Below are 142,758 nucleotides of genomic sequence, written 5' to 3'. Positions count from 1 at the left end.
CTTCCGTGTCGTACAGCAGAACTCGTTCGTCGAGATAACTCCTTAGCAGCCTACACAGGTACGGGGGAACCTTCATGCGATCCAGCGCCATCGCAATTGCTGCCCAGCTTGCACTGTTGAAGGCATTCTTAACATCAATTGTGATGACGGCACAGTAGCGAGCTCCACCTCTCTTCCGTTTGAACGCGGCCTCGCCTCTTTTCAGCACAGCTAACATGGCGTCGACCGTTGACCTCCCCTTCCGAAATCCGTACTGCCTCTCTGAAAGGCCGTGTCGTCCTTCAGTGTAGACAGCCAAGCGATCCAGGATTGGTATCTCTTGTGCCTTAGCCAGGGAGTCGACGAGTCCCAATGGCCTTAGGGCTGACGGATCGCCTGCTGGTTTACCCGGCTTTGGAATCAACACCAGTTTCTGCTTCTTCCAAAATGCTGGAAATTGTCCTGTCGATAGAGGACACTGAAGCACCTTTCGAAAAACCTCAGGGTAGGCCTGCATTGCTGCCTTCACTGCCTCGTTGGGGATGCCATCAGGACCGGGTGTTTTCCCAGGCTTGAGGCGGCCCGCTAGCTTCAGGATCTCAGCCGTTGTTATATGCTCTGCTTCTGTCTCCGGTGTATTAAACGTTGAGCTTAATACCGGAGGATCGTGGGTGGGGAACAGCTGCTCTACAATCTCCTTAAGTTTTGAAGGGCTGCGCTCGACCGGCTCGCGACTGTTTTTCACCTTGTGCATAATTGTTTTGTATGCAAAACCCCAGGGTTTATGGGCGATCTCTGCACAGAGCTCAAGGAAGCAGAGTCGTTTACTCGCCTTTATTTCGCGTTTCAGATTTGATCTGGCCGTAACGTAGTCGACTCGCAACCGCCCTCTGATCGCAGGGCATGTCTCACGTTGTAGCTTTCTCCGGGATGCGATGCACTCGGCACGCTGAATTTTGATGCTGGAGTTAAACTCCCAGCAGCGGAAACACCTCCTTGTTTGGGGGAGGATGAGGACACGGCAGATAGACCAGTCTATCTCCACTTCACTGGCTGCAGCCACTAGCGATGCTTCCTTAGCAGGCATCTTTATGTAGGCTGTTCGTGTCCCGTTAAAAGATGGCTTTATTCTTGTTTCCAGCCGAACATTGCCAAGCTCGAAACTCTCCCGCAAAACACCCTCTACCATTTCCGTTGTTGTCACCTCGTCTATGTCGCGACATTCAATAGTCGCGTCATTTCCGCGAACGGTGACCTGGCCGGCTTCTCCTATCGAATCCTGCAGAAGATCCTTGTAGTCAGCTCCACATGCAGTATCCTCTGTCTTCAGTTCAAAGATCATGTTGCCCTCCCTGGAGCGCCTGATCTTTGATACTTGCTTTGCTAGCGTTTTGAGCTTGGGATCTGCTTTCACCTTCTGGAGAACTGATGCGTAGGACTCCTTATCGTATAGCCCAAGCATGATCGCCTCCGTCTTCGGCCGTATATTCTTTCTCGGCTTGGGCTCAATGCCAATATGCCCAGTTGGTGTTTTTGCTGTATTTTCGCCGGTATGAATCGCCCTCTGCTGCTTTCGTTTCACTACTGTAGTCCATCGTTCTTGGAACACAGTTTTGTTTTCAGGCTTTGTTGCCTCAATTTTTTTCTGCTTCTTTTGTGCTTCCTCTTCCTCCTCCGCTTATGGCGTTCTGTCTTTCATGCCCCTTTTCGACCCTCCCACTAACGGAAAGAAGGGTGTAGAAGGTAGGCTTCGAGCGTCTCGAGCCTCGCTGAGTGCCTTTTCTACCTTTTCCGCCCGTAGCCTCCAAGTGAGCAGGTCACTTTCTACACGGCTAAGGGATGCCAATATCTTAACCACCATTTTCTTAATGGGAGCATGGACGTTGTTGCGATCCTTTGTAAAAAGGTGCAATTCCTTGGCAGTCTCCAGGGCTTCCTGCAGATCCATGTTGTTTTGAAATGCCTGGCTCAGCGGCACACGCGATAATGGCTCAGTCCTATGGACTTGGCTTCCTTCGTCACGGCTTAAAATTTGCACGGAATCCTCTGCAGGCATCTTGGTGTACGATTCCAGCACAACCAGTTCTCCTTCTACAGCACAAGTTGGCTTACCTGCCACACCACCTTCATATCCAGTTTCTACTGCATCCTGCTGATCACCTCCTACCGGTGGTGATCGTACGGTTTTATTGCTCCTCCCAAAGAAGGAGGTAATACCCAAAGGATTTGGGTGATTCGCGCCGTGGTTGCTCATCACATTTGGGATACTTGATCACGCTTCGTGGATATGAGCCTTAAGTACTGACACTTAACAACGTTTACGGCACCCACACTGAACGCTCTCAGGACACTCGCTCTCACAAGACACTCACACTCTCAGGACAATCACAAGGCACTAAGTTGCTAGCGCACACGCATACGTTCACTTTGGGTCTTGACCCACCTCACTTAGCCACAGCACAAGCTACCGCTAGTGTGCGTGATGGGTCTTGCTTTCGAAGCTGTTTTCACTTACACAAGCAGTATGCTCAGTGTGTGCTTGCTTGGATATGGACGCAACTGACGCTAGTCAAAAACTAACGAAAACATAGCGCACACTCCAGTCACTAACGTCGCACAGCCACACAGAAAGTCGCACTCGGGCACTTAACAAACACCAAACTCCCCGCACAGCTGATGGTAGATCAGCTGTTTGGTGCACAACAGCTGTCTCTGTATCGTCAACAACTCTCCTAAGGCTCGGGCTCCGTCATAGGCAACGAAAGAAGAAACGGCTCCGTTTTGCCAATAGAACACTCGAGGTACTCGCACAAAGTGATTCCAACACTTTGTTCGATACTCCTGCCACACCGCAACAGTTCCTTTCGGAAAAAAGCGATTTGCAGGCAATTTGAATTAGGTAAACTGGGAGCACAAAAACATCCCGTCAGCCGTGCACCGTCTGTCCAACCAAACCCTGTGTGTGTGTGTGTGTGTGTGTGTGTGTGTGTGTGTGTGTGTGTGTGTGTGTGTGTGTGTGTGTGTGTGTGTGTGTGTGTGTGTGTGTGTGTGTGTGTGTGTGTGTGTGTGTGTGTGTGTGTGTGTGTGTGTGTGTGTGTGTGTGTGTGTGTGTGTGTGTGTGTGTGTGTGTGTGTGTGTGTGTGTGTGTGTGTGTGTGTGTGTGTGTGTGTGTGTGTGTGTGTGTGTGTGTGTGTGTGTGTGTGTGTGTGTGTGTGTGTGTGTGTGTGTGTGTGTGTGTGTGTGTGTGTGTGTGTGTGTGTGTGTGTGTGTGTGTGTGTGTGTGTGTGTGTGTGTGTGTGTGTGTGTGTGTGTGTGTGTGTGTGTGTGTGTGTGTGTGTGTGTGTGTGTGTGTGTGTGTGTGTGTGTGTGTGTGTGTGTGTGTGTGTGTGTGTGTGTGTGTGTGTGTGTGTGTGTGTGTGTGTGTGTGTGTGTGTGTGTGTGTGTGTGTGTGTGTGTGTGTGTGTGTGTGTGTGTGTGTGTGTGTCATATAGTACGCGCTAGCAACTATTACACTCTCGTTCACTACACAAACGTTCATAGACATTTACGGACATTAACTATACAAACAGCACACCATTTACACTGAACGCTTAACGCTTAGGCACGACCATGTAGCTGGTCGTCTTTCTACCTCTGCTGCAGTTTGGACGTTATCAGCAGCATCGTTGTTGACGCTGCTTCCCACAACTCACTGCTCTGCAACATCAGCTGCACCAGGTTCGATTGGCTCACCTCTGTACCGCATATGCCGTTCAGCTGCTGACGTTCTGCGCTGAATGTTGGGCAGCGGAACATGACATGTTCTGCCGTCTCGTCTGCATCCGGACACGCTGGACATTGAGGTGAAGACGTGTGCCGAAACCTGTACAGGTAGTGCCTAAAACAGCCATGGCCAGAAAGTATCTGGGTGACAAAGAAGTCCACGTCACCGTGCTTCCTGTCCAACCATGCTGCTATATCAGGGATCAGCGTGTGTGTCCACCTACCGTTCACAGCGTTGGACCAGCTGTTCTGCCACATCCTGATGGAGTTCGCCCTCGCAGCCTTTCTAGCAGTTCCCGCGTTGGGTTCCCCCGTACGTGCAATTTGGAAGCACACTGAGTCCTCCTCGAGCGTTATGCACACAGGCGTCAACCCAGCAATCACGCAAACTGCTTCGTACGAGATCGTACGATAGGCACTAGCGACTCGCATAGCCAGTCGCCTATGTATTTTGTTCACTGTGTCTTGGTGCTGCTTCTGCTGCAAAATGTGCGCCCAAACTGGCGCACCATATCTCAACACTGAAGTGGCTACGTTGCAATGAAGTCGCCTTATTCTGCTGCTTGCTCCTCCAATATTGGCCATGAAGGACGCCAACGCGTTGGATATTTTCATCGCCTTCGTGCAGGACTCCTCAAGGTGTTTCTTGAAGTTTAAACGATCATCGATGGACACCAAGGTACCTGAGGTGTCGTACAGATTCGATGTTGCTCGAGCCAACTCGTATCGTCGCCTTCTGCACTTCTTTATGGATGCTAATGATGATAAACTCAGTATTCGAGTGAGCTATCTGGAGATGAACCTCCCGCATCCATGCATCGATCATACCGACCGAGTCAGTAGCCAACACTTCAACCTCTCTTATCGACTCCCCGGTGACTGTCAGTGCGATGTCGTCCGCAAATCCGGTGAGCTCTGCTCCGGGCGGGAGTGAGAGAGTAAGCACTGCGTCATACATGGCGTTCCATAGAGTGGGACCGAGAACTGAGCCCTGCGGAACGCCAGCGGTTATTTTGGCTATTTTTGGCCCTTCTTCCGTGTCGTACAGCAGAACTCGTTCGTCGAGATAACTCCTTAGCAGCCTACACAGGTACGGGGGAACCTTCATGCGATCCAGCGCCATCGCAATTGCTGCCCAGCTTGCACTGTTGAAGGCATTCTTAACATCAATTGTGATGACGGCACAGTAGCGAGCTCCACCTCTCTTCCGTTTGAACGCGGCCTCGCCTCTTTTCAGCACAGCTAACATGGCGTCGACCGTTGACCTCCCCTTCCGAAATCCGTACTGCCTCTCTGAAAGGCCGTGTCGTCCTTCAGTGTAGACAGCCAAGCGATCCAGGATTGGTATCTCTTGTGCCTTAGCCAGGGAGTCGACGAGTCCCAATGGCCTTAGGGCTGACGGATCGCCTGCTGGTTTACCCGGCTTTGGAATCAACACCAGTTTCTGCTTCTTCCAAAATGCTGGAAATTGTCCTGTCGATAGAGGACACTGAAGCACCTTTCGAAAAACCTCAGGGTAGGCCTGCATTGCTGCCTTCACTGCCTCGTTGGGGATGCCATCAGGACCGGGTGTTTTCCCAGGCTTGAGGCGGCCCGCTAGCTTCAGGATCTCAGCCGTTGTTATATGCTCTGCTTCTGTCTCCGGTGTATTAAACGTTGAGCTTAATACCGGAGGATCGTGGGTGGGGAACAGCTGCTCTACAATCTCCTTAAGTTTTGAAGGGCTGCGCTCGACCGGCTCGCGACTGTTTTTCACCTTGTGCATAATTGTTTTGTATGCAAAACCCCAGGGTTTATGGGCGATCTCTGCACAGAGCTCAAGGAAGCAGAGTCGTTTACTCGCCTTTATTTCGCGTTTCAGATTTGATCTGGCCGTAACGTAGTCGACTCGCAACCGCCCTCTGATCGCAGGGCATGTCTCACGTTGTAGCTTTCTCCGGGATGCGATGCACTCGGCACGCTGAATTTTGATGCTGGAGTTAAACTCCCAGCAGCGGAAACACCTCCTTGTTTGGGGGAGGATGAGGACACGGCAGATAGACCAGTCTATCTCCACTTCACTGGCTGCAGCCACTAGCGATGCTTCCTTAGCAGGCATCTTTATGTAGGCTGTTCGTGTCCCGTTAAAAGATGGCTTTATTCTTGTTTCCAGCCGAACATTGCCAAGCTCGAAACTCTCCCGCAAAACACCCTCTACCATTTCCGTTGTTGTCACCTCGTCTATGTCGCGACATTCAATAGTCGCGTCATTTCCGCGAACGGTGACCTGGCCGGCTTCTCCTATCGAATCCTGCAGAAGATCCTTGTAGTCAGCTCCACATGCAGTATCCTCTGTCTTCAGTTCAAAGATCATGTTGCCCTCCCTGGAGCGCCTGATCTTTGATACTTGCTTTGCTAGCGTTTTGAGCTTGGGATCTGCTTTCACCTTCTGGAGAACTGATGCGTAGGACTCCTTATCGTATAGCCCAAGCATGATCGCCTCCGTCTTCGGCCGTATATTCTTTCTCGGCTTGGGCTCAATGCCAATATGCCCAGTTGGTGTTTTTGCTGTATTTTCGCCGGTATGAATCGCCCTCTGCTGCTTTCGTTTCACTACTGTAGTCCATCGTTCTTGGAACACAGTTTTGTTTTCAGGCTTTGTTGCCTCAATTTTTTTCTGCTTCTTTTGTGCTTCCTCTTCCTCCTCCGCTTATGGCGTTCTGTCTTTCATGCCCCTTTTCGACCCTCCCACTAACGGAAAGAAGGGTGTAGAAGGTAGGCTTCGAGCGTCTCGAGCCTCGCTGAGTGCCTTTTCTACCTTTTCCGCCCGTAGCCTCCAAGTGAGCAGGTCACTTTCTACACGGCTAAGGGATGCCAATATCTTAACCACCATTTTCTTAATGGGAGCATGGACGTTGTTGCGATCCTTTGTAAAAAGGTGCAATTCCTTGGCAGTCTCCAGGGCTTCCTGCAGATCCATGTTGTTTTGAAATGCCTGGCTCAGCGGCACACGCGATAATGGCTCAGTCCTATGGACTTGGCTTCCTTCGTCACGGCTTAAAATTTGCACGGAATCCTCTGCAGGCATCTTGGTGTACGATTCCAGCACAACCAGTTCTCCTTCTACAGCACAAGTTGGCTTACCTGCCACACCACCTTCATATCCAGTTTCTACTGCATCCTGCTGATCACCTCCTACCGGTGGTGATCGTACGGTTTTATTGCTCCTCCCAAAGAAGGAGGTAATACCCAAAGGATTTGGGTGATTCGCGCCGTGGTTGCTCATCACATTTGGGATACTTGATCACGCTTCGTGGATATGAGCCTTAAGTACTGACACTTAACAACGTTTACGGCACCCACACTGAACGCTCTCAGGACACTCGCTCTCACAAGACACTCACACTCTCAGGACAATCACAAGGCACTAAGTTGCTAGCGCACACGCATACGTTCACTTTGGGTCTTGACCCACCTCACTTAGCCACAGCACAAGCTACCGCTAGTGTGCGTGATGGGTCTTGCTTTCGAAGCTGTTTTCACTTACACAAGCAGTATGCTCAGTGTGTGCTTGCTTGGATATGGACGCAACTGACGCTAGTCAAAAACTAACGAAAACATAGCGCACACTCCAGTCACTAACGTCGCACAGCCACACAGAAAGTCGCACTCGGGCACTTAACAAACACCAAACTCCCCGCACAGCTGATGGTAGATCAGCTGTTTGGTGCACAACAGCTGTCTCTGTATCGTCAACAACTCTCCTAAGGCTCGGGCTCCGTCATAGGCAACGAAAGAAGAAACGGCTCCGTTTTGCCAATAGAACACTCGAGGTACTCGCACAAAGTGATTCCAACACTTTGTTCGATACTCCTGCCACACCGCAACAGTTCCTTTCGGAAAAAAGCGATTTGCAGGCAATTTGAATTAGGTAAACTGGGAGCACAAAAACATCCCGTCAGCCGTGCACCGTCTGTCCAACCAAAGCCTGTGTGTGTGTGTGTGTGTGTGTGTGTGTGTGTGTGTGTGTGTGTGTGTGTGTGTGTGTGTGTGTGTGTGTGTGTGTGTGTGTGTGTGTGTGTGTGTGTGTGTGTGTGTGTGTGTGTGTGTGTGTGTGTGTGTGTGTGTGTGTGTGTGTGTGTGTGTGTGTGTGTGTGTGTGTGTGTGTGTGTGTGTGTGTGTGTGTGTGTGTGTGTGTGTGTGTGTGTGTGTGTGTGTGTGTGTGTGTGTGTGTGTGTGTGTGTGTGTGTGTGTGTGTGTGTGTGTGTGTGTGTGTGTGTGTGTGTGTGTGTGTGTGTGTGTGTGTGTGTGTGTGTGTGTGTGTGTGTGTGTGTGTGTGTGTGTGTGTGTGTGTGTGTGTGTGTGTGTGTGTGTGTGTGTGTGTGTGTGTGTGTGTGTGTGTGTGTGTGTGTGTGTGTGTGTGTGTGTGTGTGTGTGTGTGTGTGTGTGTGTGTGTGTGTGTGTGTGTGTGTGTGTGTGTGTGTGTGTGTGTGTGTGTGTGTGTGTGTGTGTGTGTGTGTGTGTGTGTGTGTGTGTGTGTGTGTGTGTCATATAGTACGCGCTAGCAACTATTACACTCTCGTTCACTACACAAACGTTCATAGACATTTACGGACATTAACTATACAAACAGCACACCATTTACACTGAACGCTTAACGCTTAGGCACGACCATGCAGCTGGTCGTCTTTCTACCTCTGCTGCAGTTTGGACGTTATCAGCAGCATCGTTGTTGACGCTGCTTCCCACAACTCACTGCTCTGCAACATCAGCTGCACCAGGTTCGATTGGCTCACCTCTGTACCGCATATGCCGTTCAGCTGCTGACGTTCTGCGCTGAATGTTGGGCAGCGGAACATGACATGTTCTGCCGTCTCGTCTGCATCCGGACACGCTGGACATTGAGGTGAAGACGTGTGCCGAAACCTGTACAGGTAGTGCCTAAAACAGCCATGGCCAGAAAGTATCTGGGTGACAAAGAAGTCCACGTCACCGTGCTTCCTGTCCAACCATGCTGCTATATCAGGGATCAGCGTGTGTGTCCACCTACCGTTCACAGCGTTGGACCAGCTGTTCTGCCACATCCTGATGGAGTTCGCCCTCGCAGCCTTTCTAGCAGTTCCCGCGTTGGGTTCCCCCGTACGTGCAATTTGGAAGCACTCTGAGTCCTCCTCGAGCGTTATGCACACAGGCGTCAACCCAGCAATCACGCAAACTGCTTCGTACGAGATCGTACGATAGGCACTAGCGACTCGCATAGCCAGTCGCCTATGTATTTTGTTCACTGTGTCTTGGTGCTGCTTCTGCTGCAAAATGTGCGCCCAAACTGGCGCACCATATCTCAACACTGAAGTGGCTACGTTGCAATGAAGTCGCCTTATTCTGCTGCTTGCTCCTCCAATATTGGCCATGAAGGACGCCAACGCGTTGGATATTTTCATCGCCTTCGTGCAGGACTCCTCAAGGTGTTTCTTGAAGTTTAAACGATCATCGATGGACACCAAGGTACCTGAGGTGTCGTACAGATTCGATGTTGCTCGAGCCAACTCGTATCGTCGTCTTCTGCACTTCTTTATGGATGCTAATGATGATAAACTCAGTATTCGAGTGAGCTATCTGGAGATGAACCTCCCGCATCCATGCATCGATCATACCGACCGAGTCAGTAGCCAACACTTCAACCTCTCTTATCGACTCCCCGGTGACTGTCAGTGCGATGTCGTCCGCAAATCCGGTGAGCTCTGCTCCGGGCGGGAGTGAGAGAGTAAGCACTGCGTCATACATGGCGTTCCATAGAGTGGGACCGAGAACTGAGCCCTGCGGAACGCCAGCGGTTATTTTGGCTATTTTTGGCCCTTCTTCCGTGTCGTACAGCAGAACTCGTTCGTCGAGATAACTCCTTAGCAGCCTACACAGGTACGGGGGAACCTTCATGCGATCCAGCGCCATCGCAATTGCTGCCCAGCTTGCACTGTTGAAGGCATTCTTAACATCAATTGTGATGACGGCACAGTAGCGAGCTCCACCTCTCTTCCGTTTGAACGCGGCCTCGCCTCTTTTCAGCACAGCTAACATGGCGTCGACCGTTGACCTCCCCTTCCGAAATCCGTACTGCCTCTCTGAAAGGCCGTGTCGTCCTTCAGTGTAGACAGCCAAGCGATCCAGGATTGGTATCTCTTGTGCCTTAGCCAGGGAGTCGACGAGTCCCAATGGCCTTAGGGCTGACGGATCGCCTGCTGGTTTACCCGGCTTTGGAATCAACACCAGTTACTGCTTCTTCCAAAATGCTGGAAATTGTCCTGTCGATAGAGGACACTGAAGCACCTTTCGAAAAACCTCAGGGTAGGCCTGCATTGCTGCCTTCACTGCCTCGTTGGGGATGCCATCAGGACCGGGTGTTTTCCCAGGCTTGAGGCGGCCCGCTAGCTTCAGGATCTCAGCCGTTGTTATATGCTCTGCTTCTGTCTCCGGTGTATTAAACGTTGAGCTTAATACCGGAGGATCGTGGGTGGGGAACAGCTGCTCTACAATCTCCTTACGACTGTTTTTCACCTTGTGCATAATTGTTTTGTATGCAAAACCCCAGGGTTTATGGGCGATCTCTGCACAGAGCTCAAGGAAGCAGAGTCGTTTACTCGCCTTTATTTCGCGTTTCAGATTTGATCTGGCCGTAACGTAGTCGACTCGCAACCGCCCTCTGATCGCAGGGCATGTCTCACGTTGTAGCTTTCTCCGGGATGCGATGCACTCGGCACGCTGAATTTTGATGCTGGAGTTAAACTCCCAGCAGCGGAAACACCTCCTTGTTTGGGGGAGGATGAGGACACGGCAGATAGACCAGTCTATCTCCACTTCACTGGCTGCAGCTGGCTGCAGCCACTAGCGATGCTTCCTTAGCAGGCATCTTTATGTAGGCTGTTCGTGTCCCGTTAAAAGATGGCTTTATTCTTGTTTCCAGCCGAACATTGCCAAGCTCGAAACTCTCCCGCAAAACACCCTCTACCATTTCCGTTGTTGTCACCTCGTCTATGTCGCGACATTCAATAGTCGCGTCATTTCCGCGAACGGTGACCTGGCCGGCTTCTCCTATCGAATCCTGCAGAAGATCCTTGTAGTCAGCTCCACATGCAGTATCCTCTGTCTTCAGTTCAAAGATCATGTTGCCCTCCCTGGAGCGCCTGATCTTTGATACTAGCTTTGCTAGCGTTTTGAGCTTGGGATCTGCTTTCACCTTCTGGAGAACTGATGCGTAGGACTCCTTATCGTATAGCCCAAGCATGATCGCCTCCGTCTTCGGCCGTATATTCTTTCTCGGCTTGGGCTCAATGCCAATATGCCCAGTTGGTGTTTTTGCTGTATTTTCGCCGGTATGAATCGCCCTCTGCTGCTTTCGTTTCACTACTGTAGTCCATCGTTCTTGGAACACAGTTTTGTTTTCAGGCTTTGTTGCCTCAATTTTTTTCTGCTTCTTTTGTGCTTCCTCTTCCTCCTCCGCTTCCGGCGTTCTGTCTTTCATGCCCCTTTTCGACCCTCCCACTAACGGAAAGAAGGGTGTAGAAGGTAGGCTTCGAGCGTCTCGAGCCTCGCTGAGTGCCTTTTCTACCTTTTCCGCCCGTAGCCTCCAAGTGAGCAGGTCACTTTCTACACGGCTAAGGGATGCCAATATCTTAACCACCATTTTCTTAATGGGAGCATGGACGTTGTTGCGATCCTTTGTAAAAAGGTGCAATTCCTTGGCAGTCTCCAGGGCTTCCTGCAGATCCATGTTGTTTTGAAATGCCTGGCTCAGCGGCACACGCGATAATGGCTCAGTCCTATGGACTTGGCTTCCTTCGTCACGGCTTAAAATTTGCACGGAATCCTCTGCAGGCATCTTGGTGTACGATTCCAGCACAACCAGTTCTCCTTCTACAGCACAAGTTGGCTTACCTGCCACACCACCTTCATATCCAGTTTCTACTGCATCCTGCTGATCACCTCCTACCGGTGGTGATCGTACGGTTTTATTGCTCCTCCCAAAGAAGGAGGTAATACCCAAAGGATTTGGGTGATTCGCGCCGTGGTTGCTCATCACATTTGGGATACTTGATCACGCTTCGTGGATATGAGCCTTAAGTACTGACACTTAACAACGTTTACGGCACCCACACTGAACGCTCTCAGGACACTCGCTCTCACAAGACACTCACACTCTCAGGACAATCACAAGGCACTAAGTTGCTAGCGCACACGCATACGTTCACTTTGGTTCTTGACCCACCTCACTTAGCCACAGCACAAGCTACCGCTAGTGTGCGTGATGGGTCTTGCTTTCGAAGCTGTTTTCACTTACACAAGCAGTATGCTCAGTGTGTGCTTGCTTGGATATGGACGCAACTGACGCTAGTCAAAAACTAACGAAAACATAGCGCACACTCCAGTCACTAACGTCGCACAGCCACACAGAAAGTCGCACTCGGGCACTTAACAAACACCAAACTCCCCGCACAGCTGATGGTAGATCAGCTGTTTGGTGCACAACAGCTGTCTCTGTATCGTCAACAACTCTCCTAAGGCTCGGGCTCCGTCATAGGCAATGAAAGAAAAAACGGTTCCGTTTTGTCAACAGAACACTCGAGGTACTCGCACTCGTTGTGATTCCAACACTTTGTTCAATACTCCTGCCACACCGCAGCAGTTCCTTTCGGAAAAAGGCGATTTGCAGGCAATTTGAATTAGGTAGACTGGGAGCACAAAAACACTGTGTCCATTGTGCATCCAAATTGTGTGTGTTTGTGTGTGTGTGTGTGTGTGTGTGTGTACCGGATGTGCGCGCAAGAAAAAAAATTCTTCTTCTTCTTCTTGGTTGCAGGTTGTAGCCTCCTATGATGTCAAAAACTCATAATCAGAGGCATACTGCATGGTAGAAAGAGAGGACATGTGTCCATTTCTCTTGCTTTTCTGTTTCTGTTTTTGTTTCTTTTTATGTTTGTTTATGTCTCTGTCTTCATTTCTATGTCTTTTGTGTGTCTTGTCGTGTAAAAAAACAACACACATACATACAAATAAATAAATATACACAAATTTATAAATACACAAACCGACAGGTAAAAACTGTCCTTACCATGAACTTAGGGTAAGGAGAGTTTTTGCCTGTCGGTTTGTGTATTTATAAATATGTGTATATTTATTTATTTGTATGTTTGTGTGTTGTTTTTATTTATCTATTTTTTTACTACGTATATACTTTTTTGTTTTTTTTTTGTGTACGTATTTTTACTTTTTTATTATTTTTTTTTGTTTTGTGTTTTTTTTTCCTTTTTTCTTTATTAAATTCCTATTGTTTTTTGTGTTTGTATATATTATTTCCTGTGTATGGTTAGAAACTCTTGTATTTTCTCTTTGTACGTTATTTGTTCGCAAATGTGTACTAGAGGTTCGTTTCTAAGAGTTTGTGTCTGTTTGTAAAATGATTTTGTTCCAATAGGTCTCCTGATATAGCCTAAAAAACCTCTTTGGTATTAGTTTGCAACCGAAAACCTTGCATTTTTTTCTTGGGTATTCCCTTTATATCTGGAAGGGATAGGATATCTGTGTGCCTTTTGGTTTGTGTGGTTTCCTTATTTTCTTTTTCTAATATGATCCTATTTTTACCTATCTTATTTCGTAATTCTTATTTCAAATAAATAAAATAAATTAAGTACAATAATTAAAACTTAATTTTTATGGCTATTGTGTAAAAAATACTATGTATGGATGTGTGTTTCAGTTTTTTAAATATTTAGTTCATAATGTCCTGTTCTGACTGGTTATTGTTTGGTTTTGGCTTGTATGTATTTTTATTATTATTTTATTTTTTATTAATTTTTTTTTTTGGTGATCGGTGTCTATTGTTTTCTCTATTCGATGGTCTCTTGGTTCTATGCTTTTCATATTTCTATTTTGTTTTTCTCTAAATGGTCTATTATTAGTTTGATCATCTTTCCGGATGTGAGTTGCCAGTTTTTTATGAGGTTTTCTTTGGTAATGTCTTTGTGTCTGTTAAACTTTGGACATACAAAAATTTTATGCCAACCGGTATTTGGTGTGTTGCACGTATCACAGTTACCTTCCTGAATTATTTTCATTTTGTGTAGCCAGTATTCCGATAGATCATGCCCCGTTAATATTTTGTTTGCTAGTTTTACTTCCTTGGCTGTTAGTATTGTGTGTTTGTACCATAACTCAAATTGGAAATCTTTTTGTACCATAACTCAAATTGGAAATCTTTTTGAAATTCAGTGAATTTTTTCTCTTTGCTGGTTGTTGTGTTTTTATACCATTCTTGTGTCTGTTTCTCCATCTGTTTCTTTTTGATATATTTTTATTTTTTTAATGATGTTCTCTGTTATTGTGCCTTTTTTGGCAAGCTCATCTGCTGTTTCATTACCTCTTATCCCTGTGTGAGATGGAATCCAGATTATCTCTGCATTTAGTTTTACTCCTATTTTTATTATATTGTGTATTATTTCTTCTATTAGTATTTCATCTTGTGCATTTTGTATTATCATACATGCTGTAAGGCTGTCTGTATATATTATAGGTTGAGATAAATTCGTTTCGTTAGCCTTCTTAAGCGCTTCGTGTATAGCAATTATTTCTGTCGAGGTTATGGACGCGTAGTTTTTTATTTTGTAGTCATAATATGCGTGAATGTTTTTTGTTTTTATGTATATTCCTATTCCTGCTGTTTCGTTGCATGTGCTTCCGTCCGTATAGATATTAGGTCTATTTTGATTGTTTTGATTTAGTTTTTTCAATGTTATTTGTTTCATTGTTTCCTTGTCTTTGTTAGTCTTTTTTCCTATTTCGTTTGTGGGTGACGTGTCTATTGTGATTTTTTCCTGGATATTGTTGTTTGTGGCTAAGTATAAGTTCGTGTATGTTGGATGTTTTTTTTTCAAATAAATTTTCTTCGTATGTTTTCTTCGAAGTTTTCTTTTTTTTTTCAATTCGTTCTTTGGTGTTTTAGGAGTTGTACCCTTTAGGTTTAGAGAATGTTTTTGTCAGTTCTTTTTTGGTTGTAAATTCATTTCTTATTTGGAATGGGATTTCTGCGGCAATGGCGTGTAGAGTATTTATTGGTGTAGTTTTAGCAATCCTGTATCTTTCCTAATTGCTTGGTGTATTGTAGTTATTATGCTGTTTTGGTTATTTTTATTGCTATTCTTTGTGAAAGAGCATCCTGATTCCAGTATGTTTCTGATAGTTGCTTTATATATTGTTAGGGCTTTGTATGGGTAAAGGTTGTTTTTTTTTTGGCGCATAGTATTTTCAGTACGTTTAGTCTACCATTTGCTTTGTTTTTTATGTGTTCTATGTGTTTTTTGAATGTTAGTTATTTGTCTATTATTGTTCCTAGGTATTTGTATGTATTGACTTCCTCGATTGGATTATTTTGAATGATTAGAATTATCCTGTTGGTTGTTTCGTTGAAGGTCATGAATTTGGTTTTTGTTGTGTTTATAGCGAAGTTTATTTTTGTTATTTCCTCGATGAATTTGTTTAGTGCTGTTTGGAGGTTGTTTTCTAATTCTGTGTGTGATTTTCCGTGAGCTATAATGGGAAAGTCGTCCGCATATTGTATCAATTTGGTTTGTGGGTTGTTTATTTGGTTGTGTAGGTCTTTGGTATAGAGGTTGAATAAAGTTGGGGACATGACGTCGCCTTATGGAAGGCCATCTGTTATGAGTTTTTTTTAGAGTTTGGTTGTTGCTTTCAATTGTTATGGTTCTATTTGTTAGGAATGCTTTAACCCATCTGGTAATCTGGCAAGGTATCTGGGATTCAATCATTTTTTCGATGAGTGTAGAAAACACAGTTAAAAAAAGTCTAGAATTAGTTGGGAACGCTATTTTAGCGGAGCGAACCAAAAAATTAGTTTGCTTTATTTCCTGGTTTTCTAGCGGTACTAATGCCGCTCACGCGATTGTTCAGCCCTTTTATAAACCTATTTCTCGTCCTGGTCCTTCACTCACCGCGGAACTCAGTTATCCCGACCGCGAAGCTTTCTTCCGACAACTTCGTAAATACGAATTTCGACATTAAATTCCCACAATGACAGCAGCGGTCGGTGTAAACACCGCTTGTTTACAACATTGCCTCCCGCAGTGAGACAACTAGATTTTCGTCCTGCATCTGTCTCACTCTACTTCCTGCTGCTGTCGCTGCTGTTTGCTGTCACTTTACCATGCGCCGCACTTTGTTTACTACTCCTAGCTCACGCAGGTAAGTTTCCTTGCTGTACATCTAATAACGCAATCTTTGTCGCAGGTCGTTTATAAATCCCACTGGCGGTTTGGACACTTGCCTGCCTTACTTGACCGTCCTGGGCCCTAACTACATCGATTACGCGTCCCTTCGGCCAACTGTTCCGCGGCAAACAATTGTCAACGATAACTACTATGTCTCCACCTGAATCGGCCGCACCGACTCAAACCACTTCGATCGGCGGGTCAGCGTGGGGAGATATTCCGATACCCATCTCCTCCAGAATACGTCTGCGTTGCGTTGGGCGGCTCTCCATGCTGATTTAACGGCGGTACTACTGTCGTCAAATACGGCGGGCGGCTTGCACCCGTTGGAGCTTCCGAGTAGTAGATGGTTTGGTGTGATCGGTGTGTCCATCTCGTCGTCCAATGGCACGTAGGTAAGTGGTCTCGAGTTGATGATGAACTCGATTTCCGTCAGCGTCGACATCAGCACCTCGTCCGTCGGCTTTCGTGGCAGCTCAAATTGACTCAGCACTTTCTTTACAGACCGGACCAGTCTCTCCCAGCATCCGCCGAAATGTGGTGCAGCTGGCTAATTAAAGCTCCATTTCATCTCGAGCCCAACGAATTCGTCCATCATCGCGTCAACGTCGACGGCCTGCAAGGCTTCCTCCAGCTCCCGAGCCGACCCGACGAAATTGGTTCCCCTATCGGTGATCATCTCTAACGGTTTTCCGCGCCTAGCGATGAAGCGCCGAATCGCCATAATGCAGGACGCCGTTGTGAGAGAGTGAGCCATTTCCAAATGGATAGCTCTGGACGTCAGGCAGGTGAATATGACTCCCCATCTTTTTTCTACTCGTCTTCCTACGGCAACCAGCAGGGGTCCAAAATAGTCCACGCCTGTGAATGAGAAAGCTCGTTGCCCGACCGCAACTCGTTGGAATGGAACGTTTCCCATCGAGGGAGGCTCCGGAGTGGCTCCATCTGTTTTGCATCGCTGGCAGGACTTACGTACACGGTTGTACTCACCCAGGACCCGTGGTATATAAAACCGAGCTCGCAGCTCACTAACAACCGTGCGGTGGTTACAGTGCTTGTATCGTTCGTGGTAGCTGAGTATTAGCAACTCTGTTCCACGATGCTTCCGAGGGAGGATGATAGGTTGCTGCAGTGTTTCGCTGACCGACAACGTCACAGCCAGGCGCCCTCCCATCCTCACTATTCCGTGTTCGTCTAGTACCGGCGACAATTTGTAGAGAGGACTGCTCTTCTCCACCCTGCTCTTCCACGGCTGCAACTGAGAGGGATCCTTCTTAAAGAGCGTATTTCACACGCATACACGTCCGCCTGTATTTGCGTGATGATGATCTTCTCGGCCCGTGCCAGCTCTTCTTGTGTCAGCGGTTCACCTAAAATGACATCTTTCCTGATGGCTCGACGGACATTAGTGACAAATCTCACCACATACGCAACTGCCCGCAGAAGCCTTCTCCATTTCGAGAAACGATGAAAATTAATGAGAGGCTCCTGCACCGTATGATGCAACACGTTGGGACGTAGTTCTTCAGGGGTGTCTGAAAATGGTGCTTCGGCGGCGGGCCAGAGTGATTCAGGGCCCCATAAGAACCTCGGACCGTTGAACCAGCGACTAGTAGGCGATAGATCCGGTGTTTTCGTCCATTTCGTCCCGTCATCGGCTACGTTCCATTTCGTTGGGATCCAACGCCATTGCTCAACCTCCGTTGTTTCGAGCAGCTCTCCGACCCGAAATGCTACAAATTGATTGTAGCGCCGATGATCAGAACGCAAACAACTGAACACGTTCCGCGAGTCTGTCCAAAACACCGTGCGCGAGATGTTTAATCGATGTGAGTTGACGATCGTAGCCGCTAATCGGGCACCAATCACCGCCGCTAGCAGCTCTAGTCGCGGGATCGAGATGAAACGCATCGGAGCCACACGAGTTTTCTCGTGTGGCTCCATCTTCTTCGAACCTCATATAAGCGACTGCGGCCATCCCATTCTCACTTGCGTCGCAAAACACATGCAGCTCTACTCCGGCGCGAATCGACGTGACCGCTCGATAACATTTTCTGACTCGCACCTTATCGACATCAGGGAGCACTCGTTGCCAAATTAACCACTTTTCCGCCAGTGGGTCATGCAGCTCCTGATCCCATCCTATTCCGGAACGCCATACCTCTTGCAGGAGAACTTTCAAATACATCAGAAACAGCCCGAGCAAACCCATGGAATCGTAGATGCTCATCAGGATCCGGAGTAGGTTACGCTTCGTTGTGCACGACTTGCCCGCCTGTAGTTTTTCATTGAACTGCGTTGAGGGCCGGAAAGTAAACGTATCGGAAGCCGTGTCCCACCACATACCGAGCACCTTTTCCGTTGCTAAACCGTAGCCGCTATCGATGCTTTTCTGATGTTCCGCTTGTATCTGCAGTTGCCTCGCCACCTCTAATGAATTAGATACCCAATTCCGGATTTCGAATCCTCCTTTGCCGTGCACCTCCCGAACCTCTTTCGCTAGGCGTACAGTTTCTTCCTCCGTTTCCACACTCACGAGCATATCGTCCACGTAGTGCTCGTCTTTGATGCATTTTGCCGCACGCGGGAACTCTTTCTCGAATCGCTCTGCGTTGAGATTCTTCACGAACTGTGCGCTGCTCGGCGAACAAGCAGCGCCAAACGTCATCACGGTTACCACGTACACGGCCGGATCGCCGTGTTGATCGTTTCCATCCCAAAAGATCATCTGGCTCCGCTGGTCTTCCCTTCGCATCAACACCTGATGGAACATTTCACGAATGTCCCCCACGACAGCGACACGAAACTCTCGGAACTTAAAGAGAACGGAAAGGAGCCCGGCAAGCAAATCGGGTCCCGCTAAAAGGAAGGAATTAAGGCTGACTCCACTCACCTTTGCCGCCGCATCAAAAACCATGCGAATTTTTCCCGGTTTATTTGGGTTGGTAACCGGGAAAATAGGTAGAAACCAGTCGTTCGGTCGTTTGTCCTCCGCTTCACTCGCTGACAAACGTCGAATGTAGCCCTTCTGGATGTAGTTGTATAATTTTGCACTGGGGTGGGAATTTATAAACTTGTGATATTGGCGGTTGTAAAATGATGTTTCACGCTTGGCTTCTCTTTTGCTACTGTTTATTCCTTTGTCCGTTTTAGTTCATTTTTACAAGTTCATTCGTGTTCATGCAACTTATCTTACCACAGTTCATATGCCTAAGATTTTGCGTTCAGTTAACATGTATAGCTCCTACGGTTGTCAAGTACGAAACGTAAACAAAACAATTACTTGACATATTTCTAACTGTGAATTAATCCCTAGAAATCCAACATTCCGGCCACCAAAAGATAATTCTTTTTAACTAGTACTAAAGTTATAATTCGCATTCAATTCCTGAAACCGTTTTCTATTTAGCACTGTCCTGCTCCTCAGTGTTTAGATAACATTTGTCGGTAGTGACAATGTTTACCTGTCAATCAGTTTACACGTGGTGGGCCTTGTGTTGAATTATCCGTAATAGGATTCGGTAGTAAGGCGAGTCTGTTGACTGCTCTAACTATTTCCTTCCCTGACCCAGTGCGTAAAGTTACTACTCTGACCACTCCGTCTTTACCTGGGTGTAGTGCTTTGATTCGTCCTTTCGGCCACACGGTAGGCGGTACGTTGTCTTCCTTCACAATCACTAACTGGTTTACTTCTAGTGTTACCGGGGAGACTTAGAATACTTTGCTCTAGCTTGAAGTTGTTGCAAGTATTCTGGGTACCATCGTGTCCAAATTGATTGCACCTGTTTCTGAACGAGCTGATATTGTGTCAAGCAATTATTTGGAATATTAGTAACGTCGACCTCTGGTACCGCTTGCATATTAGATCCTACTAGAAAATGACCGGGAGTCAACGTTTCTAAATCAGTCGGTTCATCAGACAATGGTATCAATGGACGCGAATTTAAACATTGTTCGACCTGTGCCAAAAGGGTAAGCATATTTTCTTGTGTAATGCTGCTAACTCCTATCGTTTTAGTGATATGCCTTTTTGCTGACTTTACTGCTGCCTCCCAAAGTCCTCCGAAATGAGGCGCCCTTGGAGGAATGAATTTCCAACTTATTTCATTGTTCGCACACCAATCAAATATCAATCTCCTATCACTATCGTCGGTTTTCAACATTTTGTAAATGCGATTCAGTTCGTGAACTGCTCCTTTGAACGTAGTCGCATTGTCCGAGTGTAACTCGATTATCTTGCCTCTGCGAGCAACAAATCGACGTAATGCTGCTAAAAACGCCGTCGTGGTGAGATCGCTCACGAACTCGATATGTACGGCCCGTGTCGCGAAACAGACAAAAATCGCGATATACGCCTTTACTGGACTTCGATTGCGGATCGTTGATTTCAGAAGAAATGGTCCGCAGCAGTCCACACCGCTAACGACAAACGGCCTCGTTGGTGTTACTCGGGATTCTGGCAAGTCTGCTACCGCTTGTTCACCAATACCGGTTTGTGCTTGAAGCAAGTGTGGCATCGGTGATAGACACTCCTCGTAAGATTTCGACCACCAATCAACCAAAAACGTTGTCGAATCGTTGCTAACATCAGCTGCGGTCCGGCATGAAGTAACTGCAGATGGTAGGCTGTTACTAACAGTGTGGCTAAGTAATGCGATGCGGCAATGATGATGGGATGCTTTGAATCATTGGAAATGTGTGCATTTCCAAGCCGGCCACCGATGCGTAGAATGCCCATTTCATCAAGGTACGCTGACAACCACTTTAACTTCGATTTTTCACTAACGTGTTTCCCTCCTTTCAGTTCGTTAAGCTCTTCCGTGAATGAATCCTGTTGTGCTAGCTGGCACAACCTTAGTTTTGCACTTCGCAGTTCCGTCGCCGTAAGTGGTGGAACAGCATTCTCCAGCTGCTTGATTGGCCACAGCTTCTTACTCGATGATAACTCGCTGATGCTTGCTCGGCAGCTCTTGATGAAGCGTAGGCAATATCCCATAACTCGTCTCAACTTACTGTACGATGAAAATCGTTCGAAAAGTTTGACACGGAACTCACACTTCGTTGAGACAATCAGTGACACCTTTGCTCGCTCTTCGATGTCTCCTTTGTCCTTGATGGGAAGTGGGACAGGTTGTGGCCACTCATCCTTACCGAGAGCCAGCCAATGAGGTCCATGCCAACAACGATCACTTTTCAACAAATCGTCTGGTTTCAGACCCCGTGAGATGTCATCTGCAGGGTTATCACAGTCTGGAACATGACGCCAGGCTGTGACTCTCGTCTCCTCCTGTATTTGGGCCACCCTATTGGCCACAAATGGTTTCCATCGACGTGGAGGAGAATTCAGCCAGTACATCACTGTCATTGAGTCGGTCCAACAGATGGTCATCGTAGATGACGTTATCGCTCGACTGGCTTTCTGGAATAGTTGGACCGCTAGTCGCGCGGCGCACAACTCCAACCTGGCAATTGCATGTGTGTTTACCAAGGCTACGACTTTGGATTTGGCAGTCAACAGTTGTACCATTGTTGACCCCATCGACTCTGCACGTACATAGCAGCAAGCACCGTATGCATTTTGCGAAGCATCCGCAAACATGTGTAATTGCAGGCTGACCGCTTCCGACTGGGATACGAAACGCGGTACTCGTAATTTGCGTAGCAAATATAGAGTTGAATGGAAGCTTCTCCACTCTTCCTGAAGTTCACCTGGCAATGCACGATCCCAATCCCAAGCCTTTCCATCGTGCTTTAAGCTCCATAAACGTTGCAGGAAAATCTTGGCCAGAATGATTGTCGGACCCAATAACCCGAGAGGGTCGAATACACTTGCTGTGTACGACAATACCAGACTTCTCGTCAATACTTTTGCGTGGACCAACATGTGGTGGAAGATCGACTTTGAAGCGAAACGAATCATTGGTTGGTTCCCAAACCAACCCCAACGTTGATACTGCCTGGCCATCCTTCCATTCGTGTAACGATTGGATAGCAAGATCTTCACGCGGAACATCTCGTAGAGAACATTTGCAAGAACAACGCAGGAACATTTGATGCCCACTTCTTCAGTGCAAAGCCCGCCGAATCTAGCATTTGTGAAATTTGATTCCGCACTTCGATGGCCTCTTCCAAATCTGCTGCACCGGTTAATAGGTCATCCACATAGAAATCGTGCAGAACAGGATCTACCGCTTTAGGATAACGGCTCTTCTGGTCATGCGCTATCTGTTATAACATACGAGTGGCCAAGAATGGCGCTGATGCAGTACCGTAGGTCACTGTCTGTAGTTCGTACGTTGCTATCGGATCGGTGAACCGTTCTCGGTAAAGTATTCGCAGAAGTTTGTGATCACTTTCACAATGGCGCACTTGCCGATACATCTTTTCGACGTCTGCTACTAAGGCTATGGCGTGCTTTCTGAACCTTAGAATGATCGTGAACAGATCATCCTGTACCGTAGGGCCTATGAGCAGAGTATCGTTCAACGAGTACCCAGATGTTGTCTTGCAGGAAGCATCGAAGACAACACGTACCTTGGTGGTCGTACTCGTTTCCTTAACCACTGCATGGTGAGGGATATAATAGTGCCGTATGCTATGATCAACAGGTTCGGTAAGCTTTCGCATATGTCCCAAACTTTCATACTCCGACATAAACTTTTTGTATTCTAGATCCATTTCAGGATTGCCCATCAACCGACGCTCGACAGCTACAAGCCGTCTATCTGCTATCATTCTTGAGACACCGAGGATAATCTCAGAATTTATTTTACGGGGCAAGCTTACGATGTATCGTCCTTGTTCATCGCGTTTTGTAGTTGCAGTGTAGTGTCTTTCACATTGCTCTTCTTCTAGCGATAATGCGGGACCTTCTAGGATCGATTCTGTTTCCCAAAAGCGTTGCACGATTGTTTCTAGTGACTCTTGAGCAACGGTTGTGAGGCAAGACCGTTGGCTGGAAGCCGATGTCTGGGAAGTATTCCCAGAGATTGTCCACCCGAAGGAAGTCTTTACAAACCATGGTCTGCCTTTGCCCAATCCACGCTTTCTTCCAGTATGCATTTCCCAATATGCATCACTACCGATGACAATATCGACCTTGCTTGGGATATGGAATGACGGGTCTGCTAATGTGACGTTCGGAATCTTCCATGAAGTGATGTCGATCGGTATTGTGGGAATATCAGCAGACGGTGTATTTAAAATCAGAAACTCCATAGGGGCAGACACCTGTTCTGATTTGCTCTGCACTATAGCATCGATAGAGCCCTTAGCCTGCTGTATCGCTTGACCGATACCTACTATCGAAACATCGACCTTCGACCGAGTTGTTCACAACTTTCGTGCTAAGGATTCCGACATGAAATTGCACATGGATCGTGAATCCAAAAGTGCTCGAGCTTCGTGTCGAATACCATGGTCGTCGACCACCTTAAGTAGCACGGTTTCGAGAAACACCATTTCTTGGTCCGAATTTGCCGCCATTGACACTTTCGGACGCGTGTTGTCATGTAGCAGGCTATGATGTCTGGCATTGCACGTAATACAACGATTCACGGACTTACATGACTTCACCTGATGGTTGTGGTTCAAGCAGTTGTAGCGCAGTCGATTTTTCGTCACCAGCTCTCGTCGATGTTCGATATCCTCCTTCAAGAACTCTGGGCAGCTCCGAAGATTATGCGTCTCTACGCATCCCAATGGACACGAAGGCTGCATGGCGTTTGACTGGCCATGCGTCGTGTGCCGTGTTGTAGCTGCGTGTGCGGTGTGTCTCGGTCTGACCTTCTGCTCGCTGCCGGCCACCGTTCTCCCATACGTCTCGATGTCTTGCGTGAACTTCCGAGTTGACCTGAGAATAACGATGCGATCTTGTAAGAAATCGATAAGATCCTTATACTTATCTCTCGGTGCTTGTGACGAATGCTTTTCCCAAGCCAGCATTGTCGAAGGATGTAGCTTGAAGAACATCAAAGTGGTGAGCGGAGAGTCCCAATTGTCGACAGGTTCTTTTAGCTTTTGTAGGCCGTGCACATTCCGCTTAAACTCGTCGACGAGTTGTGCCAACTCATCGACAGATTCCGATTTCAGCGCAGGGAGATGGTGAATGTTGCGCAGATAGTCCCGAATCAGCATGCGCGGGTTGTCGAACCGTTTCAGCAACGCAGCCCATGTGACTGCATAATTATCTGCTACCATCGTAGTGTGCTCAAAGAGCAGCGCGGCATCCCCCTTCAGTGATGACAGCAGATACTGTAGCTTCATGATCGGTGGAATCTCAGCTGACGAATCGATCATCGACACAAACCGATCACGGAACGTAAGCCACTTAGTTGAATCGCCATCGAAAGTTGGCAACTCAATTTTCGGGAGTCGTAGACTTGGTCCCGAATTACCCGATGCACTAACACTTGTGTTCGCATACAGCACCGAAGCATTAAGCGGATTAGCGTCACAAGGTTTCTTTTGTAGCAAGAAACCTTTCACTTTGCGATAAACGCTGTCCAATTCACACCTTTCTTGCAAACACGTTTCCTGTGCCTCTACTGATTCATCGTATTCCTCTATTTTAGCGATTGCGCTCATGAAATCGTCCTTGTATTGCTCCAACTGTTCTAAACACACTGGAACTTCATGAGCATCACTATCCGAATAGTTCAGTTTGAATTGCTCAATGTTCCTTATGAGCATCTGCGCTTGGCGTTTTTTTTTAATTGCGCGGCTTTCATTTTTTTCTCCATCTTAATCTCACTCCTCTAATACTTTGGCACACCTGTAAGGTCGTTACCAGATTGCGATGTTGCACGCAAGTTGTTCAAACTGATGGCGCGATCGAATGTTCGTTAAGATGGTCACGTTTCGCGATGGCGTATCCTTACGACGACGCTTCACTGTTCAGAACGCTTAGCGGATGACGCCGTATAATTGGTGCGGAGCAACAACTCACAATTCTCACTAAACGTGCAATAACGAAGCACAATCACGGAACAGGAACAAAATTGTCTCTAAGCAACGGATACGTAGTACACGTTTCAACTTATTTCGCGCCTGTGGTGCAAGGCAACGATCGTTGTGCTTCACTGTACTAACACAACTATAGCAAGCCAAAATCAATTTACGCCACAATTCACGTAGTGAAATTGTTCAATATCACAATCAACTGATGAATTCCACCCAATCCGGTTCGAAGGACCAAAAAATTTATAATTTTGCACTGGCGGTGGAAATTTATAAACTTGTGATATTGGCGGTTGTAAAATGATGTTTCACGCTTGGCTTCTCTTGTGCTACTGTTTATTCCTTTGTCCGTTTTAGTTCATTTTTACAAGTTCATTCGTGTTCATGCAACTTATCTTACCACAGTTCATATGCCTAAGATTTTGCGTTCAGTTAACATGTATAGCTCCTACGGTTGTCAAGTACGAAACGTAAACAAAACAATTACTTGACATATTTCTAACTGTGAATTAATCCCTAGAAATCCAACAGTAGTCTCTCATCTGATTAACCGCCGCAGCTAACTCCGGAACTTTACTCATTTTTCTTTTTAGAAGCTCGTACCTTTTCAACGCTGCAGCTTTGTTACATGGCAAACGGATGTCATCATATTTCCAGAGTAAGCCCGTTTCAAATCGGTCGCCTTGCAATTTGGTCTCTCGGTTAAGTATCGTCAATGCGCGTTCGTCGTCCTTGGATTTTAGTAGGTGTGATGGCTTAGTGATGCCCAGTGAATCCAACGAGAAGAACGCCTTGACCTCGCTTGTGAGTACACCATCGACGTTACCTTTGCAGCTGCAGATGTGAAAACTTCCGTGTCCTCCTGTTACACTAGCGGTTGCAATAGGACACGGTCCGTATATCATCCAGCCCAGTCTAGTTTTCGATGCGATTGGTTCATTAACGCGTCCTTCTGTACATTTTAGCGGCTTTCCCAAACGACAATTGTCTACACCAATTAGAACACGAGGTACAGCATCGACGTAGGAGGTTAACGGCAAACCCTTAAGATGTGGATACGCAGTTTCCAGTTGTTTGCAATCGATCGTCTGCGCGGGCAAAGCTAGATTGCTGACCGTGTGTACCTTCGTCAGCTCATGCACTGGAGCCCTTCTTGGCACCTGAAATTCGCACCGCCAGCTGGACAGAAGCCTTTTCTTCTCTGGTAGTATCTCTGGTCCACTTAAGACACAGCGGCCGTGACGTTCCGATCAACCCTAATTCATCCATCAAGATCGATGAAGGTTGATGACGAACCTTCGTCGAGAAAGGTGTACGTTCGAACCGTCCTGCCATCCTTCCCATACATCGTTACCGGTACGTAACGGAACAAAGTGCGATCGTTCGAGCCGGAATGCATAAGACAATGGTTCTCTGTTGTGGTGGTCGTACTCAAAGCACCATGTAGCAACCTGTGGTGCAATGCCTCGCACCCATTGGATCCGCAAACTGTTTTAAGGTGACACCACCCCTTGTGATACTTAAGGCATTTTCGGCACAGCTTCTTATCCCTTACGTGTTCCTTCCTTTCAGTGACGGTCATCGATTGGAATCGTTGGCACGTATCCAGTGCGGCACAATCCCCCTGGCAGGCTGAACATTTAGAAACTTTTGTTGGTGAGTACTTACCGCTCGTGGTGGCGGCGTGCATGTGCAAACGTGCGGTGGTGGGCTGGCGCTGATCTAGTCGTACCGGCTTCGCACTGCTCCGACGATCCAAGTCGCCAGATCCACTGCGGTCGAAACGTTCGCTCTTCACCGGAACTACCCTGCTGAGTGCTGCAGCCAATTCGCCGATCCACCTTCCGAAGTCCGACAACGTAACGGAGGGCAGCTGCTGTTGGTGCCTCGTCCATTCGATGCACGTGGCCGACGGCAGCTTCACGATCAACTCCTTCAGCAGGATAACGTTGCAGGTATATTCCGGTAGCCCAGATGCTCGGATGGTCGCACACAGGTTCCTCACTGCGAATCCAAACTCCACCAGAGTTTCCAGCCGATCCGCTCGTGGTGCTGGCATACGTCTCACTTTCTCCATCAAATTTTCGACAATCCCCTCCGACCTTCCAAACCGTTGCTTGAGCACTTCTATTGCTTCCTTTAGCCCGGAAGGCAACAACAACAACGAGCTGACCGCTTCCAGCGCAGCTCCCTTCAACGCCTTCTGTAGCCTCAGCAGGTTCTCGTAGTCAGAGTACCCGCATATGGCTGTTGAGTGCTCGTAGCTGGAGATGAAAAGCGGCCACTGTTCCGCGGAACCCGAAAACGTCGGCAACTCTCGTCCACTGGCTTTCCGCGCTGCGATTTGTGATTGACTTAGGAAAGTCGATCCCAAGCTTCCGAATGTTCCCGCATGCCTATCGGCGAAGGCATTGTGCGGGTACGTTGCTGGCGCGCTCGTGCGCGATAGGGCAAAAGTGCTGTTCGCCTCTCCAAGTCTGCGGGGCGGTATAAACGTGTAATAACCGTGATCGAGTCCGTGGGGCTGGGCATGTCCGTATCGGTTTTCGTGTGTGTATGTTGACGTGCTGTGTCCAAAATCGTGTCCGGGTCGGTGCGTTATTACATCTGTGCGACGAGGATCTCGCGACATGAGATCCTCCATCGCGCTTTGCCACTCTCGAAATTCCGCGTCACGTTTCGCGGTGTCGTTCGTTGGCCACGTCGGGAGGTGAGTAGGTGCATATTTGCTGCTGGCCACGGTAGGGTTGTCCTCATATCGGAAGTGTTCCGTGTTGATCCCAACACGCCTTCCAGCAGCATCAAGGGAACCACCATTTTCTCGATGCAGTAGCCAAGCACTCGCCTTTTCCATCTCGCATTGCGATTCGCGCGCAATATCACACTCCTTTTTTTGAAAACTCCAACTCGCGCTCGCGGAGTTCAAGTTTTCGTTGTTGCAGCTCGATCCTTAAACGCTCGAGTTCGAGCTGCTTCTTCCGATGTTCCCGGTTAGGGTTAATGAACCCTTCAGGGGTTGTTGACCGGTGCGCGGTCGCCATCGCCGAGTTTGATGCGCCATCGGTGACGCGTCCCAAACCCTCCGGTTGCGTGTGGCCATTTTGTGCGTGCGTGTGATAAAGGGACGGCCGGGCTGCTTCTGGTGTCGCGTCCAGCGCGATGGCATTCCTGTGCCTCACCAGAAAGTATCCCCACGGAGTCTGCATCGTCTGCTCGCCCCGGTGGCTCAAAATCCCTTCGCTCTGGGACGATCCTCGTACGGCCACGGGCGATTGAGCCGAACAGGATGGCGTCGCATTCGTCGCGACTACGCTTTCGCGTTCAGCCGTCTGTTCCTGCGAGGGAAATTCACGATCCTCTCGCTGGCTCGTCTGCTGCCCTTCTCGCACCGTGTGATCGCCGTGTTCCATCTCGCGAATCACTCTTAATACGCGCGCACTGTCTACAGGTTACACTACCGTTCGTTTCGCGATCGCGATTATCCTCGGTGGATAATTTACTTTCGACTTTCGAAGTAAACGCGCACTAAAATTAGCTTTGCGAAGCAAATATTCTTGCAAACTATCGCAAACTTGTTGAAATTTTAGAATTTCCAACAAACTAATTTTTTGGAATGTAGAAAACACAGTTAAAAAAAGTCTAGAATTAGTTGGGAACGCTATTTTAGCGGAGCGAACCAAAAAATTAGTTTGGTTTATTTCCTGGTTTTCTAGCGGTACTAATGCCGCTCACGCGTTGTTCAGCCCTTTTATAAACCTATTTCTCGTCCTGGTCCTTCACTCACCGCGGAACTCAGTTATCCCGACCACGAAGCTTTCTTCCGACAACTTCGTAAATACGAATTTCGACATTAAATTCCGACAATGACAGCAGCGGTCGGTGTAAACACCGCTTGTTTACCACAATGAGCATTCCTAACAAATAGAACCATCATTTTTTGTTATGGTTCTATTTGTTAGGAATGCTTTAACCCATCTGGTAATCTAACAAGGTATCTTTTGTTTTTACGTTATTGTAAGCTTTTTCAAGATATATGAAGGCTATTCCTGTTTTTATGTTTTTTTCAATTATTGTGGCATATTTCATTGGTTATGTAGTTGATGCATTGATTTATAGTTCTTTTAGCTCTGAGTCCGAAGGAAAATTGTGGGAGTATCATGTTGTTTTCTATGTGTTTGTTTAGTTGCAGTAAGGCAGCTGAGTTGAATATTTTTATTATTGTGTGTATCAAGGCAGAATATGTTTAATTATTCTGTAGTTTTCGATCAGTTGTGCGTCTTTGTTGGGTTTACAAATTGCTATAATTTTGATTTCTTTAAGGTTTTTTTATGACTCCTTTGTTCCACATGGCATTTCCCTCTTCTATAATTTTTTCTAAGGTCTTGTGGTTGATGTTCCTTAGCATGTTGTATGTTATTTTGTCACTTCCGAGAACAATGCGAAGGAAACTGATTGAACATGAGAAAAAATAGTGTCGCATGCTGCAGATTATTACGACGCGCGGGAACGATCATCCTGTCAAAGTGACAATGACCCAATTGTCACTTTCCTAAGGTTGATACATAACACTCCTCCCTTCTTAGAGATACACTACGGTGAGTATCGTGAAGGCGGGTGGCGTTGTCTTGTTGAACGACGAACGGAGATCAGGGTATCACTGGCACGGATCGGACTTCCCGTCGGTGTGCCATACGGTGTATCGGACGACATGGATGAATCTGCTGACGCTGACTCTGTACGAGGGGACTCGGAGACCAGAGGTGTCGGTGGAGAATCAGATGTCCCGTAGTAGCGTCTGCGATGATTTACCGCTGGAGTTTGAGACGGTTTCTGTACATTACGTTGGTTAACCGTCCTGTCGTCGTATCGTGTTGGTCGTATCTGGTCTACGTGGCGTTTCATGAGGTTACCATCACAATCGATGGAGTAGTGTAGATCGCCTAAACGAGTTACCACTGAGCCTCGAATCCACTTATCCAATCTTGGGTTACCCGAGAGGCAATAGACGAGTTGCCCTGGCTCGAATGTACGAAAAGATGGATGGAAAGCGACTCGTTGCTTCTCAGCTGTTCTTGTCTGGATTGGTTGTGGACGGATCAAATCGAGACGTGAACGGATGTTTCGTCCAAGGAAGAGCTTCGCTGGAGATTCGCCGGTTTCACTGTGTGGAAACTTGCGGTATTGTAGCAGGAATTTGTTCAGATCAACTTGCAGTGTGGTGCTTGATGAACGCATAGCCATTGGTTGCCGGGTGGTATGGTGCGGAACGTTTGTGAAACTTGACACCGCTACGTTGGAGAAATGTGCTAAAGCCTTCTGCGGTGAATTGCGTTCCATTATCTGTCACTACGGTGAGAGGTGCTCCGTATGATGCGAAAAGCTCATCAAGGATCTTTATCGTTTCTTCAGTTGTAGTTGAGTGTGTTACTTTCACCTCAACCCACTTGCTATATGCGTCGACGATGATCAGCAACATGGCGCCTGCAACGGGTCCAGCATAATCAATATGCTCCCAGGGACTGGATGGGTACTCACAGTGGTGTTGATTAAACTTAGGAGGTGCTGTTGCTGTCTGTGCGCATTCATGGCAGGCTTGATCAGCTGTTCGATGTCTTTGTCAATCCCTGGCCAGTAAACATATGATCGTGCGAGTGACTTCATTTTCACCATTCTGATATGTGCTGCGTGAAGGTCTTGAAGTATTGCCGGACGCAGGATATCTGGAATGACTACTCTGTGTTCATACAGCAAACAATTAGCGACCATGTTGTACTTTGCTTCAGTTGCTTTATATCCACATTGTGATAAGTAACGTCCCATTTCGAGTTCTATCAAGATTTTTCCTAATTTCTCATCTTTTCGCGTTTCCCGATTTGTTGGGCTTTAATGGGTAGCTGCTGGTCTTGATTAAGCATAAAGCCTTCGAAATCATCTTGATCGTCATTTCCTCCCTTGCGAAGAGAAAGACTGTGTACATCACAATGTTTTCGGAAACTAGGTATGCGGGAACAATAGTCGGAATTTTTGTTTGCGTTTGTCGATCGGTACACCACATCGAAATTAAAGTGCGCTAGGTAGTCTGCGTAGTTTGCCATGCGGCTTATGCAAAGTGTTGGCAGCGACTTTTCGGGATGCAGAATCTGCGTCAGTGGTTTGTGGTCCGTTATGAGGGTGAACTTCCGTGCATACAGGTAATTGAAAAACTTTTTCACGGCCCACACTATTGCGAGAGCTTCTTTATCGATAACTGGGTATCGTTGCTCTGTTGCTGACATGGTATAGCTTGCGTACGCTATGGGTCGTTCTGTCCCGTTACTTAGCCGGTGCGAAAGTACTGCTCCGAGCCCAGTCTTACTTGCGTCAGTTGCCAACACTAAGGGTAGTGTTGGGTCGTACTGCATAAGGACTTGCGGTGAAACTAGGATGTTTTTGATATCGTGGTAGGCTTTTTCAGATTCAGCTGTCCACTGAAAAGACTCTGCTCACAGCATTTCGCGTAAAGCTTTTGCTCTCGTTGATAGGTCGGGTATGAACGCGGAATAATAGGTAGCTTTACCAAGAAATAGTTGGAGTTCTTCGGGAATAGACGGTTTTGGTGCATCTCGAATCGCTTCAATGTGTTTTTAGTGGATTTGTGAAGACCTTCGCGATCAATACGATGACCTAAGCACTCGAGTGATGGTGTAGCAAAGAAACACTTCGATCTATTCAGTTTCAAACCACTTTCTTTGATTCTGTCTAGGATGTTTGTTAAAGCTTGCAGGAGCTCTTCAAAATCTTTTGCGAAGACGATAATGTCGTCATAGAAGCTGACGACGTTCGTAAGTCCTAGCAGAACTTCTTCCATACGACGCTGCCAGATAGCTGGTATGTTGGCGGCACCGTATACAGCTCTGGTTGGTCGAATAAGTCCATGTGTTATTGTGTTCAAGGTTAAAATATGGCGGAAATGTTCGTCTATCGGGAGGTGGGTATACGCATCGGTGACGTCTAGATGACAAAAGAGAGCAGCTCCATTCATTCGGTTAAAAATGACCTCAATTCTTGGAATCGGGTGCTCATTTATAATCATAAGTGGGTTTACCGTGGGTTTGTAGTTACCGGTTGTTCTGAGCTTTCCATTTTTCTTCACCACTACATGTGTTGGTGATGGCCATTCTGAATAATCGACCTTTTCGTAAAACCCGGACCTTATCTTTTTTTCAATCTCCTCAGCATATCGATCCCTTAATGCGTGAGGAACGTCACGTGCTTTAGCAAACACTGGGGTTGCGTTTTCCCGCAAGTGCACTTTTGCTGGGGGACCCTATAAGCTTACCTGCAGTTTCGTTGAAGACATTGGCAAAGCTGTCCAACAATCTCGTTAGCTGCGTTTCACGATCTGGATTCAATGTGTTATCAATCACTGAATGAATGGATGTATGAGCTGAGAACATATTATTCAAATCAATCTGATCTGCAAAGTGTGCAATCCATTCTCGGCCCATGAGAGTATCGTATATTCCGGATACTACATAGAGTTGTTCCTTTCGTGTGATTGTACCAATCGTTACGTTTACCCACATACGACCGATATAGTTAACCTGATGCCCGGTGTAACTGGAGAATCGTCGATCGCTCGGCTGTAAAATCAAGTGTGGTTTAATTGCCCGCAAAGTGGTTTCTGCTATAATAGCACAAGGTGCGCCCGTATCCAGTTCCATTTTGAGTGATTTACCATCGATCTTAACATCCACCATCTTCTTTTCACTCGACGGGATGTTATGGATATGATTGAGTCGTTGTACTTGATCGGTACCACTGAACGGTGAGGGATAATCTTGCGACGATCTGTTATGATTAAACTTTCCCGATTGGCAGACTTTGGAGATGTGACCCTTTTTGTAACAGGTGTTGCATTTAGCGCTACGGAAACGACACTCGCTTCTGGGGTTTTGACCGCCACAACCATTACAAGCAATTGGTTGGTTACCGTGTGCCTAGATGGTGTGTTTCGTGGTGCGTTCGCATGTAGTTTGTTTTGCGTGTTCCTGCACTTCTGCGGTTTCTTCACATTTGGTTTTTCAAAACCTAGTCTGTTAGTCGATTCGGGAGTGGATGTCGTTTTGATATCCCGAGCTATATTGTGCGTTGCCTCTAACGCGAGAGCTATGTCGAGGGCTTCCTGGAAGAAGGATGGATTTTTTGCGATGATTTCATCGCAGATGTCTCGTTCTAGCAAGCCATGCAGCATTTGCTCAACGAGCATGCGATCCAAAAGATCTCCATATTCGCAAAAGGCTGACCCTTGCTTTAAGCGTAGCACATATTGTGCAATTGTTTCGCTCTTTTGCTGTACGATTGTCCGAAATTTAACGCTTTCAACATATTTGTTCTTCTTATCGTCCCAGTGGGCTACCAATGTTTTGCGTAGTTCCGAGTAAACAATATCTTGTGGCAGCCTTGGTGCGATCAAAAACTTTAACGACATGTTGAGTTCAGCACCCATATACACACGAGCATAATCCGCGTACTGTGCTTCCGGAATGTTACTCAGTTGTAGCGCCCACTCTAATCGATCAAAGTAGTCGGCGACGGTTGATCCCTCGGTGGCACGGTACTCCGGCATTGTGATAGTCGGTGCTTTTGGATAAGACGTTTCGACATTTTCACTTGGACGACGTAGGGTTGCACTTACTTGTTCGACGGCGGGCCCTATGGATGCCTTAATGGCCTGGGTGAGCATTATAGAGAATGCTTCTATCAGTTCCTTGTTCTGGTTTTCCATCGTTCTCCTCACTTTACGGCATATAGTGAAAGTTATATTCTTGAAGAAAAGTTATCCGCACGTGGTGATGCTAACCTCACTTTTCGCTCTGGGATGTGTGTGAGTGATGTATCGATTGTTGTATCAGCCGGTGTCTCACTTTACCGCTGACTCCGATGTATCCGACACGTATCCTGTACTATCCCACTTCTGACACCAAAAGTGTTGTGTTTTAGTTATTACGAGGAGTTCTATAACTTTATTACAACATTAAGGGAAAAGTACAAACGAGAACAATGCGAAGGAAACTGATTGAACAAGATAAAAAAATGGTGTCCCATGCTGCAGATTATTACGACGCGCGGGAACGATGATCCTGTCAAAGTGACAGTGACCCAATTGTCACTTTCCTAAGGTTGATACATAACAGTGTCGATGATAGATTCCTCCGCTGACATTCCCAACATAATGAAGCTGCAATATCTGTTGTCATCGTTGAACGGCGATGCCGGTTTGCTTTTCGAACATACCAACCTGACAGCAGATAATTACGACGTTGCGTGGTCTGCCTTGCTAAAGCGATACGACAACCCACGTATGCTGGTACGCGAGTATTACATGAAAATGCAGCAACTGCCGGCAATGAAATGAGAGAGTGTGGACGAGTTGGCACAGTTGGTGAATGATGTTACGCGCTATATGAACGGGCTGAAGAAACTCGACGAACCTATGGACTGCTGGGGTGCGCCGCTCGTTACCCTCCTGCTGACAAGACTAGACGCTGCGACCATCTTGGATTGGGAAAAACACTCAACTTACCACACAAAAGATAAGTACAAGGAGTTAGTAGATTTCTAACAAGATCGCATTCGAATACTTAAGTCTATGCGCGAACTTTCGCATAATGCTGAGGGGAGGTTGGGAATGGTGGCCGGCAGCAAAAGATCATCCGAACAGAGACCAAGGGCAGTGGGTAACACAGCGACAGCTCGAAGAGTGGCACCGAATGTTCCAGCACCACAGCCATCGTGTCTTTTGGGTTGCACGGAAAGTCACCATTTGCGCAATTGTCCTGAATTCGCGAGTAAGGACGTACACCAACAGCACGTGAAGCGTTCCCTTAAAGCAACAGTTCAGTCAAAGGGCAACGAAACCATTGGATGGGCGGTCTCCGGGAATACTTCCCAATGCACCGTGCTCAGTTTGACATTAAGCCATATGGCGGCAAATGAATGTGCAATAGAAGATCTACTCCAACGGTTTTGGGAGGCTGATAGCATCTTAGAAGGTCCCGCAATGTCATTAGAAGAGCAAAAGTGCGAGAAACATTATGCAACCATAACTAGTCGAAACGCACAGGGTCGCTATGTTGTGTGTTTACCGCGAACTGACAAACCGGAGAGAGTCTTGGGATTGTCAAAGGACATTGCGGGTCGGCGTCTGCTAGGCGTAGAACGTCGACTAAAAAGTAACCCTGAAATGGAACGAGAGTACAAAAGGTTTATGTTCGAGTATGAGCAGCTGGGTCACATGGTAAAACTCACCGAACCTGTTGACGACAGTAAACCGCATTCCTCATCACGCCGTAATCAAAGAAACGAGCTCATCCACTAAAGTATGTGTTTTTTTTTATGCATCCTGCAGAACAACATCGGGCTACTCATTGAACGACACTCTACTAATTGGCCCAACAGTTCAAGATGATCTCCTCACTATAATCCTGCGGTTCAGAAAACATTCGGTGGCGTTGGTGGCAGAGGCCGAGAAGATGTACAGGCAGATTCTGCATAGTGAGAAAGACCGTAAACTCTTGCGCATTCGTTATCGAGGACACACTACCGACCCAATATCAACGTACGAGCTACAAACGGAAACATACGGCACGGGTTCGGCCCCATTTTTGGCCACTCGTACGCTGCAGCAGATTGCACATGATCACAAGTCGGAGTAACCCAAAGCAGTTGACCCGTTACTTCATGATTTTTACTTGGATGACTTGTTGACTGGGGCTGATGATGTGTCAGCAGCCATCGAGATTCGAAAATAAGTGTTCTCAATGCTAGAATCGGCAGGTTTGTCGTTGAAAAAATGGGCATCGAACATCCCAGAAGCGCTCGAGGGTGTTTCAAGCGTGGATTTGGACGCTATTTCACTCCTAGAGTGGAAAGAAGATCAGGCAGTTTCAACCTTGGGCCTAGTTTGGGAACCATTCAGCGATATGTTCCGATTTCGAGTGGATCTGCCGCCCCCTGCAGAGGAGCTAACACCAACGGCAATACTGGCCAAGATGTTCCTTCAACGTATATGGAGAATAAAGCAAGACGGGAAATCGATGGATTGGAATCGAGCACTGCCGGTAAAACTTCAAGAGTAATGGAGGAAGTTCCATTCAACGTTGTATTCACTACGTGAATTACGAGTTCCTCGATTTGTGGCGCAATCGTGTACCGAAATTTCAAGAAGCGTACGGAGCATGCTGCTACGTGCGGGCAGAATCGACACGGGGCACGACGGTCAGATTGTTAGCAGCTAAGTCGAAAGTAGTATCGTTATCAAACACACAGACCATTGCCAGATTGGAATTGTGTGCTGCACGTTTAACGGTACATTTGGTCCAAAAGGTGATTCGCGCACTCAACACATCATCGACGGTAATCTGTTGGACGGATTGCATGACCGTTATGCACTGGCTCAAATCATCACCTAGTCAGTGGAAACCGTTTGTTGCCAACAGGGTGGTACAAATCCAAGAGGAAACCCGAATTTCAAGCTGGCGTCATGTGATAACCCGGCGGATGATTTGTCGCGCGGGTTGGAACCAGAGGAGTTACCTCAGTGTAGACGTTGGTGGCAAGGACCAACCTGGTTGTCCTACCTGGATGAAGGAGAATGAAGCAGACACCGAGCAGCGGTCGACGGTGTTAAAGATTGTCACTATCTCGACGACATGCGACTTCAGCAATGCACTCTTCGCACGATATTCGGCGTACGGCAAGCTGCGAAGAGTCGTGAGCTATTGCTTGCGATTTTACGCAAACCTGAGGGCGAGCAAATCATCTCCCGGCGAGTGCGTAAAACAAATACCAGAACTTGCGGGTTCCGTTCCATTGCTCACAGCGACGGAGTTGCAAAGTGCGGAACTAAGGCAGAAGATGCATGCAGAACCACAATTCATGCTGGCGACTATCCGGCAGGAATTTTGGTTGATTGGAGGTCGGAATTTGGTGAAGAGCGTGTACCATCGATGCCACACATGCTTCAAGAATAAGCCGACTTTGGTGAAACAGGCAGTAGCAGACTTGCCTGAATCACGAGTGACACCAACTCGACCGTTTGCGGTGAGCGGTGTTGACTATTGTGGCCCCTTCTTAATAAAGTCGACGGTACGTAATCGAGCTTCAACTAAAGCGTACATCGCAATATTCGTCTGTTTCGCGACTAGGGCAGTGCATATAGAACTGGTGAGTGATCTCACATCGACTGCATTTTTGTCCGCACTACGACGCTTTGTCGCTAGGCGCGGGATAGTAGCAGAATTGCATTCGGATAATGCAACCACTTTCAAGGGCGCGTCGCATGAGTTGCATCGTATCTATAGGATGCTCAAAACCGATGAGGGTGATAGAAGAGAAATATTTGATTGGTGCGCCGAGAACCAAATAGTATGGAAGTTCATTCCACCGCGTGCACCTCATTTTGGAGGTTTAAAGGAAGCGACAGTAAAATCAGCTAAACGGCATCTACTCAAGACGATAGGAGTTAGTAGCGTGACGCAAGAAAACATGCTTACCCTTCTGGCTCAAATCGAACAATGTCTTAATTCGCGGCCGTTAATACCCATGTCCGATGATCCGACCGACTTAGAGGCATTAACTCCGGGCCACTTTCTGATAGGTAGTAGTATGCAGGCAATAGCAGATGTCGATTTAAACAAAGTTTCGCCTAACCGTTTAAAAGAGTACCAACTCGTACAAAAGCACATGCAAGAAATTTGGGCGCGGTGGTACCCAGAGTATTTACAGCAAATACAGGCGACAGCAAAGCATGCGAACAACGCACCGGTGAAGCTAGAAGTAAATCAGTTAGTAATCGTCAAAGAAGATAACGTCCCACCTGCAGTTTGGCCCAAAGGACGAATTACAGCTTTACACCCGGGTAAAGACGGAGTAGTGAGAGTGGTCACTTTACGTGCGGGAACAGACAAAGAATTTGTTAGAGCTGTTAATAGAATCGCGTTACTCCCCAATCCCATCGAACAGCAAGGTTAGAAAGATACACTCATACACGTGGAGTAAGAAAACAAATATTGTTTACATGAATTACGTCAGATCGGGTTACATGGCTATACCTTGGTAGGTTAGTCTTTCCATGCATTTAAAAAGAATTTTCTTTTGGTGGTCGGAATGTTGAATTTAGTAAAGGAATTATTTATACAATTAAGGATTTACAGGAATAACAATGAATTAAACTTGCATGGAATAATAATAATTGAATCAAACCGATACTTGACAACACTAGGAGCTAATAGTATAAACAGGACGCTAGGATTAGAAGCAGTGGTAATGAACTATGGGAATTATAGACGGTTGAATAAACATTATAAAAGCGTAAGCCAACCGGTTCAGACGTATCCTTTGGTCTTTCCCAAAATATCACAAGTTTTCTCCTCTTCACAACCGGTGTAATTTCTACAGATTTTTAAGGTGGTAGGTGAATCGGTGAGTCTGGCCCGGATGTCTGCGTTACTGTGACCCTTGAGACTACAAAAGAATATTAAGCACTTGAACTGGTCGATGTTCATCTGTTGGAATACAAAATCTTCGCATGCTCGGTTAACTTTTCCACCATATGATATGATATATTCCGTGTCTGTTTTCACCAGCTGTAGACACTGATACCGTTTGCTGAAGATGGAAACCTTCTCCTCGAAGATTTTGCTGAGCGTAGAAATTGTTTCTTTCAAGTTTACGTCCTTCGGAAGTATATAGTTGGTGTACCGTGTATGTGTATGGACACACCATCGTCCAACTTCCGCATGGGCAACTTTTGCTGCATCATTCAAACGTGCAGCATCCGTGTCGAAAAGATCTTTGTATCTTGATAGCCGCTTTACGAATGTGATGCCGTTATCAAGGTCGAACGAAATTTTGTTGATATTTGTGGCTAGAGCCTCAAGCGTTGTTTCCAGAGTTGATGGTGTTGGCGTTAGTTGGGCTAACTTTTGCAATATTGCGGTCATTTTCCAAAATTGCTTCCCGAATGTCCTGTTTATCGTTCACCATGTTGTTGCTGCCTTTATCCTCGTCGCCACTAACATGTTTGATCCAGTTCTTTGCTTATCACTTCTTTATTTCGTTAAAAGCAATTCCATCCACCAGTCTATTCATCGATCACACACGCTCTGTAAGTCCCAAAAAACGTGCGCACAGTTGGTGTCCTATCGAATGCGTCGCACGGTTGGCATCCTGCCGCAGTAACGTGTTGCACGGTTGGATCGTCTTACGCGGAATGACAACGCTTTGAGCATTGTTCAGCTTATTCTTTAAGAAACGTTCCACGTCCCGGGGTGCAAAATTGGTCGCAATCGGATCCGACGGCGGTCGAACCGACCGTCCGACCGACCGCCATCGGACGTCAAAACACAAAAATCGTCGGACCCACCAGATGTCGCTGTAGTCAAAAATGACAACTATGTCAAATTCAAAATCACCGACATCAATTCAAAATTTGCTTGAAAAAAATTGCCTACAAGAAAGCTGCTTGAAAAAAATAACGATCAGCTAATTTTTTCAGCTCGTCTTTACTAATCTCGATTTGATGTTGTTATTGTTGTAGCCGTATGTGTTGGTGATGCATTTGTACATCATTATTGGTACCTTTAAATTCTTAGAATGGTGTTATTCCGCTGCGCTGCTGTTGCTCTGTGAGGAGAATATTTTTCTACGTAAGGTGATTTCCTCATGCTTGTTGGTAGATTTGATCACTGATCCTAGCTGGTAAGAGTACGAACATTATACAACGTTACTATTTTACTGTTATGTAGTTCTGAGTCAAAAGCATCTATTTAATCCTCATTGTAGTTGTAACCTAAGTGGTGCTGTAGCGTGTGTCAGAAAGGATACGGACATGTCTGCGCTGGAAGCTGATATCGACAAAATGATAGATGATCATCTTTTGGAGCAGCCATCGTCGCAATATGTTCGCAAGCCAGTGAAAAAACTTATAGTAAAGCGACCTATGCAGAAAGCAGCACCTGCAGCATCTTGCACTAAAGAAGGCCAGCTACAACAAACCGATTTTCGGCAAGGTGTCTTGAAACCGATAAAAAATAAACCTAGCTCAATGATGCAAACAACCACGGTTACAACTGCAAGTGGATGTGAATGTCAAAGTGCTGTTTTGAAAACGGTACAGAACATTCAAACGATGATGAAATCTGTGATCGAAACACAGAAAAAGCAAGAAAGAAAGATCGAATCATTAGATACGATGCTGGTGTACCTTACGGAAAATTTGCGGACTCACCATACTAAAGCAACGGAATCTTTCTCGTTCAACAAAATCTCCAATAGTTTAGAGTTAGCTGCCGTGAATGATCGACTAGGTTCAAACCCCGCTTATTTTGCAAAACTTTGTTCTTGGCTAAACGATTCTATATCGAAATTAGATATCCAGAATCGTATGCATCAAGCATTAGACATGCTATTTGAACGGGATTTTCTTCCACAGTGCAGCTGGTCTGGAGGAGGGCGTCCTGAAAAAAAGATAGCAATGTGCAGATTCACACATATAATCAAACTCTTTGCAAGCGTAGGATGCACCAGATTATCTACATGCACAGAAACGAACGTGAAAGAATTTTTTTAAGGAAGTTGAAACATGCAAAAAGTCGTGTAAATCTGGATGGTAGAGTTGAAACTTTCGTTAAAGTTTTCTTCACATTTTTTTACTAGCGTTAAGTGCACCCTATGAGGCAATATTTCGTTATATGATTTTTTGTGATGTGACGTTCGATTTATGTGATTTTTTTTTTATTCGATAGAAACGGCCTGGTCGTATTGCTAGATTTATGTGATATTGGATTCAAAAATTTGAAATACACTCAAAGATATAGATTTAAACATTTATTATATCATGTACCTATTAGATATTAGAGAAAATAGTGAGTAGTGAGATGGTCTCTCACGATAGGAACACTCATCAAAAACTTATAAATAGGGCTAGAAAAATGGAATAAACTCTCTTGCATTTTGAAACCTCGAAACCTACAATCCTGTTTGGTAACTATTACAACAGAAAATCGATCCGAAATTTCGCAAAGCTGTTCATGGTGCCGTGACCAGGATGTTACTTGCTCCTGGTTTTTAATCGCGAATTTCGATTATCACACCAATACCGTAACATCGTTTCCCGCTTTCGTACCACATTCGTCGTGATTTTGTGAAACGCACAGCTGATTTTGCCGCCGCACGCAAAACACTGTCAATCCCACGCACTCATAGTCACTTACGCAATGCCCGTGCAACCCGTTGTCTTGGCGTCCCGACGGACAATTTTGTTGGGGTCTCTTTCGCGGTACGAGAAGTTTTTGGAGGATTTCGTTCCTGAACGGGATCAAGCAGAGGTACGTGTAAAAAGGTTCGAGAGGCTATGCCTTGATCTAGAAAGTGTTCAGCAAGGTTTAGAAGATAATACTGCCAATGAAGAAGAAAAAGCGCAAAATGCTGCTCTAAGGGAGAATTTCGAGGATAGGCTGATCTACGTACAATCGCAGTTGCAGATTAAGTTACCATCAGAAGAAATTCCGATCCCACAAACGAACACCGGATTGAATCCGTTAAAGGGCATCAAACTACCCACTATTGCACTGCCCGAATTCACGGGAGATTATATGCAATGGTTGACATTCCGCGATACCTTTGAGTGCCTGATACACGCAAACATAGATTTGCCGGCAATACAAAAGTTCCATTATTTGCGCGCCGCGGTTAAAAGTGAAGCGGCTCAAGTGATAGAATCTATCACCATAAGTGCAGCTAATTATGAGTTAGCATGGAACACGCTAACCGAGCGATACTCAAACGAGTATTTGCTGCGAAAACGCCATTTGCAAGCAATGTTTGCCATTCCTGCTGCCCAGAAGGAAAGCGTTTCAACACTGCACCATCTTGTGGATGAATTTGAGCGGCATAAAAAGATTCTACAGCACTTGGGAGAAGAAACGGGCACTTGGGGTAGCATTCTTGAGCATCTGTTATGCCCCAAACTCCCAATAATCACCTTACGCGATTGGGAAGAGCACGCATCAAATAACGCCGATCCGAGTTACGATAGTTTAATTTCGTTCCTTCACCGTCGTATGCGTGTATTGGAGACGTTGTTAGTAAACAACCGTCCTACGTCACAGGTTCATGACCTGAGTCACTCACGGAGAATGACCTTTTCACGCCAAGTCAGTTTTGCTTCGACATCAAATGAAACGCCAAATTGTACGTTATGCAAGTCCGCGCACTATTCTTTAAATGCCCGCAATTCGAACCACACGAAATTGCAATACGTACACAACACCACTATCACTACTGCACTTCCGCACCACACACCCGACACCACTAGAGATCACACAGCCACCAACAACGCACAACGCACTTTTGCAGCAGCTTTGTAGCAAGCACCCGAGCAGGTCTTACTCCAAACTGCATTGATCAACATTATTGATGATTTCGGAATAGCTCATCCTGCGCGAGCACTGTTGGACAGCGCATCGCAGCCGAATCTAATAAGCGATCGACTCGATCATCGGCTCCATTTAAAGAAAAGTAATGTGAACATTTACTATTGTTGGAGCTGGGCAATCTACGTTTACGTAGATTGATCTACGTTTACGTAGCAATCTACGTTCGTTTACGGTGAACACCGAGTTGTTGATCGTAGACAATTTGATTGCGAATATTTCGACGCGCGATATTGACCGCAACGATTGGACCATACCACCTGGTTTCGCTTTAGCAGATCCGTTGTTCGATAAAGCTGCCCCCGTTGACATCATTCTTGGCGCTCGTTATGACCATACAGTTTTCGAGAATGCATCTCAGTTCCGTCCAGCACCTCATTTACCCGTCATGATAAATAGTGTCTTTGGTTGGGTAGTGAGCGGCGCAACGTCCGTTGGAAGTTCTGCACCTAAAACCGATTCCAACGCTTCGTATAGGGTCGTCTGTACGGCATCTTTGGAGGAGTCGCTGCAACGATTTTAGAAGATTTAAGGTGAATGACGTATACTCACCGGATGAACGGTATAGTGAAACCCTTTACAAGACCACTACCAAACGTGACGACACCGGCAGATATATTGTACGCCTACCAAAGCAGCCTGACTTCGACCAAAAGCTCGGACTTTCTAGATTACAGGCCATCCGTCGTTTCGAGCTTCTTGAGTGGAGATTGGAACGCGATCCTGCACTTCGAGAATCATATCAAACGTTCATGAAGTATGAGTATTGGGAACTGGGGCACATGTCTCGTATAAGCACTGAATGTGACGATACAGCTGCTTATTATTTACCACACCATCCAATTTTTAAGGCATCAAGTACCACTACATTTGGACCGTCATAATCAATTGTAAATAAGTACCACTACAAAAGTTAGAGTTGTGTTTGATGGCTCATTTAAAACGTCGACTGGACATTCACTGAATGAAGCTTTACGGGTTGGACCCATAATTCAGGATGAACTCTTCGACATCATTCTTCGTTTTCGTACCTACAAGATCGCTGTTGTAGCTGATATTGCAAAAATGTATCGGCAAGTCATTTTGCATCCCGATGATCGAAAATTGGTTCGCCTATTCTTCCGCTTCACACCGCATTCGCTGATTGAATTGTACGAGTTGAATACTGTGACATATGGTTTGTCTCCATCATCGTTCTTGGCCACTCGTACATTGTTGCAGCTGGCGGAAGATGAAGGAGCCGATTATCCACTTGCTACACCTGCGCTGAAACACAATTTCTACGTTGATGACTTCATTGGTAGAGCCAACAGCGTGGATGAAGCTCGTCAGCAGCTATATGAGTTGCTATCCAAGGGAGGGTTCGAGCTCAGAAAGTGGACATCCAACTGTTTGGACGTGCTTACCGGTTTACCAGTGGAACACATCGACACACAGTCATCACTGCAGTTTGCGTCGAACGAGACGGTAAAGGCACTTGGCATCGCTTGGAAGCCCGAACTCGACGTTTTGTGTTTCGAGTCGACGGTAACAATGGAAACTACCAGCATCACCATGCGGTCCATATTGTCAAACATTGCTCGAATGTTTGATCCTCTTGGATTGATCGCTCCAGTCATCATACGCGCGAAACTGCTGATGCAGGAGTTGTGGCTGCAGAAAATCGGGTGGGATGATCCGGTTCCTGCACATATCTGCAACAAATGGAAATCGGTTACTGACGACTGGAAGGATTTGGCTGACTTCAAAAGTGAACGGTATGTGCTTTTACCTAACTCTGAAATACAGTTCCATATATTTGCAGACGCGTCAGAGGTTGCATATGGTGCCTGTATTTACGCTCGTTGTGAGGACCAGCAGGGACAGGTACGAGTGACTCTGCTCGCGTCGAAATCTCGGGTGGCTCCACTGAAACGTGTTACATTACCGAGATTGGAGCTTTGTGCAGCCGTGCTAGCAGTACATCTGCATCATCGTGTTCGACGGGCGATGAAAATCGATTCGTGGCGAATCGTGTTGCACATCGAAACATTCGTGGCGAATCGTGTTGCTGAGATCCAGAATTATTCGCATCCGCGACAATGGAAGCACATTCCCGGTACATCGTATCCTGCAGACCTGGTGTCCCGAGGGATGTCCGCAGCTGAGATGCTGAAAAGTTCGATGTTGCGTTGTGGTCCCGATTGCTTGGCGTTACCTGCCTCTAACTGGCCTATTTCGAATCCATCACTGGCTGCTGAAACGAATATGGAAAATCGTCAGGTGAGTGCTGTAGTCGCCAATATACATACCATTCACCCTTGGTTCAATTTGTCGTCGTCATATACCAAATTGTTACGCATAATCGCCTACTGCACACGTTTTATACGCAACACAAAACACAAGATACGCAACCGTCAGCACCGTTTACCTCCGCTGCATTGTCGATTACACCCAAGTTCAACGAAGCAGCGACAATCGTACTATGCAAACTGGCGCAGCAAGACGAGTTTTCATCGGAAATCCGACTACTGAAAAAAGGAGAAACCGTGGGAAAACACTCACCTCTAAGACGGTTGAATCCATTTCTCGACGAAGAAGGAATAGTACGAGTGGGAGGGCGTTTGAAGCTTGCACAGCTTCCTTACCAGTCTAAGCATCTCATCGTGCTCCCCAAGAACCATAAGCTAGCTCATCTAATCGCAGTCCACTACCACGAGAAGCTTATGCATGGTGGGGGAAGACTATTGCTTTCCCAGATACGAGAGGAGTATTATAGAGGAGGCCACTCGACGGACGACGTCTAGTGAAAGGAATAGAAAGGAATTGTTTTCGTTGCATACGACAGGATCCGTCGCTTACGCAACAACAAACGGGACAACTCCCGTACCAATGCATCACCCCAAGCCGGCCGTTCTCCGTAACCGGATTGGACTACGCCGGGCCGTTTTACCTCAAACCAACACACAAGAGAGCTGCTGCCGCTAAATGTTACTTGTGTGTGTTCGTGTTTTTCAACCAAGGCGGTTCACCTGGAGCTGGTTGGCGATCTCACCACTGCAGGATTCTTGGCCGCTTTGCATCGGTTTACATCCCGGCGCGGAACACCATCGGATATACACTCGGATAATGGGAAAAACTTTGAGGGTGCAGCACACGAACTTAATGAACTGTTTGAATTGTTTCAGAACGAACAGCTACAAAACGCCATCGCATCCAAATGTTCCGACTTGGGTATAACTTGGCACTTTACCCCACCTAAGGCCCCACATTTCGGTGGATTGTGGGAAGCAGCGGTAAAGGACGGCCAAACGACATCTCTATCGGCACCTAGGCAGTTCGAGGCTGTCGTATGAAGGGTACAGCACCATTCTGCAGCAGATAGAAGCGGCAATGAACTCGCGTCCTTTGTTGCCGCTGACGGATGACCCGAATGATTTGGCGGCGCTTACTCCTGCGCACTTCCTTATTGGCTCGTCGATGCATGCGGTGCCCGTTCCCGACTACACCCGCTTGAAGGCCTACACGTTGGACGAATGGCAGAGCTGGCAATTGCTTGTTCAATGCTTCTGGAAGCATTGGGCAACAGAATATCTGCAGGAGATGTAGAAGGATAACAAGGTGGTGAATCGTAGTGATATAGTACCTGGCAGACTGGTCATCCTAGTGGACGATTCGCTTCCCATCACCCGATGGCCCCTCGCACGCATTGTCGAAATACACCCCGGAGAGGATCAGCTTACGCGTGTAGTGAAGCTGAAAACGGCGAAAGGTATAATTACGCGTCCAGTAACTAAAATTTGTCTGTTACCTGTTGCGAAGCCGTCTGCTTAGTAGCACGTGTAATTTGTTTTGTTTTCTTTATGACGTTCTGTCATGTGGGGGAGTATGTTGACGCGTAGACGTCAAGAGGGCCATTTGACGAAAGCTAGTTTCGTCAAGTGAGTAGCGAGAAAATAGTTTCGAAGCTAGTTTCGTCAAGTGAGTAGCGAGAAAATAGTGAGTAGTGAGATGGTATCTCACGATAGGAACACTCATGAAAAACTTATAAATAGGGCTAGAAAAATGGAATAAACTCTCTTGCATTTTGGAACCTCGAAACCTACAATCCTGTTTGGTAACTATTACAACAAAAAATCGATCCGGAATTTCGCGAAGCTGTTCATATAGTTATTCTGTTTGCATAAATGTTTCAGGGACTGGAATAAATATAACCCCGTTATCTTTAACCGTAGAAATACCAGCAAGTTTATATTTGATTTCTGAAATATCTACCGCAGTAATATCCTTAGTCAATTCACTCTTAACGGCCTCACACATATGAAAATCTGACGAATTACAAGGTGTGTAAAAACATTCGCGATATTTTTAAAACTTTCTTCCATAAACTGTTATTCCTGAAGGTGTCTGTATTGCTGATTCGTAGCTTAGAACTAATAATGATTTTGTCATGAACCATTCCTTCATGTGTTGCAAGAAGTTTTCATAAGGGTATGAAGAAATTGTACACAACGGTCCAAATCTACAGACATCTTCGTACACATGATGCAAATTATGAATATTAGTAGATTGTAAAGTTTTGTCATACACTTCCCCGAAGTTTTCTATAAAAAGATTTAAAAGTTGTCCAGCATTTTCCCATTTATGTTCATAAATTGCTGATGAAAAAAAGTGCACTGCACAAAAAAGTAGCATAAAATGGTTGTATACAACCGACAATTGACAGCTATCTTGTAGGCAAAAGGCGGATGAGGGAAGATAAACAACAGAGAGACGGGTAATGGTGTGTTGAACCACGCGGCTGACCTGTAGGGAGAAAGAGATAGCATCTGGAAAGAACGAGAGAGAAAAACTGACGTTTAGTTTGTTGATATAAATATAGCCGGCATTATCAAGCGTAGAACAAATAATTCTCAGTGCAGCGTTTTATTATCTCAATTAAAGTGTTTTGTGCGACAATTGAGTGAAAATGGAAAATTTAAAGCGAGCAAAGAAAAGTGGAACGCTGAGTAGGCTGGGTAAGTCATTACGGGAGAAGTGCGAAAAAGAATGGGAAGCTGAAAACATTCCTGGAGCGAGTACAAGCGAAGCACCTACAGGTAAGCTTGTTTTAATCTAGCTTTATAATATTAGTGAAGAGTATGAAATCCGAATATGGTTGTTCGGTAAAGTGTTTGTGTTCTTTCTGAATCGATACAAAAGCGGCCAAAACGGCAGCCCTCACACGGATGAAAAAGCAACCGGAATGATCGAAAGTGGAGAGTGTTTATATTAGTTCTTTATAATACCTGTAATGGGCGAGACGATAGCGGTTTTCATATGGCAGGAGCGAATGAATCCGTGGCGTGGCCTTGGCAAAGTAAGATCTTGGCAAAAATCAGTCAGCTAATACTTGTCACACATATAGTTTTTAAGAAGTTTGTGAAAAAGGTTTGTATATATGTTAAGGTTTTATACCGTTTTATGTACTCAGCCGTTAGGGTTCGTTGTTAATTACTGTGTGTATTTTATTTATTTCAGTTGTTGATCTTCCTATTCCTTACGAGGATATTAATCAAGAGGATCATACGGATGATCCTTATATCGATATGGCAGAGTTTGAGGAAGAATGGCTATCTTTTACAGACGATGATAGCAGAGAAGAGGACGATGAGCAGCATGTATCCAATAATGAAGATGAAGCGCAACGAAATGGAACATTTTCAAAACTATTGAGATTATGGGCCCTATCACACAAAATCACGCATGCTGCCTTAAACGATTTGTTGGAGATAGTTCGTGAATCTACGGATTATTATGTTCCGAAAGATGCACGGACTTTCTTGAAGACTCCCGTTGGAAATGGCAAAGAAATTTCAATGGTAGCAGGTGGACAGCTATGGTATCAAGGCATTGAAAACGCTTTGCAATACCATTTCAGGTAATTGATCATGAACATAAATTGTATGAATTTTAACTTTCATTCTGGTAAAATTCTATTTGTTTTAATATTAATGTTGTTTCTTTACAGAACTATAACGCCAACTCTAAAACAAATTTCGGTAAATCTTTTCGTTGATGGGCTGCCCCTACATCACAGTGGACCTACACAATTATGGCCCATACTGATGCAACTGCACGAGCTTCCGGAGGAGCCTATCATGGTATTGGGCATTTTTTGTGGCTCGTCAAAACCTGATAACGTGGAGCAATATCTACGTCCATTAGTGACAGATATAAATAACGTTATAAAGACTGGAATAACTATCAACACTAACAAAATTGAACTAAGCCTAAGAGCCATTATCGCTGATACTCCTGCACGAGCGTTCATTAAAGGTACGCTAATTCTATCTATTTATCTTTTGGATTGAAAATTTTAAATGATATTAAATATTTGTTTTTTTTTTCTAGGAGAAGCCTATTTCAACGCTGCAAATGGGTGTATAAAATGTAAGATTGTGGGTCGACATGACAAACGCACCCGTAGAATGATCTTTGAAGGAGTAGCAGCTGAAAGGACCGATGCAGAGTTTAGAAGCGGACAATATGCTGTTGGACATCAAAGACGACCAACACCCATAACGGATATAATAGGATTAGATATTATTAAGCACGTCCCTGTGTCTGACGATCTCCACCTATTACATTCCGGGTTCATGAAAATGTTTTTGGTAGGTCATGTTGAAGGAACTTTGTCCTCGTTTCTTAAATGGACAATAGAAGAACAACAAGAGATTTCGACCATTTTGCTTAAAACACGTTTGCCAGTAGAGATAAATAGAGCTATGAGACCGCTTAAATATTTAAAGTTTTGGAAGGGGTCCGAGTTTCGAACATTTCTTAATCATATTAGCATACCATTAATGAAAGGAAGAATTCACGATGATGCGTATCATCATTTTAAGCTCCTATATGTTGCTGTAACGTTCCTTTCTAATAAACATTTTGAACGACATTGGGATTATGCGGCAGCTCTTTTGCAAAAGTTTGTCACAGAATTTAGTTTACATTATCACAAATCTTTTTTGACCAGCAACATACACAATATTTTACATATAGCTAATGATGTACGCGAAATCGGACCTCTTCCTACGATCTCCTCCTATTCATTTGAGAACAGATTGCAGTTCATAAAATCGTTATTACGGACAGGTCATAGAACATTAGCTCAAGTAGTAAGTAGATTAATAGAGCTTAGAGAACTAGAAACTAAAGTCAACCATGAAAATGTATCATATCCAATACTAAAACATAAGAAAGACGAGGTCATCTTTAATGTAACATTAAAATTTATGTTAAGAAAAGGGGATAGAAATGGCTGGTTTTTAACAAAGGAAAATCTAATTATAAGGTACTGCAGCGTTAAAATAATATCAGGATCATATGTTGTAGAAGGACAGCAATTATTGCGTATACAACCAGCGTTTAGCTATCCGATTTCTTCAGAAACCGTGTATAACTTCCTCGGTAGAGTAGAAGACATTTCAAAGGAAACAGTTCTGGTAGATTTGAGTAATATCAAAGCTAAGCTGGTAGCGGTTTCTGTTGATGGCATCTCGTTTTACTTTAGTCCATTATTGCACACGTTGATGGAATAAAGAAACAACATAATATGTACATTCAATTTCATTCAATAATTCAATTCTATAACAACATAACATATATTTGAACGAAAAAAGAATAATTAAGTTAAAAAAATGAAGATGGACTGAGTCCTAACATATATCCTAACTAACTAAGTCTTAACATATAAACTAAACTAAAATATTGCTCATGCTTCTTTTTTAGAGAGTTCTGTTTGGAATACACGACATTTTTTATACGTTGTTTGTCCAATTGGCTTAATATTATACAGTTTTTTTTTTAAATCTTGTACATATTCGTCTGTTAGTCTAGCGACCTCATTTCCTCCAGCGTATTTAAATAAATTTAAGACTCGCGAATATTGGGAAAAACAAACTTTTTTTCTTGTGATCCACGTCCAGCTACATTCCTTTAAAAATTCCCGCTCAAAAAACAGATCCATTACAGTACACAGCCTATTGTCAAATTTAGATATGTTTTTTAACATATGAGTAAGATCGTTAACTATTTCGGTCATATAGCACCCGTCCTGGAGATCTTCGTTCAATTTTTTTAGTTCTTGCTCACTATTTATCTTAGGTATATTAATAACACGGGAAATGGTTGGACCATTGCCGTACACATGATTCAGGACAAGTGATACTTGCCCTTCCGTTTTTTCCATCATTTTTAAACCAATATCTATTTTTCTCTCTATTCTATCAAGCTGGGAAAGGTTAGCATAGGAAATAAAAGATGTTGTAGGTTGTTCTGGCTCAACGGTAGATGCAGGGAATAGTTTGTTTGGAATGGGTTCAGGAGAAATTGGAGGTTTGGGTAGATTTGATACAAGGATAGGTTTCGGTGCTATGATTGGTTTGGGTAAAGTAACTGGTTTTGGTGCAATGAATGATGTGATTGGAGAGTTTGCTTTAGGTAATATAACTGGTTTTGGTAAAATAACTGGTTTGGGTGTTGCAAGTGGTTTTGGCGCTAATAATGGTTTGGGTGTATTAACAAATTTTCCGGGAGCTGGAGGCCGATAAGGAAGACAGTGATTTTTTCCTGTAGTGCTAGTATTAATTGTTGAATGACGAAGAGGCAATGCGGATGGATATTGAGGAGTGGACGATATATTCGTGATACAATTCAATGATCCTTTTTGTACGGTAGTTTTGGAAGCACTTATCACATGTTTTGAAGATTCCGGTTGAAATGGTGGTGGAGATGACGATCGGGATACAAGCCTATTGATGGAATTTTCCGTGACTTGTGATAGAATTGATCGATTTCCGCTGCTGGCGCTTTGTTGCTGATCATTATTTTTTTCATATGGCATCCCTAAAATGCACAAACCACTTAGCAAACTAAAACGCAAGATAAAACATACGTAAGATAAACGTAAGAGTTACATACCGATCGCAAAAATAGATGACTGTAGTCTAAATCATGTGGATAATCCACTCACGCACGCACTCTTTGAATATTATGGGGAATCGCACTGGCACTGGGAGTACACAGAGTAGCCAAAATACTGTCTGCCTGATGCGCATAAAATGTTGTACGGACCAATCCAAGAATTCCTCATTGTTTTTGTTGGTAGATTACGCCAGAAGCGACAGTACACCAAATAGTTCTTGGATTACAAGCCTGCACTGCTGCGTAATAGGTGTAAGAGTTCAATTCTTGTTCCTAATAAATAACCTCACATACAAGTATATTCTCAGGATCTCCTTACTCTCCTCTGCTGTCTTTGACCGGTCATCGCTTTCGTCAACAGCAACACATTCGCACACACACAAGACATACGATACACATTGCCATAGTACTGCATAAGAAAGAAAAAAACTCCTATCGGACGATCGACAATCATCCCCCTCAGCACGAAAGAGACATGCTTACTTCACATACGGAACGGGAAGAGCGTTCAAAAAACGACGACGAACACACACACACTCCACACAATATTTACCTTTTTTTTCAACGCTATTAAAAACAAGGTTTATCCATAAACAACCATAACGCCATTATATTGATTTATTTTTGACGCCATAACGCCTCGATGGTCGCCATTTTGAAATGTCAAACTTTAGGTGCATACATGAACCGACCTTCCCTCTAAATCCTGCGATCGAGGACCCAAGCATAACAAAATAGGTAAAGTCGTTGCAAGAATGGGGCTAAAATGGGGCCCTACTTTTGTCGCGATGATTGCCCCGTAGTCAGAAACGTATGGGGCAATTTTGTTTACCACAAATTATGACGTCACAAAATTTTTGACGTCATGAAAAATGTGCAAAAAAATTGATTTGTGTATGCTGTTTTTTTCTCTTTCGCACTGCTTGTTCGTTCTTCCATGCTTTTTGCTCTGTTTCTCTTATGGATCAAGGTAGCTGCTTTTGAGCCTGTGTGTAGAGGAGAGATTGAAATATGCAGTACTGTTTTTTTCTGGATATCTAGAGGTGAGCAGGAGAAGTGAGAATTGAACTGTGATTCTTAGTATATAATTCATATTTACCATATGATTTGCTGCGGCGGTGATGCGATGGTCCTTTTTAGTCGTGATAATCTAGTGTGGATCGGAGTAGGTTTTGTTTTACATGCGCTATATAGGATCGCAAGTTAAAGAAAATGTGTTTTTTGTGTACATTCTTGTATTTGTATTTGGTAAATGCAAAACTAGCAAACTATAATGAATATCATTGTTGAGTTTCAATGATCCATGGTTTTGTTAAGAATCGTCGTGGTGGACCGTGATGTAATGCATCGCCTTTATTCATTATCATCTTTTACTATTTAAGCAAAATGCCGCTGGACAAAGAAACAGATGATATGACGTTTTCATCTGAGTACAACCAATTTGTCAAAGTATTAGGATCGAAAGGTAGCAATCAAATTGCATTTTGTATGGTTTAAACAGCTTTTTATAAATATATTGAAATATTGTGCGTTAGCTACTGACACTGGAAAGGAAAATACTGTTCCAATTGCAAAAGGTATGTTAACGTGGGAAAAATTGTATTAACTACTTTGTTAGTACTAAAGTCCGTCGAAGGATTCCGATTTGTCCACAGAAAAGTTTTAGCGGTTAAAGGAACTTTAACGTTGGCTTTTTTAAAAAGCTTTCAAATTATGTTTATGGAGCTATGCGACGCGTTGGTGGAAAGTGCGCAGTAACGAATTCCATCAACTATAGACATTTTATCGATAATTTGATTGAACGTATCGTCAGTGTTGATTTCATTCTCATCTCACAGGAAGAACAGCAATCGATGTAGTCAGCCAATTCGACATATTCTTCTTCGGTCTGGTTCATATTTGGTACTGGACTTTGTTCTGGGGTTGGCGATGTGCGCTGCATTTCATGGTTTAAATTGCTCGTGGCTATATTTTGGGTATGTTGTAAATAATAATATAACATTAACACTACGATGTAATCGAACTTTATATTCGTTAAACTTGTGTAATAAAGTCAACTAACATGGTTGGCTTGGTCCTGCATCCTGATTATCCTTTCCCGTAGGTTCCAGCGCCATATGCTTTGCAGCTTGGCGATAAAACATGCCAGATTTGCGCAGACGTTTTAAGTCAGCCATTACAAAAACGGTAACAACATTTTCAAATAACACTATTTTACAAAGATCTCTCAGCTGGACCAACACTCAAGAAATAAACACCTATTAAAACTGAACTGAACAACTAAATACTTTGTGAGATAATGATTTCTCCTGTATTTAAAAAATATATGTTTCTTTTAATATCAAAGAGTTACAAACTTCATGGCACCAGAATATTTTTTTCGCTTTCACTTACTCCGCCGTCTGGCGTGATTTCAGACGGTTACGCGTTTAAAGGTACGAGGCGTGTATGTATGCGTTTGTGTGTGAGGTATAGCAGTGCAAGCAAGGGAAAACACCCGGCGTATACACACATGTATCGATACCTTTCAGAACAAAAATTTACTCCGTCTATACTGTCCGTGAGTGCGAGAGGAATGACATACGAGTTTGAGCGAAATGTAAAACCAATGCATCGATACGATCTAGACACAACATCGATATCGTTGGCAAACAAACATTGCTCGGCCTATCTCGTCTGTAAGAGCGAATGAAACAGTTATACGAGTGTGAACGAAACACAGAATCGTACGGTTACGGCAAATCCAAAGTTCATGACGTCACAGAATACTCGTACATAAGTGTAAACAAGTGAGCTAGACGATTTAGAGCAAGACACACGCTGTTTTGCCCCGTTCGGTTTGGTTGGGCACACTGGCATATAGCATAAAGCTCTGAAATTCTGTTCCTTTCCATGCGTTTATGCAATTTAAACCACACATCCTTCGAGGAATTTCACTGGGCAGCTTTTGCAGTCTCAAGATTGAAGGAATTTCTTCCATGACTATTGGGGAAAACTTTGACTGTTTTGCTAACTTACCCTGTATGAAAAAAGCAGTATTTTGCGCATTACACCCAGGTATAATAAATGTGTAGCGACCTCGGGTTAACGGTTAGATGACCGTTACCAGCAACCGTTGTGAGGCAGGCAACATCAGACGTTAGACGTTAGACGTTCGGTGGCGCACCGGAATAAAAAAAAAAATCATTCGTTCCCGGTACGTCCAAGCGAATAGACCAACTCGCGCAAAAAATTCCAAGTGTGGTTCTGATGACGATCAGCAATAAAAAAGTAGTACTCACGAGGTGCTAAAACTGGTGACCCCGACGTGATCGTCAAAGGAATTATCTTGCGATCGACCTCGGTATTATCGCTCTCGTTCCACGCGTAGCCGCGAAGTTTAGTGCCATGCGTCCTCCATTTTGTACGTGCAAGTGTATACGTGCAGAGTGTGTGTGAGGAATACTTCTGAGCTCATTGTCCCGTGCAAAAACGCGTTCGAACGTGCCTCGCGCATTCCGCTAGCATCGACTCTAGAGCATATTGGACTCGCGACCAGTTACATCCTGCCGCGCTAAGTGCATCGGGTGTGAACGATTCGAGGTACTCCCCGCTAACGCAGCGTAAAAGGTCTTCAACCAAAAAACCAACACCGTTTCCACTGGAAAGCGTTGGCCAACGCAGCGACGCCGTGAAGGTGCAACACATATCGTCACCCACGGAGCGTCCCTGCACGAACCGAACAATCGCAGGATACCGGGAATTCGACCCACGCCGTGTCGTACTTATACAGCGAGCACACGCATACCATCACCAACCACGTGTGTCGCTGTCTAACAATCGACGGCTGATGCAATCGACAAGGTAAATTCGGAGAAACGAACCAACGACAATCTCCACTGGTAGTGTTCTCAAACATTATTTTGTGAGCGCCATCATCAGCGAGTGCGACCGAGAGGGAAGACACTGACGCCGAGTTGGGCGCGCAAATTCTCCAACCGAGACCACCATTTTCGAATTTGCCAGGCTCACCGTTGAGCCATCGCCAGCATCGTTGAAAGCACCGCTTCCCGAACCGTACCAGCTACCACGGGTGCAGCAGCGATACCCTCCGCTGCTCCGTACTCCGCCGTCGCCATTGCAAAATTCCCACGGCTCACCGTCGAGCCACCGCCATCGCCGTTTCAAAAGCACAGCTTTTCCGAAACGTATACCGCAGCCGTCGTCGCCGAATTCGTGGGTATCCAACAGGACGCGGATAAACGCAGCCATCGACGGACGTGTCCGTGCACACCCATCCGCGAGTGAGAAGCCGCCATTTTCTTCAGCTCGTCAACGTATACCGACATTGAACGAGATTTTTCTTCGTGTTCTGCGTGCACCGCATTCAACTCGAAGACCCCCGACTGGATTACGCTACGATTAAGGTAAGATCCACCCTTTTTTACCACTAACCCTAGTGAAAGGATGATGCACAGTCCGAACAATCGCGAGAGACCAGCTGCAAATCCCGGTGTAGCTGCTAGCCCCGCCATCGCAGCACCAGCCCCGACTTCTTTTAATGTCTGTTCGCCAGCCGCGTGTGACGCTTCTACCGATTCGCCTGATTTCCAAGTAGAGGCGCTGAACGCCATGCAGCTTAAACCACTCGAGTTGGATACCGCTGATATCCATACATTTTTCTTTGCCTTGGAAAACTGGTTTGACGCTGGGAATATTCCGTCGAATCAACATACTCGACGCTTCAACATCCTTAAGACGCGCATTCCTATTCGAATTCTTCCTGAGCTTCGTCACCTTGTCGAGAGTGTACCCAGTAACGACCGCTACGAAGCCGCTAAAAGAGCCATCGTACTACATTTTGAAGAGTCGCAGCGTAGCCGGCTACATCGTCTGTTAACAGAAAGTAGTCTTGGGGATCGGAAACCGTCACAACTACTGTCCGAGATGCGACGCACCGCCCACGGAGCGATGACAGACTCCATGCTAGTAGACCTCTGGGTTGGACGACTGCCACCTTATGTGCAGTCGGCGGTAATCGCTGCTTCATCAAACATCGAAGAGAAGGTGAGAGTAGCCGGCTCAGTAATGGACTCCATCGCGTTATATCACCGCACTGGTCCTTACCAAACCGTATCCGAAGTGCGTAACGAGGAAGTGGAGCGGCTCTCACGACAGGTAGCTGAGTTGAGCCACCGATTGGAGGAGGTGCTTAGCCGAGACAACAACCCGGTGCGCGTACGACCACGTGCACGTTCTCGCCCACGCCAGGTGAACCGTTCCGTTAATCCATCTGTTGGGAAGCTGTGCTACTACCACGAGCGGTACGGTCATGTAGCGCGCAACTGCCGAGCTCCTTGCTCCTTCAAGGACCGAGCACAAGGAAGCACCACGCCATCCACCTCCTCGTGACTAGCCGACGGGGAGGCCGGGCAGAAGGTCCATGCCCTCGCGTCTCCAAGCTATCGGCTCATGGTAAAGGACCAAAAGACGAACAAGCAATTTCTCATCGACACCGGCGCCGACGTCTCCGTGATTCCCCGACAGCACAGCTCTATTCCGTGTAAACCAACCACTGTAAGATTGGTTCGCCGCAAACAGCACTCCGATCCAAGTTTATGGAGAATCTCTTTACACCCTCGACCCTGGTCTCCGACGAGCCTTTATGTGGAGCTTCGTGATCGCTGACGTAGGAACCGCGATCATCGGAGCCGATTTCCTCCAGCATTTTCACCTGTTGGATGATCTTCGGAACCAATGTCTCGTGGACGCACTAACCAAACTACGAACCCCTGGTGTTCCGGACCGAACTCTTCAGGTGCCAACCGTTAAAGTGTGCGATTCGACGTCGCCCATCGCTACCCTGTTGAAGGAATTCTCCGGATTAACTGCGTTGACTACACCTGGGACCATTCTACAATCGGAGATCATGCATCCTATCGAGACCATCGGTCAACCGACCTTCGCACGACCTCGAAGACTGTCCCCGGAGAAGTACGCCGCAGTTCGCGCAGAATTTGAGTGTTTGGTGCAACTTGGAGTGTGCCGCCCCTCGAACAGTAGCTGGGCCAGCCCTCTTCATATGACAAAGAAGGCAGACGGAACATGGCGTCCTTGTGGCGACTACCGTGCCTTAAACGCGAAGACAATCCCAGACCGTTATCCGCTACCGTTATTACAGGACTTTACTATGCACCTACAGGGGAATACCGTCTTTTCCAAGGTTGACCTTCATAAGGCCTATCACCAAATCCCAATACACCCGGATGACATACCGAAAACGGCAATTACGACGCCTTTCGGTTTGTTCGAGTTCACGACCATGCCCTTCGGATTGAGAAATGCCGCACAAACGTTCCAACGCCTCATCCACGACGTTCTACGTGGGCTTGATTTTGTCTTCCCATACATCGATGACATGATCGTCGCTTCGCCGTCTGAAGCAGAGCATCACGAGCATCTTCGCCAATTGTTCCAGCGGTTAGAAAAGCATCATTTGACCATCAATACGGCTAAGTGCGAATTCTACAAGAGTGAAATTTCTTTCCTCGGACACTTCGTCAGCACCGAAGGAATACGTCCTCTACCGGAACGGGTCAAAGCAATCAGCGAGATGAGTAAGCCGACGAACGTGATGGAGCTGAAGAAGTTCCTAGCCATGATCAACTATTATCGACGCTTCCTACCGCAGGCGCTAGCAACGCAAGGCATCCTGCTCGAGATGACCCCGGGGAACAAAAAGAAAGACAAAACACCACTTACTTGGACAACCGAGGCTTCTGCTGCGTTCGAGAAATGCAAGGAACAGCTACAACGCGCTGCACTTTTGGCACACCCTGTGGCGAACGCAGAGCCCTCCTTGTGGACGGATGCCTCCGACTTCGCCGCGGGACTGAACGATTCGTTTGGCTGGGGATCAACAAAGACGCTCAAGAGTTTGCCAGGAATTGCCTCGCCTGCCAACGAGCGAAGGTAGGGAGGCACACGAAAAGTCCGTTGTTGCCATATCCCGCGACGACGTCGAGGTTCAGCCACATAAATGTCGACCTCATCGGACCATTTCCTATTAGCAACGGCAACCGTTACTGCCTGACGATCATAGACCGTTTTACTCGCTGGCCCGAGGCAGTGCCGATCCCGGACATCACCGCGTCTACTATTGTATTAGCGCTGATGTACAATTGGATCGCTCGATTCGGAGTTCCGTCCAACATCACCACCGACCAGGGACGACAGTTTGAGTCCTCGCTGTTCAAAGAGCTAGCGAAAGCCTTGGGGACCAAACATATCCGGACGACCGCCTACCACCCGCAGGCGAACGGGTTGATCGAGAGATGGCACCGTACCCTGAAAGCTGCAATATGCTGCAAGGACACCTCTCGTTGGAGCGAGTATCTGCCACTAATTCTTCTCGGGCTACGGACTACCTTCAAAAGTGACATCAGTGCCTCGCCAGCCGAACTAGTATATGGAACGACACTCACCATACCAGCGGAGTTCTTCAACGAGAAGCCGCTACCATCAGTATCTGATCAGTCCGAATTTGTCAGAACGCTACGGGAAGCGATGAACGACATCCGACCAACGAGAACCGCCTGGCACTCCGACCGAACCGCTTTTGTTTCCCCGGATCTGAGTAATTGCACACATGTTTTCGTTCGCAACGACACCGTCCGACCTGCACTGACAACACCCTACCACGGTCCGTATCAGATCCTTACACGAAATCCTAAGTCATTTCAGATACTCCTGCATGGCCAGCCGGCATTGATTTCCATCGACCGCCTGAAGCCGGCATATACGAGCGATGAAGTTGGTTCAACGCTGCAGCATCTTCCCCGCGACGAGCAGCTACTAACCAACCTTGGGCACGACACGCCGACGTCTCTGACGCCGCTTCCAGAGCACCCTTCGACGTCCCGAACGTCATTACCCGAGCAACCGGTAACGTCCCGTAAACGCATGCCGCTAACACGCACGCCGCCAACATGCACGCCGTCGCTACAATGCACCGACGCAACCACCAACAACGCCCCGCCACCGCATATCTTACGACACAAGGACAAGGGCGTATCGACCGGTGTCACCAGATCACAGCGGAAGGTAACCATCCCTTTGCGCTACCGATGACACCGATCTAAGAGGGGGGTAATGTAGCGACCTCGGGTTAGCGGTTAGATGACCGTTACCAGCAACCGTTGTGAGGCAGACAACATCAGACGTTAGACGTTGGACGTTCGGTGGCGCACCGGAATAAAAAAAAAATTTCATTCGTTCCCGGTACGTCCAAGCGAAGAGACCAACTCGCGCGGTAAATTCCAAGTGTAGTTCTGATGACGATCAGCAATAAAAAAGTAGTACTCACGAGGTGCTAAAAGCGGTTCAACCCGAAACCCCTCGAAATGGTGGAACTATGGAAGTTTCGTCAACGAATGCAGAGTGAAGGCGAAACTATAACGGAGTTCACCACGGCTTAGCAAAAAGTGGGTGCTAATTGTGATTTCGGGCAATATTTGACAAAGGCGCTCAGGAACCAGCTAGTTTTTGACGTACGGAATCCAAGAATACGCAACCGGTTGATTGAAGAAAGGAATCTTACGCTGGAAAAAGCTAAGCAAATTGCTTTAGCCATGGAAGCCGCCGGAGATGGAGCTGAAGTGCTGAATAGCAGAAGTGCTGGAATGAAAGAAGTGAACATCGTGAACAACACAACGAAGAAAAACGTCGAGTGTTACAGATGCGGAGAGTCACATTTTGCATATGTCTGCAAGCACAAAAGAACCGTCTGCAAAAAGTGCGGGAAAATTGGACATTTGCAGCGCGTCTGTCGCACGAACAATAGAAGCAAAAGTGTGAGGTTAATTGACGAACAACATCAAGACAGCAAGGAGGACGAAGAGGTAAACTCAATTTTAATCAACAATTAACACCAAAATGCAAATCATACCGCAAAAATATACATGACACTAAAAGTCAATAAGACTAAAATTCAATTTGAAGTAGATTCAGGATCCCCGTTTTCTATTATCAGTGTGAACGACAAACAAAGATGGTTTAAAGATATCCCTATTAGAGAATCAGACATAAAATTACAAAGCTATTGTGGAGCATCTATAAAGTTATTCGGTACAATTAGTGTTATAGTGGAAAAAGCTAAAACAAAATTAACACTATTTGTGGTAGAGTCGAAAAGAGGACCTATTGTAGGAAGGACATGGATGCGAGATTTGAAATTCGATTGGAATGAATTTTTAAGAACGGAAAACTCGTACGTAAATCAAATTGTCACAATATAAAAATTAAAAGAAGAATTTGAGGTGGTTTTTCGTAAGTCATTAGGAGAAATTTCAAATATTCAAGCGTCCCTTATCGTCAAAGAAAATGCGTTGCCAATATTTCTAAAAAATCGTACTTTACCATTCGCATTAAAAGAAAATGTCGAGAAAGAAATTAACGATTTAGTAAATCAAGGAATTTTGGTAAAAGTTAACCGTAGTGAATGGGCTACACCGATAGTACCCGTAAAAAAATCCGGAAACCGTGTACGATTATGCGGAGATTATAAATTAACGGTGAACAAAAGCTTGGTAATAGACGAATTTCCTTTGCCCACGATAGAAGAACTTTTCGCTAACATGGCTGGGGGAGAAAAATTCTCAAAAATAGATTTAGCACAGGCATATTTACAGATGACAGTTAAACCTGAACATCAGGAACTTTTAACACTGAACACTCACATGGGACTATTCAGACCAACACGGTTAATGTACGGGGTTGCTTCTGCTCCAGCCATATTTCAAAGAGAAATCACATAGATTCTCCAAGGAATTCCTTGCGTTTCTGTATTTTTAGATGATGTTAAAATAACAGCTCCTAATGACAAGACCCATGTGGAAAGACTGCGCACTGTTTTAAAACGATTTCAAGACCATAATATGAGAGTGAATGAAAGCAAATGTAATTTCCTTGCAGATTGCATAGAATACTGTGGATACAGGATCGACAAGTACGGTATTCACAAAATGAAGGAGAAAATTACTGCCATTCAACAAATGCCGAGACCAAGGAACAAAGATGAGGTAAGAGCTTTTGTAGGCCTTGTAAATTATTACGCGAGATTTATCCCAAATTTAAGTGCAAAGATTTATCCCATAAATAATTTACTTAAAAACGAAATTCCTTTCGAATGGAATGAAGGTTGCCAGGAGGCATTTGAATGGATTAAAAAGGAAATGCAATCTGAACGGGTCTTGGTACACTACGATCCTAGCTTACCAATAGCTCTAGCAGTAGATGCTTCGCCCTATGGAGTTGGCGCCGTTTTAAGTCACACATATCCAGATGGCAAAGAATATCCAATTCAATACGCATCTCAAACACTATCACCAACCCAACAACGATATACTCAGGTGGATAAAGAAGCATATGCGATTATTTTCGGAGTTAAAAAATTTTATCGACATCTTTATGGAAGAAAATTTGTCCTAATAACCGATAACAAGCCAGTTTCTCAAATCCTATCACCACAGAAAGGTTTGCCAACGCTATCAGCAACTCGCATGCAACATTACGCTGTATTTCTAGAATCATTCAATTTTGAGATTAGACACCGACCATCAAAAGAACACGGAAATGCTGACGGAATGTCACGATTACCAATCCGAGATATTCAGCTGGGGGATACAGAAGCACCCGATGAAATTGAACTAATTCAAATAGAAAGCCTTCCCGTATCAGTAGAAGAACTTAGTAAAGAGACTAGCAAAGACATAGATGTTCAATTGCTAATAGACGGTTTAAATTCAGGGAGAACAGTATCCGTTAACGATCGTTTTGGAATCGACCAGACACAATTTTCTCTCCAAAAGGGATGTCTCGTGAGAGGCGCTAGGGTCTACGTTCCACCTCAATTACGAAATCGAGTCTTAATCGAACTTCATGAAGGCCACTTTGGCATATCACGCATGAAATCTCTTGCTAGATCTTATTGTTGGTGGAAAAATATGGATAACGACATAGAAAGATTATCTAAAAACTGTGTTTCTTGTGCAAAAGTAAGAAAAGATCCTTCTAAAGTACCAACTCATGTAAGGGAGCGTCCACAATCAGTTTTTGAAAGGGTACATGCGGATTACGCTGGGCCATTTATGGGTATATATTTTCTTATTCTAGTAGATGCGTACAGCAAATGGCTTGAAGTAAAAATAACATCGGATATGAATACAGACACTACTATAGACAAAATGCGAGAAATTTTTGCCACTTTTGGCTTACCATCAATTCTAGTGACCGATAGAGGTACACAATTCATGTCAGAAAAATTTCAAACATTCTTAAAACTTAACGGAATAACCCATAAAACGGGAGCTCCTTACCATCCCGCAACAAATGGTCAGGCAGAAAGATATGTACAAACAATTAAAGATAAAATTAAAACTATGCAATGCCATAAATCTGAAATTCCAAAAAAGTTACAAAACATACTGCTAGCGTACAGGAAAACAACTCATCCAAGCACAGGGGAAAGTCCTTCGGTTAATGTTTAACAGACAGATAAGGTCTCGACTGGATGTTATGGTACCTAAAATCGAAAAGAAATCCAATCCTGAAGTAGTAGACAAAATGACAAGATCATTTGCAGTAAACGAAAGAGTAGCAGCAAGAGATTTTCTTTCCCAGACCGAAAAGTGGAAATTTGGAACGATTACAAAGAAGCTAGGAAAGCTGCATTACGAAATACTATTAGACGATGGAAGGATGTGGAAAAGGCACATAAATCAAATGAGATCCGGTCCTGAAGAAATATCAATCAACCATAGTAGTAACCAAACCATCGAACCTTGGATAGATGAATCATTATATCTGCCAAATAGGATGGAAGAGATTCAACTCCCTCATGATTCGGAAACGGAGATGGTTAGATCTGATAATATTAATGAAGGTTTAGCTCGTGCAGAAGAATCTCAAACTCAACTTAGGAGATCAACAAGAACTCGACAACTACCAATTCGATACCGTGATTAGGAATTATTACTTTAATTAACAATGTAAATATTAATTGTCTTTCACACTTTAGTAAGTAATCACTTTTATTGTTAGGAGGAGAGAGTTGTTATATTTGTGGCAGCTGTCCATCGACAGAAACTGCTAGTTGGGTAGCAAACAGCTGTCAGTGGGAATAAACGGCACTCTGTGTCTGAACTACCCAAGCACAACAAAATAGGTAAAGTCCCCAAGCACAACAAAATAGGTAAAGTCGTTGCAAGAATGGGGCTAAAATGGGGCCCTACTTTTGTCACGATAATTGCCCCGTAGTCAGAAACGGATGGGGCAATTTTGTTTACCACAAATTATGACGTCACAAAATTTTTGACGTCATGGAGATGTGCAAAAAAATTGATTTGTGTATGCTGTTTTTTTCTCTTTCGCACTGCTTGTTCGTTCTTCCATGCTTTTTGCTCTGTTTCTCTTATGGATCAAGGTAGCTGCTTTTGAGCCTGTGTGTAGAGAAGAGATTGAAATATGCAGTACTGTTTTTTCTGGATATCTAGAGGTGAGCAGGAGAAGTGAGAATTGAACTGTAGAGAGAAGAGATTGAAATATGCAGTACTGTTTTTTCTGGATATCTAGAGGTGAGCAGGAGAAGTGAGAATTGAACTGTGATTATTAGTGTATAATGCATATTTACCATATGATTTGCTGCGGCGGTGATGCGATGGTCCTTTTTAGTCGTGATAGTCTAGTGTGGATCGGAGTAGGTTTTGTTTTACATGCGCTATATAGGATCGCAAGTTAAAGAAAATGTGTTTTTTGTGTATATTCTTGTATTTGTATTTGGTAAATGCAAAACTAGCAAACTATAATGAATATCATTGTTGAGTTTCAATGATCCATGGTTTTGTTAAGAATCGTCGTGGTGGACCGTGATGTAATGCATCGCCTTTATTCATTATCATCTTTTACTATTTAAGCAAAATGCCGCTGGACAAAGAAACAGATGATATGACGTTTTCATCTGAGTACAACCAATTTGTCAAGGATCGATCGAAAGGTAGCATTCAAATTGCATTATGTATGGTTTAAACAGCTTTTTATAAATATATTGAAATATTGTGCGTTAGCTACTGACACTGGAAAGGAAAATACTGTTCCAATTGCAAAAGGTATGTTAACGTGGGAAAAATTGTATTAACTACTTTGTTAGTACTAAAGTCCGTCGAAGGATTCCGATTTGTCCACAGAAAAGTTTTAGCGGTTAAAGGAACTTTAACGTTGGCTTTTTTAAAAAGCTTTCAAATTATGTTTATGGAGCTATGCGACGCGTTGGTGGAAAGCGCGCAGTAACGATTTCCATCAACTATTGACATTTTATCGATAATTTGATTGAACGTATCGTCAGTGTTGATTTCATTCTCATCTCACAGGAAGAACAGCAATCGATGTAGTCAGCCAATTCGACATATTCTTCTTCGGTCTGGTTCATATTTGGTACTGGACTTTGTTCTGGGGTTGGCGATGTGCGCTGCATTTCATGGTTTAAATTGCTCGTGGCTATATTTTGGGTATGTTGTAAATAATAATATAACAATAACACTACGATGTAATCGAACTTTATATTCGTTAAACTTGTGTAATAAAGTCAACTAACATGGTTGGCTTGGTCCTGCATCCTGATTATCCTTTCCCGTAGGTTCCAGCGCCATATACTTTGCAGCTTGGCGATAAAACATGCCAGATTTGCGCAGACGTTTTAAGTCAGCCATTACAAAAACGGTAACAACACTTTCAAATAACACTATTTTACAAAGATCTCTCAGCTGGACCAACACCCAAGAAATAAACACCTATTAAAACTGAACTGAACAACTAAATACTTTGTGAGATAATGATTTTTCCTGTATTTAAAAAATATATGTTTCTTCTAATATCAAAGAGTTACAAACTTCATGGCACCAGCATATTTTTTTCGCTTTCACTTGCTCCGCCGTCTGGCGTGATTTCAGACGGTTACGCGTTTAAAGGTACGAGGCGTGTATGTATGCGTTTGTGTGTGAGGTATAGCAGTGCAAGCAAGGGAAAACACCCGGCGTATACACACATGTATCGATACCTTTCAGAACAAAAATTTACTCCGTCTATACTGTCCGTGAGTGCGAGAGGAATGACATACGAGTTTGAGCGAAATGTAAAACCAATGCATCGATACGATCTAGACACAACATCGATATCGTTGGCAAACAAACATTGCTCGGCCTATCTCGTCTGTAAGAGCGAATGAAACAGTTATACGAGTGTGAACGAAACACAGAATCGTACGGTTACGGCAAATCCAAAACCTCATGACGTCACAGAATACTCGTACATAAGTGTAAACAAGTGAGCTAGACGATTTAGAGCAAGACACACGCTGTTTTGCCCCGTTCGTTTTGGTTGGGTACGAACTAAACACATACACATGTGTCTTCCTTCCACGAGTTATAACAATGCAAAAGCATACACAGTTGGTTTCACCAATGATGGCTTCCCTATACACTCCCATGCGGTCTGCCCTATGATTAATAAATCGGAGCCAGTATCCAACTGCAACTGAATGGCCACTTCATTGATAGTAACTACCACAAATTTGAAGCTGGCTCGCAGACTGCAGACTTCAACAGTTTTAATGGAACGCGGCGGTCGGTACCTTCTTCGACCCGCTCGAGGCGTTTACTTGCGACAGCGATCTTCCCGATGACCCGTTTCATCACATTTACGGCACCTAATCATAAGTGCGGACAATCCTTTACTCAATGCATACCACCGCATAACCAGCAAGCGTTACTCGGCGTAACGCGACGCATTAAGTGTCCTTCATAGTGTTACCGATCCCACCAGTGTTTTCTTTCTTCAATGCGCAATGCGGTTACATTCCACCGATATTTGCTCCAGCGTTATGTCCGCATGTTGCTCAATTCGAGTAAGAAATTTAACTCAAAAATCTTTGTCGGCTTCCTCTTTTAGACCACATACAAAAATTAAACATTTGAGTCGCTCCTCGCTCATCCGGCTCAATTCGAAATGCTCTCAAGCCCAATTCACGCGGCATGCGTACACGAGTAAATTTTCTGTACTGGTCTTCACTATCTCCATGCATGTGGCGCTTTCTAAAAAGAGATTCCTTCTTGCCGAATATTTTTTCAAGCCGCTCTACTGTGGCCTCGAGCATAAAATCACACCGATTACGGGGTGCGATATAGTTCACATACCTTTCGTGCTCCAGTGTACCCAGCTTCCGCAAAAGCAATCTCACCTTCGCTGCATCATCAATCCTTGCAGCGTCCTTGCTGAACAAATCCTCATAACGAGAGTACCATTTCTCGAACGTTATACCGTTGTCGGCCTCGAAGCGGAACTCGGTAATGTTTCTGGACAACGAATCAAGGATTTGCTCCTGGTTATGGCATAGAGGGCTCACCGTTCTGAGGCGCGTTTGACTGTGACGGCGGATGCTGGCTTGTTGACGGCATTGAGAGCGATGGAGGATGCTGGTTTGGGGATGCTCATAAACGTTGATCCAACTGCGCAGCGTTCGGCAGGAGTGGCTGACCATACCCAGACGGTAGAAAAGTAGCACACGGGGCTTCAAACTGCTGCGACAGACGACGCTGCTCGTTCTCCATTTCTGAGCTCGAGTCCTTGCGAAGCCTTTTGCGTGAAGACGGATTTTTTTTCTTGCACTACGTGTCCTTAAGGTACAACCTTCAGTTCTTTAACAATAATTTTTTTTCACTCGTTGCCACTTTTGTGTTCTATCGCTTGAATGAAATGTAATATAAGGTCACGGTTATTCTGTTGTATGTAGCAATATCGCACTGATACGGGTATGGTCCGACACCTCTTGAAGGTTAATATACGATCTTCATACCCTACTCCGACTCAATACGTCCACGGCGATACAGAATGGTAACATATATCTCCAAATATCTGAGCTTGGGTACACGAGGAAACCCAACCCCTTGGGAAGATGGGTTTATTTGGTGAAATTGAGCGGAGGAGGGGGGGGGGGGAACTAGCGTCTGTTCCCCCCTTCCTTTCTGTCCTGGCATCTTACAGAACTTTAATCAGCTAGGATGCGTAGGCCCTCCGACGAGACAGGGGTTTGGGGGAGAGGCCTTGCAAGCCACCCCCAATACCATTGCAACGAAAGGAATACAAAAAAATTTCGAATCGGATCAACAGATACAGACCCACGCCACGGAATAAGGACTACGATTGGAAACTCGGGAAATGGAACTGCAGATCCCTCACATCACCCGGAAGTACCCACATTCTTTCGGACGAAGTGAGGGCCCACGGCTTCGAGATAGTAGCACTTCAGGAGGTTCGTTGGAAAAGAATAACGGAACGTCCCTACCGCAGTGATTGCATGATCTACCAAAGCGGCGGAGAAACGAATGAACTCGGTACAGCGTTCCTGGTCATAGGTGAGATGCGAAAGCGAGTGATCGGGTGGTGGCCGATCAATGAACGGATGTGCAGGTTGAGGATCCACGGAAGGTTCCTCAATCTGAGCATTATCAATGTGCACAGTCCGCACCTTGGAAGCTTCGATGACGATAAAGACAGTTTTTATACTCAGTTGGAAAGGGAGTACGACCGCTGCCCACAACACAACGTCAAGATTGTCATCGGAGATTTTAACGCTCAGGTCGGACGGGACGAAGTATTTAAACCCACGATAGGAAGTTTCAGTACCCACCAGCTGACGAATGACAACGGACTTTGGCACGTGAACTTCGCCTCCTCCAAGCACATGACCATTCGCAGCACCTTCTTCCAGCACGCACCTCGTTTCAGTTACACCTGGAGGTCACCACAGCAGACATATTCCCAGATTGTCCACGTTCTTATCGATGGAAGGCACTTCTCGGATATTATCGACGTAAGGACCTATAGAGGAGCAAACGGCGACTCAGATCATTTCCTAGTTATGGTTAAGTTGCGCCAAAAACTTTGCGTCGCCAATAAGCTGCGCTTTCAGCCTACCCCAAGGCTCAACATAGATCGGCTGAGGCAAGCTGATGTGGCAAGGGACTTCGCAAACGCGCTTGGGGAAGCGCTGCCGGAGGACACCACCACCGAGGCGATGTCCCTCAATGACCACTGACGTATGGTGGAGCAAGCCATCAGCAACACAGCCGAGCGAACAATTGGCCGCGTGACACGTAACCAGAGGAAGAAATGATTTGATGATGAGTGCAGGCGAGCACTATCCGAGAAGAACGCAGCGCGTACCCGCATGCTCCAGCGCTAGACCCGGCAGAACGTGGAACACTACAGACGACTGAGGAGGCAGCAGATCCGGCTCTTCCAGGACAAGAAGCGGACTTTCGAAGAGTCGGACGAGCATCCGATGCAGTAGTTATCTCAGTCGGGGGAAACTCGCAAATTCTACAGGATGTTGAATGCGGCACGGAGCCGTTTTTCTCTCATGATCGCTATGTGCCGCAGCGAGGAAGGAGATATCCTGTCGGACGAGCGAGAGGTGATCAACAGGTTGAAGTGTTACTTCGACAGACACCTTAACGGAGCAGATGCAGGAAGCACCGAACTAGGCGCAAGAAGCAGAGGAGTGCAGAGGAACTACGACAGCCAGCATGACGATGACGAGGTACCCCCGCCATCCCTGGACGAAGGTATCAGTGCCATCAAACAGCTGTTCAAGATGGGTCCGGAGAGAATTTCCGCCATCATGCATCGGCTGATTGTTAAGATTTGGGATCAAGAAGAACTACCGGACTAGCGGAAACAAAAAGGGCGACAGGATGGACTGTGCTAACTTCCGGGCCATCACAGTCCTGAATGCTGCCTATAAGATCCTGTCCCGAATACTCTTCTGCAGACTGGAGCCCCTTGCTACAGATTTCGTCGGAAGCTACCAAGCTGGATTTGTTGGAGGCAAATCGACAACCGACCAAATCTTTACTCTACGGCAGATTCTCCAAAAATGCCGGGAGCACCAGATCCCTACGCACCACCTGTTCATTGACTTCAAGGCTGATAATTTCAGTTCTTCCCAAACCTATGATGAGATAAGTGGTGGTCATTGATGAGACAAGTGGTGGACTTATCATGATCATTGTAAACCAAATGCATGACAAACTTTCCCCAAAATTGAGCGCATTTTTAACTTTTATAAATAAAACCTATAGCGTGAAAGCACCAAATAGCAGATTACCTTCACTGTAATATAAAAAAAAAAACAGATAAGTTAACACAAATTGATACAGAAGTGTTAAAAGCGCATTCCAACTTCAAGCACTTTTAAAAATTCTTTGAAACAACACAAAAGTGCCAATTTACAGTAAAGCTAAGTCAATTGGTGGAACAACATTTACTACTTTCGCACTGCCGACGAGTCGACGAGTTATTCAATACGATTAGATAGAAATCAGCATAATAACAGGCGCGCAACTACCGCAGGATTTCTGCGATTTGTTTGATGAACCCTACACACTGCACACATTTGTTGTCATCATATCGCCCAATAACAGTGTCACGGAAACACGGCAACATTTTCCTTTACGAATGCACTGTCCTTTGTGGTTTACGTTGGCTTTTCCTGTATTCTGGCGTAGTTTTCATGCACACACACTCACAATCTCCACGGCATCTTACGGGAAATTACCAACACAGTACAGTAATCTTACACGATACAGCTCAATACACATAGGCATGACCTTAGTTGCGTCGATTGCTGTATCCGGGAGCGGCCGGGTTGGTCAACTGTACGACGATGTTGTTGAAGTCCAGATGCTTCAACATCTCCTTCGTCTCCGGATCCACCTCGATGATGTCTTGCTCCAGTGCAGACACGTCCGGCACGTAGTTATCGCGACGTTCACGTTCTTCCTCCTGGAGCTTGATGGAAATTCCACGCACTTGCGAGTGACGCAGACGCTTCATCAGATGGGTAACAAAACTGAAATTGGAGCGAATGAAACCGGTCAATGATTTGTATCATACAGGGTGATCCATGGCACGGCAGACAGCACCATACTATGGCGTGCCGGGCGAACACCACCAACACGCCGTCGTCCTACTATCAAACGATATTACTTACCCGGCAATCTTGTTGCGCAGTGGTTTCGTCGGAATGATGGCCACTTCTTCGACAATACGCTTGTTTGTGTCGAAATCCATGGTCAATCGAGTGTAGTACTTCTCGATAATGACCTTTGAGGCCTTTTTGATCGTCTTGGTACGTACACGACCCTATGGAACATTTTTGGTAAACATTAGATATTGCACTACGTAGGAACGATGCTACAAAACGGGAGCTTGTTGATGGCACACGCTGGAAAACATTCACAAACAGCTATGGCAGCTTGTGGTACGGGCCAGGTTAACATAACCTTAAGCATCATTCTGCAGACCGTGCAATTCACACGGTGCACCAGAAGGCAGGCTATTTGGTACAGCTGTCAAACATGGTGGTATGGGTAGCGTTGCTGCTTAGTCGGAAAAGTTAATGTTGATTTTCGAGCGGATTTATCTACATTGTTGTGCCATTTTCATCACCTTTCACTTCCATCAACGAATGCGAATGTTTTCCGGTATGCGATAAACGAGTCCAACGATGGTTTTACAGATATTTTCACATATTTACCATTCTGTGCTTAGATTCACGGCTGTCGGTTCCTACGAAAACGTGTGGAAAAGACTCGTATGACGTCACGTCCTTCCGATGCCAGTTTTGACAGTTGTCAAATTGCAAGGCTACCAACGGGAGAACGCGAAATCGAAATGAAATCGCCTAGTGAGTGACGTGGTACGTGTAGATGTTTTGCAAACAATGTGTTAAAATTTTTAAACTGATGATAATTTACAAATTATCATTTTTCCAACCAGAAAGAGTTTTATAAATATTAACATTCCTTAATTCACAGAAAAGAAAAAAAAATATGAACAACCAATCGTAACACCGTACTCGAACACCGCGTACTGTTTATTGAATTTTTTTACCCCTCGTCGAACGTTTCTGGCCGTTGTCAACGGCAACCGAAGGTAAATAACATTTTTCATTCTATTTCAAAATCTTGGAGTATTCAGATTGGAGCAAATATTTCTTCCACTTTTTATTAGTGTATTTAATAATAAAAACAATTTATCTTTGCAATTGTTTAGACACGTCAAATAAAGTGATAAAAGCTCTACAATGGCATCGGAATCCAATGCACCAGAGTCGGCAGAGTCTATTTCAATGCACGATTTTCTCGAGTTCCTGAACGTAACCTGCCAGGTAAATGATTCCTTCAACAGCGGCAAGAAAAATCCTCCCACCTTCGATTACAATCAACTGGCTCGCAATGAACTGGTTAACAGCATTCAACAGAATGCTCGCTCAACGGCGTCCGGTGGTGTGAAATCAGTCGAAACTCCGTCAGCAATTTCCCCCGCAAGAAACGCACCAACAACGACCGGTGCAAAAAGGGACATGAAAGCTGATGATACACGCTCCCCGGCAGAAAAGAAGTTGCCAGTGAAAAAGCGAACCGTGTCTCAAAAATCGCAAAAGAGTAAACCGGAAACGGTCGAGGTGCCGAAAAACCGGCTCGAAACCGTTTTGAACGAAAAGCTTGACGAGGTGCTGAACGAGGGCATACTGGATTCGGTGCTTCCATTCATTTGTCCATCCAATGGGTCTGGCTATCATCACAAAAGCGGAACCGGACAGAAGTTGAACGCAAACAACGCACTCGGCGGGGTGATACAATCCCTTAACGGATCAACCTCGATCGGAGTGGGTTGTTCCGGTGGTTCCGGCGGTAAATCGGCTACCAGTGGAGCTTCGTCACCCGATACACAGAGCGGTAGCAGTGGTAAAAAATCTACACTTTCGGCCGTTGGAGATGTTTCGCAAAATTTTCTCATCGCCAGCAGCTCCACCAAAGCTGGCTTGCGAAGAAAGTCATCGATCGCCCAGATCGCCATTCCCGACAGCCGTGCGGAGTAAGTATTTTCTTCGCTACTGATACGGATGATTAGTGATTTAACTTTGCGCTCCTTACATTCTCCTTTTTTTAAAGGCCCGAGGTGGTCATTCACGTGTGCGACGAGGTGAAGGGTTCGTCGAGAGATTTCTCCTGTCCGCAGAAATTGCTCATCACCAAAATGGGCTACTTTGCCGATGTGACCGCGGGTCAGCGGCTGGAAGATATGGACATTTCGGTGCATTGCGATCTGCAAATTTTCGAATGGCTCATGAAGTGGGTGAAAAAGGAATCGGTGGCCCAGGACGAATGGCCCGCTCTAGATCCAACGAATGTCATACCGATACTGGTATCGGCCAGCTTTCTCCAAATGGAACCGCTGCTACTCGATTGCCTTTCGTTCTGCCACGCTCGACTTAACGAAGTCGTGAAGGCTTCCGCAAATCTGGCCTGTCTGAACGACAGCATCATCACGCGGCTGGCAGCCATGTTTACGAACCTCGAGCTGGAGGTGGTAAAGGACAAGAAGGACCGTATTGCACCACGTCTCTGGACCAAGCTCATCGCCAGTCTGTGTGACATCGAACCGCAGGCACTGCGCGGCCATTACGCGACGCTGGCCGGCATGTTCCGTTGCTTAAAGTGTGGAAAGTTCCTAACCCAAACGGTCAGCTCGTACATTCACTGTTTACCGCAAAACTTGCGCCTCAATCGATGGGGCCAGCTGATCAGTGCGCACGTGAAGGACCCCACGTGGAACATTAACAATTATGTTTCGAGCTTGCACAAAGAATTGCGCTCATGGCGCAAGGTCTATTGGCGTCTTTGGGGCCACTGTCACTTCCTGTACTGTTCGATATGTGACACACACTTCCCGGTGAGTCAGATGATGTGGTGCCAGTACCATCCGGAGCAACCGCAGTTTCTTGGCCCAGCCGCGGAAGGTCGCGTGGCGGGTCCTGCCGGCCGATATCCTTGCTGTGGCAAGCAGGCCTATCGGTATGAAGCATTGCCAGGGCCTTCGGTAAGCGAATGGACAACCGCACAGGGTATGTTTTAATATTTCGATCTCTACATTGCAGGGTTGCCTTTTTCGCGAACACACTGTCCAGGTGGAAGCGGATCGCGATCGTGCAGTGTTGCAGCTAGCACTGCACGCATCCGAAGGCGGCTGTCTGTATGAACAGCCTCCCTTTAAACCACCCAACACATCCGCCGACCCGTGGTGGAGTGGAATCGGCATAGTGCCGCACCGTTCCCGCCAAGGCCTGCTGCCAACGTTCCACGTGGACGGTGATGCGATGGTTAACCATCATCACCATCATCGTTCGAGTCGCCAAATGTCGCAATCGGCGCTGGACACCGAAACTGACACGGACTCAGATGAGTATGATAAATCCGGCACAAACCAGAGCCGCAGTACGAGCAGCAGTTCGGATGGGGAGGAATCGGAGTACAGCAGTCCACCATCGTTTCAACATCAACAGTTGCAACAGCAGCAGCAACAGCAGCAACCGCAACAGCAAGCAAAAGATATGAAGCGTAAGCCGAAACTTTCGTACGGACGGCACTGGGCAGGGGATATGTCCGCGCGCAGCAATCAAGACAACCAGCGCGAGTTTGAGGAGCGAGCAATGAAGCAGATCATTACGATGGTTGGTAAGCGCACCGGCGGTGAACAGAATTTACAGTATCAAACATACCAACAGGGCGGTACGTACATTAAGCTCGAGTTGGATTGGCGCGAATCGATCAAGCAGAAAAATTTGGCCAGTCTGAAGATGAAAACGAACGGCACGAAATGATTGCTGTTAGTTGATTTGCGTGATAGGTCACTAGAAAAATCATTCTAGAAGGGAAAACTGGAATCCATCGTTGGAATAATTACACATATCGAGTTGAAGTTTTAAAATTTTGCGTTCAAAATAAACTGCGACTGCTCGGACACAAGCCATTCCGTACCGGTAACAGCTAGAGCTAGAGTGGTAGTTATCAATTGGTTAACTGATATGGACTAGGATTGGACAAGGCTAAGACCAACACTTAAGAAAACTTCTGAGTCCCGTAACAGAGAAAAATTCTCCGAAGGGTTTTTTTACGTGTACATGTCGGAAGATAACGAAAATGAGCCGTTACTACTCTTATATCACTTTCTACAACCACATTCCAAACGTATGCATCAACCTATTTGATGGACTTCGTTTACGATGCTTCTCTACAGAGCAATGTGATTGTTTCTTTTAATGAAACAAACGTTTTAGGTAAGCTAAAAGTCCTGGTTAACCTAAACTTGAGTGACTTGAGTTCTACGGTTGCATGTACTAGAAACTATTTTAGATCATACTACGTACTCATCCTACATTTCATTTCAATCAGATTCGTAGAAGTTTCAAAATCAGCAATCTAAAATAACTACATTGAATTCTCCATTTATTCTGCAAATCACCTTGATTTACACCTTGATTATTAATTAAAAGCGTTTGGAGATTGTTTGAGGCCCTATAACTGATTGATCGTATTGAAGACTAAGTGTATGTGGAAACAAACTAAATTATTACTAAGCTAGCTTAGACGGTATTTAGATAAAATTAAAATATCCTAAGCCGAGTTTAGCTAAGAAGCTGCTTAAAGAACAATTCTTGTTTTTTTTTAAATATCGGGACTGTAAATAAGTTGCGATGGCGTGCGGTATTAGTACAAGTGTCGTTAATTATACTATTTTATTTCAGTTTAATCATTTGAGTAAATACTTGAACCAAATAAAGTTTTTTGCGGGAAGTTCTGCTTCATTACTTCTGCATGAACGATTCCTAACGGTTACCGAAAGTCGTCGTATATTAGTGGAAGTTTACGGTGGGCATGTTCTATCAGAACGTACTTGGTGGTTTACACGGTTCATCATTTTCGTTGGAGGACGAAGAACGATCCTTACGACCCTTGAAATATGAAGATAGAGTACTCGAGGCAAGGCTGAATGAAGATAATTCACAAGCGCAAGATGAACTTGCAAAGGCGTTTGGGGTTGGCTCAGCCAACCGTTTGCTAGCGTTTAAAAGGTATGGGAATAATTCGGAAGAAGCTAAGCATTACAGGACTAAGGACACCGATAGATATGACAATATCAATTTACTGCGTGATAATGCTCGACCACATTTCGCAGCACCCTACCCTCCGTATAGCCCAGACAATGCACTTTCTGATTATCATCTCTTCCGATGGATGGAATATGTTCTAGCTGAACAGCACTTGTACAATTATGGAGAAGTGAAAAAATGGATAGATGGAAGGAAATGATCCCTCTGTTTTTCTCGATGTGATCCGCAATTTGCCAAAACGATGGGAAAAATATTAATCAACAATTGAAAATATTTTGGAAAGCTTTCAATTTCGCCAAAAATTCGCACGAACTTATTTATGGTTCTGACATCTTAATACAGCCCAAATATGTACAGTGATCAATCGGAAATGTTCACAAAATTTCCATGGGTACAGAAAATCCAAGTTAATCCAAACACTCCAATGTAATGTTGGTTTTCAGTTTCAGTTATAGAATGTCAATTCATCTTCCAAATTGCGATGGAAAGATAACGTTAATGTGTCATGATCGCGAAAGGCCAGGTTAACATTTTGGAAGACGAAGGTGCATAATGCTTTAATCTTCTTTCACGAGCTGTATACGAATACGTTGATCCACGAAGCTGTGACATTTATTATTTTTTCTATTGAGGAAGATCACGTCACGGCTGCACTATCGAGAACCAAGAGGGCTCACATCTTACGCAGGTCAGTAGACACAAACCAAATCGAAAAACAAACCGACTACATGCAGTACGTATATTAGTAGTTTTGTTAATTTGTTAAAAGGTGCGGCCCGGTGGTGTAGGCGACAGTGGCGCCGGTCTTCAAACGGCAGGACCGGGGTTCAAATCCCATCCGGACCGTCCCCCCGTAGTGAGGTCTGACTAACCTACTACGTGGTATATCTGCAGTCTAGAAAGCCATTTTCGATGGCCGGCATGACCTTAGAGGTCGTTACGCCAAGAAGAAGAAGAAGAAGTTAATTTGTTCAATTAATTATATTTCTTGTTTTTTGCCAAACATGTGCACTATAGGTTTCTGTACAATCCAACAAAGAATTACAGTGAAAGAATGTTGCTTGCATTACTGATGGCATTCGCATTTCTTTTCCTGTGTTCTCATTTAAAGGTCAGTATCCTTCGTCCTTCCCTAAGATTGCGAAGATTATCGGCCGCTATTTGCTCACTTGTTCAACCACGGAATAATATATTTAAGCTTGTTTGTATGTCTTTTGCACGTATGAAGCCATGTATTGCTCTCATTTGCTTTCATTCGACACGATTGTGGTACATGATGACAGGATGATGTGCGGTCGCCTTCGGAAGAATGTTTTCATAAAATTGCGCGTGGAAAACACACGGTGGAGGATGAATTTCACCAAAATGAGTGCTAAGTAGTATTTTAGCCGTGGCTGGTATGTATCACTTTTTTTTTAAATTTCTGTAGTATCTTTTGCTGGACAATGCTTTTCGGACGTTTTCCTCCATTTACATGGCTTTACAAATCCGTTGGTTCCCTCGGTACATTAGCCGCCCAACACCCTATTCAAACCAAAAACTGATGCACTGAGGCTTTCGAGAAATGATGACAACCCTTGTGAGATACGAACCAAAGTCACAGAACACATACAAAAGGCTGTGGCGATGAGCCCAACAAGAGACTAACTGAATAGCTGCTCGGAGGCACGCTCCAGATGCCAGTTGTGGCGTGAAAGGGCGGCTCGTGCATCATACTCCGGGATACCCATGTCACGCAATCGCTGCACCTTTTGGTCGAAATCCGTGTTCGCAAACGGACCGCCAGCATACACGTTCGTCCAGTGTTTCGCCGTTAGGATGAACATTTCGTGGTTGTCTTTGTACTGCGTGGCAACGACTGCATCCTGTGGATCGTCCGGCTCGGCAGCTGCCAGCAGTGCTTGCAGTGATAATAGTACCGTCCGCAGCGTCATTGCCGCTGCCCAGTTGTCTTTCAGTATGTCGAGACAGATCGCACCGGTCACGGAGGAGATGTTGGGGTGCCAAATTTTAGTCATGAATTTCACCTGCAAATGTAAGTAGAATTGTAAGATGGATTTTAAGTAGGCTTTTCCTCTTACCTTGGGTGGATTGAAAGGGTATGTTTCTGGAACCGTTATTTCTAACATAAACTTTCCTCCTTCGTACGGTGTATCCGGTGGACCAGCAATTTCTCCCCTTAGCTCTGTAAAGTTGTCATTGACCATTTCTAGCTTGATTGAGCATTGTGTGATCTATACACCAGCCAAAGGATACGTAGATTAGCAATACACACGGTTTTGTGATTGAAGCAAAGAATGTAGTTAAATGCCACTGTGCCTAACAGTACAAGTAATTTCGCTGCATGCTTTGAAAGTCGTCATTGGTTGTGGGTAAATTTTACATGATAACACTCGCGAACTAAAGCGCCGCATTTTTGCATTCATTCAACGTACAGTGGGCGCAACAATGTTGATAATTTCACAACACTGCTTCCTAATCCTTCAAAGAGGAATTGCCACCAGCAGTTAAAGCAATATGGGCATGACGTCGATCGTACCCGATTAATATTATCAGGGGTAATCAGATGTGAAGCAAAGGAGTCTGTTGATGTAGTACGGTTGGAAAAAAAAGTTGGAAAGTCACAAAGTTCAAGGTAAGATCGATATGGCCCTTCGTGCTTTAGTCTATGATTTGCTACAATCGTGAGAATCGTTCTGCCAAGAAACGCAAACTACACCACAATCTTTCCAGGCAGTAACGAATCAAGTAACTAACTATTGTTGTGAACTAGTTTTGAAGTTCCAAAAGTTTTTCTACGAATCCCACCACAAAGCAAGGATGGGCAGAAAGGGCAGTAAACAAACGAAGGCAAAACAGGATCCAGATCCGGAAGGTAGGAACAGAATAACACGAAAGTTATTATACGTAGCGGATTTGACTGGGTGTATTAGTTTCCTTGCAAGTGTGTTTGATTAGCATAAATAGTGTTATGCAATCTTTGTTGTTATCAGTACATACGCTCACATTCGGTGATCCTTCGAGCATCGGCTATATGTTTTTATCTAGCGCTTTTTAATTACCTCTTCACTTTTAAGAACTTCTTTAAACTCTCGTTTGATGCGGGATACTGCCATGTTCGCCATGTTTTCAAGATTGTTTACCCTGTCCTAGTGAGTGAAACGATCAAGCAGCACAAGTACCGGGTACGGGGATTTAACGTTGCACTTTCGCTACGCCGTGCACTGCCGGCGATGAGATGCTGTTGATAATTGTCCTAAAATTGAAAGGGGAAAATACCACAGTATAATGTTTGCATTCACCCGAGAAGGATTAACGAGGGTCGGCGGTTCGAGCCGCATAACTAAGAAAGCACATTAGCCAAGAACGGGAACATTAATTAGTAAACACACAAGCAACACAACCTGCAATTTACGCCTTTCTGCTCCGTTCGATGTGTCTGTCGTTGTATGGATTATTTTTCGGGATGTTCGTGCTAAATGCTATTGGATTATTGCCGTACAGAGGCCGTACAGTATAACCTCTACTCACTGTTGTTTAACTTTTCTCTAACGATGACCGATGGAAAGTGTTTGCAAAATCATCCCCCCACCGCATCCATGACGTCAGTTGTTGGTTAGTCGGTTTGTTCATTACTTTTAATCGCCCCTGTGAATGGGATAGAGCTCCCTTCCGCAACGTTTGTTTACCTACCCGGCAGTTGCTATGTCCCGGGAAGTGTAGCTGGTGTTGATAATAACCGCCTAAAACCACTTTCGTCGCGATTAATTAGCAACGAAGGATACGAAATTGATCCAACAACATTATCATCCGGAAAGCAGGCAGAGTTCTTTTTGGGTCCTTTATGCCTTTGCTTGTTGCGTATGTATTTATGTGTGTGTGTGTGCATGTGAGCTTGTTGAAAAGAAAAAAGTGACGTTCATTTGACAATTGTCCAAATTGATATTGTTTTTATTTTTACACGTGGAAAGTCGCGTGGAGGACTAAATTTTTGCCACATTCAGTGAGATTTTTATTAAGGTTAAATGGCTTTATGATGTTGCACTCGCCTCATAAAATGAAGTTATGCAGTGTAAAAAAACAACAAAAGAATTAATGTCAATTTAAAAAAAGATAAATTTCAAGACATGTCACTACGCGGAATGTTACGATGTCCAATCGATCGGCCATCGTGCACTGTGGGTTTCGAGGGAAAAGGGAATGACGGATTCTCTTTCCACTTTGATTGATATTTAATTCATCACCGTGATGCCAGTGCGATCATCTCACCCGATTCGCGCCAGAACGCTTGTCCGCAGCAACTTGGAGAAGGCATCCGTTATCAGCAACAGCATCGCCAGCAGCCAGGTCTGCGGCAGCAATCTCGTGCCTAGTTTGTCATCGGCAGCACACAGCACCAGAAGCAGCAGCGGCAGCAACAGCAACGACAGCGGCAGTGATAGCAAGCAGCCTACCGATAGCATCGCCGTTCCTAGTGTTGATCCTCACCAAATTCTACAGTCGAGAATGCCAAACATTAAGGTGTTTTCCGGTTCATCCCATCCGGATCTTGCTTCCCGCATTGTCGACCGGCTCGGTATCGATCTCGGGAAGGTAGTGACGAAAAAGTTTAGCAACTTGGAGACCTGGTAAGTGTGTGCGGGTGTGTGTTTGTGTGTGTAAATGTGAATCTGTGTAAGCATATCTAAGCAACCATAGGTCAGTATGTATGGATGCAGACGTGTGTGAGAGCAGTAGGAAAACTAAGCATCAATTTATGCGAATTATGTGACGATGCCAGTGGATAGAAAGTGTGTATGATTCTTTGTCGATTTGCTAATATTGTGCAGCATCGTTTTTGCAGCAAAATGGCAGTAAAGATAGGGAGTGAGCCCATAAAAGCCCATCAGTGATCCTTCTGTTAGTTTATTTTCACTTTGCGTTTTGTGTTTGTGGGATGTGCCGCGGCAAATTGGGCTGACGGCGGCAACCGAGACACAGAAAGGCACTAGTTAAAAATAAATTGATTCTCCCTTCGCACTAATTCCCTGGCCTGTGTACGGGCAGGTTTTCGTAACCTTGAGGAGTGCGGCATTACACACCGATGTATTGTGGAGCCGATGCGGGAATGAGTCCATTGGATTTGGATTGGCTTTGAGCTGATTTTCTAATTTGTACTGTAAGTTTCTTGTGGATTGGATTGCTTTCGTTGTATAATGTTCATAGTTATTGGAACTAATTAAGGGCCTACAACGCTGGATGATTTGTCGAAGTGTAAAATACACTGGGAAACCGGTTTTTCCAACATTGACTGCGTGAGTTTGCCTTAACATTTAGTTGCTTTCTATGATTTGTAATGGTTGTAACGATAAGATGTGGGGTCGTTTGAATTGTGAAACCGAGCTCGTGATGCAATATCAGTGATACATTTTGCCTGTTGTTTCGGTACTACTTTTGGCAGTGAGCAAAACCAAAAAAGAAAAAGTTGGGCACCACGTGTATGTACTCTCGTAGAGCTCGCAGAGCTACCGGCAAAATGTGCCTCTACGCATACACAACACTCACACAGCTTCATAAATAAACAAGCAATGGGATGGAGTCCGGTTTTTTCTACCCTTTTTTTTCGGCATAAGAACATGATTTACGTGTTCACAATGTCGAGCAAAAGGCGTCCCCATCTAGCACAGCAGAGGTGTGTTGGATTGATTGAGCTCAATTTATGTGAACTTTGTCTTGAATTTGTGACTTCCCCGATTCGTTATGCGGTTGCCATGCCTACTGGCTGCGCCATGATTTCCTTCCATCTTCAATCGATCAAGCAAGCTGTTTTTGGCAACCGACAATGGGGGAACGGTATAAGTATTGTGTGCACTTACAAGGACCTTTGTCCTGTTTACATGCATTTCAGTGAAACATGCTTCACAGCTCATCATCACACAGCAGTAAACAGCTGATCGTTATCGGTGTTGGATGAGTTTTTCCCCTGCATGATAAGAGAATGAACAGACTTATTTCTTTAAATTTTTGTTGGAAAGTCGTGCGTTTTTTTGGTGCAAACGGAAACCGATCGCGTTAATTATTAATAATTCGAGCGATTAGGATGAAGCTATCGGTGAAAGGGTATGATGATGTGCGCGTTGAGTTATCTCCACCTCAAACCACTTCCATTATAGTACAGTAGGGCAGCTTATCTCCAGTTCGGGCGCATGCACGCTATATTAAACACAAATGTTTGTGTCTTTCTTACGCATCGTTTGCATCACCACTACATACCAAAGAGCAGAGGCAGAATGTTGTTTGGTTTTGCTGCTGCCGGCAAGTGTCGACAGTGCGTTTAGCGACGAGAAACATTATATGTATTGGTGCCCCTTATGTGCGTGTGTGGGCGGGGAACAGGAGGCAGCGAGCAGGTGGTTTAAACTGTCCGTTCGCAAGCACGTGTTTGCGGCTGTATCGGCAACATGGTATGAAGTGGATCGGATCTCTTTCTAAACGTGCAATGTTACTTGCTTGTTGCCATGTATTGTAAGCTAACATACATAAATTCACACATACATAGGCATAATTTTATCAAGAGTTGGATACCTAACACTCATACCAATAATCAACTGGTTAGCCACGGTGTAGCGGTAAAGTGATGGTTTGAGATGTCGCTTTTTCCCATTGATCAGGATCGGTCATCTCATATCATAAAGACTGTGTTCTAGCATAAAAAAAGGATTGTTTTTCAGTTAGTCTAGTAAGAACAATTACATGTCCTGCTTGCAGTAGCTGAGCACTTTAAGTCAAGTCAACGTGCTATCGGAGAAAAATATGATTTACATATTTTCAGCTATTTAGAGACTTCAACGGTTAGTCGATCCTCCATAGTCTAGGAATAAAAAACACAAAAATATGTTAATTACTGCTAAGCGGAGTTAAAAGCAACAAGTGTTTAACAACAAGGAAACGCTCAATGCCAAAAAAATCATGATCTTCAAATACTTCTCTTGTGGATAGAGTTGATATATTTGGACAAATCTGCTAAAGTAATAGCTACAACGTTTTTGCGATATGTTTTATATATATTAAAATTTTTGCGATAGTTATATACAGCAGAGGATTGCGCCTAAAACGGTGATAATGTGAAAAGATTTCACGAGCTGGGTCGTTTGGTGTCATTACCATGACATGACCATTCCAACGGAGCCTGAGAGTCTAATTTGCTACACAATGGCAAGATCATCGTGATGTGATGTTAGTACTTAAGCTTTAAAGGTTCTATACCGTCCCAGCTACACCCATCGCGACAGGTGCTTTCGATGGCGTATCTTTCTCGAGCTGCTGTAGTACGGCCGGCAGACGCTAGCGTTTTTGGTATCTATGTTGTTTTCTGTGCGACTTTCAAAGGTGCGATCACCTTTGTATTACTAGCTTATCGCTGAAGAGCATGTACCTTGTTTACAACGGAATAAGAAAAAAAAATGTTACCAAATTTGCCTTACATTGCTAACCATGCTTTACCTTACTTTTAGTGTTGAAATCGGAGAATCCGTAAGAGGCGAAGATGTGTACATCGTCCAATCCGGTTCCGGGGAAATCAACGATAACCTGATGGAGCTGCTGATTATGATCAATGCGTGCAAGATAGCGTCGGCTTCCCGTGTGACTGCTGTCATACCATGCTTTCCTTATGCACGACAGGATAAGAAAGATAAGGTATGTTGTCCGTAAAGCTTGAAGTTAATCGTGTTCAATAACGGTGATGGTGCGCGATGCAGTAGCAGCAAATTCCTTTACACATTTTGTCCATAGTTTTGTTGTATATAAAGTGAATGCTGTTGGCATTTTTGTAATGATATACATACATACATACATGGGATCTCTCCCATTATTTTATTTTTTTTTCGGTGGGAGACTGACCGTGATATGTTGTGCTATGTTGTTATGCGGGAATGTGAAACTTCAAAAATACATAAGATACATTTGATTTTTGTTACTTGATTTTTGTTGAAGACAATAATAGCTTTTGGTTTAATTTTTGCGTTTGTGATTGCTGTTCGAATGCCCGCTACCCAAAACCATTACCAGCTGGGGTAGGATAATGTGGAAATATATATGGTGTTTGCCTATAGTAACAGTGTCTTGCCATCACCGTGCTGCGAAAACATGCTTCTTCAATGCTCTGACGGCGTAGAGAGCTCCTCACGATCACTTGTTTCCAGGCATCGATCATGTCAAAACGCGCAGGAGGGGAGGGGGGGGGGGGGGTTTGTAGCAGAAAGCAAACACATTCGAACCGATTGTTTTGCCTTCACTTCCGAGCGAAAGGAGTAACGCATTTGATACGCGATTCCGTTTGGAATGGAGATAGTGGAGCTAGTAATATTTTTCAAAATAGCTGCTGTAACTTTGATAGATTGTGAGTTCGCATGACAGCAACTATGAACTGTTTTTCTGTTCTTTCCAAAGGTTATCAACTTAATGCAAGGTTTGCTTGAACTGATGTTGACGATCAACTCACTTTCCTTTCCGTTGCTTTACTATGTTTCTTGTTCTTTTTACCAACGAAGGAAGAAGTTGTTGTGTTCGTTGTTGTAAGTGCGTCAAAAATACGGAGCACGAGTAGCACGAGTCTAGCAATTGTTTACAAAAATCCTACCATCGTTGGAGCGAGTCCGTCTATCTGTAGTTTTGTAGAAGCATAGCTGTAAGAATGTATTTTTGTAGGACAAGCCCTTCGGTAGGTCCATTCTCCCTCGTCGATTGTCGTTGGATGATGATCCCAACAATATACAGTTGTTTGCGAAAAGCATTTTCGATTTGTTTGCTTTTAAACGTATCCCGATCCTGAACACTGTTGTGCTGTGATGACAATCATAGTAATGTGTAGTACGTGTTATTAAATACCATTTACAAAACATTATTTAAATTAATATTTTTTCTCTCCTCTCCTTAATCTATAATTGATGTATTGATTGGCCCCCCTGATTATGGCCTTGTCTTCCCCAACCTACTACTACACTACTACACCACACAGACAGGCGACGATAAGCTGGCAGAGCTCATGAAAACCAATGAGTGGAAGTTCCGGGTAGGGCTAACTGAAGAGCGGTTTCTTTTGTTTTTTTTTTTTGCTTTTATTCTTCATCATATTAAGATTATGTATTTTTGTCATCTGTTTGAGTCCTAGTCCATTATAATTGTGTTTCTTTGGTGGTACATCTCATTTTCCGTACACAGCTTAGGTTAGGGAACTCATGTTTCCGAACGAATAAACAAACCTTTAACGTGTTTGTGCTCGTGGACTGGGATGAAATGGTAGAGCTGTTTAATCATTCGGTTCGTGTATGTGGGGTACACGTAGTAGAACCAAACCATACAAAACCCTAAAACCCTAATTATATGACAAAAAAGCAAAAAACAAAACCTAACACACATTAGAATTTGAATTTGATTTTTGACAACTATATTTGGTGCGATTAATATGAATTATTCATCGAAATTGTTACATTTTTTAAAATACTGTGCTGTCCTTTTAATATAACAATCAGCCTAATAATGTTATACCCGATTGGAAGGAAGAACACTCATTCGTCTTATCGTTTTAGTTGCATTTTGTTCCTCTTATTTGTACAAATTTATTTTTGCTCGTGTGTTTTTGTTATAGCAAAATCGTAACGCGATGATAGGCACAACAGAATGCAAACAAATTATTATTTCCACATTGGCAAATAGTGCATTAAACAAAAAAAAAACGATTTACAACTCGAAACTTATTGGAATGCACTCTATATCGGTTACACTTGTGTGTTTGATTTCAAAATCGACAAATGCTAATAAAATTATTATAGATTTTTTTTTCTGTATGCATTTCATTGTTTGTCTTCTAAGGGAGTACGTCCATTACTGTGTTATTTGTTAAAAAAAAGATTGTTACAAATTTGGTTTAACAAAAAATCGGCTGACCAAGTTCATGTTTATACAACTCTTTATGTTCGTTTCTTGTTTATATTTTTAATGTTCATGTGTGTTGTGTTCGTTGGTATATGTATTTTAAATTCTTGCGTGAAAATCCCCAAATGGAGAGATATCGAGATACTTTTATGCAATATTTTTGTATATATTCTGTTTGTTTTATTATGGCACAATGTGAAAACTTCTGTTTTTTTTGTGAGAGTTTTACTTGTACACTATAAATGTTCTTTGTCCTTTTTTTCTATTTTTTTTAAACTCTATATTTTATTCTTTTTGCTGCTTCAAAATATTACAGAAGATGCTTTCAGTTGAAGCTAAAAGATATAGCTTTATTGTTTCAAATTTAGGTTTTGATTTTTTACGGAATAATGTTTAATTTCTGTTAAATGAAGCCATTATCGTACGAGGGTACGTAGTAATACTATTAAACATTATGAAATGATAATCTGGATCTCCTAATTGTCTTGTACCGAACGTTGTGCCGAAAGATTATTTTACGTTTTCTCTTTCTCTTTTTTCCTCACGTTTTCCCTTTCGTATCATTGTGAATTTAATCATTTCTCACCCATCTTAGGATTATCTGCCAGAGGCCTATCTAGTGAGTAGCGAAAAAGAATGCGAGAACTGGTAGCAATACACATAGTGCGAGTGTCCCTTCCTAAGGCATCTGTGCTTCATTAAAAACAAGTAGTAAAAATCACAACCAAAATGCGGATAGGCTCTGTTATTGTTTTGCATAAACAAAAAACTTTCCACGCAAGTGTGTTTGTGTGCGTGTACCGTATGTCTTAGAAGAGGCCATGTAAATATAGCCGAGTTGCTGTGCTGTTTTCCGATTGTTTTGAAACCATGTTGTAATTTCCTATCTATAAAAAAAAACACGAATGATTGAGCAGCTTTGCACCATTCACCTCCGTTTTCCTGCGTTTCTTTATCCGGAAGTTTTCCTTAAATTTTATTTGGTGGCTATAATTTGTTAGGTAATTATTTTTAATTAAGAAGAACATAGGACAGAAACACTTATTTTGTGAGAATGAAACAAAAACTCGAAGAGATGATTGTTACTAATTTATAAAATTAAATAATTGCAAAAAAACATAGCTTATACACTTTTACATTTTAATTACAATCAATTACAATAAAAAAAAATTCGTTAGTAAAATTTCTTGCTGTGACATAATCACAGTTATGATTTTATTTCGGACCATTTAAGTACTTCATAATTCAAATGTAATTTCAAAAGCATAAAATAAGTTTTAAATTATCTGCATTAAAGTATTCTGCAATATATATATATTTTTGATTCACATTGTTAATCATCTTTGGCGCAGTGTATTGTAGGTTCCAGGGAACCTTCTTCTTACGTATTAGCTCTTTCAGGTTTTTCTCAACTTATCCGTATTTTATCCGTAGCGGGATAGTCAGTCCTAACTACGGTGAGAAAGTAAGAATGGGATTCGATACCCGTTCTTGTCGTGTGAAAAATATTTCGCTTCCGTCTTTTACACCAGATTGCCCCCGTTTCCTGGGAGTAGAATTGTTTTTTTTTGTGTATTTAATTTTTTAGTATATGACAATACGGCACTAGAGCGTAATAATCAATTGTGAAAAAATATTTCTTTAGTATATGTGTTTTAGTAAATGTTTAGTAGAATGTTTTCAAGTTCAAGTTATAATTACGTACACGGTACACTCTTCAAGTTTTTGTTCTATTCTTGTAAACAAATGTTCGTATAATTAAATAAGTGATTATATCATAAATGTGGAATCAACTCGTGCATATATTTTTTTCAAATTTGTTTCCTTTGAATAGTTATTGGATTAATGCTCAACAAGATATTCAAATGATATTGAATTCCTTATTTGCCCCAATGTTGTTTATGTCAAAGTTATTTCTTGGTGAAAAATATTACGATATGATTGGTGTATATCTTATTCTTTTTCATTGTACTTAAAAAAGAAGAATAAAAAAAGTCCTCCTTTTTTACATAATTATAAAATCTCATCCTAATACATTACGTACTGAATGCATGATCGCAATTACAAAGCGTGAATGTGGTGGGGTTCAGTTGTTCGCGATGATTGTATGTGATTGTTGTTTACTAACCAATGGGAAATTAACAAAATTGCATTTTAAACATAAAAATGCAACGGCCCACACATATATTCAGTGTTTTCGTTTGGGATTGTTACTAGAACTATGAACTGTATGATCATTGGTCGGTAATGTTATCGGCTTTCTATCTTTCTTTTCTCCCTACCGTATAGAGCCGTGCACCGATTTCCGCCAAATTGGTAGCAAACATGCTTTCTGTTGCTGGAGCAGATCATATCATTACAATGGATTTGCACGCTTCACAAATTCAGGTATGGTATAAACACTCGAGTTGGTAGAGTATGAAAGTGAAAAGCGTGTTTGCATTTCAATTGTCTTGTTTGTATTATTGTTTTCAGGGCTTCTTCGACATACCGGTCGACAATTTGTACGCCGAGCCGGCAGTATTGAAATGGATCCGAGAGAATATTGCCGAGTGGCGAAACTCGATCATTGTATCACCGGACGCCGGCGGTGCAAAGCGCGTTACTTCGATTGCCGACCGTTTGAACGTCGAGTTTGCCTTGATCCACAAGGAGCGTAAGAAGGCAAACGAGGTCGCCTCGATGGTGCTGGTCGGTGACGTGAAAGATCGGGTGGCAATCCTGGTGGACGATATGGCCGACACGTGTGGCACGATTTGCCACGCGGCTGATAAGCTGGTAGAGGCTGGTGCGACGAAAGTTTACGCTATATTAACGCACGGCATCTTCAGTGGGCCGGCCATCTCGAGGATAAACAATGCCTGTTTTGAGGCAGTCGTTGTGACTAACACTATTCCGCAGGATGGCCACATGAAAGATTGTCCTAAAATTCAGGTAAGAACTTGAGAGGTGGTAGACTTGATTGTACCTTTGGTATTAAACATTTCTATCTTTCTATATCTTTCTTCTCGACCCGCGCTCCTTCCCTTCGTACAGTGTATCGACGTTTCGATGATGTTTGCCGAGGCTGTCCGTCGAACACATAACGGTGAAAGTGTGTCATATCTGTTTTCAAATGTTCCTTACTAAGCTGCAGCTGTTTGTGAAGTATGAGGGGATTTAAGGCTCCGTTCTGCTAAGCTATGACACACCTAACCTTACACCCTAACCTGTTCCTCTGATAAGATTGGAGACACACGTTAGCATCAAACATTAGGAGATAGATGTTCAAACGTTAAGATGTACGAGAATGGTAAAGTAAAATGCAAAACAAAATATTCATCCTCATAGATCAGTTTAAATGAAAGGAGGCCATATTGATATATTCTGTGCAGCGGGGCAAAAAACACGGGAGAGGGTGTGTGTGTTTGGGGAGAAAGAAACATTTGATTTGCAAGAATACATTTTTTTGTGCGCAACACATAACATATTTGATGCAGCATCAAGGTTGCAGGAATAAGACAGAGTTTTTTTTATTTATCTGGGAAATTAAAGCTTTTTTAGCGTAACCCACGCAGGTGCGTGGAGTGGGGGATCCGCGGTTCTGCGACCGCGTTACCCAACCAAGACAAACTCTATGTCACCCATTCTTTTATTCATCCGGTCCCGCCCAATATAAACATTTGCACGGAAGGAATGAAAAGCAAAAGGCCAACTGCACACTAGCTTCTACGCAATCACCAGACCCCAGAGAGACACAACGGTTTAAACATCGAATTCTTCAGGGATGCGGAATCCGACGTGCCAGATCATGTCATACTTATCAGATTATTGGAATCGACCAGTGGAAATGAATTACTAGTTCTGCTAACCAAATGGTTTAAGCGGTACCCAAATAACCTCAACGCACGACTGCTGTTCGTAGCACTCTTAGCATGAGCTACTGATCGTCATTTACCCCATTTTGTCCGTTGATCCAGTTCGAGTTTTGCAAGGCTAGGCCTGATCAACGGTCATCCTTTGCCGAATGTCATTTCCACCATCTGGATACTGGCGGCAAGTTCCGCTTGTACTGTTAACCCAACTTTTAACTTTGTTACTTTTAACCCAAGGTATTGGTTCCCCACTACATGCTGTCGGCCTGTTTGGGTTATAGGCCATTACCTGCGTACAGGGTTTTTCGACCTTAGGTGTGCTTAGGACTTTTCCTCGGTACCCCGTCGCCTAAGGTCTGCTCTCCAGTCATTTTCTAGTCGACTGGAGATTGCTAATATCCCACGGCATACCGCATTCCACATACTCACGCCTGTCCGCCATGCCAAACTTTGCCACTCATTAAGTGTCCATGCTCACCCTTGCAAGCTATGCAGTTTAATGTATTCTTACAACCCTGGTGTGACGGCTGTCCACACTGGTAGAGACACAGGCTCGATTTGTACCGTTCTCAGGGTAAATAGGACGGATCCCCTAGAACTGGTGATCTTAATGTTCGCCTCTTAGTTATGCCTATAGACTTTACGTATTTGGACGCAGGACAGGTCTATAGGGTCTACCGTCGTCTTACCTACCGCAAACCATACGCTTACGTTGTACAATATCGCTTTAAGGATATAAGCCTGCCATTCTATTGGACTCCTTGCTCACGAGCTTTTGTTCATAAGAGCGCTTATTCCTGTTTTCTTTCGGAACGGTGGTCTGCATAGCTGTGCTAGCAGTCTTCAGCCGTATCAGATTTATTGATTTCAGAAATAGATGCAACTAAAAACACAACAGAATGGAACGAATTGAGCTTTCACCCTAGATTTACCAACTGCAGCGTATTCTCAAATAAAATCTCTCTGTAAATCATATGTAACATTTGGTAAGTTCAGCTCAACGTATATATCGCTTTTTCTCAGGATAGGAGTTGCATATCCCAACTACAATCCAAGAGTTCATCCCAACTGTAGAGTAGAGCGGGCCTGTCAAAATCATTCACGTCTACTGAAGGTGCAGTTGGGTTCAATGCATATAATATTCTCTCTTCTTTTATGGCATGAGCCTACACAACAGCATATGCTTCCGTCTAGCACCAAGTGTGTGAAAAGGTTCCAATCTGTTCTATACGGGCACTGAGCTTGCTCTATTTGCAGATTGATATTCCCTATTGACGTATTTACAAAGACAGGCACTTGCCTGTTTATCTCAATCATGTCAATCAATTAAAGCCCTGACCATTTTGTAGATCCTGTCCCTCATTATTGGATATCTGGTTATTTTTGACTCATGTGCATCGTGTTAATTCCATTCAAAAGACTTATCTGATAATCGCCAATAATGTATATTCCTAGCATGTTATCTCAGCCCATTCTGTTCAAGCAATCCGTTTGGAATATCGCTATCTTCTGAGTTAAAACTAGTTGTATACATTAGATATGCACCAATCCATTTTGTCATTGAGGTTGATTCTTGGACTAATGTCTTTAGTCATGGTACGATTCAAATTTTTGTATTTTGTTAGAATAATTTTTACTTGCTGGAAGTTTTCGAGACGACACTTACTCTAAACATCTGTACTAACACTGTCGTTGTTTGCTTGCTTATTTAATATTGTTGGGAGAAAGCTCCCAACGATAGGTATATTGTGCTGCATTACACCGCAACCGCTATTTAATTCTCAAATTACCAATACTTCGATGCAAAGAAATATTTAAATTTGCGAAAGAAGAAAACCTGCTGAAAGAAGGTTTCGTGCAACTACATACATTGTTTGCAGATAAACAAGTCACATGTATAATTATGCAGACTAGGTAACACACACTCGCTCCCTTCAATTTGATTGGCTGATGGCGCTCTCACAGAACGAAGTATCCAAATTGATAAAACATTAGCTTTTTCTGATAGTACACCATATAAAGAAAATGTACGATAAATTCCCTCTTAGTTCCCGCGGTACATGTTATCTATCTTTTGGCCCCATTTGCTGAGAGGTGCTTTTCTAAATGGATGTAACGCTCTATAGACATACATTTTATTTTATGGTACAATTTATGTTTAGTTTATTGTAATTTGATATAAAAAACGATGTTAGTTAGTGCCGATAATAGCTACCAAACAGTGGCGTGTACTGTGTTTGAAAGAAAAGCAATCCGGAAGTAATTTTATAATAAATAGCACAATTGAACACAAACAGTCTTAGCGAGTTTTATTTAAAAGTATGAGCATCGTCAACGGCCAAGCTAGCAATACGGCCAGACCGTTATATCGGATTAAAAAATAATATTAACGGCCGAGTTCAATCCTCATTCGAACCCCCGAGGAAACCGCCAGTTTATTGAAAAACTTTTTTTTATTTAGACAAACAAAGTGAAATTTAATTTCACTAAAGCTTAATTATAACGTTTGCATCTGAAAGTAAAATTTAATCAATAGCAAGAACACCGCAAAAAACGAGCATCATTAATATATAACATAGAGGAAAAAAGCTTGAGCAATCTTTGTTCCTACTGTTTGTATAATCCTATCTTGACACCGTATAAATAAGGAACATATATATAAGATAGTTTACAGCTAAATTTAAGACTATATGTGGCTTCTATGTATTTCCTTTATCAGAATTTTATAGTGAAAGCTAATTGGCATGACTAAGAGCTACTTGTTCATTGTGCTGTTTGTGTTGAGGTTGTTTGACATAAATTAGTTCCGTATTTTTTGTCTTTATTGCCATTCCAAGGCCCCTATCATATTTCCTTTTGCTCTGCTAAGAAAGAGAAAAATGAGAGAATTTTTGTAGGAAAAAAATCCCAATGTAAAATAATACCTTTGTTTCGTTTCTCGGGGATGAACCTTTGGTTCTTTAAGTTTTGTGATCATTATTATCCACCGACGTTTTAAGGCGCTAGATGTCTTTTGCCTGTTACACACTCTCGTCGTATTTGAACCAACATACTAGAATATGGTGTAACCAAATAGGATGTTCAGTGCATGTCATGGTATGGCACGGTTAGCCGCTTTTAACACGGTAAATTTTCGTCGATCGTGCTTAGTCGTCTTTGGTTCGACCTTTCGGCAGAGTCACATCGAAAACGATGGGTTGATTGTTGGGCAGGTAGTTTATGTCGCACGTTGAAGCGTTGACGAAGATTATCCTCCCATCGGAAGTGATACCGTAGCCTTCGTGAACATGGCCGAAAACGTGATACTTTGGCTTGACCCGCTGCTGCACCGTGGCTAGCAATTCCACACATCCTGCCCGCACTCCCGAACAGCAAAGATCACCGTGTCCAACGGGCGGTGTGTGTGTCACCAGTATGTCCACGCTCTCCGGTATCTGTTCCCATTTTTCAAGACATGCCTGACCGCGCTTGACGTTGAACGCCCACTTGCAGAACTCGGGTTGCCAGGGTGTGCCGTAAATCTTTAAACCGTACAGTTCGATGCACTCATCCTGCATGTAGGTACAGTTGCTCAAATATTGTCGAATGTTTTCCGTTTTGACGGCTTCCGCCAAGCTTTCCTTCGAGTTGCCTAGCGTGGGTATTTCGTCTAGCAGCGTGGAACCTGTTTTCTTGCAACAGGCACTTGCATTTTGGAACGGATGGGTGAAGGTATGGTCGAAACTAAGCTCATGATTGCCGGCAATCACCAGCTTGTGCTTGTGCGGTAGTTTTTCTGCGAAAGAAGGAAGGCACATTTAAGCGCTACGATTGCATAAAGGAAACGAAAATCACAACATACTTAGCCATTCGTTAAAGTCGATCACCTCATCCAGTTTGCCACACCGGGTAAAGTCTCCTGCGTGAATAAAAATATCGCCTTCGGGAATGTCGAACTTGATGTGATGCGTCAGCGAATGGGTATCGGACATGCAGACGACGCGCACCTTGTTCGCTGGCACGTCTGCCGTTGGCGGCTTTGTGTTGATCTTTATCACACGCTGTGATTTCGAAATTTCCTTCCATGCGGACGTTGGATCGTTCGTTAGCGGGTGAATATCAATCTTCATAGCCAAGGAAGCTTTTGTTTGTAGTTGGAACTCCTGCTGTCGGACACTTGCGAAATTTTTGCACCCTTGACGTATATATTGCTCGCTTGGCGGAAGACGAAGCACTTGCCGCCACGACCCGGCATGGAAATGTTGACACTGTTGCTGTCATGCAAATCATGGTTGGTGAAACAACACAAACATGAGTTGGCTTTGTTTGATTTCGGTAGCCTTAACACGCTATAGAGGACGTTTTTAAAAATGTACGTATTGATATTTTGACTTTTTTGTACTGTACCTGGGTCACTATAAACCAGAGTATCTGCTGAAGGCGAAGAGCTTCACAAAACCCTGCCCTGCGTGATTTATTGCAAACCTTTTTGGTTTTGTTTATTTGTAGAGGCTTTGAGCCTGCGAGACTACATCCGCCTCTCATTTATTGCACATTGATGCGTGAAAGTTCTATGGGCACGAATCAGGGAAATCGTTTCCACCGTTGAAGACAAAATTGCAGAACGCCATCAAACACCTCGCTTGATAAAAGGTAATAGACGTTTATTTAGCAGCGGTGATGTTTCGCTGTTGCAAACAAGAGTTTGTGTCAAAATATGTGCACTGGGTATGTCGACCGTAGGTTGTTTACAAAAACAGCTGATTCTTGCAAAAGCCGGTCGCAGCTTAAAAAGCATGAAAATAGATTTTGCTCAAGTGTGAAATGAAGTAAATCCTTGATCAGCAATGCACATCTTTCCACGCTGTATTACTATAAGCAGAAAATAAATGAATATCGTGCAGCTTTGCAGATAAGTAAACAACAATCAGCTGTTCGTGTACTGTCAGCCAGGAGGAATGGGCGAATGATGATGCGAGGGAAACTGTCATCGGGAATGTTTTTTTTTTCTTCTCTCTGTTTTGTAGCTGTCAGAGATTTGACAAGTAAAAAAAAAATACAGAGCATCAAGAAGAGGAAAAAGTTTCAAATTAACACAACATAGCCAACCCAGACGTTCGATCAATAGTGAAAAGTGAAAAGCGTGTGTTCATTGTTTACCAAAGCACAGTTATTGCTTATAATTCACGTAGCGGGGATTTGCATGCAGACCGACCACCGTTTCGACGGTCGTCGTGCAACCCGTAATCGCACAATGCAGCGCGAATGTACTGACGATGGGATGGATACGGCCGACAATGGCGAAGACATTCCGTCCACAAGCAGTACAAATTTAGCATCCAGCAGTACAGGTAAGGAGGTGCCGAACAAAACTGAATCTCCAGCCAAACTATTACGGCCAGGGCTGCTGTAAATTTCAAAGCAATGGCGGTCAACGCATGTACCAAAAAGACTGGAACTGCAGCTACTTCCGTACCTTTTGATATTTTGTCGATACAGTAGCATGCAACCATTAGGGAGATGTATCCAGCAAAATCGGAATTCCGGTTTGGAGACGATTGACGTAACTTTGCGCAGTATTGGGAAAGTGTTTCAATTGCATTCTATTCGCTTGGAAAAGTTCTTCTAAATCGCAATGACGTAAATTTGGGACCACCTCACGCCACCATTGTTTACATTCTACGCTTTGTTTTGCTGATGCATGTCGCACGGCCCAAAGGGTAGAATGATAATATTACGCCCCTTTGGCTGCAGCGTTTCCTGCGGTGAGAAGAGTATAGAATCGTTTTGTTGAATGATTTGTCGTTGCACAATGATTTATTTTTCGTAGCTAAATTCGTGTAAATGACGTGATGTAACTAAATCAAGCTAGTGGTATGGCTCAATACTTGATTGTCTGTAGGACATCTCTTTTTCGGGGCCCATCAGTGATGTTACACACGTTTCGATGGCTTCAATTCTAGTGAATTGATGTTAGTAAACAAAAATAATCGAGGTAAAGTACACTTAACAAAAAATGGACTAATTTTACGACTTTTCATGTCATGGTCCCAACGATTATACATCGTTATACAGCAGAATCATGCCGATCATGCCTTTTATGTACAGACAGAAGTGGATCATATTTCAAACAAACTAAGCAAACGTTTGTGCACGCCAGGTTTCAAATGTCCACGCACATATCTTAAGCAACGGATCTTCCGCTTCAGTCTTGATCAAAGCGTACGCCTGACAACGAAAATTTTCATTTAATGTCTCCGTTTGTCCTTTGACTCTGGTTCAGTTGTCGAATTCAGTGTGTTGAGGGCCTCATCATTCTATGCAGTTAAGAGCCTGACAACATTTTACGTCTATATGTCGGCGGCGCTAGCAACGCTATTCCCGAGTGAATAAATCGAAAATGATCAGGATTTGCTTTGGGGTCTGGAGGAAAACTAAAAGAAGAGTGAGGGTCACGTTCTAAAATTCCTTGTGATAGGGTAAGATATGTCGCCTTCATTACTGTTACCAATTATAAGAGCAAGACGACAGGTTGATGCTGAAGATCATTTGGACAAAATACATCTTCTCCTTGAGTATGTATGTATTGAAAATGTACACTAAGACATGGGAATAACAGAGAAAATCCTAAAAAATTGATAGATATTATACCAAGAAAAAGTGGCTTCATTGTTTCACAACATTAAGTCCAACATGTAAACGGATCTGACAGAACTTGATGTCCAAAACTGGCAACATCCATGCCAATCTGGTGTTGTAGATATGAGTAGCAAAGAACATCCATTGTTGTGACAAAATTTTCTTAAATGTTGCATGTCGTTTGTATGCACATTTTTGAGCTCAAGAACATCGTCTGTTTGTTGGCTTAACGACATGGTACAGATCACGCCGGCTATGTAATGGATCATACCACTGGGAAACGCTATGATTAGATCCACGTTCCTGCCATGTGAATACCAACGCCGCTGTCCCCCAATCCATTGAACAGACTTAAATTGATGTCGTCTAGTTTCCTGGTGACCATCAGTTTGATATTACTGGCCGTTTAGGCAAATTATATGCTGGACAAGATCTTGTTATTGTTATACACGATCCGCAGGCAAAGTGATCAAACCACGTTTTAAATAATTTTTCAATCGAACAATGTAATGTACAGGAAAACCTTTTTTGACCAAGATAGAGTATCAAGTGGTCGATAATTGATATACATTCAGCGAGATTTCCAAAGTGGTTCGAATTCCACAATTCGAGGTAAGGCTCGAATAGTTTATAAATTGATAGCAAAATTCACGCATAACGCAACAACATAAGGCAACTGTCGAAGCAACTACGAATTGAAAAATGAAAAGACCTTCTGTTAGGGATCTCAACGAAAAAAACCCGTGAAAAGTGCCATGTTGTTGAACATGTTGCAAAACATATTCAATAACGATAAACAAAAGTTGAAAATAGTTACAACTTGCTCAATTCATCTGACGCTACAACTAATTCCTGCAAACCGATCACAGTCGAGCGTTTATCGTCGTGCGTCAAACCTTTATCCGGGCATTTCTGGCTGATGCATAGAAGCCAGAAAGCCCATGATATTACAAAACAACCTGTGAAGCCTGTGAGTCCAATTTAAAAACAAATGCTGCCACTATATATAAGCTCAATCAAAACTGATATTTAATCACAAGTTTTTTATATATTTTATTTAGTTATTAGACTGTTTTATAAATGACTCGGCGCACCAAAGAATGGGCATATGACTATGGTACATATGACTTTACCGAATCCTTGGTTAGTACTTCCTCTACTATGAACAAGGTGTTTAACAATAAAAATGCTGAGCTCTGATTTTAGTGTTTTTTTTTCTAAGACCACAAAATTACTTTCAAGTTAAAGGGATTGTTTTCTATAAGTTCTATATATAATTAAAGTAAACTTAAACCCTTGCTCACATCTTCTTAACGATATGTCTTTAACCGGGTTGTTCTGTGAAACTGGGTGAAATAGTGTTGATTGGAGAAGTATAATCGAACATTAGTTAATCTGGTAGTATTGTTGGCAGCGTTGGTTGTATTGTTTTTGTGCGTATGGCGACGTTTGTCGGTAGCGGTGATGTACCTTCGTCTTTATCTCTTGAACCATCATCTCTGCTTTGCTTTCGCTGTCGATGGTTTGGTGTAAACGATAGATAACAACATTATACCGTGACGCGCACGCCGATGTTGTGATGTTCGTACGTGCAAAACGCTTCCCCATGCGATGTGTATAGTCATGTGTTTCTCAGACACATGTTAGACTGCCTCTCTCTCTGTATGCGTTTATTTTTTTTTGCGTCTGATGCCGTAAGGTTTGTGAGATTATTTTTCTTCCGGTCAGTATATACGCACCCGCAGTACGCGTAAACCGTTGACAAATTGATTCGTTCCGTGTGAAAACAAAAGAAAAATCGCTACCTTTGTATTTAAAAGGACATTTGCTTAGCGTAGGTTTGATGGAAATGGAAACAAAGAATATTATCAATATTAAGTAACCAGTTATTGGTACCCGTGTGTTTATCAAGATGTCTAATCTGTACTGGTTATGCGTTAACTTTTATCAGCTTTCAAGATGAGAGATGAAAATGTACCAGGTGTGCAGGTTGCATTTTTAAATACAGAGCGTTTGCGAAGTTGCGAGTGTGACCAATAATTTTTAGTAATTTTTGTATGAATTTTTAATTTAGTTGCGCTGCGCATTAACAACATGTGTGAAATTAAATTTGCTTGAACCTCACCTAACCATAGTGAAGAACAGGAAGATTCGTTTCGTGCCGAGCTACATATATGAATGAAATGTTATGTATCTAGACTGTGTTTTGTTGCTGATATATTGCCAATATAGAAAAAAAACAGCCCAAATCGAGGCAGACACACTTTCATCATCATAATCAGCATCGTCATCATCGTGAAGATGCCAGCGAATAGCGTTACAAATGATAGAACAGTATGAGTGGATCGTATCACGACAGTAGATTTGTTGCTGTATGATTTGATATGCGATTTTCCCGTCTAATACGTGTATCCGCAGGTTCCGTATAGGTAATATAGTGCCACTCTGAACCGTCTACCAAGCGATCGAAGTCATGAGCAATAATCGAACAGGGGTTCGAACGATTTTAGATCTCGCTCACGAACGAAAGTGTTGGTTAGGAATTATTCCTGTTGCGGTACATAGTGAACTAGTTACGTGTGTATATTTTTTAAACAGAAAAAAATAGAAACATCCCACAGTACATCAGCGTGGTGGACTGTTTGGTTTGGTGCTAAAAATGGCACCTTACACGGGACATAACTAGCTCTGCTTCCTTCTTCTTTCCCGATCTCCGTCTGATAGAAAGGGAAAAGGGTGGTATTTGGTTCCGTTTGGCTTCCTTGCGGCCGTCCACCGTTCTTCACAGTGATGGTTTGTGCTGTGTAAGGTGATGTTGCGTACTCTTTTACATTAGCATCGGTCAGCAAGCGATCAGGTGCCGCGTTCTGTTCAAGCCGGAAGAGTCTCAACACGGGTAGCATAGTGGAATGTACGCAGGTGATCGGTTAGGATCGGTTCGTTATCAGTTCTTTTATAGGCCGGTGTAGAAGTGTGCCAGAGAAGTGTTAGTCAAAGCATTGTTTATGTTTGAACGCGGCAGCTTGCCTGGAAAATTGCTTAGAATAGTGGCTCGTTTTGGGCACGCACTTGCACTACTGTCCCCTACACGTGAGTATACATTCTAAGCTAAGCCACAAAACGTGTGTGAATTGAAAATTTGTTCAAATACTACTCAAATACTATGCGTATCACACACACACACACTTAGTACAGTGAAATCATAATTTATTATGGAAAGATTGTACAATTCACGCAAATAAGCATGAATTATTTGTGGCTCTAGTTCCACATTACCCTGTCGAATGATAGCTATAATGAGTAAACAGTGAGAACAAAATGTGATTGAAGAAAAAGCAAAAACAGTCCTGGATTGGACCCAGACTTAGAAGGGCCGCAAACTATGTCCTACGTAATTTTGTTCTATGGGTTGTTGGATGGCTATTTTTGAAATAGCGCACGTGCTGTATATGTTTCGGTAATGAATGTTTATTTGTCTTGTTCGCATATTGCAAAACGCGGTACACGCTGTTGAAAAAAAGAAAAATATAAAAAGAAATGTTTTTTTTTAAATTGAATTTTTCATTTTTACTTTTCCTCTGCCATTACACTCAAGCGAAAAAGATCAAAGAGCATTTATTCGTCTACACCGATTTTAATTCGTGTTTGATGCCGTCGTCACATTGAACATGATTGGAAAAATGAGCTTTATTGACCTATGGAGCTGTATCCTGCACAAAAAAAAATGCTATCACATTTTTCCAACAGAATAATAACTATAACTGGACAGAATTAAACCCTGTCGTGTGGACGTGTGGATGATGGACACTGTAACTATTTATCGATTGTGGCCCATGTACGTTGTCACACTACTGGCTGGCCGCTTTATTTGCCACTGTCTGGGGGTTTAGGAATTAGCAAGAGTCACGTGGCAACGTGGGACGCAATTCAAATACTTCCGTTTATCATCCGCTCCGTTTACTACTACTACGGTGTTGACAGAAAGGTGTTATCGATTAATTTTAGGAACCTGGGGTGGTTCTGCGGTAGCATCTGTTCCAGTCATAAATGAACTTTCCTGAAGAAAGGTAGTACAATCCTCACTGGATAGGCCCTTAAAATAACAATAATGTGTATTCATCGTTTATTCTGCATACATATAACAACCCTAAAATGTGTTGAGTGGAAACAACCGAATGTGGAAGAACGTTTCCGATAGTTACAAAACTGTAAGCAATGTACGGATTTGTGGTGCAAAATTATAATCATACTATGGATGTTAAAGTAAATAACAAACATAAAATTCATTTAAAAGTTATTTAATGATGGATCGCAGCCAACGAACATAAAATATTAAATGATAAGGTTAAACAATATTATAAAAGTTACAAGTGAACGTTGATATTTAAAAAAAAAAATGGTATTAAATGGTGCTTCGCGTATTACTCGTGTTTCAAAACCATATTAGTTTATGATTTTTTGTAGTTTATATTTTTTATGATTTTTGTAACATCGAAATGCGAAATTAAATTCAAGAATTAGTTACTTATGTTCAATTCTGTAAGTCCTTGACGTATCAAATTGAATTTTATACACACATTGTGTATATTATACTTGGAATATTTTATTGTAATGCGCCACTAAATGATACCAGCGATCAATCAAATAACTATGAAAGCAGAATTTTGACTAGAACTGCAACATTGATTTAGTTTAAAAATAAACTTAAGCAACTGAAGCAAAGTTTGGCCAGAAAATGTAAATCTTACGCCACACAAACATAAAGTTTTAATTTACAATTTGCTTTCTCTTTTAGAATCTCAACACAGCGAACCTACCAATGTGGGAATAAATCAACCACAGCAAAACGCTACCCAGCATGAATCTACAGGATCCCCTAGCGGTGGTGCTGTGGGTCCAACATCCGACAGCGTACGAAGCACGCCGAAGCTTAGCCACGATCGTACGTCAAAGAATGGATCTCAAATGCAACTCTCGCAGTTGGCACCAGCAGTTGCCAGCGGTACAGCGGGCCTTGCTGGCGCGAACAGTTCAGCAGTAGACGATGGGGACACTATTACCGTGATCGAACGCCCGGTTAACATTGAAACTTCCGAAGCATCTAAATCACCCCTAAGCGCATCCACCACCGCCACTTCGATGCGACTTAGCCTATTGCCTTGGAATAGCCATAACCGATCAGCGCTCCTTTCGGGTACAGGCAGTGGCAGTGGTATGGCGGCCACAATCGATATGATGGCTGCGTCGGATGGAACGCTGCGCCCGGGGGAAATTGTAATGCGTACCCTGTTTACAGACTTTACGGTGCAGGCGGAGAAGAAAATTGAAAGCGTGTTGTTAGATGGTTCCGACAAAAATTTGCCAAAGCTGTTGCAGCGTGGAGAAGACTATCAGTTTGATCAGCTTCTGCAAGCACTTGGCTCGGTAGCGGAACACTGTCTACCGTCGTTGCTGAAGGCACTGCTCGCATGGCACAAGCATCAAATATGCGACAAAAACATAAAACGAGACCTGCAAACGGGAGTAAGCTCCACCACACACCATCCGGCAAACAAATCAGGCTTGGACTTAGATTATCAACTGTTGCGGCGTGAGGCAGCAGTAGAATTCATTTTCTGTCTCGCACTCATCGAGATTCTGCGCCAATTTCCGTTCCATCCGGGACATGACGATATAACTAAACAGATTGAGAATCTTGCCTTTCGCCAGTTTAAGTACAAGGAAGGTGCACAGACGGCACCGAACGCAAACGACTGCTATCGTATCGCTGATCTTTATGCGGAGGTAGTCGGTGTCCTGGCTCAGAGTCGATTTTCCTCCGTACGGAAAAGATTCATGACCGAGCTAAAGGAACTGCGCAACAAGGAACCGAGCCCATTCACGACGCACAGTATTATCAGCTTGCTGATGGGAATGAAGTTCTTCCGCGTGAAGATGGCCCCCATCGAGGAGTTCGAAGCATCGTTCCAGTTTATGCACGAATGCGCACAATACTTTTTAGAGGTAAAGGATAAGGACATTAAACACGCGATGGCTGGCCTGTTTGTGGAAATTCTAGTGCCCGTAGCAGCAACGGTGAAGAATGAGGTGAACGTACCGTGCGTAAAGAACTTCATCGATCTGCTGTACTCGCAAACGCTGGACGCGTGCACCAAGTCTAAACACAAGCTGGCTCTGTTCCCTTTGGTGACGTGTTTGCTGTGCGTTTCACAGAAATCTTTCTTTCTCAGCAACTGGCATTGCTTTCTCGCAATGTGCCTCAGCAATCTGAAAAACAAAGATCCCAAAATGAGTCGAGTTGCGCTGGAATCGTTGTACCGTTTGCTGTGGGTATACATTATCCGCATAAAGTGTGAATCAAATTCGGCCACTCATTCTCGTTTACAAAGCATCGTAAACTCACTCTTTCCACGTGGCTCAAAAGCGGTGGTTCCACGCGACACACCACTGAATATATTTGTGAAAATCATTCAATTTATCGCACAGGAACGGCTCGACTTTGCAATGCGAGAGATCGTGTTCGAGCTGCTGTGCGTGGGTCGTCCGATCAAGATCATTATGACTCCGGAGCGAATGAGCATCGGTTTGCGAGCGTTCATGGTGGTAGCGGACTCACTGCAGCAGAAGGACGGCGAACCTCCGATGCCCCGTACGGTAGGTGTTCTCCCGTCTGGCAATACGTTGCGCGTGAAAAAGACCTATCTGAACAAAATGCTTACCGAAGACACGGCGCGTAGTATCGGAATGTCAAACTACTTTCCACACGTGCGGCGCGTGTTTGTAGACATTTTGCGTGCGCTTGACATCCATTGCGGGCGTCCCCTGATGATGACGGTAATCCAGAATCAAAACAAAGAATTCGACGAAATGTTGACTGGCGAACGGAAGCCACGCATCGATCTGTTCCGCACGTGCATTGCTGCCGTGCCACGTCTTACACCCGACAATATGACTGGTCACGAATTGGTCGATATGCTGTCCCGTTTGACGATCCATATGGACGAGGAGCTGCGAGGCTTGGCCCATCAATCGTTACAAACGTTGGTGTGCGATTTTCCCGAGTGGCGCCAAGATGTGATCCAAGGGTTCAGTCAATTTTTGGCACGAGATGTAGTGGACACGTTTCCACAGCTGTTGGACAACGGTTTGCGAATGCTGTACGCATTTCTAACCGTTTGGCGTAATTTGCTCGGCACGGGAAGCAATAGTAACAGTAACAACAATACGCTTAACACAAAAGGAACCGGTGGAGCTACTTTAGCTCCTTCCGGGCAACTAGTAGGTGGTTTGGGTGGGATAGGACGTGCAGCGAATCAGCAAGATTTGGGACTGTTAAAACCAAACCATCCACAGACAGCTGTAAACGCATCGCTCAACGCGGCTACCATAAACTCCAATTCCAGCGGAAGTTCGGGCATTTCTTCCATCACCCAAACGACCACCATTACTGCGGGAGCTATCGGGGGAGTTGGTACGAGCAGTAGTAGTGGCATTGGTGGCACCGCTGGCGGAGGGAGTACTGATTCGGCGACAGCCGGTAGCAGTGCAACTGGTGGCAAGAAAGGTCACGAGCTACCCTTAGCAACGACAATGCATATGGTGGAAGGATTAGCGTTGGTTATGCTGTGCAACTGTCGATCACAACCACGCAAGTTTGCGGTTAGCATATTGAAGGAGGTAAGTGATTTACATTGTCGATTTGATTGATTACAGTTCTAACTTGCTCATGCACAAGCGCTAGAGATGTTGTAGAGATTCTGTTCGATTGTATATTTCTCGCTGTAAAAAAGTGCACCATACAGTTTAAAAAAAAAAATTTTGTAACTATGCAAAGTGAATTACTCTGTGCCAAAGAATTGCCCTTACAGAGTATCTTTTCAAATGTTGATAATATTTTATTTTTAGTTACATTGGTCATGCATGGTAAAAGTGAAACTAATATGGTTTTCTAAGCAGTTTTATAAAAAACAAAAGCTGAGATTTCCTGCCTTGTAAAATAATTTTTTTGCATTGTAAATGTTTTCTCTAGAAAATGGCCTTAAACGGCCATCAAAATCCCAGTTAAAATTCGATAACTGATCATTGACCTTAGGAATGAAGATAAAAGTTTGTCAGTAAGTGTAGGCACTCGCAGTAAGTAATAGCTCGCAATTTTTCAAATGTGATTCATACCTCGTACAAGACAAAAGCCTTGGAGACTTCTCCCCTTAGAGCTCGCAAATTTAAGCTCACCAAACTTTGCAAACGCATTATCTTACGGGGAATTGAACAAAATCCTGAGTTTGTCACCGTCAAACTTGTAGATAGCCTGAAACTGTGTACAAATATCATAGTCAGTTTGCAAAGTACAGAATGTTATCAAGAATTTTCAGAAGGAATTTCAAGCTACTTTGCACGGAAGGAGCCGGTAAGTGCGGTTAGATAATGCCTAAAACTTCTTGGTCAAACCGGATGAGTTTTGGTAGATGTTTATAATCGCGGACGAAATAAATATAATATTTTCGATTCAGACAACTTGGTGAGAGTGTGATACAATCCAAATACTCATTTATTTATTTTTTTCAAACCGGATGAGTTTTGGTAGATGTTTATAATCGCGGACGAAATAAATATAATATTTTCGATTCAGACAACTTGGTGAGAGTGTGATACAATCCAAATACTCATTTATTTATTTGTTTTAGTTAACACCAAGTTGACGGCTCTTGGCCTTATGCTTAATCCATGGTTAATACTCAATAAAATCCTACAATTCTGCAGCCGACTGAGAAGCATGGTGGCGCGATCATGTTATGATTTTGGTGCCTTTAGTGCTTTAGAGAGGTGCTTTGGGGCACCAAAAACTTGACGTTCATTGATTTTACAATGGATCGATTCAAGTATTTAGACATTAACATACTTCTGTAAGATAAATTGAAAGCAAGTGCTGTAAAATTGAGTCATTATTTTGAGCGAAAAATTCGAGAACCCTTGATTCAGAAATAGAAACTAGCTGAAAAGGATTCAGATGCAAGAATGTGAGAAAATTTCCTCTGAAAACACTAAAACATTACTTTCCTGGTGAAAAGGCAGAGCGTATATGCAGCGTAAATTCTTTGCTGTACGGACGAATTTTGTGTAACGAGTAGGGATTAGTCAGGCAAACGTTAGAAAAGAACGAAACAAGATAGAACAAGACGGAAAAAACGAATTAGATAATGTTTTTTTATTTTATTTGTATGACGCTCTACGAGAAATATTGTCGTGCGCAGATAATGTGCTGTACAAAATATACTACAAGAATCTCGTAGCATAATATTTATGGTTATTGTTGTTGTTTGCTTACAGGTGAAAGTGTTGAAGAAGCTTTTGGGCATTCCAGAAACAGAACCGGCTTTGATTGATGTTATCGATAAATGCTGTCCGCAGGTGAATATATCTTTGATTAAATTTTCTCCAAATTTTCTCCAAAGTGTCACATTTATCATATTGTTTGCTTTTGTATTCGTAGGCTCTTGAGAAATGTCTGCACATGCTTCCGCAGACTGATCGAACGGCAATGCTGAACGCAAACGTGATCGACCTGCAATGGATTGTGGACCGCAATAGTGGCGTGTGGACAACCGGCCATGTTGAGGAATCAACCAAAGCGTCCACCTTGACACTTTGCCTATCACAATCTGCCCTTGGCCAAGCGTACGATCCGTGGAGTGTGTGTTTGTTCGGATTCATGGAGCGGACGCGCGTTTTACAACATTGCCCATCGGTTGTGGCTCAAGCGTGGCCTATATGTTATCAACGAGTAACGAGCTTGTTCAACGTGATAGATCCAACGTATGTAATAACCGATGTAAACCATTTCATTAAACCTTTCCAAAGGGCATCCTAACTTAGTTTCTACTCGTAGCACAAATCACACAACTGTATTCTATATTTACTTATTTCAATGACGGTTTATTCTGGACCTTTTTATCTCATTGCAGCCCAGTAAGTGACAATCGTGCATCATTACTTCGTAGTTCGGCACCAACAAAAAAACCACCCTCTGAGGCACAACGGGACTCGTTGGCACATCTGTGGAAAAATCAGGTCGCATTGGCAATGCGCCTTATTCCACAGATGCCCAGTGTTGCCGTGCGATGCGCTTCACCCGATCTCAGCTTAAGGTGAGTGTCGTCCGTTGGGTGTGCCAACCTTTGCCCAAGGATTCTGCGTAGGTTTGACACTATTTACTGCATTCGAAATATTGTCTGATTCAAGGAACTTTCCATCTTCGATTGCAATTTACGTACATTTCTTCTTCTTTCCACAATATGTGTCGTGATGAGTGTCGATTGTATGTTAAATAATGATGGTCTCGTAAACGATAGTGTGAACCTCTTCTCAGACTGCATTTTTTTTTATAATTTTGGTTTTCAAGTGGATTTAGCTAGTTGTAATCACTTCCTATTAGGTTATAATTTACACTATTGCTAGTTATTTTTAGCGTGTGTGTGTTTATGTTTTGGTAAAATGCAATTATGTTATTTGTGATGTGATTCCTTATTTTGTGTACACAATTGTACTTTATGTTTGTTGATAAAAATGAAAAATGGGAATAATGTTTGACGTGTATATTGACATGGGCTTAGCTACGTATAGTTCGCGCTAGATTTCACAAAGATTTATGTGAAAAATTACACATAATTGATTGGAATTATAGAATTACCAAATTATAGACGCTTTCTTTGTTGATTGTGATTGTTCTGAAATTGCAAAGACACATTCACTTGATAATTTAACTAACTACACAGCCGACATGGCAATCTTTTGCTCAGTCACTATCATTTCAGACTTTCGGTTGTGTTTTACTACTTTCAGTTTTTTTTTTCCACTAATATTTTACTCATTCAGTCACTACTTTACGCTACTGTCTCATGCAATACATCAGCAAATGTACTCTGTTCCACTATCATAACAATGGTGTAAATAACGAATGAGTTCGTCGTGTTGCTTTCTGCACTCCACTTTGATACATTTTAAAAATTGCACAACATCCAACGTTACAGACTTTGAATTCTCATATTTTGTAAAAAAAATCAAAATTACCGGCATTTAAAAAAAATCATTTTTCTACAATTACACGTTGTAGGCGACAACATAAATAATACTGGATTCGGCGGTTTATTTCATTGCGTGTGTTTTAGTGTTTGTGTGGTTTATCTAGGGTATTCAGAGGATACTATCCAACTTGTGTTGTAATCTTTAGTTTTGAACACTTATCCCATAGAGAGGGCTCAACAATTATCATCCTTGCTTTAAAAATTACTGTAAAATACAATAAATTTCATATATAACATGAACGTCAAAACGTTCAATACATTTAATTGCACTATTACGGTGTAGGTACGGTGGTAAACACATTTGGCCTGTTCGTTTTTGTTTTTGTAATTTTCAGGAAACCACCAATTTTAGCAGAAACCATTAAAATGTTTGATTAGCGACGTTGAACGACTATAACACTTAAAGTATGTTTTTCTTTCATGTTTCTTCTCTGTATGTCGACGCGTCATATCCTGTCAATCGAACAACAAAATTCACCGTTTATCGACCTCTACTACTGAAACATAACTACTATTCAACATAACTTCTTTACAACTCCTACATGAAAAATATTATTAACGAAAAAAAACAAACACTAACTTTGATGTTTTTTCCACTTTAATCTTGTTTATTTATTTGGAACAAATTTTACTGCCTTTATAATATGTGATCATTTTTGTATCGGTTTTTTTTCTTAATAATTTTAACGATCAAATTGGCTTGTTGGTTAAAAACTGATAATAACAAACATTAATGTAAAAATTGTGTGACGATAACCGCTCCAATGTAAATTTGGTCATTCGTAATGATAATGTTGTGACCATTAACTCCCAAATACGTGCTTTAAATCGGAACATGTTCACCGTTCGTACTGAAATACAATTCCTACTTCGCAACTCTCTCAGTCTGCATGATCAGTCGGATTCCCGCTCGTTGTCCGACTCGTTGGACAATATACCGTCATCCGTGTTTGGACCAGAAGGAATCGTGACACGCTTCACCCTACCTCTATCCTATGGTCGCAAAGATGCCAGACATAAGAGACAAGGGTAACGTTTATTTTCTTTTCTTTTTTCCGGCATAGTTTTACAAACTTTTACTTTTTGTTTTCGTCTTTCGTTCTTTGTTCATTCATTATGATTTTAATTCGTTTTCATTTGTGTTTCATGTGCGATCATACTTTGCGTTTTAATCTGCTCATTTGAATTATTTGTGCAGATGTATTGCTCTTTCTCTCATATCTAGACCGTTTTATGCTCTAGTTTCATTCATTTACAATTTAGTTACAGGTGAACGAATTTCTAAATCAAAACGTTGTTCTGATTTTCTTGTTAGTGATTTTCGTTGCGTTGATAACTGTAGTATATCAGCGAATTTAGTTGCTTGATCTTCCCGACACATACACACGCACACATTACAAAATTTTAATATATTATCATTTGAACCATTTTCGTACACACATCGACGTAAATTTTCCCATAGTTGTTAATACTACTTACATTAATTCTACACTCGTTAATATCTTTAATGGTCTTTTTAATAGTGTTGAATGTGATATGTTCAACATTGCGTCCGAAATATTTTTTAGATACACGTTGGATAATTGGTGTATAATTCAGCAGGATAGTACAAAATGTCTTTAAAATGTCTTTAAGCTAAATGAAATACACATGTGAAAACATAAATGGGTTGGATTTTTAATCCATTAATTAAGTCAAGTATTTGTGATATAAATTATCATAACTAATGATCAATTGCAGCAGGGCATTGTGTTGTCTTTGCATTTCCTACAAACGTTTACATTAGTTGGGCTTTTACATTATTTTTCAATAAATATCTGTATGATGAAGTATCGTTTGGTTATTTTGAGAGAGAATATAACATACAGTAAAAGCTTTTAACAAACACACATTTGGAAGTAGTAACGTGATTCAGTACTATATACATGTTTATTTTAGCTGTTATCCGTATGAAGCTGAATTTTATAGATGTTTTTGGAACAGTATAACCTTTCCACTAGAGTGCATTTATTATGGCAACAGATCGTAACGAGGTTACCTAGAATCCACAGTGCAGCATTGCAGCTCATTGTCATCATTCCATCACTATTACCATTGTTACTACTTTTACTCTATAGTGCGTTATACTTTGTTCGGTTTTTACCTTAGCTGCTTGTAGCATGGTAATGGTTGTATAGCATTAAACGTGTGGTGTGCCGTTGTTTCATCGTTTGTTTGTTTATTTTCTCTTCCCTTCTGGTTTGCTGCGCGATATCACGGCGAATGAATTTTCTTGCAGCTCTTCTCCGGACTCGTTGTCAGCGGATCGGAGTGACAAGTCTAGCGGGACAACTGCTTCACCCGTGGCACTTTACAAGCTGGTAATACCGTTGTTACGTTGCGAAGTCGTCGATATACGAGATGCGGCAGTTAATGCTCTGGGGATGATAAACCATGACGCGTTGAAGTAAGTACAACATTCGTAATAAATTATTTTACTGTTTATGCGTTTTCCCATGGCTTCTTACGGGATGTAGCCATGGTGTTACCAGGTAAAGAAAAAAGTGCTTAACTGAGAGAGGGAGGATATGGTTTTCTATGTATATCATGCTTTTTTTATAAGGAATTATTACCATTTACAATAATTAACTCTCGGAGTATCAGCACACTTGTAAAGCATAATCTTTTACAGTTAAACACAGAATCAATTAACATACAATTTATACGGCTGTAGGAAGTTATAAAAATTCAGAAATCTCCCGAATAGAAAATATTCCCACTAAAAATTTTTATTGCTGACAATACGGCGACGTCCCGCCATACTTAATAATAAATAAATAATTTTTTACTGCTGAGTTCTATTAAAAGAAAAATTAGGATGAATCCTATTGCAGCACGCCAACGATAGAATATGTGAAAACCACAGAAAAACTGTGTTGCGTTCTGTTAGAAGATAGTGTGGTTCGATTTGATTATGCATTTGATTTTCTGTTTTGTTTTGGGTTCGTTCCCTGATTAAATTTCTCGTTTCATTTTTTCCTCTACTGCGCTCGTTATTACAACAGGGACCTTATGGAAGAACTCGTAGTGTATATCCGTGAGGCCATCGATCGTAAGCAGGAGAATATGAGGCGTCGCCGACGCCGCGATGCACTGCGGTTGCAACTGGTGCGTGTACTTGAGAAGATAGCAGAGAATGGCACGTTCGGCATTAGCCAATTTGTGTTGGAACGCGAAACGATGTCACTGCATCCGACTTTTGTTGAGTACATCGATGGTGCCCGGCTGTACCTGGAAACGGAAACGGACGGCAAGGATAGCAGCAGCATGCGTGAGGTAAAGACGCACTTCTGCGACTTTATACGAAAGATGATAAAAAACTTTTCGCTGGAATCGTGCGGCACGCTGCTGTCACGTGAGCTCAAACGGAACCTTGTCAATCTATTTGTTGGCTGGAGCGGAACTGCATATGCGTTACCATTTGCCCATGGACATCATGGTTCTTCACACCATCACGGCAGTCATCATGGTGTGGGCAGTAGCGGTAGCGGAGGTGGAAGCATTAGCGGAATTGGCAGCGGAGTCAGTGGCATCGGAAGTGGCACCATTGGTGCGAGTGTATGGGGCAGCTCGTCTACCACGAGCGGTATTGGTTCTGCGGGCAATGCGTCCGTTGGCACTATTGCAGCAGAAGAGGAAAAATTACAATTTAGCGCATTACAGGTAAGTAATCTCAATAGAATCAATAGAAATAGAAAATAGAAAAATTAGATAAGTATATATAATATGTTTATTTATTTATTTATTTACCTTTGATTATTACGGTCCAGTGCCGTATTGTCAAGTATAGAATGTATGGTATAGAAATTTTTGGAAGAGATCAAAGAAATTTTAAATAATATTTCATATTTCATGCAGCCGCATTTGCTGCAGCCGAATCATCCTGCTGCTAGTTACAATTTTTTTTTTGTGGATTACGATGTATTTCATGTTTATTTTCTATTCAAACAATATCCATAAGTTCTGGATTGTTTCGGTAATCGGATAGAAAAAGGTAATCTCTATTATACATGAAACATGAAATTATCTGAAAAAGCATATGAATTCATTATAATCTGTATACCAATTTTTATGCGGCAATCGCTAAGGTTTTTTACCCCTTTTCCCCGAAAAGTATATGAATATGTAGTGTTCTCAATGAACTAAAATTAGTTAATTAAAGGCTTTGCATTAGCTCTGTACACAGAACAAATAAATTCGAATGAAATAAAAAATGATGGCAATACGGCATTGTACCGTCATATATAATTTGAAATAAATAAATAAATAAATAAAATAAAAAAGACACGTGAAGCAAACATTAATTTTGTAGCTATTTTTACATCGCTTACTAGCGGTTTGTGTATAATTGAAATATTTCATTTAAATTTAAATTCGCCACACGTAGGAAGCGCAGCACCTCAAAGCAAACATATAGTGTTTATTTGCTAACCTTGTATTTCGATATTCTCTTCTATTTACAGGCAATGTCAGCTGTTCTATGCTGTGGTCCATGTTTCGATCCTGCCCATTTAGCGGAAGATGGAGCAATTTATAGTTGGTTGGACATGCTAATGACTTCTAAAGACGATAAGGTAAGCACGTACGAAATGAAAGTACAAATAGAAAGGTAAATGTGTAATAGCAGGGGATGTAGGCTGTTGTGGTTAAATGATTCACTGTAAATCAAACATTGTCCACATTGTACCAATAGTATTAATTATACTAGTAAGTTAATTGACTATGAATTTGGTACTTGAATGTCTTTTCACTCTAATCTTTTTCAAATTGTACACATTATTTAATTGTTTATGATGTTTTCAATTCAAAAATTAAAGTTAAACTTCATTACTGTAGCAAATGGTCGACCGTTATTAGATTAATTAAAATTAATGTGTAACAAGAGCATTAATATTAATAATAATGATTCTAATCTCGTTTGATCAGTAAATTAATTTAATACAAAGTCTTTAAAAAAAATATTTGTATTTTTAATTAAATCTTCAACGTTGTTATCGATTTTCGCTTTCAGATTTATGAATTGGCCAAAGAGACGGTCGTATTACTGCTAGAGTCCAACCCCGATATAGGGCAGCTTCTTGAGTGGGTCATCGATCGCTGCTATACGGCTTCTCCACGTGAAGCAGATGCTTGTTTCTTAGCATTGTCTGTTATATTCAGTGCAAGGTAAGGATTGTGCTTGTTTACGAAAAATATATATGTTTTATAAATGAGAAATTGAGAGAGAAAGAGAGAGAGAGAGAGAGAGAGAGAGAGAGAAAGAGAGAGAAATTTGAGACAAATTCAGCTCAAGAAAAACTGAGAATACGGCACTGAGCCGTAATACTTGAACTTTAATAAAAATTTGATATTTTATTTACAGTGCACATTCATTTATATAAACGAATGATAAACATTTATATTCGATTGATTTTTTAAAGGAATGAATTTTCTTTGCACAATACGGATTAATTCATTTCTTTTCAGCGTGCGTTTCTCTGTGAAAACGGGCATTTTTGTATTTATTGGAAAAGCCTTCATCTTGGTATCATCCACAATTGAATGCTTTCAATTCAAATGTTTATACCAGTAAACACTCGAGAAAAGTGGCCACCGAGTGGAAATTATTTGCTAATGAGTTTGCTATAGATCACTTTATTTCTACTGTCGTGGCATACCGTCAATTAGAGCTAGTAACAAAAGTAGCGCGTTAAGCTAACCTTTTTACAGCAGATGGCAGAAGACGGATGAAATAAAACGTGATGCCGGTTTAATGTTTATGGTCATCGTAAAGCTTTTGCAGCGCCGTTAAAAAGACACCGAGTGTTGTAATTCGATATTTTGGCTCTTGGTGTCACTAGTGGTGCTGTTTTCAATTATCATTGCGATTGTGTTAGATTTAGTGTCTGATTTAGTATGAGCAACAAGTCAGATCGACGATTGAGCAAACATAAAGAACCAAGGAAATAGGTTTATACATTTGGTTTGATCTTTTTGATTGATGTTTTGGAATTTATGAGCGTTTTTGCCACTACAATGTTAAACATTCTTAATTTTCCAATTCTTGGACCCAATTTTATCCGTGGCTGGACAGTCAGTCTTTCAACAAGGGAAACGTGTTTAAAGGATCTAGATACGGAATCCTGTCATGTGAAAAAACACGGGACATTAATTATTTTACTAAGCAAAAGACTTTATTATCCATTTCCAGTCGCTAGTGAAAGTAGAACAAAAGTAATAATCTTTTGCAGTGCAAAACATGTTTGTGTCTATTTCTTAATTGACTATGATTTATCCTATGTAGCCAAGGAGACTGCGTCACTGAAGCCAATATTCGTGACGGATTGTTATGAAAATAAAACGCGTTCCGTAAGCCATAAGGACGATGGAACGGATGATGCACCAATTCGTAAATCCTGCTGTCTGAAAAATGTGACCCTACAATATTGAGGCAGTATATTGAGCAACAACAGAAGCGAAATCAGTTGCTACATAACAGCTTGCGTTGACGCAACCCGGAGCATTTTATGCGCTCTCAAGTTCCTTATCAATTTCCGGGTTTTACGACCGTCGTGAGTTTGCAAAAATCGTGCAGATGAGCAGGCTAACCTATTCCGCTTTACGATCCATCAACCATTTCCGTTGGGTTTGGCAGGAGCTAGTGGGTGAAGCTTCGGGAACAGATCGGTGAGTGGGCAGAGTTGATGTGAGAAGAATACTTAGAGGTTGGTTCTCTTGTATTCTGCACGTTTTATAGAATTTTTTGTCAATGGGGAAAACTGGAAAAAAACGGGAAACAATTTCCCCAGAAGGTATCCCATTGAAGGCAGTATAACATGTTGGAAGCACCCGCAGAAATGCATCCATACAATCAGCATATTGGTGGAATACTGTTCCAATGTGAAGCCTAGCTGTTAACGTTACCCTAAAATTTATGATGATTTCATGAATCGAATACCATGATGATGTGTTTCTATTCGGCATCCTTATCATTTTCTCTTGAAGCAGAGTCGATTTGTAAACAGTTTGTTTCAAAAACTTTGTTGATATACTGTGCTAGTTTGAAAGAATTGGTAAAAAATTTTGGGCCTGATTAGTACCGTACGAAATGATTTTCCTTTTCAAAAGATATAAGTAACATTACGTGTGATACTAATACAAATAATAATTCTTTCACATATTCGAAATAAAACAAAAAAAAAATAATATTTTAATTACACATTGAAACTAATGACCGAGGTTGAATTATTACAGAGAATATCCTTGCGACCATTACACATCTGTGATCAACGTAACGTTGCTGATGACCGGCTGTCCTAGAGTGGAGGTTCATTCGACGGCTCTTCAGTTGTTGCAGATTTTGGATAAACGTTTCTTCGGTAACGTTGGACCTTTACATACGGAGAGTGACCGAGGTAAGTTGTGCTTATTCTTTCAGACAAAAAATAACTTAGAAGTTGTTATGTTATGTGTGTGTGTATTGTTTAGCACTGAAACACAAAGCTATGAATACAGGCAGCTAAAAAAAATTTTTTAATGTTATGTGTACTGTTATGTGTACTAGAAATAGAAAGTTTCCTCTAAACTTGTCTATTATGAGCGGTTGATTTGTGTCTTCAATCAATTAGATGTAGATCAGCTTCTACAGTGTAAATATTTGCTCCTGTATTGATTACCATTTTGACTTCTCCGTGAACGCCGAAACCGTATGAATCTGAAGTGTTCAAATTACTTTAATTAGCAAGCAAGAATTGTACCGATTAATTTTGTTGAAACCTTATCACAATGTTGATTAATTGAGATTTTATGCCGTTGGAATTAGTTTGCTATTGTTTCAATGGTAAATTTTAGCAAAACAAAAATAATTACAAGAGTATTTTATTTATTATGTTACACAATATTAAACTAATTAAAACTGTCTAACAAAATCTATCCAATTTGGCTTTCACGATTCTTTATGCATTCATTTAAAGAAAATAAGTTCTGCGCTCGGAGGAATGATTCGGATTAGCTTTAGTATCAAATCTAATCTGTAGCAGACTAGGTAACGCTTTGATTAAATAACCGCGAGACTCTAATTTTGTTGTATGCCTGTATATTTGCAGTGTATTAGATTACATTAGTAGCTACAAAAATAGCTTAAAATTGAAATGTCTAAAGAAAACGTGGGTTAATAAAGAACAAGTATAATGGTAACAGTTTTAAAATTCTAAGAATCAAAGAACCAGGTCCTTCCAATCGATGGACGTTGAGTAAGGCTCATGAACGCTGCACAAACAAGGGTACTGTTTACTATGGTGTGACTGACACATGGTAGCTGCCTTTTTTCCTGAAGTATATGTTGCCCTGTTCTTTAGATTGATGAAGGAATAATTGCAGACAAAATAATACGCTCTGCAATCCTCACCAGTTTCGGTAAAATAGTCCATTAAACGAACGGTGTAGGAAATCATCGCACAACCGATGAAATACACATTATCGTTTACCAACAGAGTAAAGTGTCCGATTGGTTTACTATGTTATGAAAAAACAAAAAACAAACAAAAAAAAAACAATTATTACGCTTACCTATTGCACAGTAATGCATTTGCTTACCGGAGGGTGAAATTAGGATAATTGTACAGCATATCATTCTTTGTGTCCCAGTACTCGTCAAACCAGGCATACACTGAACTGTTGACTACCTCGGTAACTGAAAGCGTTCGTCCGCAGACCGTGCGTTTGGCTATATTTTGACCGGCGTAGTGATAATGTTCCGTGCTACGGCATTGATCGTGTCCATAATAGCATCTTTTTACATTACACTCTGCCAATATTTGCAAATCTTTGTCGACTCGCTGCGAAACGACAGACATATGAATATGTACAAACCAGAAAAGATTAATAAAATGATAAATGCCTTCAAAGAATAGCTTGACGTTTATAAGAGGCTCCTAAAACTCATTGATAACGAAAATCTGAAATATACATGGAATGGTTATAATATGTAACGAAACATTTTCACTACCGTAGGGTAGTTTATTCGGAATCCAATTCACCACTTTCAAGGACTCGGTGAAACCAAAACAATCAAAGCTCAAACCAATGCTAAATTGATTTATGCTTGAAATAAGAATTTCCACTGCGGTTGTGATGGATGCAACTGTAATGGCTAAGTTTGATTCGTTGGTGCAATGAAACATAATCCGCCCACTCCCCATTTACGATTTTACTCTTTCATCTTTTGGCCGTTAGAGCCATATCTTACCAATTGAACCATTCGAACAGCTGGGAGAAAGTAGTTTATAAAACCGCAAGCGAACAAATGTCTCAGATGATTGTGTATGTGCAGTATAAACTGTGCATCCTTCTTGGAGAACTTGTGCAGTGTGGCACTTTTGCCACTGCATTCAGGCCCGTACGATTCGTTGAATTTGCATCCACAGCCAATATTGCGTTTGCCCGTGGGACAGTAATTTTTGTCGCAATAGTCGTATGGCGAATAGTTTATTGTCACACCGTAATGGCATACAAGTGCAAAAACTGACACAAAAGCTAGCCGTTGCATGCTTTAAGTTACCGAAGGGATAAACGAGTATTACACTGTTTTTATGTTTTACACATACAAAAGCACTATTTTAAAACGTTTCAATTCACGGAAAACTATACCGCTCGCTGGGACAGCTTTGTATTAAATGAGTTGTTTAGTTTTTCAAACTCGATCTTTACGCTTCGACAAACTCACGGTATGTGGAAGGGTGTGATGTGTACTGGGGAGTTGTCCATTGCGTTTTATTTCCGATTCGTGCAAAGCGGGAGAAATGAACTTTTCTGAATGTAACCCACTGGCGGGACTCGATCATGCAGCGGTTTCATATTTATCCTATTCCTCGGCTTCGTCTTCCGTAAATTCGAATGGGATTTTCATTGCCAAATCGTTGTTGACAGTTTGTAGGGTGAAACTTGTTGGAAATCGTAAATCTATCTGTTGCTCTTTTTTATGACTGTATTGTTGCTACGCGTGACCGTTGAGGAAAGGAGAGATTCCGGGGTGTACAGTATGGTGTGCTATGGATCGCATCGTATCGCTTGAGACTCAAATCCCAAATGTAGTTAAGTTATTTGTCAGCGGACGGTTCATAAATATGTATGGTGTATTATTGTTAAGTTAAGTTATGACTTGCAGTGGATAAACTATTTACGGGGTGGTTCGCAGGTAGTGGCATCGGTTTTCATACGACAGAATCGGGGTTCAAAATCCATCCGAACCGGTCTTCGTAGTAGAGGGACTAACTATCCAACAACGTGATGTCAATAAGTCTAGTAAGTCATTTGATGGCGATCATTACCTTCGGCATTACACCAAGAAGACGAAGGATTTACCAAAAAAATTGGCAAACACATATTGGTAATAGAAATATTTTCCCTTACCCTCTTTATAATATATGGTCATTTGATTTTATTGTAATAAGGTTATTTCTAATGTAACTTATCAGCCACCAAGAAACGGCTCATAGTAAAATTTTATATAATTATAACCTTCACAATAAATCTAGATCTAGCTGTTATTATGTATGATAAAGCGTATCGGAATATGGAACGACGGTACTTGAAATACTGTGAGTACGGAGTACTGAAAAAGAACATGTATTATTTGTTCTTTATTCGAATTAATGGCATGCCACGCGCTGAGGCCTTTACAATATTTTAAACTAAAAATTAAAATAAACTAGACAATTATTAATTAGCACATGAACGTAAGCATTTAAACGTGGAAATCGTGTTGTGAATGTGGTAAAACGAGCATATTTCAGTATTATACTACTTTAAGAATTGTGACGGACAGGATTCAGTTAGTTGTATATTTTACGCGTCAACCAGGGCATACTGTTTGATGAATAATGTATGCGGCAAAGCACACAGCGCGAATGATTCTTAAATTTTGTACGTGACGCACATATGTACGTACGTATGGCTTTAAATGGGTCGGATAGGATTGGTTCTAAATCCAGCATAATGTTTAAATAATGGGGTACCAAGCATCACGCTGACAGGATCTTTTCAAATCTTCAATGTCAGATGCTTAGACTTGATGTTTCCGACGTATCCTGAGCTTGTCATGAGTAATGTCTGCACATGGCATGCAGTCATTGAGTATATTATGATGCCGATGGTGTATACCACGTTGTGTTGTTGCTTCGTTATATCTTCGGAATTAAAAATAATCCTTGGAATGAAAATAATACTCCAAGAATATGAATTTAAAACAAAGTTGCTAAATATTATTTCGTCGTGTTTAGCAATTTGGGGGGCATATTGCCAGCAATTTACCATACTTCATTGATAAAGAAAAAAAAATAAAAAATTCGTCCTTTTTGTTCTGCTTTCAGAACCCGATAAAATTGGCACATTGGATGCAGTATTAAGCGGGGCATATTGTCGATCCCAAATGTATCTGTCTCGTCAGATAGCACGCCTCCGTCCTGAACTGACAATGTCGATGTTTTCTGGTAAGTTAGCCGTTTTACGAAAAAAAAAACCACTTGTACTGGTCCATAATGGTTCAATGCAGATTTAAATTGAGTGTCATTTATGTATACTTTCAGAAATAACGTATAGATTCCAAACAGCACGAGCCGAGGCGCGAGCACTATTGTTACAGTGCTTGCTACCATGGCTGGAAAATGTGGAGCTTGTAGCTTCCAGCGTTCCTCCAGCAACTCCGTTATCGTACATCATGGTAAATTTTGGAATAGTTTAATAATCTACAAAAACTGCATTTAACATTAACATAACAGAAGAAGCATTTCGTTGATAATGGTTTTTTGCTTTTGATGTGTTCCTTTTTTTTCTCTTCAGTATTATCCCGATTCTGGTACTAGGGGACGTCGTGAAGGATCCGGCTCGACTGAAGCAACAGAAATGATTCTGAACAACCTCTTTTACATTACAGCAAAGGTAATAAACACGAACTGCAAACATTTATTATCAATTAACAATGGCTTTAACATTTTTGTGTTTAAATAAACACATCTTTGTGTTTATTAAAAAAGCGTTAAAATATACCAATTATTAAAAAAAGCGTTAAATACAAGTAAATATAGACAAGCCATTATCTATAAACAATCATTCTTTTCTTCTTTTTGTTAAATTTAATATGACCAACATTATGATCATTTTACTATTGTAACTATTATGTTATTTGCAGAAATAACACAAAATAAAAAATAATATGTTAATATGCAGTTATTGTATTTGTCAATATATTATTTTATTTTTTCTATTTATTTTACAATTTTTTAAAGTTTGCTGATTCACACCCGTACATCGAGGAGCTTTGGGGTACTTTATGTCAATTTTGGCCCAACAACCTTAAAGTTATTCTACGCTACTTGCTCATCATTTCTGGAATGGCACCGAATGAGCTGTTAGCCAATGTGAGTATCTTGTTTCCATTATCACATCTTAAGAATCTGTGCTGGTGTGTTGCTGAAGGTTGACAATTTGCACCGATTAATGGAGGCGCCCGGTTCTTTATGCTGCTAACGAAGTAATCTTAATGTAAAGGATGGAGAGCGGACAATTATTTTCCTTTTTTGCTTTGTTTTTTTTTCAATGTTTTACCCTTAACTCTTATCGTATTTTTTCAGGCGAAACGGGTTGCATTATATTTGGCGCGTTCGTGCACTAACAGGCTGCTGGACGAACTGATGAGCGAACTGCAAACGGTGGAAACACTGAACTGTTTAATTGAGCGCACAGAAACGCCTCCGTTTTACCGCTTAACGAGCATGAGAAAAGCATCTAGCCACTCAGATGGTAAGTCTTGAACGGCACTTAATTAGAAGAACTCGATGCACTGGCGTAAAACGTGTGATTGACGGTCAGTTGGCTACCCACCAGCACTGTCTTAAAAAAAGCAAGGATAAAAAAGCATTGATTTCTTTAAAAAAAAAAAATTTCATTTGGGCCTCGCTCTGAAAAAAAAAAGAACAAAAATATCTTACCTTATCCCTAGGTCCAGCTTCCGGTAACAACGATCCAAAGGTGCAGGATGTTGACGTCGAAAAGGGAACTATTCACACGAAGCGGCACAGTGGAGAAGATCCGATAAAGTCAGGGTAAGATATTCTTCAACTTAAGGATTATCAAATTTGCAATATTATATTTTTCTATTGTGCTTGGTGTAGTTCAACACAGCTACAATTAGTAGTTCATAAAAACGAAAAAAGTTGCCTTTTTCTATATATTTTGGATTGATATTTGCAAACTTGATTGAATGTGGATAAACAATGGGCATTAAATAAATTTTATTTATAATTAATAATGACGGTCCAGTGCCGAATTGTCAACACCGCTTGTGTTGAATAAACTTTATAATCATACTGATAAGGCATTTCCTCCTTAATCTTTGCCTTATCCCTGGCATACTCGGTTTGGGCATTAAATAACTTTATTTCTTATTTCTATGACCTTAATGTACAGTCTAGAGGCTTAACAATCTGTTACGAATTGCACTATTGGTTATGTTATGGAAAATTTACTTATACATCGTTTATAAAAATGAAGTGTACGTGAGTTAATTCTTGTTTACTGTACGAACTTAGGTTATTATAAACCTATTGTTAACTAAGAAGTAACCTTGAACACTCGTCACAATGGCTTGGCTTGATGATCATATTTAAAAACATATAGTTTATAAAGAATGCGGTTGAATAGTAGATACACCACGGCTAAGGGTCGAAAAGGGAAGTGGGGAGCTAATTAAAATCCATTCATTTTGAATCGTTTACTGAACGTTGAACTACTGAGAACGATAGCCACCAACGTACAGCAGAAAGGAATCTCAATTAACTGTACGTATTGTTTACTTATTGCTGTACCGTTTTATGTATGGCATGTGCGGTTCGTGGCACACTCCGTAGCACGTGCAAATCGGACAGTGCGCTTCGGACGTTTGCAAACGCCTACCGTCCACCGCGTGGGAGCGATAAGATACGCACTGCATCTGGACCCTGTGTGTTGCCCCGGCATGAGGACGTAATGATGATGATGAACGAACCGGAAATGAACCAGGAGGATAATTTCGTGCAAATACGCACCGAGCAACCGACCGCTCCCCATCCACTTCCTATGCCCGAGTACGGTGGATATTTTGCGCCACTTACCGAGTTTTTACCGGACACGAACATTCCCATCAGCGGTTTCCATCGGTGCAATGTGGCGGTCATGCTGTTGACTGACATCGTAGTCGATGGTATACCTGGCCTAGACTGGACGCTACACGTTCCGCTGATGTTGCACATTCTGTTTCTTGGGTTGGACCATACTCGCAGAATTGTACGCGATCATTGTAAGAAACTATTGTTGAATTTGCTGGTAAGTAACATCAACATTAATGTTAATGTAGCATAAAACGGAGTTTAATGAAATCCATCGTTGTTGTTTTGATGTAACGAACGTTTTGTTTGCTTTGCTTTGGACATGTGTGCAGATTGTACTGGCAGAGCATAACGACCATCTGACGGTAGCAAAGATATTGTTGAACAGTGATACATCCAAGCTGCGTCTAGGTATCGTTGTGCCGTCGCTTCCCGTTATTGATCACAATTTCACTGAACCCGACCAAGAGTTTGACAGTTATCTGTTTGGACTAAACGGTGGTACCGGGCAGCAATCGATTCTTTCACCTGCCTCGAATCAACCAAACGAGGAAACGCCGGCTGTACCGATGATCGTGACGGAGGAAAATGCCCCACCCCAACCAGGGCCCACAATGCCCACGGCGCACGTCATTAAGAGTTTGATAAAATTCCTGTCCAATGAGAGCAGCCAACAGCAGCCGCTGTGGAACTACGAGGACATAACGGCGAAAGTTTGGAGCATAAAGTCGGCGGATCAGTTGCAGTGCTTCCTGCGACATATCGTGAAGGCGTTCACGGACAGCTATCCCCACGCTCGAATTCCGGAGCGCTGGGCACAGACCGCATTGCAGCTTGGGCTTAGCTGCTCGTCGCGCCACTATGCTGGGCGCAGTCTGCAAGTGTTCCGCTCGCTTAATGTACCAATCAATTCGCGCATGCTGTCTGACATTCTGTCGCGGTTGATCGAAACCGTAGCTGAGCAGGGTGAAGACATGCAGGGCTACGTAACGGAGCTGTTGCTCACGCTGGAAGCTGCCGTTGACAGCCTCGATTCCGATTTCCGGCCATTGGATGTAATGAAAGACATCTTCAAAAGCACCCCGAATCTGAACAACAAGGAAGGTGTGATATCGGGTATGTACAGTGGCAGCAAGCGGTCTGCTGATGGTGGCATTGCTGGAGGTTCACCCGGACAAAGTTTGCACAATGCGACGAGTGGTGGCCACACGCGCAGTACTAGCTACTCCATCTCGTACTGCTCGCGAAAAGCGGCTAATTCACCAATCGACAAACAGATCGAGTTGCGCAATAGAAATGCAGCGTTAGAAATTGAACGCAACGCGGCAAAGTTCGGAGCTGGTCAAACTTCCCTGTCACGGTCGCGCAGTGCACAAAGTCTTAAGCTGCTGGGCGATACGGCTACGCAGGATGATAAGATGACCATACTGGCACAGCTGTTTTGGTTGGCCGTATCGCTGTTAGAAAGTGACTATGAGCACGAGTTCCTGCTGGCGCTACGATTGCTTACGCGAGTTCTTCATCGGCTCCCATTGGATAGACCCGACGCACGAGACAAGGTTGAAAAGCTTCAACAGCAGCTAAAGTGGTCCACGTACCCGGGGGTGCACGCACTGCTGCTAAAAGGTTGCACACATTCCGGTACGTACGAAGCATCGATTGCGCTTCTTTCGCAGTTGACTCCTCTGCTAAATCTGCCAGTCTGTGATCCAACGCAAAGCTGTGCTTTTCCAATGAACGTGATCGCTTTGTTGCCATACATGCTGCTACACTACGAGGATGCTAATGAGATATGCATCCGAAGTGCGGAAAATATTGCACAGGTCGCGTCTGAGATGGGGTTAAAGTTGGAGAATCTAGGCACTGTCATGACATTGTACAGCAGAAAAACGTTCAGCAAGGAGTCATTCCAGTGGACCAAGTGTGTGGTGAAGTACCTGTACGATACGTATGCCCACATGGGTCTGCACATGCTGGCGTTCCTAACGGAGGTTCTGGAAAAGGGTTGGGTACAGGTACAGCTGCAAGTCCTGAGCGTTATTCACTGCATGCTGCATTATGTGGATCTGTCCGCCGTCACAATACAACCGATCGCTGGTGATATGTTGAGGATAATATCGAAATATTTGGATGTGAGTACATTTATATAAAAATTGAGCATCTAGGTAGAAGTATTACTCTTATAATACTCCTGTAGTTGTCATGTACAATATAAAATATTTTTGAGATTGAATTGCCAAGAATTGTATGTGATGTTTCCCCCTATATTCCTTGTGTTTATTTTCGAGCGCAGAGCCCCAACTGGAAGGAAGCGCTAAAGATACTGAAGTTCGTGGTGACACGAAGTTCAAGCCTGCAAGTAGTTCCGCAATCGTCAGAGGGTGGTGGCTCATCGTTTGCTAATCTGCATGGAAGTTTTAGCGATTCGGAGGTATTCTGCAAAAAAGAACTAGCCGGACGAACAATGGAATTTTCGTTCGATGTTTCGCAAACACCGTTGATAGGGCGTAAGTTGCTCCTAAAGTCCGATAACGAAACAAACGCATCTTCCGCTACTGTTGGTGCTGGTACTCAAATGGGTGCCAAAGGTTTCAATGGTTCGAGTAATGTGACCGGATCTGGGGCCCACTATGGACACGCTGGAACACCAAACTCGCCACGCCGAAGTGCCAGCTTATCGCCGGCAGACACTACACCACTGAGCGGCTGGAAACGGCCATGGATGTCACAGGTAAGCGCTGCTTTTTACACTACGGACATGCAATGTTTCTTTATTACGATTTTCGTTAGCCAATGAATCCTCGTTTTACGACTTTTTGTTATAGGGACGTGTACGGGAAGGTTTGGTAAATCTACTAACAACTTGCGGACAACGTGTGGGTCTTCCCAAGAGTCCTTCGGTAAGTGAATTTGTTAGGATTGTTAATCTGTTTTTACTAATCTTATCACATGTAGGTAAAAATATATGAGATCGTGTGTGTATGTGATCAGTTTTGCCTTTAATATGGTACCTAAGGAAGGCAAACCGAAACCGAAGGAACAAGAAATTTACTGCCAAGAATGATATTTCATGCTAAATACCGTATCAGACGTGTGATTTATTATTATTATTTTCTTTTTTACTCATGTAACATTGTCTTTCCGTGTAAATTCGATATCGTAAAGGATGATATCATAAGCTCATTGTACTCCAAGGTAAAGAACCGTTTATTTCCTTTCAATCGACGTAATTGCTTCACTGCGTTTTGCAAATTCGCTTCAGCTGAACTTTACTCCAAAGCTCATGTTTATTTATTGTACACGTGTTATTGTGTTCTTTTTGTTTTATCATTGTGTTTTTGTTTTAGAGTTGTCCCATGTGTTCCATGAAATGGGAAGAGTGGTAATATGGATTTGTAACTAAGTTTTTGTAATTTCGAGCTAAACATTTTGATTTTCCATGCGTAAAGGTACATGAGCTTTGCATTCACATGTAAGCGTATCACAATAATTAGGGTTAGGAAGCACATTGAAGCAAAAGACAAATTACCTCTGAATTTAGCCAGTATTTATTAGCTAAATTTATCACCGAAACCCCTCTTCATGTGTGTCGTGTAATGTGGTAGTACTGAATAATTGTCTCAATTTCATTTCTAAAGCATCTGTGAAATAATTATCTTTCGCTTCGATTGTCATGACTGTGTCGTCGAAATGCGTCAAATGAACCGTAGTTAATGAGCTTGTGCAAAAGACACATTTATCAAAAAGCAATCGTAATATGATAATAATAAGCGTTTCAAATACGTCGGCAGTGTTTAGTACGTGTGCAAAGTATTTGCAGGCAATCTCGCTTTAAACATTGCTTGTGGTGTGCGTAGTTCCGAGTAGTGTGCAAAAAGAAAGTGTCGCCAAAAATGGAAACTTCAAACAAGCTTTGAAATGTTGCTTGTTGGTAATTGTGTGTTCATTCGGCGCTTGTGTGAAATGGAGCTGCTCAAGGACAGTGTTTTTATTTTTGGGGAGGACTTAGTTCGTTTCGCAACGGTTCTTCAGAAAGCAGCGTGTTGTATGATAACTGGTGCTTGACACAATCGGATTTTCCAGTGTTCTGAGTTCGAGTCCCATTGAATCTATGGTGATGAGGGAAACGCGAACGCATTTCTTTACGCTTACGCGAGTGTGTTTCTTCATTTTGGTGCGGCAGACAACCTCCACACGACATGTGGACGCGATATTTCTCGTCTGGTGGTAAGCTATGCACGCCCAGCCTTTGAATGTTTGATTGTAACGCCAGGAATGCTCTGCGAAAATTTATGCGCTCCAATCATACGCCAACGATGGACTCTTACTCCATTATGCCGGTCAGCATCCAACGGCAGGTGATCGTCGCTGAGGAGCCGCACGATATTAGTATAAGCTGGAAAAAATTGGTCGACATTAGTAACGTTTCCGCGAACCAGGCAATAAGCGTTGAAAGGTACACCGGCACAATGATGCTGGTGATACGCTCCGGTGACGAATGGAGCAGAGACAGATGAGTGATGAACTCGTTTTACAAAACGGGTCTACTAGCTTTTGCACGGACTGGAAAAGTTGCGTTTGCAATCAGCGGACGGTTCTTATGGAAGTAAGGACTGGCTGATGCAATAAAGTTGGTAAATCGTGTGTTTAAACGTAACAGTACCTTGCGATAGAAGAACTTTTAGAACATTTTGTCCAGGATTTAACGCAAGAAAACATATAACAACGATAACCTTAAACCGCAAAAGAATCGCAATGTATTGTTTTGGTTTAATCGTTTTAACGCTTTTTGGAGGCTACAACTGAAGGATCATATAAAAAAGTATTAAGAAATTGAATGAAGGACACCCTTCAATATATTATACAAAGTTTTAAAAGTTCAATCATTAAATATGTCACGTTTCGCAGCGGTCATTAGTACCTGTTTGTCTTACTGGTTTTCGCTCTCCTTTGGTAACCTAACCTATCGTTGGTGTGTGCTTTCACGCCTTCATAATCTCCAAAACGCGCCTTTGTTCGATCCACATTGACAAAAGGCTGCAACCGTCAAATGAATTCTTTTGTTCGCACTGGTTTATTGATTGCTCAAGGTGCTGACATTCTCATAATAGACGCCAACAAAACATATTTTCGGTGGTAGCTCACACCTAACCACATTGTTAGCATTATTGATGTGCATGTAGGATGAGTAATGCGTATGACAGTGCCTGTATGCTGATATTTGCGAAAGATTTGCTATAAATACACATATCTACATTTGAAGCTAAAAGTATGATCATTATTATTATGTCCATCGTTCATTTTAGCGTAAACCGCTAACGGCGCCGAGTATTGTTGTGTGCCTAACACCACTTGGCGATTAGTTGTGTTCCTAACACCACTGAGGCGAGTCAGCTGCAAACGATTTTTAACGTTAACGAATAACGAATCGAAATCGCCACCCAGCCGGAATGTGTTGAAATATAGCGTGATTTTTCAAGGCAATCAAATTTTGCAAAACGAAGCCAAACACCAATCTACCATGAGCAATGTGGCGGAAATCACAATAATCGGCTTCCAGCTTCTAAACTGACCGAATGAATTGTGTACGTGGCATCGTACATCAATCTCTGGGATGCGGTTCTTCTGCTCCACAAGGCAGTCATTGTGCATTAATTGAGCGCTGAGTATATGGACGGGCGCGGTTCCATACTCAGGCTCAGGAAGATTGAAACGAACAGAACAAATGGTTGACTACGTAAAACGTTTCATACGGAATTGAAAGTCACCACCACCCCAATCTGAAACAGAGAAGGACAAGGTGATAGCCACATGGAGGAAACGAATGGAGATAATAGAAAAGAAAAATATATATTTTGGAAAATTCGTACCGATGTTTGAGAAAGATTGATTTGACACTGGATTGCACGCTGTTCAATTCAGTGGCTAGCGGCAGTATCCAATAATGGGAGATTTATGATCGTGAACTCAATCGTCACATTTTATTCCACATGACGTTCACGACTGACGATGTCCGGTCGTAAATGGCATCATTCCCTGTCTTACTCGTTCTCATAGTGTGAACCAGCTTGAGTAGGACAGCGTGCTTAGAGCTTTGCATTTGATGCTTACCGCTTGGAAAGTATTAGCTCTCGATTTCTTTTTTCCAGTGTGCAGCTTAAACTTGTTCCGTTGTAAGTTTTTGACACTAGATTAGTTTGTTAGTTTTTGCCAGAGAAAGGCCGCGGGAAAAGAATAGACCAGTTACGGTTCAGTGGATTGGAAAATGTAGGAACACGTTTTACAATAAAAAGGGAAAGCACAAAAAGCACAAAGAAAACGAGTTGAACGATGACTATAGGTGGCTTGCAGCATAAATTCGTATGCCTCTGTTTGCCTGTGAGCATTATGGGGCTTTTTTTGTCGGGACTTTTGTTTGTTCTCACACAATCCCCAATAAATCGTCATTCGTCTTACCAGAAAAGAATGGGTTTACTGACAACTTGCAAAAATTTCGCTAATGTTGTGGAAATGTGCAAACGGGAAGTAGCGTGGATTAAACTCTGCCTTTTATTGCCACTTTGTCTTTGATTGTTCATCAGGCTTTTCTTTGCTTCATTCTGATTTCTTTCTCTGTTTTTGTTTGTCGTTCAGAGACGGGTCCAAAATTGAAGCATCTGAAAACTTTGTCAGATTTGCAAAACTTGTGCGGTTGTCAACAGCTGATAGGGCTGGGTTCTTGTTTTATGGGAAATAAACAAGATTATCAAATCGCTACAGATAAGAATGCTATGAAGGCTGTCTTAAGAGACGATGATTCATCTAGCAGCCGATGAAAACGGCAAACGTAGAGTGACACAAAATTAAACGAAAAAAAGAGAGCCCTTAATTAGTTATTTACGGCAGCTATAGCGTCTTCACGTGGTCTCGATCTTCAAAACAAACTCTGGATGACACTCACGGCTTAGCACACTCGTCTACTTATCTAGAAGTCTGAAGAGTCGATATCTGGTCCTATCGTGTGAAGACCGGCGCCGCTACAACCTTGGTCACCAGACTGCACCAAATTACGGGACACATATGTAAACATTATATGAAGATCCGCCAACGTCCGTCGATTCCTCTGGTTCCAGAGGACAAGTTTCCTCTGGTTTTAATATGACTCGTTGGTGCCCAATCTCCATGCACTTATCTCAACATCGATGTTGCTGTCGATGTCGATAATTTGGAAGCCTTCGTCAGTGAAATCCCTTTCGTATGACGAGTCGTAATACTGGATAATAAAAATTGTAAATAATTGCTTCATTCAAGTCATTCTAGTCTAAATAAAACACGTTCAATTGTATTGCTTTCATACAAGGGTTTGTAATTGTTGTTTGACTAAGTATTCTCGTGCAAAATACTGTGCCTTCTACAGAATCACTGCCTTCGTACCATGAACGTTATTGTTGCCCACACACAAAAAGCTGGATACGGTTACTTGCTACAAATCATTTGTGTTTAAATTGAGCCAAGTATGTTATTTTTGTAGTCGTACTGCACATCCGCACAACAACCAATCAACGGTTAGACTTATTAGACACTTGATGTATCACTGGCTCACTGTATACCATCATTGTTTGCGCGTGATACGATTAGAATAATTTTGCCATTAATTAAATGAATCCGTTGTTCCACAGGTCATTTTCAGCCAATCATCCGATCTGCTAGAGCGCCAGTCTTCCGCCGCATCGAGTACGGACGAAACGTCCGGTGCACAGCAAGACTTGAGCGGTGGTTCGAAACGCGACGACGGTGCACCGGACTTTGGTGTGTTCAAGGACTTTGACTTCCTTGAGTACGAGAGCGAAAGCATCGAAGGCGAATCGACGGATAACTTTAACTGGGGCGTACGTCGTCGTCCACTTTCGGAGGGTGAAAACGAACCCCATTCACTGTCTGCCGGTGGTGCGCGGACATCGCATTCGTCGAACATTGACGAGAGCCTGAGTGAGAAAACGCCCATATTTAACCGCAGAAAGCGTCCCAATGCAGATGATTCATCGGACGAGGAGGTGGAATCTGAATCACCGCTAGACGAAGAACCACGACCAATCTTTTCTAAAGCGGCCTACCTGAGCGGACCGCCAACGAGCTTGAGTTTGCGAGAAAGACGCCACCGTCGCGATTCAGTGTCACGCAGCGATACGAGTGGATCAAGCGCAGGAGATCTTGGCGATATCACCCCATGCAATGCATCTCCACATTTGCCTGGCATGCATCCATTCCGCTCCGGGCCGATACGGGATGAAAGTGTTGACATGTGGCGTCGCAATCTGGTGGGACTGCTCGTAAACCAACCTTCTTCCCATGCGCCCGATTTGCTTAATCAAATGTTCCGACTGATCAAGGAGCTGACGGTGCGTTCTATCGCAATTTCGAAGGAGTGTATGCGATACTTCACTGGATGCGGAGTACAGCTAGGGCATCGTATTTCGGTCCTATCGGACCTACTTGCCACGCGCGGTGATCCACCGAAAATTTGGTACCATCAAAGCCTTGCGACGACGCCTCGTCTCTTTGAGAACCTTCGGTACGGAGTGTTGGAGGTGCAGGAACATCTCGAGACGTTTTTCGATCGCAAGGAAACCGTGTTGGATAGTCTGGATGAGGTGAAAGCGTCCTGCAAATTGGCCCTCTTTACGTCGGATATTGATTCAGCAAACGAAGGCACCGGAGGCTCCAGCGCAGTCGTGTCTCTTTCCACTTCAACGGATCCTGCCACGGCCGAGTTATTGCTCGATCTGGGACGTGGACTGTACAAACTGATGTTCCAGTTGCTTCTGCTAATTGAGTCTGACCATAAGATAGCCATTAGTGTAGTGCAGAATTTGCGACAGAACGAACAAATGCAAGATCTTTCCAACCTGTACATGTCCGTCCGAGGCGCCCTGCTGCGTTGCATTGACGATGCTGAGATGGAATCATTGGACACATCGACGTCAACTGAAGGAGAAAACACACCAACCCCATCACCGGGACTCCCCATGAACAACAGCGAGTTTGAGAACATACTAGTTGAGCTGATCGACAACCAGCGGTAAGTAGTTTTAATTTATATTTGACGAATCCTATTTGATTTTTTCTTGTTCGTTGTCAACTCGTCTCTCACCCAGGGGGTGTTGATTGTACTTAATATTATTGAATGCAATAGAAACTGCAATATTTATAGCGGAGGTGTTTTTTTCTGCCGCGTCTTTTTTTTTGGTCCCTATTCGCAGGTGGTCGGCAGCAATAAATCACGTTAAACAGCATAAACAAATGTCGAACCATTCTGCATCGAATTACAATCTTCCTGGTGTTACGGGCAGCGGTGGTGGTGGCAGTGTTGTTGGAGGAAGTGGCGGTATCATGTTCACCTCGGGCGGCAATAGCAATGCCGGCATGTCTGCATGCGCTGGAGGGGACGGCCTGTTCAGCAATCTTGGCACGGAATTTAAAACCATTGATGATTTATCGATCATATTGAACGTTTATGCCCATAGGCTGACGAAGGATAGAAACGGTAAGCTTTAAAAGGATATTGATTATATTAAATGTACCTAATCTAACCTAACGTAAAGGCTAAGAGACTTGGATGCAGTCGATGATTTTGCTTAAATATCGGTCGGTTTTTTTTTGTATTTACTGACTCAATATTTGATGTCAAACTAGAAATCAAACCCGTTTTCAATTTTAATTATTTTTTTTTTTTCGTTACGTTGAAAGGTTATACATTTTTAACGGTTTAAAGTTCACTTCCCCCAGCCTAAGTTGGGTCAATACCGTTCATTAATACCGTTCGACGTGTGCCATTCTAGGAAAGGTTTTTTTTGTATTAGGGAACACTTTGAAACATCGTCCACTACTATCATCTGGCATATAGGACTCAGATGAAATCCAATAAAATGCACCAGGTTGAACTGGAAATAAAATGTAACGTAATAGATTTACGTTCCTTCTAGCGCAGGGTCACCTGTGCTGTACTATACTTGGGACTATAACACCGTTTTGCTGATCGTGCAAAAACATCAATAAAACCGAAAATCATTCTTGGGGCATGAGAGGCTGGTTACTCAGTTTTTTTCAAGTTTAGTTTTACGGTTTTATACGTAACAATCGAACTGTTGGAAAAAGGATACGTAATATTGTTCCCAAATGTTGTAAATGTATTCCAACAAAGATTTGCACGAAAGAACGAAAGTTCTATTTGTTGCGGGCAACGGTGCGGATGAGATTTTCTTTTTGGTCCTCGTTGTAAAGAACTGAATGCTATTATTTGTGTTTTTAATTTAACCCTTTTCAACCAAAAGGAAACTCAACTTTCTTGACGACCGTATAAAAAATATAGATTGAATCATGCTCAGCCAAGAGAAAATAAGCATAATAAAATATTATACTAACTACTGCTTCATACTAAAATAATTAATCTTAAAGCACATATTTATAGATTTGAAAATTTTAAGATCTTTTTGTCAAGTTCAGTTATTAATGTTATAGGATATATAACCTATATATTGAGAGATATTTGAGGATATATAACCTCAAATATCTCTCAATAACACAGCTTAGTTTCCAAATTGATTTCAATAAATTTTTGTCCCTATGGCCACTAAACCATTTGGCTACCTAGTTGTTCCCACTAATAAAATTTAACATGCATATAGTAGGGACAGTTTTTACCTAAACCTTTACAGCAATAACGCACCGTTTAAGACAGGTTAAGGTTGGACTTCATAAATAAAACGGTGCGCCTTGTTACTGCTGGGGGCAGTGATTTATTGCTTCCTTCATGTGGCACTCAAGCAAGAAGGGTTAGTGTCGTTTGTATCATTTGTGGGAGCCCTTCAACCTGTGGTTATGCTTTACTTCGTGTAAGTATCCATTTGGTATAGATTGCGTTCTGTTGCATATTTGCATGTGCGACATACACGGTCAATCTATACAAGTTGAGTTTCTGCTCATACTTGATAATGATACTGTAAAGTACAATAAATAAATGATAGCCTTTGCATATTGAAGCTATATTCTTTACTGATTCAACAAAGACTGGTTTTGCTTTTGTATTGAGCATACAGCACTAAGGAAGCCAAAAACTATTTAAATCTTATAATGTACGGAATCATGCGTGAACAATGAAATATATAACCCGGATGGTGTAAAGGTTAACAGTTTCATGCAATTGCGTAATCTGATAATATGAGCACTTATGTCGTATGTATTTCCAATCCATATCTCCGAACAGATGTGTTCATCGTGTCGCGTTCGGAGTTTGAGCTGAGCGAAATCTATCAAATTCTCATGGAAAACCTGCTGCACGTTTCGTCTGCCCTGTCGAACATGGAAATCAGCATGAAAGCCAACACAAGCTCCAGCTCCTCAACGGTGACAACGATGACGACAATACCCGCCGTGGTCGGCACCGGTGGCGGAAGTGGTGGAGGTGGCTCCAGCATTACAGGGCTTGGTGTGGCAGGAAATGTGCACTCAGGATCTCAGGGCAACTCAGGTACGGGTTCGTTACTCAGCTCTACGCAAAGCGCAAGCCTACCACCACCACCGCCTGTACTGGCCCCAACAAACCCATTCAAAGATACAGTTGACATCATCACGACACTGTAAGCTGACCAACTGATGACAACGATGGACAAAATGTCGTTGTTCGGATCCACAAAGCACAGGCTCTAGATGCAAATTTGATTCCCCTTCTCATCCCCGCACCATTCAAGAACGGAATCTTTGATTATTCGCCATAATTCCAACATGTCCCGTACCATCGTGCTTCACTCGTCAACTCGTCAGCTCCGTTCCGGGATGGCGATGAATTGTTTGACGATGCTACCATGGTAAAGAAATCAATTGATTTATAGCGCGCTTCTGCCCTTCTTCTGGAAGATGCCTTTTTTTTTACGGGAAATTTAACGAGAATTTTGAGACCACCAGTACCATCATCCAATCGCCCGTGTAATGTGATTTTAAGTGAGGATCAGCCCGGAACTGCAAAAGACAAGTATTCCACAGCAGCAGCGGTTGTCAAAAAAAGGTGATGCGTCTTGATGTGGACCGGTTTGACACCGGTTTCGGGTTCGAGATTCAGAATTCCATTTTAATAATTTAACTCCATTCAGCCATCCATCCATCCATCAACGGGATACCGTTAGTGCTGTGCTGTTTGTGTTTTAGTATTATTTATTAATTATGACAATTGGCGCCTTAATGCCGACGCGCAGCATGAGAGCAAGACAGTAACTTAACGATACACTACTAATCAATAAATGAAAAACAAAACAAAATCGTTGTTTTATAAAGGAAAGATCAAACAGGAGAACCTAGCTGGATAGAACATGAACAAAAGAGTGAGACAAATCTGCACACGTGCACAGTGCATTCAACGTTGTATGAAGAATCTTTTGTTGTAATAATAAAATTTACAAAATGATCCAATGGTAAAATATGGGGGTTGTTTTCGACGAGCAACCAAAAAAAAAAAGGTTACAACCGAAAGATTAGATTGTGATAGTTGAATTTTACTCACATTTTCCTCATCTATTCGTTCACTCCGCTCTTTGTCAGTGCGTCCTAACGCGGTACGAAATTACGCAAATCAGTTGGAAAATCATCACGAAATTCGCAACTTTATCTACCATTCTGCAACCGTGCGTCGTTCGCTGTTGCGGAACGTCTGTGGACCGAGCTGTGTAAAGCATAGAAAGTTTGCTACTTCAGCATGACGACTACGTTCGTGTGGAAGAATCGGTCTATTTTCCCCATGTGTTCAGGGGTAAACGGGTTCATTACCCCTGCTGGTTGAAGGCACGCTCATGTACGAATTCATTGATGGTAACGGTACCATCAATACCTCTAATAGTTCATTTTCATATCATATTTTCTCCTTGCAAGTCCTACTTTCGAAAATGTTCATCAACCTAGTTAATCAGTAAGGGGATAATCTTTAGGGGAATGTGTTTTAACGAAATGAACAACAAATACTTCTCCTGAATTCATTCATTTCATTCATTCCTCATTTTCTCCTTAATGCAGAGGAGAAAACAGCCCGTTCAGTTTAAATGATATCGTTTGTATGCTTTGCCACAAGTTCATTGGCGACGAATGAAGCGACAACGGTTCTATTGACGATTGACCACCGACGTGTTGCGGTTGACTTCCTCCTGTGTGTCATCATCATCAACAAGTGATGGATATTCTTCTTTTGTTTGCCGGCACGCAGAAATTCGGCCAAGGTACGATCGGGCTGCGTTAAACAAACTGCACACACCTCCATGATCGATTGGTTTTTTTCCTTTCCCTTTCGATGTGGTACACGCGCACAAACGATATAGTTTTGGCACATTTTTCCATGTTTGTTCCAATCAATCGGCACTACTTGGGAGCAAGGGTATTGTCAGCAATGGTTATCGGAAAACAATCTCATGCTAAAACAAAAATAGAAGGTTAAAGCTGTGTTGGAGGAAAATTCTAGGCATGTTGCCTCAAACCACGTCTTCACGTTTCTCCGCCAAGAGCACGAGAACCATTAATGCGGTTCATGATTTCGTGACAGTTGTCATTCCCCAGTGGGACACCCGAAGTTAATTTTGCTAGACGGAAGCGCCAACACGTTGCCAGAATACTACCTCCAAAACGTAATATCCCCAGGTGACGTGATTCTTAATGTAATCTGCCAGTTACAGAGATTGTACGACTTGCTGGATATGCCTGGCAAAACTTTTCATATTAGTTGCATTTGATTTATGCGGATTGATGCGTTTGTTATTTTGTTCGGAAATTGGAATAGGCAAGAAATAATTTATTTTTCAAATTTTCATATATTTCTTGCTGGAGCATTATCTCACAGAATATAGCCAAGAGCGAGCTGAACAGTTTAAATGATTATGAGTGATTTTCAATTACCCAATCGCTTGCCATACGTGGAAAAGCATTACTTTTTTTAAATCTCCACGAATGCTTACTTACATTTAAGAAATGCGAATGAAAGCTGCAGAACAAAAATACATTCAATTTAATAAGCAAACCAACTACATCAGATTTTGCTGTAATCAGTTACATGCATACTACCTGGAACTATGCCTGCTACAATGGTTTGTAGTAGAATTTATTATTTTCTTTATTTGTTCATTCTGTTAGCTCTTCTGACGACTGGGTGCTTATTTCTGCCGTACCGTACGGCACGGTAGGGACCGGCCGGAAAACTGATTAAGGAAGATTTGGATCACTCCCCACCTCAGGAGGAAAAAAGCTTACTTTCTTTACGAAGGCACATTAATTGCCGTTGCTGATGAGAGCATGGGTCGCGGGTGAAAATGAAGCTGAAAATAATCCTTATCGTTAGTCGTAGCGGCCTGCCGTAACAGTTGTTGCGTATGTTTTTGTTGCACGGCTCAGTGAAGCAAGTGTAGCATTTGTGTAGATAATTAATGACAACTGAATACAATGTTTTATTTTTTGCAGTATATTTTCTAAAGCCGGAATTTTTCGTTTCCGCTGTGTTACGTTCCAACTTCTAAGCGCCAGATTTAAGCGGAATCCTGTGATAATTCCAAAACTACCAACTATTGACGCAATATCAACGCACAGCATTTATCACAGTGAAGTAAGCAGCTAGCAATTTTATTGTGAGAATATAACAAAAAAACAAAAAACCCTAATGTACAAACTGCATCATTGATGGGATTATGATAAAAGTTGAAAATTGGTAGCAAAAAGAGCATAACGAGCCATTGCTACGAGTTCCGAGAGCTGGACTTTAAGCTGCGAGTAACAATAGGCCCCACAGTAATCCCATTAAATGTATCTATACATGGAGAAAAATAAATGAAGCGCACAATAATGTGACCGCAAGCATTGGGTGATGAAAATCCGATTCAGCGAACGGTCTGGGAAGCCAGACTGTATGTGAGCTTTGGTACGCTGGTAGATTAATGATAATGATATCGATAATGATACCAAATTAAAACGATAGAATTGTTTTTTCTTTATTTTTTTATTCATAAAGGACGGTGCTCTAGAGTTGTATTTGAAAAATGAAAAAAAGATTTAAATAAGTAAATTTAAGTACACTTAGAGTAGCGCTATCGGGGCAGCTCGGAGGTGCTTGCGACGTCGGCGTCGGTCTTCAAACGGCAGGACCGGGGTTCAAATCCAATCCGGACCGTCCCCCCCTATTGTGGTCTGAATAACCTCACTACGTGGTATTCATTAGTCAAGCAAAACGGCCAGGCCGTTCTTACGAAAAAAAATAAATAGAGTAGAGCTTATGAGATGAATGGCTAAAGATGTTTTAGTGATACTGTATGAGACTTCTCGAAATAATTGAACCGTTCGGCTTCTGATTTGCGACTCCTTTATTTTACCTAATGTTACATGTCTGTTAGCCTGCTCTGCTGCCAATCAATCCGATAATCGGGCACGATGTATGTAGGGCCCAGGAACGATCGTGCTTTTCCGATTGTAATGCTTAAAGTAACTAGTTCAATACTTTAGAGATACAATTAATTATCAAATGTTTTATTTTTAATATCCCACGTGCACCAATGCGTCCTGCCTCATTATAACGTCTAATTTTTTTTCGGGAATATAATTTATAAAACATGCTTCTCTTTTACATTTCTCTTCTCAGGAAGAGTCAATATATCTTGCTTGGTTTGTTTGGTTTGGTTTGGTTATTTTCCAAATTGCGGCATATTTTTTATTTTGTCGCAAACACTTGCTAAATCCCACTACTTAGTGACCGACTTAATTAACAGTTTTACTTCGTAGAAAACAAAAAACGAAGAAAAACTAATTAAAAAAATGAAAAAGATTTCTTAATCTGCATGGCTTAACGACCTTCCAGACCACGCCGGCCATTGAAATGGCTTACTAGACTTGTGGATACTGCGTAGTTGGATAGTCAGTCCTCAGTACGATGGGACGGTCCGGATGGGATTTGAACCCCGGTCCTGATATATTATAAGTTATAACGCAATGTTAGTTCGAAGTATTTTCGTATCTTAATATAGAAACATTGTAAACTATATTATTTTAACCAATAATGTAATATTTCTAATCACAATAATATGTAACACAATGCAATATTTGCACATTTTTGAAAATGCCGTAAATTTAAGCCTTTTTTAACTGTTAACGTTAACGTATAATGTGTAAAACAATAACACATTTTTCTGATCATTTTCTGGTTCTTAATTTTACGCCTATTAGCAGACCGCCGGTACTATTTACCTCGAGTGGGTACGTCGTCGGTGTCGAATTAACGAAGCCTAATTGGCTGGAATAAGAACTACGGAGTACGACACTGGCAAAAACATAACTACACCTGGTCTTGGTCAGAATTTACTACGCAAACATAATCCTTTTCCTTTCACACGTTGCTGACACCAATGTGCCCCTGCACTGAGTAGCCTTCTTGGCATTGGCCTTTAAGAAAGTGGGCCAGTTTGGCAAGCAAGAGAAAATGTATGACACTTCTCGAGTGGGCAAAAAGTTAATCATTGCATGGACCAAAATATGAACTGCTTTCATTACGGGGGTAAGCTAGCCGATAAACATAATTGCCAATTATTATTCATGCTTGGGCACATTCACGCTCACTTACAATTTGGTGGGTTTGGCAGTATTGTTGTTTTGTTTTGTGGTTCTTTGGTCTTTGTATAGCTTCTTAGTGATTCTTGGGTATGCGAAAACTGAACAGGGCACTCCATTAGCAGAATTTTTGTTTCGAACAATTGAGCTTTTTCATTTTTTGTTGTTGTCGAATTGAATCTAGTGCTGAAATACCCACAACTTCCCGGCGGTCCCTTGATACATAGTGCCCATGTCATCTTCATAAAATCATACATTTGAATCGTCTATTTCTGCAGTTAATACACTAAACTAAATAAATATATGAAATACTATAATAAAAGTATACATAACATTTCGTCTTCTACGAGCAATCAACAAACAATCAATTCAATCAAACAACTTACTGTGAATCCTGTGAATCCTGAAATTACTTTACAAAGTAAACGATGGTGATGGTTTGTTTTTTTTTTCTCAGTAGGCGACATCGGCACCGGTCTTCAAACGGCAGGACCAGGGTTGAACCCTGGTCCCCTCCTGGTCCGTCCCCCCGTAGTGAGGACTGACTATCCAACTCTTGGTATCGGAGAGTCTAGTAAGCCATTTCGATGGTCGACATGACCTTAGTGGTGGTTCTTGTAAATATTTTTCATTCATATGTTGTTAACTTTTAACACAATAATCCCTTTACAGGCGCTAGAAGAAACTATTCCATGGCCGCTTGGACACAATGAAGGTAAGTATAGCATGATAGGCTTTTTTACCCTTCTGGACGATAAAACTTGTGAAGTGAAATGAATAAAGAAACGCTAACCCAATCGCGCTGTTGGGCAAAAAAAAAAACGTAAAAGATTAGCCGAAATCAAGAGTGTTAACGATTGAAGGAGATTTTGAAGAAAGGTCGTTTTAGTCATTTTAAATTCCTTGCTGAGTGCCCCTATGGGTGCGCCTTAAATCGTCCTTTATCGTGTGTGGATGTGTATACGCGCGTGTGTTTGTGTGAGTGTGCTAAATAATTTGCATTTAATTAAGCCTTTAATGCGCTGCTATGGGTGCTTTCTGCTTTGCAATTAGTAAGCTTTTGATGTTTGTGTTGCTCGTTGTATTGTTCATTGTGCTCTTCTATTTTTCAGTATTTATGTTCTGTATGATTTTGTTTCTTCTATTCTCATTTTGCTGCAAAAAATAAATATATTTAGGTTATTCAAGCGCTTTTGTTAAGGTAAATGCTGACAATGCTATGGTAAGCCTAGAAAAATAAAATGGAAAGTAGGTTTATTTATTTATTTACAATTGATTATTACGGTCCAGTGCCGCATTGTCAACATCGCTTGTGTTGAATAGATTTTCACATATTTATAAGGAATTTCCTCCTTATTCTTCGCCTTATCTCGGGCATACTCGGTTATGGTTGTGGTGATGATGATGATGATGTTCTCTAGTGCAGTCCAGCAATGACATTCCAAGCTCAATCTAGTCGACGTCCAATCAAAGGATGATCGACAAGCTCTATACTTCACTACTCTCGATAAAGCGACTTCACTACTCTCGAGACTGAACCTGCCAAACACCCCGAACCCGACGCCAACGCTGTCAAACTCTATGTGTCAAAGCTGGACTGGAGTAGAGAACACTGTCTCTGGCGAGTCAGTGAATGATCCTCATGTAGGGGAGGTCACTGGTAGCCAAAACTTCTCTAATTTCAGTACCCTTCGTCTGCCAATATTCTCTACTGCGCTCAACAAGGAGGGTCTTGCGGTTTCAAATTCCAGTAGAGTGATCCACATCGTGGAATCTGTCACCGCAGCCACACACTTTTGTCTGAGCCTTCAGAGTTATACGCTGTAGGTGAGCATTCAGAAAGTAGGTTTAGCGGAGATAATAAATTGTAATCTTCGATTCTCCATCATTCAACAATCAATCTTCCAACTTTAGCAAACAAACTACTTTGCACATTGGAAACCGTGAAACTTTCCACATTCCGTTTTTATTCCAATTGCCCACAAACAGCTTAACGGGAAGAGGGGGAAACAAATGCTGCACCGCATTTACCAACAAAGTTTAGCTAGAAACATGCTTTCAAAGCTTATTTTCAAGAGAACCATTCTCTCATTCTCAAAACTCATCATGTGATCGGTCGGCTGACTTTTTGTGGTTTCCATCCGACCAACTTGCCCGCTTGATTGACATGTATCCGCTTCGCATGAACCCCTGAGCTGAGAAAATGTGTCAAGGTGTAAATATAATGATAAAAGGCACCAGTTAACTGAGCAAAGCAAACTCACACACCAGAAAGTTGTCATCGAAGCATGGAACTAGCCGGAACCGTTTGATTGATGGAGCTTCAAATGATTCGTTTGTAAGCAGCCTCGTGGGAAATGCACCTTTATTCCCATAAGGTATTCGAAACAAAGGGAAACCGACACGTCGATAAAAAGCATCGCAAACACACACACACACACGTTGGTACACGTTGGGTTGAAGAAGTATATTTCCGGGAATCACTTACACGCAAGTCAGGACAAAAAGGGGGCTTTACGTGATCTGGCCGATCTCGGAGTTTGACGAAGGATAATGATTTGTTTTGATTGTTCATTTTTGTCGACGGTTACACATCCAGTGAGCGGTTTTCCTGAGTTCAAGACCAAGACCTGTGTGTCAGTGGATATTGGGTAAGCTGCATAATGAGTGGAGCACATTCGAAACAATGCTCTCTGTGTTCGGGTGAGTAATCTTTGACAGTGGAACAAATATTAAAATCCTTTTAAAAATTTTCCTCCAATAACTAACACACATCCGGTTCAATGTTACTGACAGGTTATGCTTGTAAAATATGAGCTCCGCTGTTTCGTGTAAGATTGATAGTTTTGCAACGCTGGGAAGCGTCTCGGTATTTACCATTAATCTTGGATGGAAAGGATTATTGATCGATTTACAATTCAAAAGCGTATCAAGAGAACGAAAAATGATTGACAGACATGTAAAGTGAAGAAAGTCAAGCATGGAAATTGCAACTGAAAATATTTTTCACAAAAAAACACAAACCACCAAATATCAGCTAGCACATGTTGCACTTTAATGCTAGAAAGAGTCCTCCGACACCGACAGAGTCAGGATTTTTCTTGGTTTGTTCTTTAATGATGCTGCAGGCAGGATCCATTTTAAGTAGAACATTGAATCTGCTCGCCAATCTGTTTGCCACAAATACAAACAAACAGTTTCCGGTGGGATAGCATTGAGCTAGACCCTGTACCGAACGGAGCGAATAAAAACGATATTCCTTCCCCCCCGGGCCGGTTTGGCAAATCGTTCCGAGCGGAACGGGAAGAACGGCCTGCGGAAACGAAATTACACAGCGACCGTGCCGTAGTTCCGGTTTGAAGGAAAAACACTAGATACTCTTCCCCTTGGGGCCATGATTGATGGTTCCATGGCAATGACAAGGTTAAACGATTCTCTATACAGCTTTACGCAGTTGGCAGTGGGACGCTACGTTCTGAACTTTGTTACCGCTTTGTTCCCTTAATTTGGCGCTACTTGGCTGTTGGATCTAAATTTTCAAAGGCTTTGTTCCGTGCAAATGAATGGCGAATGGCTTTCGTTCGGTTGATTAAGTTTTCGAACTGCTTTCGACTAGTTTAATTCGATCATTATTAACTATTCATTGCTAGAATTCAATTGTGGCAGTTTCTACGTGTCGCCGGTAATTAACAAGGAAGAAATTGTCCTTGAATTCTACTATCTTTCAATAGAACCATTTAGCATGCAGTCAATTGAAAATAATTATATTTTGTTGAGTTTTACTTCTGCTTATTTTTTTTTTTTTGGAGTGTCATCACGTGTCCGTAAAGTAATGACAAAAAATAACTGTTGAAAATGAAGTAACAACCGCTACTGGAGTTATGGCTAGACTTGTTCCAGGTGCATACATCAATCATATTTTTTGCATATTTCTGATGCTATTCATGACTTCAAAGGTGACGCAGTACAGAAAATATTTGTCCTGACGAAGTAATATTTTTGTGCTGCACAAACGAACAAAAGCAGAAACTGCTTACGTACACCGTATTGTTGCATGGTTTTCACTTTATTCAAGCCGTGCAAAAAGTCTCTTACTAGACTTCACCAGCTCTCGGCAGAACGATCTAGATCGGATTCGATATCCTTTCCTGTTCAAGCTTTTTTAGTATTACGCTATGTGATACTGATTTGATTTAGGCATAGCCAAATACTCAATGTACCGTAATGGGAGTACGTTTCAATTAAGGTTCGAACGAAGCTAGAATGTGGCGGTTATTGCAGCCACCTTTTTCACAGGTTGAGTGGTAGCGGCGCCGGTTTTTCACACATCTCGAATGCTAACAATTACCATGGTGGGAGGGGGCACTACTCACATACTAACTATGGCGGAAAAAATTCACAAAATTAAGAGGCCACAATATTAGCCAATAGCCTCAAAGCCTCTTCTTCTTATTCGTCTTCTTTGTGGCTTGTTCTTGGCTTAATGGACCTACGAAATCAAGTCAGCCTTCAAATGGAAACAACGTAGTTGGATAGTCGTCCCTCTGTATGGGGGAACGGTCCCCGGATGGGATTTGAACTCTGGTCCTGCTTTGTGGAGACCGGGGTTACTGTTTAAACGTTCTTTAAACGTTATTTAAACGCTTTAAACACTTGAGCTAGATTTATACACCAATTTGATTTTTCTGCATGTTTCTTAACATTTATGTAAATTCTTTTCTTTGACTCTCACTTCGCGGACCCTTTGCTGACTGCTTGGCCAACTTAAGCTGATCTGGCTGTTGCTGTTGCTGATGTTGATGTTGCAGTTGCGCTTGTAGATTATTCTGCGCAATACTACATGATTGTTTCTCTTATGATCAAACGACAGCTGAACTCTAGGCAAATCGAATGCTAGAGGTTAAATAGACATCCTTTCCGCTTGCTGTCCTTTTCTGCTTCCTACTATTGTCCATGCTACGTAGTGCCAATCATAATTTTGTAGCGGTTCAACTCATGTAACGACAAGTATAAACGTACGGACTATCAGTCAAGGTGACACAAATTTGACAGGGAAAAGAAAGAAGAAATAAAACAGAAAAACGAGTGGCCGCACAGCGATCCAGACGCAAGGCGAATT

The 142,758-nt window shown here is 42.9% G+C and overlaps 11 protein-coding genes, 1 long non-coding RNA gene and 1 pseudogene across 13 annotated transcripts; 6 read left to right on the top strand and 7 right to left on the bottom strand.

The window, feature by feature from the left end:
- Positions 1-37,245: 37,245 nt before the first annotated feature.
- On the top strand, positions 37,246-42,361 carry LOC126560729 (uncharacterized). The gene is made up of 2 exons (XM_050216685.1): positions 37,246-37,284; positions 41,282-42,361. Exons 1-2 carry the CDS (start codon positions 37,246-37,248, stop codon positions 42,359-42,361), a joined length of 1,119 nt encoding a protein of 372 aa, XP_050072642.1.
- Positions 42,362-45,414: 3,053 nt separating this feature from the next.
- Positions 45,415-45,937, bottom strand: LOC126563705 (uncharacterized). The gene is made up of 2 exons (XR_007607076.1): positions 45,648-45,937; positions 45,415-45,567 (listed from the first exon to the last, which is right to left on the bottom strand). It is a non-coding gene; the product is annotated as an uncharacterized LOC126563705 (long non-coding RNA).
- A 1,438-nt stretch (positions 45,938-47,375) lies between these two features.
- Positions 47,376-49,986, top strand: LOC126560728 (uncharacterized). The gene is made up of 4 exons (XM_050216684.1): positions 47,376-47,505; positions 47,927-48,326; positions 48,417-48,724; positions 48,800-49,986. The coding sequence occupies exons 1-4, from the start codon at positions 47,376-47,378 to the stop codon at positions 49,984-49,986; spliced, it is 2,025 nt and encodes a 674-aa protein (XP_050072641.1).
- Positions 49,987-50,159: 173 nt separating this feature from the next.
- LOC126560727 (uncharacterized) lies at positions 50,160-55,488 on the bottom strand. The gene is made up of 3 exons (XM_050216683.1): positions 55,382-55,488; positions 51,308-51,318; positions 50,160-50,722 (listed from the first exon to the last, which is right to left on the bottom strand). Exons 1-3 carry the CDS (start codon positions 55,486-55,488, stop codon positions 50,160-50,162), a joined length of 681 nt encoding a protein of 226 aa, XP_050072640.1.
- Positions 55,489-55,816: 328 nt separating this feature from the next.
- LOC126560726 (uncharacterized) lies at positions 55,817-56,761 on the top strand. The gene has a single exon (XM_050216682.1). It carries the CDS (start codon positions 55,817-55,819, stop codon positions 56,759-56,761), a length of 945 nt encoding a protein of 314 aa, XP_050072639.1.
- Positions 56,762-59,973: 3,212 nt separating this feature from the next.
- LOC126560725 (uncharacterized) lies at positions 59,974-67,008 on the bottom strand (annotated as a pseudogene).
- A 3,061-nt stretch (positions 67,009-70,069) lies between these two features.
- LOC126560724 (40S ribosomal protein S17) lies at positions 70,070-70,755 on the bottom strand. The gene is made up of 3 exons (XM_050216680.1): positions 70,705-70,755; positions 70,452-70,603; positions 70,070-70,310 (listed from the first exon to the last, which is right to left on the bottom strand). Exons 1-3 carry the CDS (start codon positions 70,753-70,755, stop codon positions 70,070-70,072), a joined length of 444 nt encoding a protein of 147 aa, XP_050072637.1.
- A 301-nt stretch (positions 70,756-71,056) lies between these two features.
- Positions 71,057-74,146, top strand: LOC126563606 (SANT and BTB domain regulator of class switch recombination). Its single transcript, XM_050220251.1, has 4 exons — positions 71,057-71,147; positions 71,572-72,340; positions 72,418-73,345; positions 73,404-74,146. The coding sequence occupies exons 1-4, from the start codon at positions 71,057-71,059 to the stop codon at positions 74,124-74,126; spliced, it is 2,511 nt and encodes an 836-aa protein (XP_050076208.1). The 3' UTR covers positions 74,127-74,146.
- A 2,907-nt stretch (positions 74,147-77,053) lies between these two features.
- LOC126563041 (ubiquitin-conjugating enzyme E2-22 kDa) lies at positions 77,054-78,584 on the bottom strand. Its single transcript, XM_050219650.1, has 3 exons — positions 78,479-78,584; positions 77,498-77,650; positions 77,054-77,443 (listed from the first exon to the last, which is right to left on the bottom strand). The coding sequence occupies exons 1-3, from the start codon at positions 78,539-78,541 to the stop codon at positions 77,060-77,062; spliced, it is 600 nt and encodes a 199-aa protein (XP_050075607.1). The 5' UTR covers positions 78,542-78,584; the 3' UTR covers positions 77,054-77,059.
- Positions 78,585-79,624: 1,040 nt separating this feature from the next.
- Positions 79,625-88,469, top strand: LOC126562331 (ribose-phosphate pyrophosphokinase 1). 2 transcript variants are annotated; one of them, XM_050218797.1, is made up of 6 exons: positions 79,625-80,044; positions 82,910-83,093; positions 84,415-84,468; positions 87,621-87,719; positions 87,807-88,265; positions 88,368-88,469. In XM_050218797.1, the coding sequence occupies exons 1-6, from the start codon at positions 79,665-79,667 to the stop codon at positions 88,458-88,460; spliced, it is 1,269 nt and encodes a 422-aa protein (XP_050074754.1). In that variant the 5' UTR covers positions 79,625-79,664; the 3' UTR covers positions 88,461-88,469. The 2 variants fall into 2 exon arrangements, with proteins under 2 accessions (XP_050074754.1, XP_050074755.1); XM_050218798.1 differs by lacking the exon at positions 84,415-84,468 and having other exon boundaries at positions 79,626-80,044.
- A 3,797-nt stretch (positions 88,470-92,266) lies between these two features.
- Positions 92,267-93,344, bottom strand: LOC126562703 (UPF0046 protein C25E10.12). The gene is made up of 2 exons (XM_050219270.1): positions 93,027-93,344; positions 92,267-92,960 (listed from the first exon to the last, which is right to left on the bottom strand). The coding sequence occupies exons 1-2, from the start codon at positions 93,292-93,294 to the stop codon at positions 92,332-92,334; spliced, it is 897 nt and encodes a 298-aa protein (XP_050075227.1). The 5' UTR covers positions 93,295-93,344; the 3' UTR covers positions 92,267-92,331.
- Positions 93,345-94,286: 942 nt separating this feature from the next.
- LOC126561242 (protein furry) lies at positions 94,287-132,678 on the top strand. Its single transcript, XM_050217194.1, has 25 exons — positions 94,287-94,515; positions 100,599-103,480; positions 105,131-105,211; positions 105,294-105,616; positions 105,766-105,948; positions 107,770-107,913; positions 109,163-109,330; positions 109,929-110,586; positions 111,387-111,497; positions 111,935-112,089; positions 114,157-114,317; positions 118,272-118,391; positions 118,488-118,621; positions 118,741-118,839; positions 119,187-119,318; positions 119,532-119,700; positions 119,900-120,002; positions 120,807-121,260; positions 121,376-123,175; positions 123,337-123,774; positions 123,869-123,943; positions 124,209-124,238; positions 128,702-130,101; positions 130,283-130,566; positions 132,286-132,678. Exons 1-25 carry the CDS (start codon positions 94,368-94,370, stop codon positions 132,660-132,662), a joined length of 10,629 nt encoding a protein of 3,542 aa, XP_050073151.1. The 5' UTR covers positions 94,287-94,367; the 3' UTR covers positions 132,663-132,678.
- LOC126562777 (antigen 5 like allergen Cul n 1-like) lies at positions 115,119-116,449 on the bottom strand. Its single transcript, XM_050219360.1, has 3 exons — positions 116,150-116,449; positions 115,498-115,739; positions 115,119-115,416 (listed from the first exon to the last, which is right to left on the bottom strand). The coding sequence occupies exons 1-3, from the start codon at positions 116,447-116,449 to the stop codon at positions 115,119-115,121; spliced, it is 840 nt and encodes a 279-aa protein (XP_050075317.1).
- Positions 132,679-142,758: the final 10,080 nt, after the last annotated feature.

This window comes from Anopheles maculipalpis, chromosome 3RL (assembly GCF_943734695.1).
Source record: "Anopheles maculipalpis chromosome 3RL, idAnoMacuDA_375_x, whole genome shotgun sequence".
Classification (NCBI taxonomy): domain Eukaryota; kingdom Metazoa; phylum Arthropoda; class Insecta; order Diptera; family Culicidae; genus Anopheles; species Anopheles maculipalpis.
This window is presented reverse-complemented; position numbering and strand designations above follow the sequence as displayed.

Bases quoted from the DNA above. Each gene is read 5' to 3' on its own strand.
- LOC126560729 (XM_050216685.1), top strand. From the start codon at position 37,246: ATGCAACCACTTTCAAGGGCGCGTCGCATGAGTTGCATC. The intron at 37,285-41,281 runs GTATCTATAGGA...CGGTACGAGAAG, and splicing joins CGCGTCGCATGAGTTGCATC to TTTTTGGAGGATTTCGTTCC.
- LOC126560728 (XM_050216684.1), top strand. From the start codon at position 47,376: ATGGAAAATTTAAAGCGAGCAAAGAAAAGTGGAACGCTGAGTAGGCTG. The intron at 48,327-48,416 runs GTAATTGATCAT...GTTTCTTTACAG, and splicing joins GCTTTGCAATACCATTTCAG to AACTATAACGCCAACTCTAA. The intron at 48,725-48,799 runs GTACGCTAATTC...TTTTTTTTCTAG, and splicing joins TGCACGAGCGTTCATTAAAG to GAGAAGCCTATTTCAACGCT.
- LOC126560727 (XM_050216683.1), bottom strand. From the start codon at position 55,488: ATGGCGACGGCGGAGTACGGAGCAGCGGAGGGTATCGCTGCTGCACCC.
- LOC126560726 (XM_050216682.1), top strand. From the start codon at position 55,817: ATGATGCACAGTCCGAACAATCGCGAGAGACCAGCTGCAAATCCCGGT.
- LOC126560724 (XM_050216680.1), bottom strand. From the start codon at position 70,755: ATGATGCTTAAGGTTATGTTAACCTGGCCCGTACCACAAGCTGCCATA. The intron at 70,604-70,704 runs GTTTGTGAATGT...AATGTTCCATAG, and splicing joins TACCACAAGCTGCCATAGCT to GGTCGTGTACGTACCAAGAC. The intron at 70,311-70,451 runs GTAAGTAATATC...CTCCAATTTCAG, and splicing joins CTGCGCAACAAGATTGCCGG to TTTTGTTACCCATCTGATGA.
- LOC126563606 (XM_050220251.1), top strand. From the start codon at position 71,057: ATGACGTCACGTCCTTCCGATGCCAGTTTTGACAGTTGTCAAATTGCA. The intron at 71,148-71,571 runs GTGAGTGACGTG...CCAATGCACCAG, and splicing joins AATCGAAATGAAATCGCCTA to AGTCGGCAGAGTCTATTTCA. The intron at 72,341-72,417 runs GTAAGTATTTTC...CTTTTTTTAAAG, and splicing joins ATTCCCGACAGCCGTGCGGA to GCCCGAGGTGGTCATTCACG.
- LOC126563041 (XM_050219650.1), bottom strand. From the start codon at position 78,541: ATGGCGAACATGGCAGTATCCCGCATCAAACGAGAGTTTAAAGAAGTT. The intron at 77,651-78,478 runs GTAATTAAAAAG...GCTGGTGTATAG, and splicing joins AAGTTCTTAAAAGTGAAGAG to ATCACACAATGCTCAATCAA. The intron at 77,444-77,497 runs GTAAGAGGAAAA...TTACATTTGCAG, and splicing joins ACCCTTTCAATCCACCCAAG to GTGAAATTCATGACTAAAAT.
- LOC126562331 (XM_050218797.1), top strand. From the start codon at position 79,665: ATGCCAGTGCGATCATCTCACCCGATTCGCGCCAGAACGCTTGTCCGC. The intron at 83,094-84,414 runs GTATGTTGTCCG...TACACCACACAG, and splicing joins GACAGGATAAGAAAGATAAG to ACAGGCGACGATAAGCTGGC. The intron at 84,469-87,620 runs GTAGGGCTAACT...CCTACCGTATAG, and splicing joins CCAATGAGTGGAAGTTCCGG to AGCCGTGCACCGATTTCCGC.
- LOC126562703 (XM_050219270.1), bottom strand. From the start codon at position 93,294: ATGAAGATTGATATTCACCCGCTAACGAACGATCCAACGTCCGCATGG. The intron at 92,961-93,026 runs GTATGTTGTGAT...CTTCTTTCGCAG, and splicing joins CGACTTTAACGAATGGCTAA to AAAAACTACCGCACAAGCAC.
- LOC126561242 (XM_050217194.1), top strand. From the start codon at position 94,368: ATGCAGACCGACCACCGTTTCGACGGTCGTCGTGCAACCCGTAATCGC. The intron at 94,516-100,598 runs GTAAGGAGGTGC...TTTCTCTTTTAG, and splicing joins TTTAGCATCCAGCAGTACAG to AATCTCAACACAGCGAACCT. The intron at 130,102-130,282 runs GTAAGTAGTTTT...CCCTATTCGCAG, and splicing joins GAGCTGATCGACAACCAGCG to GTGGTCGGCAGCAATAAATC.
- LOC126562777 (XM_050219360.1), bottom strand. From the start codon at position 116,449: ATGCAACGGCTAGCTTTTGTGTCAGTTTTTGCACTTGTATGCCATTAC. The intron at 115,740-116,149 runs GTAAGATATGGC...GTCGTTTCGCAG, and splicing joins CTGTTCGAATGGTTCAATTG to CGAGTCGACAAAGATTTGCA. The intron at 115,417-115,497 runs GTAAGCAAATGC...TTCATAACATAG, and splicing joins TATCCTAATTTCACCCTCCG to TAAACCAATCGGACACTTTA.